At 39.4% G+C, this 144,179-nt stretch overlaps 2 protein-coding genes across 3 annotated transcripts; both read right to left on the bottom strand.

The window, feature by feature from the left end:
* Positions 1-17,817: 17,817 nt before the first annotated feature.
* LOC149185207 (uncharacterized) lies at positions 17,818-21,147 on the bottom strand. Its single transcript, XM_089415586.1, has 4 exons — positions 19,093-21,147; positions 18,609-18,988; positions 18,237-18,452; positions 17,818-18,117 (listed from the first exon to the last, which is right to left on the bottom strand). Exons 1-4 carry the CDS (start codon positions 20,466-20,468, stop codon positions 17,948-17,950), a joined length of 2,142 nt encoding a protein of 713 aa, XP_089271712.1. The 5' UTR covers positions 20,469-21,147; the 3' UTR covers positions 17,818-17,947.
* A 7,617-nt stretch (positions 21,148-28,764) lies between these two features.
* Positions 28,765-127,106, bottom strand: LOC149185206 (DnaJ/Hsp40 cysteine-rich domain superfamily protein). Of its 2 annotated transcripts, none has more exons than XM_089417801.1 (3): positions 126,763-127,106; positions 126,397-126,679; positions 28,765-29,040 (listed from the first exon to the last, which is right to left on the bottom strand). In XM_089417801.1, the coding sequence occupies exons 1-3, from the start codon at positions 126,943-126,945 to the stop codon at positions 28,982-28,984; spliced, it is 525 nt and encodes a 174-aa protein (XP_089273927.1). In that variant the 5' UTR covers positions 126,946-127,106; the 3' UTR covers positions 28,765-28,981. The 2 variants fall into 2 exon arrangements, with proteins under 2 accessions (XP_089273927.1, XP_089273928.1); XM_089417802.1 differs by having other exon boundaries at positions 126,397-126,670; positions 126,763-127,103.
* Between the last annotated feature and the right edge of the window lie 17,073 nt (positions 127,107-144,179).

Below are 144,179 nucleotides of genomic sequence, written 5' to 3'. Positions count from 1 at the left end.
CTTTTGCAGAAGCTTCAGGCCATCCACATTGGGAAGCAGCTATGAATGAAGAATATCATTCATTGATGACAAATGATACATGGGATCTTGTTCCTCTACCAAAGGGACGCAAACTTGTTAGATGTAAATGGGTTTACAGAACCAAGTATGGACCAGATGGGAAAGTTGATAAACATAAAGCTCGTCTCGTTGCTAAGGGCTTTTCACAGGTTGAAGGCATTGACTACACTGAAACCTTCTCCCCTGTTGCCAAAATGAACTCTATCCGCCTTGTTCTTTCCCTTGCTGCCTCTTTAAAATGGGAAGTCCATCAGATGGATGTTAAATCTGCCTTCTTGCATGGGGACTTGCAGGAAGAAATCTATATGGAACAACCCATTGGCTTCATACAAACAGACTCCAGCCTTGTTTGTCGACTTAAGAAATCCCTTTATGGCCTCAAGCAAGCTCCTCGGGCTTGGTATGCCAAAATGGATAGCTTTCTTTTAGAATCTGGCTTTTCTAGGTGTCATTCTGACAATACTGTCTATACCAAGAAAGTGGGCAACTCTCTTATCATCCTTGTTCTTTATGTTGATGATCTTATTCTTACTGGTAGTGATCCCAACCTTATAAACCATGTGAAGTCCAGCCTTAAAAAGAAATTTGAAATGACAGACTTAGGACACTTACACTATTTTCTCGGTCTTCAAGTCTTGCAATCCCAAGAGGGTATTTTCCTTTCCCAATCCAAGTATGCTTGTGATATTCTTCGTCATTTTCACATGGAAGACTGTAAGCCAGCCCCTTCTCCCTTTCAATCTGGAGTCAAACTTTCAGCCTCTTGTACTTCTCCTGAAGTTGATGCTACCTTATACCGTCAACTTGTCGGAAAACTCTTGTATTTAACCCATACTCGTCCTGATCTTTCCTTTGATGTTGGCCTTGTTGCTCGTTTTATGCAAAACCCTCGTGAAAGTCATTGGAAAGCAGCTAAAAGAATACTTCGTTATGTTCGAGGTACAGTACAGTTTGGGATTCATTACAGTGCCAAAGCAGCTCCTCTGTTAGTTGGTTTCACTGATTCTGATTGGGCTGGTGACCCTGATGATCAGAAGTCTACTGCCGGTTATGTCTTCACTCTTGGTTCAGGACCTATTACATGGGCTTGTAAGAAACAGGCTGCCATTTCTCTTTCGTCAGCAGAAGCAGAGTATCGTGGTGCCGTGGAAGCTAGTAAGGAAGCCTTGTGGCTTCGTCAGATCCTATCAGAGTTTGGCTTTGAGCAGCAGCATCCAACCACACTTTGGTGTGATAATCAAAGTGCCATTCAGCTATGCAAAGATCCAGTCCAGCATCAGCGCAGCAAACACATTGAACTACACATGCACTTCATCAGAAAGCTCATTCATGACCATGTTCTTGAAGTGCAATATTGTCCAACAGATGATCAGGTTGCAGACATCTTCACAAAGGCTCTCACAGAGGCGAAGTTCACTAAACTTCGATATATGCTTGGAGTTCAGGAAGTTGTCACTAAGGGGGGATAGGCTCTAGTGCCTCCTTCCTTCTCCTATTGTGTCATATTTGTAAATCCTTCAATCCTATCCCAAGTTGTTCTTAAGGGGGGATGTTAGGATATTCCGACACATAGGATATAGTTAAGTTCAACTTGGTCTAGTATAGAGTTAGGTTAGAGTTAGGTAAAGTGTGTTTCTTTACCGTTGTACATTTTGTAACTTACAATCCGACGGTCACGATATGTAGTGATCCGATGGTTCACTCTCACCTCGGTATTACCGACACTTGATCCATGGCTTGACACCCGATTGGTCCATGAGTTCTATTTAAAGCGCATGGAGGGTCATTGTTCGGGCAATCCATGCATGAGAGAAGCTTATGTAAATTTTCATTCTTTGATTAATAAATTGCCTGTAGTACCCACGTTGGGACAGGCCGTGGACTGTTTCCCTCCTTGCACTTTGAGGGTTTTAACCACGTCAAAAATACTGGTGTATTGATTTGAGATCTGGTTGTGAGCAATGTCCTTTTGGTGTTCTTTCTGAGGAACTTACCCTGTAAATTCCTACATGTTCTATGCTTAGAGCAATTTAATTCAATTTTCATAGTTAGCTCAATATATTTCCCAGATTAGCAATCACATCAGCATTAAATTAAACTACAGATAGAACATAAACATAAATTGCAGAAGACAAGCCAAAAAAAGAGGACACAAGATGTGGTGTTAGCCAGGGACAAACCCCAATGTGGGGAAACCCTTGATCAATTCTTCTTATATGTTCTTCAATAGTTCAGCACACAGAGAGAGAGAGAGAGAGAGAGTACATTTACAACAAAAGTCAACACTTTGACTTATCTAGATAAGAGCATAGATCGTCTCTAAGAAGATGATACATGAGATCAGTTGAAGATAAGATGCTTCAACTGATTCTCCATCATGCTGCATCTCGTCATCATGCTGCACCCATTCACTGAGTTGCACTTGTCACGGAAATGCAACCAGTCATGGTTGTACCCATCACAGTACACTATGCTGCACCACTCATAGTTGTACCCATACATGCTGTTGTACATACTACCTCCACTATGTTGCAATCATTACAATTGTACCTATACATGTTGTTGTACATATTGCCTCCACTATGCAACAGTTGTACCTATACATGTTGTTGTACATACTGCTTCCACTGCAACAGTTGTACCTATACATGCTGCTATACATACTGCTTCCACTGCAACAGTTGTACCTATACATGTTGTTGTACATACTGCTTCTGTCCCATAATATGTCCAGCATATCATACCCAAACATGGCCATGTTGTCACCTACGGCAACAGAATCTAGGTGACCTTTCAGGACAGCAACCAACTGTAGTATTGATCCTAAACTAGGATCCAACACCCCTGCAAAACATTATTGAACTGATGTTTGCTTCTGCATTTGTGACCGCCTTGGTTAGGGCACGTGTTGCAGCCCTAAACCCTTATGACAGTCCACAAACCAACCCTCAAAGGTTTGCAGCATTCCTAGTGAAGCCTCCTCTTTTTCCATGTTGCCTTCTGAGGGGCTAGTCCACCTTAACATCCCTCTACGCAACTCTTTCTGTGTGCTAAGGCCTGCGGCCTAGCACTATCATGAGACAGTCCCTACGTATGCCCAAACACACCTTCTTCTTCAGCGTTTTGTCCCTCTAGCTCTTCGGCCTTCTCTACCTAGCAACTGGGCACTTGAACAACAACTCAGACTTGTCTTGATAGCCCTCAAACAGTCCTAGGACAGTCCGCAAATCAACCCAGCAAAATGTCCTCTTCTTGATCCTCTTGTTGCGGCTAGGGCATCTTCATACCACCCTTAGGTAGGGCAGCGTAGGGCTTCCTCTAGCTGCGGATTAGGGCCTTCCCTTTGCTGGGGATTAGGGCTCCCTTTAGCTGCGGATTAGGGCTCTTCTAGTTGTGGATTAGGGCCTCTTAGATCTACGGCCAGACCTCCTACAAGTCTGCAGCTACGACTCTCCTAGATGACCCTTCTTTGGGCTGCGTAGAAGGCATCTCCTCTAGACCTCCTCTTCCACCAAAAACCCAAAACAAGTGGAGAGTGAGATCACAAGAGATGAGTGTTAAATGACTTGAAGTCCTCCTTTATTTATATTAAAACGTTGAGCACAAGTGGGGTTTATTTGGTTGCTGGCTGACCTTGACGAATTGTCCCTTAACACTAATAAATTCATATCTCCATGAATACTTATCGGAATCGGATGGTCTTTAGATCAATCCCACACCTCTCGATGAGAGGGATCCAAGAAAAATATCAAATGCCATAAATAAAATGACCCACGTGGAGTTTGGCCCTAGTTGCCAATTTTAACACAATCCCTCTGATACCATGCTGAAGAATCTAGGCCATTCAAAATTAAGGTGATTCTTCTTAACATGATAACAAATTTGTGAAGTTCTTTTACAATTTTTCTTAGCTTGATATTCTTATTATTATTAGTGTGTGAAATTACTTCATCAAACTGCTATCAAAACAAAGAGATGAGAACACAAGATATTTGGCTCTCTTCCAGGGCTAAAATCTCTCCCTCTTGGAGAGGAAAACCTACACAAAAATTCTTCTTATAGAGATTCCAATTGACGAATACCAAGACCAGGACCCTTGACCTGCTACGCCACTCCAAGACCAAGACACTAATCCTTTTCTTTGTCACTGTTGATATCATCATCATCACAACTGTGTTAGGACTGCTCCTTCAGCTAGGTCCTTGTTGCATCATCACTGCTCCATTAAGATCTTCATTACTGTTGGAACCTTCATCAAGATTATGATCTTCAAGAACAAGATCATGACTGTACATCAATATAAATTGAGATAATGTGTGCCACGATAAGATCCTTCCATCATCATCATGTTGAGACAGATGATCCTTGTCACTGCTCCTTTTTCATTATGTCGAGGCTATGGTACAGTTCCTTCTCATTATGCAGAGGTTGTGATCCTGCTCCTTCTCATTACACCGAGATAGTGATAGTCACTGAGATCCTTCTTCTACCATGAGACTAGGACTGTGTTTTCACTTTCACCGAGGCTAAGATCTCCTTGCATCGAGATCTACTGTAGTGATGTCAAGACTGTATCATTGTAACCCTTCTCCTCACAATGATGCCTAGACTGTGACTGCATATGGAATAAGTGCCTAGATAATGCATTGTTGTGAGAGCACCGAGATACATGTATATATACATATATGTTGAGGCTGTTAGGAGACCAAATACTCTTCACTGTAATGTCGAGATTGTACCTTTGTTTACCCATGCGAAGATTACAGTGATACCATTCCATCTGTAGTCCTGATCTACTGTCTTCCTGTAATGTGAGGTCTCCTTCCTGCTCCTTCTATCCACCTGAGACCTAGTCTGCTTGCACCTTATACCCATCTGAGGTGCAGTCAAACCCTTAAACACTTGCCCTAGTGCAATGTGAATCTTCTCCTTCTATACATACGAAATCTCAAAGAGAAATGTGAGTTTTGTCCTTTTTTTTTGCAGATACCCTAGACGGGTATTTATATTTGTTTGTGCCTCCTATATTGAGCCGACTTGAATACATGAACCGACATGTCTATTGCCCAAGCCGACATGACATTTAATTATGTATTTAATTCATTTTTGGAGCCAACATGATGAATTCCTTATTGATTTGCTTGTAGACTTCTTGAGCTTGCTAATGGAGAATTGTTCTTGGTCTTGGAGGGATGCTTTAGCTTGAATACATTTTACATAAGCTCGTGAAGAGCTTCTTCATATATGACTTGACTTTTTGAAATAATAATAAAGTCCTAAAGACATCAAGAAAATTATTTTTACCTATGACACTTCTTGCTCATGAAACCCATGTAGCAAGGCATACAAAAATAATTTATTCTCTTTTATTACATTATTTACAAAGATCATGTCATTATGAAGACTGAACCTAGTTACACTTTCTTCAACACAATGAAATCTGAATCAAAATATCCAATTAAGCTGAAATCACCCACCTGTGTATACTTGAGTCAAAAGTCTTGAGTTCCCCTCAAGTGTTTTAGAACTATTTTGCAGCAGACCAATGACTCTCACAAGGCTTTTACATAAACCTGGAGAGGATTCCAACAACAAATGAAATGTTTGGCCTAGTAGTGGTCAAGTAGTTGAGACTTCCTACGAGTTCTTTATACTTCGTTGCATCTTCAAAAAAATTTCCTTCAGTGGATGTGAGCTTTAAGTTCTATTCCATTGGAGTGGTCAACATATTGCACTTAGCCATGCCAAACATGTTCGATAAATCTCCAATGTACTTCTTCTGAGAGAGGAATATAAACTTTAGATGTTGGGTTACTTCAATACCAAGATAGTAGTGAACATAGCTCAAATATGTCATTTCAAAACCTTTCCTCAGTTCTTTCTTTATGGATGCAATGTAGCTCTCATTGTTCCATGTCATCAAAAGATCATCTACATATACCACAAGATATACAACTGTTTGCCAACCTTCTTGACAAACAAAGTTGCATCATCAAGATCGTTTGAAATTGAGCCTCGAAAGATGCTCACTCAACTTCTCGTACCAGGGTCATGGTGCTTGCTTGAGGCCATACAAGGATTTTACAAGCTTGCATACTTAATGTTCCTGGCCCTTCACAACAAATACTTCTGGTTGGGACATAAAACCAGTGTCTTTCATATCTCCATTCAAGAAAGCATTTTTTACATCTTTTTGATGGACTTTCCAACCATTCTGAGCTGCCAAGGCAAAGAGTGTCTGGATGGTAGCCCATTTTGTTGTGGGGGCAAAAGTATCCTCATAATCAACCCCTTCCTTCTGTGAAAAACCTTTTGCCACAAGCCTGGATTTGTGCTTGTCAAGTGAGCCATCTGCTTTATACTTGTTTCTGAAGACCCACTTGCAACCTATTGGTTTAGTTCCCAATGGAGGATCAACCAGCGTCCAAGTGTCATTATTTTTCAAAGCATCATATTATTTCTGCATCGCTTCTTTCCATTCATCATGGGAAGCATCTTCTTTGAAGGAAGTTGGTTCAAAACCTGTAGACAAATTCAATTCACAATCATAAGAAACATCCATATCAACCAGTGAATCAGGGTTATCTACATCACCTCCATTATGTCTGGTTGGGCTTCTTGTTCCTCTCTTTCCAACCTCATCAGGACGAACACTTTCAAGTGCCTTTGTCAACCATTTTGGAGGACCTTTCTGAGATGGCCCAGACTGCTCAATTGACTGAGATGGAGCAGAATCAAGATTTAGTCTCCCAATTCTATCAATCACATCACTTAAAGTGTCATCAGCAGCTACAGCTTCATGTGGGGAGAGAGTGCTTCAAAAGAAGATTCCACATATTGATCCAGTATAGGAATCCCCCCTTCAAGATGTGGAATCTCATTATCAAACTCTTGAAAAGACTTTTCATGTTTAAATTTACCCAAGCGATCAAGTTGTCGTTGAACAACATTGTCAGTCTTGGAAGATTCAAGAAAGATCACATCTCTAGATATTATAAACTTATTATTCACTTCACATCGAGACGGTATGTTTTGGAGGTATTTGAGTACCCCAAGAAGATATATTTGTGACTCCTTGCACCTATTTTGTTTCTTTGTTCCTTAGGTATCAAAGCATAGCAGGTGGAACCAAAAACTCTAAGATGCCTCACCGAAGGAATGTGGCCATACCACATTTCATAGGGAGCCTTGTTTTTTATAGCATTATATGGACACCTATTCTTTATATACACAACACATAGAACTACATCAGCCCAAAACATCAGTTTAAAATTCTTGAAAAACATCATGGAACGTACCATATTTAATATTTCCATGTTCATTCTTTCAGCTACTCCGTTTTGTTGGGGATTATAAGGCACGATCATTTGATGTTTGATCGAACCCTTGTTGGTGAAGACAATTTTCAAATTCATTTGATGTATATTCTTTTCCATTATCAGTACGAATAGATCCAATATGAGATTGTGCAGCATTTTCAATCCATGCATGAAAGTTCTTGAATATTTCAAAAGCTTCAAATTCGTTTGTCAATAAATAAACCCAACACATTCTGGTGTAGTCATCAATAAATGTCATCACATATTTATTACCATTTGCAGAAGGAACATTCATTGGGCCACACAAATCAGAATGAATGAGTTCAAGTTTTCTATGTGCTCTGGAATGAGAATCATGAAAAGATTGTTTGATGTGCTTTCCTAAGATACAAGCATCACATTGCTTAAGTTTCCTAAGAATTGTAGGCAAACCAGTGACACAATTTTTCTTCAACAAACAAAGGTTGTCATAGTTCAAGTGTCCAAATCTAGCATTCCATAAAAGACTTGATGGAAATTTACCTTCATCATAGTGAGAACTGTATGAAAAGTTTGGTGCACGAGCAAAAGTTCCTTGCAGCTTCAGCAGTCTTTCTTCTTTTATCCCATTCATGACAAGTGAGTGATCTGATGCTTTTCTAACCTCAACCTTGCCATCAAATATGTGAATGGAGTGTCCTTGTTGGCGGATGTGGACCAAAGACAACAAGTTTATCCTCAACTCCAAGAGGTATAGAACATCCTGTAGAAGAAAGTCTAGAAGACTAGGCAATTTGAGCCTTGTTACCGCTCAAACTAGTAGGGGATCCCTAAAGGGAAAATGTTAGACCAAGAGCAACAAATAGAGTCTTAGCCCATTGTCACATCAGCTAAGGCTCCCTACTCTTTATGAACTTTCACCAATGGGAGCAGACCTGGTATATTATGGAGTCACCAATGAAGGATAAATCAATAAGTGGATATGGAGTGACCCAAATAATCCCTTTCCAGAAGGGTTTGAAGGATAGGGCTTGCTTGCTTTCTAAGCAATGTACAATGTCTTCTAGGAGAAAGATGGGAGAATTTGAAGGTTAGGTTTAGGGAATATGGCTTGTGAAAGAGCTTCCCAATCCTTAAAATCCTTGTTGAAATTGGTTTCCTGGATGGTTCTTGAAGAATTGTCTTTTCAAATGAATGGAACCACACAGGACCAAGTGGAGCCAGCCTAGTTTAGAAGGTAAGAATTTAGCAACCAATGATGTTCTTAACCTAGATAAGGTGGGGGAAAGGATCAAAAAAAGAATATTCACTTAAAGGTGTTGAATTGATCCTATGAGGCACTAGCCTTGGGGATGTTAGGGCAAAGTTTGATCTTGAAGCTAGGGGTTGGATTTTCTTATAACTCCACCATTTGAATGGTTTCAAAATTGGAGGAGGCCTTGAAGAGACACCAACGCAGATGAGGCTAGGAGATCAAATTTTTTGGAGGGCTAATTCGTCGAAAGAATGATACCCTAGGTGACCCAACTTGGCTAGACCTTGGAAAAGGTGGAAAAGAGACGATTTTTAGGTGATCACCTCTTGGTAGATCAGTGCCTTACTCTTGGGAGAATGGAGTCTATGATAAATATGAATGAGGGCCTTTGGTTCTTAGTCAATGAGGCCTCAAGACTATTTCACTAGCCTTCTAGGTCAAAGAGAAGCAATCTTGCAGCTTTTATACTTCGATGTTCAAAAGGTAATGGCTTATCAAAATAAATTCATTGATATAATTATCCCTAGGAGATTTCATTCATATTACATGGCCCATACATTAAGAGATGTTATATAGAGACAAAATTCCATAATTTAAGCAGTAAATACATGCGGCAATTAGCGCTAAAAAAAAAGCGAAAATCCCAAGCCTCTGTATATGACAAAGTAAAACAAGAATAGCATTAAAAGCATGTACTTACATGTAATAGAACATATCCAACCATCCACAATTTGACAATAGAGAAGCTCCAAGATAAGATAAACCAAATCCACACATCAAAATTCATACATAAAGTTCCAATTCATCCTCCAAAAAAAAGTGTGAAATTCTCAAGAGAGAGAAGAGATCCAATCAAAAGTGATGATGAGAAAATCAACTCATGTCACTTGTATTTATACACTAATGAGGAGTTCAAATTAGTCCCCTTGACCTACATAAGCCCCAAAAATAAATAATGTGTTAATATTCTAACTTATGTTGACAAACCCACCAAACTAGCTCATAAATGAAAAAATATGCTCCTTAAGAGGTCAAATGATGAATAATACATGTCATAGAGCCCTCTAAGAGACTTGATGAGGTCCATGGGTGCCATAATGAAGAGTAGGACCCTCAAAAGTGATGGACAAGTGGTTGACCCCTTGTTCTCCAAACAATAAACTTGCGGTGCTCCCAATGGGTGTGAGGGCACTATAATAACCTCATGGGTCTCCAAATGAGCCGAAGATGCTTGTATATCATCTGCAAGGGCTTTGATGATGGTGTAGGGGATGCCACATCATCCTACAAGTCCTGGGTCAGCTACCAAGTGCATGGTACATCTGTGGGGCCGACTGGGCAAAGGTGATTACCAAGTGCATCTTCTTCATCTAATGGGAGTATCTTGAGCATCTCTGACCATCCTCAGAGATCCATGGAGTGTTGTCTACTACGATGGAAACCCATGGCTCTCAACACACACCCTGCATGTGCCAATGTAACCCTTTGGAGGATTAGGGCCCCGTATAGGGAGAACAAACCCAAGATGGAGACCATCTGCAATCCTACATAAGATCCAATGTGTTCCTTAGCCTTCCAAAACAATAAGTCATTAGAGAACTCAAGTAAATGAGCTTACCAATCATGGACCACAGGTGGGGACTACATAATGGGCTTCCCTTCCATAATGGGCTTCGAGATGTGCCAATGTCTCCTAACTCCAAATGGGGTTAACCAAGTATCCTATTAGGTGGTTTCTACTTCTAAAGGGAATAATATGTTCAAGGTACACCCTTCAAAAGGTGGTGGCATGTGACAGATAGGTGAATGAAGTAACGGATGAGAAGGGACAACCCTAGGCCCCATGTTGGGGTACAAGGGTATCTAATAAAAGGGAAGCCCGCACTTGGGTTTATAATGTATAGGAGGGAGCAAATCGTGGTACATGAGGTGCCCCGACCTTGATTTTCCCACCCTTCTTTATATGTGTTTTTCCTTTTTATGATTTTATTTAATTAACTGTTCAGGGCTCAAGGGGTAAGGGCACGGTGCATAAAATATAGCAATGAATACCCCCTTTTAAGGTAGGGTTGTTTATTTCCCACCATGGGTTGGGACAATCATGGGTTTCTATATGATGAAGGAGGCTCATAAAACCTGTAGGAGTCATGATGATGGGGTAGAGCTCATGTATTGCCTTTTGCCCACATGCTAAATGTGTTTGTCTCGGCCATCTTTTGCATTTTGTGATACATTTTTCTGTTGAAAGTGGTCAAATATGTTTTTGTCTTTCTTTTTAGCTGCCTCAACCTCCAAGCATCATTCTTGCCCTAACCCAAGGTGTGGGTAAGGGGAAGGGGCGAACTAACCCTATGTGGACCCAAGTGGGAAAAATGATGAATCGAGTAATAATGTGTGGAAATGGGGTAATATAAGCGAATAAGGGAGTAGGACCACGCAACCAAAATCGGGGTTTCCAGTGAAATACCATTCCTAAAGCTAAATGGTCAATAAAAGAGATCCCAGGGGACTAGAATCCAAGGTTAATATCCATAAGGGGTCTAGGGGACAAGAGCACATACCTAACCCATTCTTTACGTCGAATCTCCCCATTAATCCATGCCCTGAAGTGTCCATGATAAGAAAACTACAATACTCAATTACCAAATGACAAGGCATACCTTTAGGTTTGGGAGGCCCACCTTCAAACATACGATCATGGCAGATGGGTGAGGGACTACATGGTTGGCTCAAGTGGCGGAGAAATGGCACAATGAGCTAGGTAGTGGCTGCAAGGGGCTATTGGCTGTCGGTTCAGGACCATCTTGGAGAAAAAAAAAAATCTCCTAAAGATATCACCCACAAAATGTTGGGTAACAAGCTTGATGGTGTCAATCCCTGATGGCTTGATTTTTGACTTGTCTGCAAAGTATACTACTCCATCAACATTATCTGTGAATTCTTGAAAGAAATCTCTCCTAAAATTCATGTGGCAAGTTTCGCCTGAATCAAGTAACCAAACATCTTTCCATGAAGCAAGTGAAGCATTGAATAAATCTTCAATTACTCCAATGTTACAATGTGTCATAACATAATGAGCGGACTCGGGTGCTTTTCCTTTCCCTTTGTCAGTTTTTTTTACCTTTTCCTTCATTTATTTCCTGCTCAATTTTTCCCCAAGGCAGCTTACATGTAGAAGCATCATGTCCATCTCTATTGCATCATATGCAATGAAGATCAAACCTTTCTCCTTGGAAATGTCTACCCCCTGCCTCTAAAATTATTACTTCCTCCTCTTCAGCCACCTCTTCCTCTAGAAGAATATTGTCCCTGATTCTTCTCTTTATGTGCAAGGAACACAGCTTCTTCAGTGGACTGAGGAACTGTCTTCTTCACAAAAGCCTTCTCTCTCTCAGCAAACTTGTTTTAAAGGGAGTCAAAGTAATCTCCTTAAGGTTTCCACTTGCTTGCAATGACTCAAGATAATGTGAATATGTGGGATATAGTGCCTTGACATAAGCTATTATAGGAATAGCTATTTCAACACCAGTGGCTTTTATGTCATACATAATTGATCTTACTCCTAATTCTAAGGCAAGAGGGTCATCATTTTTCAACTCAAGATTGAACAACTTGATCATCAATTGAACAACTTCAAGTTCAGAGTGTGAGTCATACAATTCCTTCAACTTCTTTAAGGCTTCAAAAGCATTTGAAAATGGATAAATATGGTGACTCACCTCTTCATTTACGGACGCTGCAATCAAGGCATAGGCCTTTTTGTACTTGTTTTCCCTAATGGAAAGCTCCTTGTTTGAAGTGGCCTTTGAGTAGTATGGAGTATGAAATGACACCTCCTTATCATATCCAAGACTTGTTACGTGTTTTTTGTTGATAAGCTCTTCCCAAGGTCTGATGATTGGCTTGGGAAGTGCATGCTGAATTTCTACACCTGCATGCAAATATGCTCCTGAAAAGGGCATATGATGGAGATCATCCTCAACTTTACTGACTTGATTACTTGTTGGTTGTTGATGGGTGTTTGTTTCAACCTCAAATAGAGGATTGTTCTGAACAAAAACAAGTTCTTAATGATATTTACGTTGTTGTAACTCATCTCGTTGTAACTGTGACTCAAGCTACAAAAATTCAATGGTTTCGTGTGCATTTTGCAAACAAGTTTGAATGTTTATAAGAATGGCTTTGTCAATCATAATTGTATTCTCCACGGTGGAATGTATTAGAGTATTCAGTGATTCTAACACATCAACAATTCAATCCATTTCACAATAATGTCACTGCAAATCATTGATTGGCATACAACTTTGTCTTCAAAAAAATCTTCATATAAAGATGTAGGCTCTCAATATACCTCCATATACCATATGGCATATAAAACACCACATAACATATATCAATGCCACATATCATATCATATCTTATCACATACGATATAACCAACCCTTTTCATGGCTTTTAAAAAGGAACCAACCTTCACCATAACTAGCCTTTTTTTTCAACTATTCAACACACTCACCATGCATGTATGCATATATGAGCCATCACACTTATGAAGTACGACCTTTTAAAACAACATATGAAAGGAATGGTTCTATGGTTCTCGGCCCTCCTAAAACCTCAACGCACTCTCCAAGAGACAATGGAGCACGACTTATATAGTATATGGGCACATCACACTAAACACTCACCAACCCACATAATAAAATCCAAGCTCATAAAAAACCCAACGTGTATCAGCATTCAAAGAATAGGTTAATGCGCATACCAATGCACAGATTGTTTCAACTCCAACGCACTTACAATTCCAACGCTACATTGATGCATTCAGCATATCATATATGGCTCAACCCTCAACATATAATATATGTCACGAACATACACCATTATATACCCATGTATATATAAAGAACATTAAATATGCAAAGGGCTAATGCACATATCTCACATCACATTCAAATTAGTCAACACACCATACCAAATAGTTCAAACTCACCATACACGTTTTCAACACAACATATATATAACATTCAACCAAATATATTATATGTCGCAACCTTTCAAAAACTATTGAACGCACAGTTCAAACCTTTCAACGCAAGCTCAAATATTCAACACATATTCGATACCAAGGAGTCTTCAAACCCACACACCGACCAACAATGACCTTCGATGGAGTATAACTCACTGTGCCCAATGCCTCAACTCAGCAGGAGTTTAGCTCAGTGTTTCAAAAAAATTCCAACACTTGTAAAACAACAATGCATAAATAATTTCATATTATTACTTTCGGCGTTGAATACTTTCCACGAATAAACTTGAATAGAGACCTTCAGTTGTATTCTGGAGAGCCAATTCATTGAACCTTGAAACTACGGCACATTTTCTCACATTCGGATTCCCAATAAAACCCAAAACCATATGGACTATCTTACGTTACCCACACCATTAAATTAATTGTTCTCCTGCTTGCTCCTCTCGTACCATGAATTTTGTTTTCCGAACTCATGTGACTGTCCAGAAATGCCTTCAATTTCGAACAAAAAGAATCCCTACAACAGTGGCGTGGTGAGTAAATTCTGTAGGGTTTCAAGTAGGTGAATGGGCACAAAAATGGTTGAATATTGAAGATTGACTACGGTATGCAGTATGGCTGAAATGCATGAGTATCATTCGAAAAAAATTCATACAATCAACTCAATTCCTTTAACGGACTATGTGAATGGACTATGGGTCACAGAGAAATCATCCAGTGGATGCCAGAGCTCAAAGAAATATATCAGACAAGCCAAAAAAATCGTAAAAAGAGAGGTGAGACAGTTCTGAGAAAGGCAGCTAATTTTGGCACTGTAGAAAAACAACGGCCGAGAAGGCTGAGTGCATGCAAGTCTCGAGGACGACAGGTCTGATATGTGCAGAATTGAACGAGTTTGACAGCGCCCAGGTTTAGCTACAAACACGCATAGGAAGGCCACAAAAAACTAGTGGCTCAAATTGGAGCAAGGCCATGATGTTGGACATACAACTCAAAATTGCAACTTGAATTTCGCCCCTAGGCAATCTAAGAAGTCCTCAACCAACCATGGAAAAAGAATTACACGAGTCTTGAGAAGGAAGCATGTTGAACCAGAAGGAGAACACGTGGAATGTGTCTTGAATACTCAAGGAACCAATCCATGTTGTTGATCAAATATGGGCATCATAGGCAGAAATAATGTGTCACCAAGATTCTGCCCATTAGAAAGAAGAATATCATATTGTTAGGGGGAGCAGCTCTATGACAAAGAAGGAGGTAACATGATGAAAAGAGGAGTAGCATGATGACAAGAGGGAGTAGCACAATGTTAGGGGGAGCATCACAATGCTAGAGGGACCAATACAATGATAGGGGGAGCAGCACAATGACAGGGGAAGTAGCATATGAAGTTGTCATTGAAGTCAAAGGGGGAGAGAACACTGAAAGAGGGAGAGTATTGCCATCAATGACAAAGGGAGAGATTGTTGGTAAAGTTGTCATTGATGTCAATATGATTACAAACCCTAGGTGCATTGTTGAAGAAAACCCTAGAAGTAAAACCCTAAGTGTCAGGAAGCAAACCCTAGCATTGTTAAAGATGATAAATTTGGGTGCCAAATGCATTAATGAAGCCATACAATGAAACCCTAGAAAATCCATGTTAATATGGTGTCAATTCCTTGAATTGTTGATGCAAACCCTAGATGTTTATATGTTGCCCTAGTTGTGTTGAAGCTAGCCCCATGCCCTAGCTCTAGTAGATGCCCTAGCCCTAGATTTTTCATGCAAACCAATGCCCTAGCCTTGTTGAAGATGCCCTAATCTAGAAGCCCTAACATTAGTCCTTGCATAAAAGAAACCCTAAGGGTTTTCATAAAACATATATGAAGAATAAGCCCTAGCTTGTCCAAGCCATAAAACCCTATATGTTGTCATAAAAGACTTTAAAAATATATATATATATATATATCCTGACATTTGAGACAATATTTTGAAGGGTTGTTTACATCAATTTATAGAGGGCTTCAAGACCTTTCCATCGTGTGCTCACTTTCCCTCTAACTCCTCATTGTGAAGATTTGGATTTTTGAAGATAAAATATCCAAAAAAAACAAATAAATCTGCTAGCCGACTTAAGTAGGTTCAATATTCCTCTCCACAAGTCAGCCCCATGATCAACAGACATGTTTGTTCATATACACAAACAACTATAAATACCAAACTAAACTCATCATTTTGGCAAGCAATTCGATCAAGCAAGCACAAAAAAAAAAATGGAATTTGGATCTGAGATAAGGAGATGACTAAAGGAAGGAAGACAAAAATTGTGTTTGGTTTTCTTTTATTGGACGAATATGTGATATTTCTTGCGGATTGAATCTTGGTTAGACCCCAGTTATGTAGAAGTGTACTCGACCTCATTTGCAAACTAATTCTACTCCACAAACTCGGTATTTATAGTCTCTTTGCAGCGTGAAATTGGTGCAGGTCTATGGGAAGCAATACAGACCTCTATAACCACAATAAATGTGCCAAAAATGTGCGAGATTTATGGGAAGCAATAAATGTGCCAAAAATGTTTTTTTTTTCCTTTTAATGCCTTTGCCTTAGCCTTTGCCAATTTCCTTAGCCATAAACACATCCCGTGATGCCCACTAGGATATCTTTGCTCAACATTCAGCTTGGAATAAGTGTCCCTTAACTGTGGTCTTATTTTTCCTTTATTAACTTTTATTACATGAAATTTTCACTAAGGTTGTTACAACCTATGTCATCTATTATGAAACACCTTAGACCTACGGTTCTGAAACTTCAAACCTGTAACATCTCTTTGTAATTTCAAGTCTATATAAGGTCTATAGCATCTGAAATTTTGGCCATGTGGAACTCCTACTTCAGTAATGTGCACACCTTTATTTCGTCCATTTTCCAAAACTGTGGAGGCCTCAAAATTTGGCTTTGTTTGTGCCCCAGTTCATAAACAAATTTGCAGACTTTTGTAGCACCTTGGAACAAACATCTTTGTAATCTTTTCAAGCAAATTTGAGCAGTCTCATACATTGGAACCACAGACTTGGTAAACGGATCTGTGGGAGACTTTAGAATTTCGGTCTCTAGCAGCATACCTCATTTTGCAGACTTGTTAAAACCTTCCTAAAGACCACCAGTAAAGACACCTGGGAAGTCTTGTTGGCGCTGACTATAGAGGAAATCTTGAAGAAGACATTTCAAGCTTAACCTTATGTAGTGAAGACATCTTGTTGGAGGTGACCTAGAAGAGCCCTTATACAGTGAAGACATCTTGTTGGAGTCTCTTAGGTATTCATCGGAGAAAAGTATAGCAGACTAGAAGAGAAGTTGGAGTAGACATTTTAAGCAACCTTTGGAACAAAACTTGGAAACACTCTTCAACAGACCTTGAAGACTTGGTTGAGAAACCACTATGGAAGCAATCTTGAAGCAACCATTTTGAAGACATCATTGAGGACTTTTTGAAGACCCTTTGGAATTGATATTGAAGATCTATTGAAGACATCCTGGAGACCCTGACTTAAACATTTGTCTTGTTGGAGCCCTATAGAGACTTATTGAAGGACATTGTAAGAGTGGTGTGGAGACCTATTGAAGACCCTCTTGGAGCAGCTTATTGACGACACCTTGAAGCATTGTTTAAGACTTGTAGAAGATGATCTTGGAGACATTTTTAGATACATCCATTAGAGAAAATTTGAGGTCTAAAATGGGCTTCCCAAGGAATATTATAAAATAATAATGGAAATAATAAAATAAGATTATATTATATCATCAAATTTTGGAGGGTAAAAAGAAAAAACTACTTTATTAACTCGTATTTTCAACTTATCTCCCTATGGTTTTACTCAAATTTCGAGTGGAAGCACTCATTGGATGCAAAATAAAATTCTTCATCCAAGGAGTACACATGTTTTATACTTTTAATTGACCCTGCTACCAATGTTACCAGACTCGGAATCGGCAATAAATCGGCGAGGCAAAAGAGCGAAGAGTTTTAATCGGATCGGGAAAAAATCGGCAAATTCATTAAATAAAAATACACATATATTGAATTAAAAAAACCATTTTTCATTAATATTGGGTAAAGGTATGTCCAAACAATGCATATTATCAATAGATGTCCAAAATATCATGAATAAATAAGTATCTCATATATGTTATGAGTCCACACATGATCCAAAGCACTGAGTCTTGAGTCCTTAGAAGCATATGCTTCTAAAAGTTTACAAAAAAGTTAAAAACTGCATACTAATCAGAAAAAAATCAGCAACTAAGAGTCTAAGACTCTTAAGAGTGAGAACTAGAAGCGATTCCTTCCACTCCTTCGCTTGCTTGACTCTCAAAGTTCTCCAAGTCATGAAGGCTGAAAAGAGGAGGCTCATCTAATTGAACCCATTCTGCCGCATTTGTAGCTTGCAAATCTAACTCTTCAAGGTCGATTGGTGAATGATCCATACCTGTCATTATCATGAGACATTGAAATGTGAATTAAAATTTCACTTTGAAGTTTGAACTTTAAACTTTTAAAGTACGAACTAGATTATGAAACCTTCAAATTCAAGCTCTCGAATCTCACCTTGTATTTGTTTGTTGCGAAGTCGTAGATTGTAATGGACAAATACAAGGTCATTCAAGCGTTTTTGTGTCAATCGGTTGCGCTTCTTAGAATGTATTTTCTCAAACATGCTCCAGTTACGTTCACAACCTGAAGCACTGCATGCTTGGTTTAAGATTCGAATGGCAAATCTCTTCAAATCTGGCGTATCACTACCAAAGTTTTGCCACCAAAGACCTAGCAAGTGGTAAGGGTTTGTGAGTAGAAGACTAGAAGTACCAAATTAGTAAATAGTAAAAACTTAAAAAGAAAAGAAAATTTAATAAAACATTTAACATACAAAATAAAGTTTAAACAAATTTAATGAATTGATGAAGCCTTCAAGCTCGGTACCTGGCAACATCTTTGACCTTTGTCTTATAGCACTGGTATAGGCAAACAATTTAGATGGTGCCCTATAATCTTGTAGTTGGGAAAAGACACTACTTTGTTGTTCTGGATCAGGGAAGCACCTTTCCAAGCATGTCATAAGTCCTCTGCCAACCTCCCCATCCTCATTAAATTTGCTCTTATCATAAAAATATTGTGGGTTTAAGAAGTACCCAACAGCATGTAAGGGGGAATGCAATTGCCTATCCCAACGTGCATCTATAATGTCCCAAAGAGGCATATACTTTGTCTCATCATCCCCATATCTTCTTTTGATGGCCTCCTTTGCGAGATCCATCGCCTCATAAATGTAACCCATAGCGGGTTTGTCACCATCAACCATCCTGAAAGTTCAAGCATTCAAATTTAAAGAAATATGAAACATTGTAAATAAAAAGAAGCTTGAAATGAAATTTAAAAAATGAAAAAGTTAAAAGACTAAAAGTACCTGAGAACTCTAACAAGGGACTCCGTCACAGCAATAATCTCTTCAGCATCTTTCCAGAAGCCATCATTAAACACAAGTGCAGCAATTTCGATGCCTTCAGGGGTCTTGGAATGTTTAGATCCCATCCACTCAGGTCCCAAGAACATCCTCTTCAGATTTATCTTTTGCTCAACCACAGATTGCAAAGATATGAAATTTGTTGCAAATCTAGTCACTGCAGGTCGAACAATTTCTTTACCTTCAGTGTATATTCTCATAGTATTTAGGACAATAGTGTGGTTGTATAGGTATTTGGTTATGGATTTTGCCTTCTCCACAACCTCATGTATCCAATGAAGCTTACCAATGTCCTCAAGCATTAAATCTATGCAATGGGCAGCACAAGAGGTCCAAAAAATAGTGGGGTGCCTCATCTCAAAAAGTCTACCAGCAGCCATATAATTCGCTGCATTATCGGTGACAATTTGTACAACATTTTCTTCTCCCACTTCTTGAACGACTTCCTCCATCATTTCACAGATAAGTTGGGCAGTCTTAACCTTATCTGAAGCATCCACTGACTTGAGAAACATTGTGCCTGCGGGACAAGATACAAGGAAATTTATTAAAGTTCTATTCCTCTGATCTGTCCATCCATCACTCATGATGGTGCACCCTGTTTCTACCCATGATGAACGAAACTCAGCTAGCACAAGCATGACATCTTCAACACTCTCTAACAACATATCTGTCCTAAGGCTCTCTGATGTAGGGGCTTTGAACCCTGGACCTGCAGCAACAATTGCATCAATCATAGCTTGCCAATAAGGACTTCTGGCACAGTGGAAAGGTATGTCAGAATAGTACCAAAAGTTAGCAATGGCCTTCCTTGCCTGACTATGGATATTTTTTTTCCAACCAGTGCCATCCAAGGTAGGTTGGGAACCGGGTTTTGTGCGGGGAGCAAAAAAGGTGTTTATGTTTCCACCTCCAGTGTTGAAGGAAGGAGTTGAAGGACTGGCATGGCTTTGAGTTTGACTTGGCCTTGGAGGCATGTGTGGAAAACTTGGGAACGGCATTGAGGATTCAACAGATTGAGGTGACATGGGGCTAGTGGCAGAAAAAGTATCAACTCCAACATTTCCTATTTCAGCATTTTGCTTTGCTTTCTTGGCATTATGCTGCTCTAACATATCAAGGGCCAAGGCTGCTTGGTATTGGACATTCTCGTCAACGTTGCCGCAAATACCTATATCATGGCCAGGTATTTTTGCAAGGTGGAACTTGAATCTATAAATGCCTCCACTGCATTCCTTTTTGCAAAATTTACAAAGGAGCAAGGATTTTCCGGGAATCTTGTCACAATAAGCCCAAGCAAAGTCCCGCTCTCTCGGCATTGTTGTTGCTTTGAACTTGTGTTTAATTTGTGGCTTCTGTTAAGATTTGGAGTCTGGCTTCTATTTAATTTGTGGCTCCTGTGAAAGACAACAAAAAATCAAATTTAAAAATTATCCAAAAATTTAAAATATGCTAGAAATTTAAAAAATTAAATGAAGACAGATGTCAGTGAACATAATACATATAGAAATGTTGCCTTTCAAATTTCAATAAAACCAGAAAACATGCAGGCAGCAGAACCCTGGTTTTATTCAATGGAGCACAACAGAGCTCTGAGGTTGGTCATGACTCATAAGCTTTCAAAAGGGCCTAACACCCCAGATCTGAAACTATTATTCTAAGGATTATCACATCTGAAATTTAATAACAAAGGGCCTGAAATAAATATTTTTTCTTGTCTGGTCGTGGGCTTTAAAAGATTGATGATGATCTATCTTGGCAGTGAGGGTTTTTAAAGTCTGGTGCAAGTCTTAATTTTTAAAGGATACCCTTCAGCTCAGGTACCTAATCCTCCAGCTGCATCCACATGTGCTTCTTGGACCAACTTCCAAGTTCCAATCACTTTTATTTTCTTATTTTTAATGGCACTCCCTTCTACTAGGGGCATTAGGAGGCATTGGGAATCTAAAACTGATTGAAGAATAAAACCAATTGAATTAAGAACCCCTCTTTTTCCTTTCTGCTGGACCAATGCCATCAATTTGGTCTGCCCCCAAAAGAAAACACAGGGATTGATGCTGCTAGTTCCTGCCATCAGGTAACGTCCAAAGAAAATTACAGCATAATAGCATATCCAAGTGTTGTTACCTTTGGGCAGCCATCTCTCTATCATAAGGCACATACAGTTTTGGAAGAAATTAGACTAATCACCCATACCTCTAACTTTGACATATGGACAAAACACTCATATCTATAACTCTGACATCTATAGTTAGACCTATAACCCTTGCATATCCACCATTTACTAATTCCAACCACTCCATGTTACCAAATCACATAAAACGCTAAGCCGAGGCATCAAGCACCACACCTAATCAAAACAGAGGATTTAGTCAAAGTTGCCAATCCCTACAAAAAAAAAAAAAGCATATGCTTCTATTGGGAAAGCATTTATGCCTTGGAGCTGTAGATTACTTATGTCAAATTACACATTTGTAATTTACGTCACATATGCTTCTATTGGGAAAGCATTTATGCCTTGGAGCTGTAGATTACTTATGTCAAATTACACATTTGTAATTTACGTCGCAATATGCTCGGCAAGCGTTGTATATCTCTCCAGTTTGCAACATTGTAGATTACATATGTCGAATATGATTTGAGAAATGCATGGAGCTTGGTTAGTGTAAATAAAACCCGAGCTTAGACAGGTTTCAGTACATTATACGTGATTACTTGGCCTGAATCAAACCTGAGCTTAGACCCATTTCAATACTTCATACGTGGTTAGACAGGTTTCGTAGTGTTTCGAAAGGTGCACAGGTCCAGAGTTTTCTGTTTTTGTTTTTGACGAGTAAGACGCGGTTCATGACAGGAGGCGTAACCAATCACAATGGCAATAAAAGGCTTGATATAGGAAACCCGAAACAGTCCTTTGAAGCTCGCTGAACAAAAGATAAGTGCTAAGTTGCTAACTGCTAGTGCTACCTCTTTGTTACGTCAAGGTTGGCCGCTGAAGGCTCACGCAGGCTCTGCGGCTTCGAATGCTGCTCTGTGGCGCTGCGGTGTGGAGTCTGTCGACTGAAGACTGCGGACTCGGGAGTCGGGACTGTGAATCACCAGAATATCCTTGCCGCGCAACAGCAAACCAATGAAACAGCGAGAAGTATCACCGTTAAACCGTTCACGACGCACGTTATAAACGCGTCAGTCACAAACCGGAACCGAAAACCCTATGCAAAATTGGCGGGACTCGCCAAAAAAACGCAGAGTCGCGTAAATCGCAGGAATCGCGAGTCAAACTCGCGTTGACCACGAGTTAAACTCGGTCAACGCGAGTTGACTCGCAAAGTTTCAAGTCGGAACTTTTTGCCGCCGAGCCGATTCATACTCGCGATTAATCGCCAGAATCGGCGATTCCTGTTTCACTGCCTGCTACACGAAAAATGAAAAATACATTGAAAAAAACGTGATTGCAATCACGTTTTTCATATCTTTCTCATCTTTCATGTAGCAGGGTCCATCAAAAGTATGCAACATGGGTACTCCTTAGATGAAGAATTAAATTTTGCATCCAATGAGTGTTCTTGCTCAAACTTTGACTAAAACCATAGGGAGGTATGTTGAAAATATGAGTTGAAATTTTTTTTTAATCTTTTTACTTTTTTACTCCAAAAATGGTGAATCATCCCCCATGGTTGACATCATCATCTTGAATCCTATTGGTTTTTTATAAAGTTGATTTTGGTTGTACATTTTTGTTTTGAGACTCATTTTAGACCTCAAAATTTCTCTTATGATGATGCATTGTCGAATCCCTCATGGAGTAACGTTGGGGAAGAATATTTGGGTGATATGAAGAGTTGTGGAGACACATACTAGACAAATTGATGAAGCAAATCTTAGACCACTGTTGAAGGTGATCTTGAAGGTATCATCAGGATTTGTTGAAGAATATATTGAAAGTCCTAAAGCAGTGTTTGTACCCATCTTGAAGAATTGAAGCAGAGGGTTGGAGCCCTAGAGGATTGGTGTCCTCACACAAGGTTGGAGCCTTGTGGAAGACCAGGTTAGAGGCTGAGCCAGTTGAGAGGATTGGAGCCCTCAAAAAGACCAAGTTGGAGCTTGGTAAAGTACATGTTGAGCCTGGTTAATTTGAAGATTGGAGTCTTCATCTAGAGTTGGAGCCTTGAACTATCATTGTACTTGATTCGTTGTAGAAAGAGGATTGGAGTCCTCATCATTTCTTGTTAATAAAATTATTTATTTTTTTGTTCATTTTGTGTTCTATTTTAAGAGATCTTAACTAGTAAAATAGCAATTGTAAAAAGGAAATATGGATTCACCACCCCTTAGTATTTCCAACAAAGTCTGCACAAACACGTTTGCCACTTCGACATTGTGTGCCCTAAAAAACTATATAAACTCCCACCAACCCACTTGCTTAAAGAGGGCTAAATATTCCTCATAAGCCTCAACAATTTCACCTCTAATGGGTTTGACTCTTACAGCCGGAGCCATTGAAAATATGCCAAAATTACTCATAGGGAGATGGCAAAGAATTAGACTAGGGAACCAACAAAGGAGCAACAAAGGGACTGATTAGGGTCTAGCAAAACAAAAATTGGCGAAACGACATACCAAGAACCTCTGCAAATCAGCTAGTGTAGGGTTTCGAATAGACAACAACAAATAACAGTAATTAGAATCCAAAAAGATCTTGGATATGAGGCGGTTCGAAGTAACAGGAAGGAATAGTACTAGCGGTACAGAGCAATAATAAAACCAATTCAGATCATTATGAAATGAATCGAGCCTTGGGATAGTTCACCATAACCCTCATCCACATGACAGGCACACAATATGCCACATAATCGTAGAACCAATCAATGAATTAATTGCCATCCTCATCACATATAACAAGACACAACCACTCATAATTTGATTCATCAACATAGGGATAGGTGTGATGATTAAAATCCAATAATGTTGTCGATGAGCCACCCAATGCATAGGTTTCCATAGTATACGTTTAATTCATAGTTAAAAAGGGGTCGAAACCATATAACTATAGAATTTACCTCGAAATATTATATATTGTGTAACAATTCCAATGCATTCACCAAAGGGTCAATCCCTAATAATGTTTAGGAGTATAAAATAGCAACGATGATATAAAATAAAAGTGATAAAAACACTTGTGTTTTTATCCTTTTATGAAATCAAAAGGCAACACTAATCTATGGTGAAAACTACATTAGGAATTGCAATGAACCATAAATGTACCGAAAATAACCATGGAACCAATACAAGGGAACCTATTGCAAAGTTGTTTCAAGGCCCAAATCAAAAGTCATAGAGAAGTAAGAATTTTTATAGTATAACACTCGGCAACGAATTTTAAAAATCGATGTCCAAAATCAATAAGATGATAAGATTCTCAAAAAAATAAGTGTAAGCAATAGGGGGCATTTCATTCGAAAAGAAGAAATGAAATGGGGGTTGTTGGGCATCCAACACACCTTTAAACCCTTTTAAGTCCTTACGTCCTCTCCTCACCTTCCTAGTGAGATCTAGGTTTTGGATCTATGCCTTTCTCAATACAATTTTTTTCCTCCATATCTCCTCTTGAATAAAATAATCCAAATCCTTCTACCACTACGTAAGTTTCCAAGATGTGAAAATTCGTTTAGTACAGTCGCCAATAACTCCTCATTCTCGATCTCTTCTCTAATGGTTGAGAGTTGATCTTTAAGCTCAAAGGTCTTCATCCAGTAGTTAACCATCATTTCTGTATCACTCATGCAAGCACTAGTGAGCTTATTTCTCAAAAGCATCTTGTAAGAGACATTTGTCATATTGTGAGAACCTATACAATCACAAAGCCTAAGACCATATTGACATGAGTTGTAAAACCTTATCTCTTGATGAGGAGTTGTCATGATGCATTGATGAGTTGTCAATGACTTCCATATGTATAATGGTCAAGTTCATGTACTATAAATTGAAATCATGAGATCAATTCAATGTGTTCAGAATGCATAAAGCCTTTTTCTGTCGATTATCTAGTTGTGCTTGCTTCTACTCCAATTCTTAATATGGTATCAGAACACCATTACATGCTCAAACTCTTAGCGTGGTATTTTTAAAGATGAGTCACAGCAAAAGCAAAGAATGACAACAACAATAGTAGCAAAAATAAAATTGAAGCAAAAGAAGAAAATCAAAAACATTCCAGATGGTTATCAAACATTGGGAAGAATCATCATTCAATAGAAATCGACATGGATTGAGATATGAAACAAAGAAAACGAGTTGCATATTCCAAATTACTCCAAACCAGTTGAGTTTGTGAATGTGGGGATTTTTGAAGATGTTCAAAATCTTGGTAATAAGTTCCTACAGTGTCAAAGAATTGGCATATGGTGAGTTAACATTTTGATCTCCATCATTGTATTCATTGCAGGAAGACAAATCATCTCTATGAAAAGTGTCGATAGAAGAAGAAATTTAAGAAAAAAATTAATTATAAATGGATAAATTCTTGGAGTAGAAATCAACAGTTAAAGAAACCACATTAGTCTTACCATGTAGTAGTTAAAATAGAGGTAGAGACGTGAAAAAAGGAAAAATAATAAAAGCAAAAAGTTTTCAGCCAATTATTCTACATAATTTTTGGGCATGACCTAGATCCAGTTCTATATGTTCTTTGAAATTAAAGAAGGTACTCTCGACACCTTGAGGTTCTTTTCAAGAGGGGCTTTGGAGCCCCTACTTCTAATAGACAAGGTTGTACATCACCCACAAATGGATCCTCTTGCTCTATTCAAAACTTGTTTGTAAATGAAGGAAAAGGTGAAAGCCAATTTCAAACATAAAATGCTTTAAATGGTCAAAAGATGGAACTAGGTCCGAGCCACCCAATTGGCCAAGAAAAAGTTCTTAAACTAATATAATTTGTTCACTAGGCAAGTTCTTAAACAAACCATACAAATTTGAAATAATGGGTTATGAAAATTGCAATCCCTTAGAGAGAACTTCAATCAAATTATTTTTCTACAACAAAAAAGTTGTTGGCGCTCTTTGCAAATAAGGACGATCATGACAGAATTGTCCAAGGACTACATTTTTTCCAAAATTCAAGTAGTCTATATCTTTTTTTTCCAAGAAAAATCTCATGATAAACTCCCAAGCATTTCTCCTCATTCTTGGATGGTAACCAATGTGAACTCGTAGGTGTTGATTACAACACCTAACCCAATAGAAGCATGAAACAGAGGAAACCATACTAGGGAATCAAACCTGAGATCTTCGAGATGTTGATCAAAGCACTTGACCATTAAATTTAGCCCACTGAGCTATCAGATAGTCTATATCCAAATGAATGAACCATAAATTTCAATCCCACTATCATGCACAGTCCTAGTTTGGATTCACTTACCATTTCTATCACTTGGTCCTAGTTTGGATTCACTTACCCTTTCTATTGCTTCACATGTAGGACAATGAAATGCTTCCCCTAAATGGAATAAATAGGAAAAATATTGGTAGCATCCAACCCTTAGGATAACAACATATCATGTGCTTGAAGTAATATTGTAGTGGATTTGGGAAAGGGGTTATTAGAAGCAATCATAATAAAAATCATTGATTCGAATTTTGCACAAAAAGTATATTCAGTCCATATCCCCTTCAAGTGCAACTAGTACGACAAATTGGGCAGTTAATGAGGGATTATGAGAAGAAAAAAGGTGATCATAACCATGGAAAACTAAATTAGCTCCATATCCCCTTCAAGTTCAACTAGTACCATAAGTTGGGCACTTAACGAGATATTATGAGAAGAAAAAAAAGTGCTCATAACTATGGAATTGTGCAAAAAGATAGAAAGCAAAGAATCAAAAAAGAAAGAGAAAGTTTCTCACCAATAAAGAGAAAAGGGCTGAGCAGACCAAAATAAACTGAGGGAAAAACAATTGAAATCCAGTAAGGCAAAAAACCATTTAATATATTAGACCTAAAAACTGAAGCGAATCAAAATAAAGAAAACAGAGAGAATGTTAGAAATAAGCAAGAAGAGCATAACCAAGAGACAAAGAAAATGAAGTTGGAAATTTTTCAAGCTTAAAAAAAACATAAGAACACTCGAGAAATGCAAAAATTCACAGCAGAAAGTAGAAGAGATGGGCTATCAGGTTAAGGAGTAACAGATCCTAGAAGAAGAGAACTTTTGGAGAAGATGTTGAGAGAAGATCCATGAGTAGAAGAAATAAGGGAATAGCTACACCAGATTCTTGAAAGGAAGCAGCATGAAGGAGCAAAACCTAAAACCAAAAAAGAGGAATGAAGCTAAAGACAGAGACAAGGACCCAAAAAACACTATAAAACGTAGGACTCAGCAATCAGTAGCTAATTATCATAATGGGGCAAAGATGTAACTCAGGTGAATTATCATAATCAGGCATATGGGGCAAAAATGTAACTCAGGTGAATTATCATAAGGTTTTCTTAGGATATAAGAGACGTTGAGTGTAAGCATAAAAAAGAATGTAGAAAAAAAAAATCAAACCCCCTCATTAAAAAAGAAAAAGTCTGTAGCAGTGCTTTTGCAAGTGACAAACTTAGTTCAACAGCCAGCTAATGAAAAAGTTTGTACAGTAATTATAATGCACTAGCTCAAGAAGCCTCGGGGGCCTTTGGAGATCTGGCCATCCTCTAAGACCCCACAGTTTTGTTTCTACAATCAAAATTCTTAGCAGATCACAGGCTTACTATTTTGATTAAGATTGTCTTTAAATCAGCAATAAATGGTCACCAAAGTTTATTCCTCAAACACAATTACCAAGGAAAAAATTCATGCTAGGACACCTCCGTAGAAAACATGGGGAACCTTTATCGGAGACCTTTGTGGAGAGTTTAAAAATATTATTTATTGTTGAGAATGTGTTAAACATGGATATTCATACAAATGCCATGAATGATTCAGCCCAAACTAGTATATAATACAAACAAATTATCAGAAAATAAGGGTAAGCTGCTTCAAATGAAATGCATATGATTTTTCGACAAATATGAACAATCTTATAGCATGCATTGAAGCACGATTTCATGACTACTTGCGTGCATGATTAAATCAACATGTCCAAAAATTACAAAATATCCATCTCAAACCCAAATATGTCCATATATTTCGAAGAAAAATTGGTTCTCACAAAATTTATCAGTATATAAGGGCAAGCTGCCTTGAACAAAATGCGTATGATTTTTCGACAAATATGAACAATCTTATAGCATGCATTGAAGTGATTTCATGACTACTTGCATGTATGATTAAATCTAAATGTAGTCGTAAATTACAAAATATCCGTTTCAAGCCCAAATATGTCCATATATTTCGAACAATGACCGGTTCTCACAAAAGGGACTATGAAGAATTGGAACATTCCATCTCTAATCTTTTACTGCAAATTTAGGAGCATGTTGCAGTTTCAAAATAAATAGCTTATAGTACACATATAACACAATTAGCTATACAGAAAGTTCTCATATGAGCTGCAGAAGCTACATGAAGATGAATATAAACAACTATAACTGTACATTATATAATCTTCAATAATGAAATTATTGACCGTGAGCTCAAAAAAATCTGTATCAGATGAATTTTATTAAGAAATAATAACAATAACAATGGTGGTTCTTTGAAGAACATCAAAATGAATAAAAGCAACATTTTTGCAATGACCATTGCATCAAGTGTTAGCTTTGGCATAACTTACGAGTTTGCCTGATATAATGGATTTTAATCAAATGAATATATAATATGACTTTACCCAAAATATCACAGAGAACAGAATTAAATATGACCTCTTCCTCCACACTCTGAGCACATAACATTTCCAGTACCTCCACAGCCTGACACAGCCAACAAGAAAATTAGGAATCTAAAGAGGTTAGAAGGATGAAAAGAGTTCTTGTCTGTGTTAAAACATTTTATGATAAATGAATCCAATTTTCAGACCCTTGCATTTGAGCTTACCAAAACCGGCTTCTTTAGACTGCAAACTGAGATTTACCTAAAAACTTAACCTAACAATCAAACAGTAGTGTTCATTTGAATGATCAGATAGAAAGTGTACTGTTGACCCACATATTGCCTACCTGCGTATAAAATCTTGCAAAGTGTTGCAAAGCTTATATTCCTGTATTAAAATCAAACTAGAGGAGGTGGGGTCCCCTAGTAAAAGTATTGCAGATGATCGATTACTTCATATATGGCTGATGTTTCTATGAGCATCTTGGATGGTTTATGACTCTTATCATGCATATGGTTTCAGTTTTGAGTGATGTCAGAAATGCATTCCTGCATAGTGTGTCTTATAATGCAAGTGCATTTACACAAGTATCATTATGTCATCACAAAAAAAGTTGAATGGGATTGGCAATGCACCTTGACCGTAAGCTTGAAATAGAGTTTGAAGTTCATGTCGAACACGGATTACATTACTTAATGCTCTGTGACAAATGATGTGTTTTGCCATGATAACAAATATTGTGATATATGTATATAAATTGCGGTATTGCTCTATCAAATTACAATAGAGATAAATTGTGATCATATTTGGATGGTGGTAAAGAGGTTAATAAAAATACTATGGCACCTACATCCAATTACCTTTAAAATAAACATCATAACATAGCATCATACGATATCTTATGCAAAGATTATGTTATAAATATGGCATGGCATGGTTGTACGTAAAGGTTTTTTTTTGGCTTTGGCTTTGGCTTTGGCACGACATAAAGTATATTTGAATGATATGACATATGTTAAGTTCTACGACAGCATTTAAGAGTTGTGAAGCTTAATCGATAGCATTTATCAACGGTTAAAGTTAAGACTTGACATATCGTATGAAGGTTTGTAATATGATGATTTGGTGGTGGTAAGTGTTTGGAAGCTGTCATATACATAAATAACATGTATTAACTCTGAAAAGAAGTAAAGCATTACCACTATTGGAATTAGTTAGGGTTGCATACTCATTTGGACAATTCCAAATTTTGGAAATAGCTCTGATTCTGCGTTGCGGTTTCAATTAAGCTTGAATCTGGTCAGTTGTGCAATGGATTACACTTGTATTTAAGCTTAGGACCTGCACAAAGAGCAATTTGTTGATTTTTGAGTAGCTGTGATAGGTATTCCCCAGCTACTCTAACTCGGCCCTAAAAGGAAATCAAAAGGAAGAAACTTAAAATTTAAATTTTATTTTGCCTCCAAAAGTCAAATCAGCCCAGAATAAGGTAACACCGCTTGGGGCACCATAAATCACAATAAATAGGACATTAGCCCTCCTCATTTGTTCACTCACTCAACACAATCAATTCTCTCTCACATGAAGAAGTCTGAGGAGGAGGCCAAAAAATCTAAGGAAGAAGCCGAGATACCCAAGGAGCTGAATTTCTGAAGCAGACCAGCATTTGACCAGCGTCGACTTCGCCTACGTGGGCTGCAGCAGTTGACTGTTTGACCAAAGTTTTCTGGGCAGGTTGACCGAAATTCTGGGCAGCTGCAGGAGGCCGAATTTCAGCCCTGTTGACTGAGGTTGACTGAAATTCTGGGCTGCAGCAGGAAGGCTAAATTTTGGCCTGTTTGACCAGGTTTGACCTGTGTGATTTCTGTGGTCTGTTTGACCAATTTTGACTGGAAAAATTAGATTTTACTATTGCTGAATTGAACAATTTCTCCTAAGAAAAGGTTGCTGGGTTTTTCCCAAGGTTGGGTTTACCCAGGTTAAATTTGTGTCTCTGTGCTTGGCTGTCTTTTTATAATCTTATTGTCATTATTGCATTACTATTGAGATTCTGATTTTCTATGTATAATTGCTTAATGATGTATGAGACATAAGTTAACTTGTTTAAGAAATCATTGGAAAGTAATTATCAGATTAGAAGATCAGATTTCTCTTTTTGAAAAATCAACATGGTTTCAGAGTCTAAGTGAAAAAGCAGCCATTAAAGAGACCTGAAGAAGCTAGTCTAGAAACAAAGGAAGCTTGGGATCATGTTTTGACTCTCGATCCTTGAGAAGTTTCATGAAACATGGCTCCTACATACCTTACAAAGATGACATGATATGCTGAATTGGCAACCTTGGGAAGATGCCACGGATGGTTAAGTCTGCAAGCAGGAGAAAGTCAAATTGTATGGTCTGATTTCTGTGTTCGAAGAAGGATTCTTCCCTAGAGAAGAAGGCTGTGTTACTTATATGTTGGACGAAAAGGATACACAGTGATCTGTCTGTTGTTTAAGGTAGAACCAAGTTTCAATTTGTTCCTTGGAAAAGGCTTGAAGCCCTAGAAGGGAAGTCGAGAGGCCTCAAGTCATAAGCAGACAAGGCCGCAGATGATTGGGGCTAGACCACAGGCCTAAAAGGGGTTAAGAGACCTCAGACCCTTGAGAAGCAGGGCCGAGATGCCTCAGAAGGCCAGAGGGCCAAGACTGAGCATAGGGCTGAATAGAACTCTAGAAAGCTGAGTTGTAGAATCAAGAGTGTGGTCACTAATAAGGTCTAGTTCAAGGCAATATAAGACCTGCTAAAGGGGGCTGAACTGAAGTGGTTGCTTTAAATTGCAGAAGTAAAGTGTTGCCATATATTGTCATGAACTTTGTACTATTATGGAAATGTGGTTGAATAAGGGTCCTTGACAAGTATAGAAGATGCCTTGTATATGTTGTTGAAGTTAAAATTGTATTGGCAATTTGGCTGAGATATGTTGCTAGAACAGATTGGTATATGGCAGAGTTTTTCAAGCATTTGGGATATGATCAATTTAATTTGACTCAAGAATGTTACTCCAGAGCCAGAGGGAGCTGAGTAAAAAAACTCTCATATAAAGCAAGAAAAATCATAACACTTGTGCTAAAGTATGAGCCCTTCTTGGAAGAGCTGGTAAACTTAGGGTTTGTAAACCCTAGAAAAGACTTGAAGGTTATGATTTAGAAATCCCTATGGTTTGTGGATAAAAACCTAGAGATAGACCTAGAATGTTGAAATCGATGAATCCATTGAATGAAGAAACAAACCCGCGCTCATACAGTTAATGCATGGAAAGAAAAGAAAGTAACATGCATTAATAGTTGATGATGAGGACGAGGATGAGAATTTCTAGCTTGATGAGATTGCAAATGGATTGCAGTGATTTCTGCAAGAAGGCAAGAATCAAGTGGGGATTGAGAATTCCCTACAATCCTCAAATCAAAAGATAAGTACTTCATATCTTTCTTCCTTTATTATTATTACTTTATTTTGGTCAACCTCTTGTCTTTTGCTTGGTTATAATCGTTTCTTCCATTGCCTCCTAATGAGGTTTGTAAGTACATTGTGAAGGCTGCCAAGGCTCTGGCCGCAGATGGAAGCATCGGGAAGAACGAAGCAAAATCTGCGACAAGAGGATTCTCCCAGGGTCGAGCATAAACTCAGCAAGAGTGGTTCATGTTTGAGAGTAAAATGTCCCTAGTTTTTACATTATCTTGTGATGAGAATCAGAGGAGTCTCCAAAGCTTATGTTACCCAAGTCATAGGAGTTGGATTACATTATTGGTGGACTCAAAGGGTTTTGAGGAGTTATATGGGGTCGACTGAGATCACTTACCATATTTCATCATTAGGGTCAATTCCACACAGTTTGCTTTTGGTTCCATGATATTCCAACGATTTCCCTAAAACAGAGTTATAAACGGGCATATTTTAATTAATTACGTTTAAGGTGTTGTTTTGGGTCGATTACTTGGAGAAACACCTTAGTGTAATAGCTCGTTGGAATTGGTGTGAAAAGATCTACAAGGCATGATGATGAAAGGGCTTTGGGTGGCTAGTGTGACCAAAGAGGCGAATTAAGCATTTTCCGCCATTAAAAGTGACTTTAATTAGTTTATAAAAGTCACTTTATTAAATAAAGAAAGGAAAAGTGCTTTAATATTTAATTGGAAGGAAAAGGTAAGTGAGTTATAAAAAGGGAAATGATAGGGTCTCTCCTCATTCGTGCATTTGAGTTTTTGGAGAAAGGAACTCTTGGAGAGAATTTGAAGGAGAAGCTTAGGGTTTTAGAACCCTAGCCGCCATAGCTGACTTCAATGTTGAAACTAAACACCCTAGTTGGATTTGAGAGTGAAATCACTCAGATTTCACCATCATAAGTCAAAGGAGAAAAAGATTTCCAAGAGATTTGAGCTGGAAGAGGTATTATCTGTTGAATCTCTAATTGATTGTTCTTCATTTCACAGAAGACGAGTTTGAGGGAGCCAAAGGTTCAAGCCTAGGTCTGAAGCCAAGCCACTGTCGAAAGAGAGAATGATTTCCACTCATTTTGCTGCTCCAATCATATGAGGGAGAGGCTGGGTTTGAAGAGCAAGACAGAGGGACGAATTCTGGTCATCGTAGCTCAAGTTCCTTTGCTAAGAAGGTCAAATCTCAATACCTGAGCTGTTGGACAAGTTACCACTGTCCTAGGTCGAAACTATTCAGCTGGAAGGACGAGTTTCCATCCCTGTTTGGGAGCCATAACAATTTCTGGGTGTGAGACTGAATATCTTCCTTCAAGGAAATGAATTTGTGGAGGGTTTATTAACTGAGAAGGACGTGTAGTTTGCTGGAGATTACCATCAATTGAGCTGCATTTTTATTTTCCTCTTGTTGTTCGAGTTGCTGGTGCTTTTTGGGCCTGAACTCTAAGTCCTGTGAGCCAACATCTCCCTGTTTGGCGTGGTCTACTCTCACTGTGAACAGAGGCACATTTTGTATTAGTTCTGGCTTTGCTATTTCTGAGTTATATGGCTGGTCTCTTTACTTTCTATGACTGATATATTGGAGACTGCACTTAAATAAATTCTAAGGTTTCTCTATTACTTTATTTTTCTGAGATTTTCGTTTGGCAAAAGTGAAAGAGAGTTGCTCCAGTTCTTTTTCATTATGTTACCATCTTACATCAGCAATATATAAATTTCCGAGTGTTATATTTAACAGTTTGAACTTTTTAAAGGCTCACTTTGGATGCATACTATTCATTGTGTTTATTTACTGAGATTAAAACTGTGACAAAGAACCTACAGCGGTATTCGGTTAAACTGTTTGATGAAATACGTCACTGAAACCCCAATACAAACTCAAAATTTATTATGAGAAATTAAGTTTTGCCAAAGAGGAATTTTACAGACGGAGAATTTTGCAGATATCTAGAACCATGCCAAATGACCTAAGAGCTCCTAGTTCAGATGAAGCAGAAAATCAGGTAGTTTGATGGTTTCCATGATGGAGGAAATTGTGCTCAGACCTAAAGGGAAGTCAGTGGTGACTCCCAAGTAGATCTCTCAAGATCAAGCATGCTGTAAATGGCAGCATAGAGAAGTACAAAGCAAGATTCATGGCAAGAGGGTTCTCCCAGAAAGAGGGAGAGGACTATGAAGAGACATTTGCTCCAGTTGCCAGGTACACTTCTATTAGAACTATTATTTCTATTGCTTCTATTATGGATTGGAGGTTACATCAGATGGATGTAAAGATCACTTTTCTCAATGGAGTAATTGAGGAAGAAGAAGTGTACATAGAGCTACCTCAAGACTTGAGGTACATGAGAGGGAATCTCATGTCTGCAGACTGAAGAAAGCTTTGTACGAACCTCGGGCATGGTATTCTCGGATTGATGGATATCTGATGAGTCTTGGTTGATCTTGTTATTATATGACTTGTTTCTGACGGGAGCATAATGACTCACATGACAGAGGGAGCAACAATGGCAGGAGGATTTACTTCCATGATAGAGGAAGCAGTCAAGATTACCTCAGGAAGCCCTGCTTCAAAGGGAGTTGACCTCTGAGTTCAAGATGAAGGATCTAGATTTGATGCATTACTTCCTTGGTCAAGGGAAGTATACTATTGAGATCCTTTAGAGATTTGGGATGATGGACTACAAGTCCATGGACACTCCCATGGTGACCAATCTGAAGAACCTAAGAGGCTCTGATTCATATTTGGTGGAAGGACCAACCATCCAAGTGGATGTCATGGGATTGAGATTGTCAAACTAGATGCTCAGAGACGGGAAGTCTCTAAGAGCAGTATGCCTTCTATGAGTGGACAATGCCAGACAACAAATATGCTTCAATGACTAGGAAGCAACAATGGCAGAGGGAGCAGCTAGGATTGCCTCAGCAGGATTTGTTTCTGTGTCAAAGGGAGCACCCAGTCAGGGTGACCAAAATGTAGTTGTTGTGATAGATTCAGTGAAGGAAGCCGAACAATTTATTGTTGAGTCGAGGCATGTGGCACAATTGTTAGTTTTTGTAGAGCATCGGATGATGTTTTAGTCTCGACAGTTGTCAAAGACGCTAAGAAACACTATCACTCCAGAACCCAGAAAAGGTTTTAGGAAAATCCACCTAGAAATGCCTTAATTAAGTTAATAAATTAGTAATTAAATTTTTCCTAAGTCTAACTTAAGGAAAATGATTAATTAACAGCGATTAATTGAGGAAGGTCTGATTTCTCTAGAAACTCACACGGATCGACTAGGAAACAATCTCAACCATTGGTTAAGTTTTAATCTTGGTCGTTGGAGTTCCAACTGGAGGTTATAAGAAGAAGTTGATGGGTAGATGGAGGAACAAACTTGAGATCGATTTCCTTGGGCAGTGTGACTTTCCAGAGAGTAGTAGCATTCTACAGGAAGAGTTTGAGCCAGAGGGGCAGAGACAATGAGTCCGAAGGAAGTTTTCCAATTCCGAAGAGTCGGAAAGAGGAGGCTGAAAATTTTCTCTAGATGTTGTGCAGAGGCAACACAAAACCTCAAGTGGGCAATTCGATTTCGCTGAAGGGGAAGACGTTTTCAGTTCCAGAGGCCAGGAAGATTTTCCAAAGGGCCAAAGAAGCATTTTCACAGTGTACAGCAGACAAGGAAGCTAGATTGGTAGTTTTTTCAGGAAGCGCTGGGGTAATGCGGGGCTTGTGCAAACCACTTGGACGGCTAGCTTTTCAGAGGTGAAACAATGTCGAGATTGCTTGGAGAGAGGGTGTTGTAACGCTTCTCGAAGGCAGTTCTTAGCTACAAAACTGCGTCGAGAAACAAATTCAACAAATCTTTAGGTTCAAGATGGCCCTCGAACTGGAGGGGACTCCCTCAATATTACGAGGCCTTTTGTTGTTCACTGTCACTGGACAGCAGCTTATGATGTTTGAAAAACTGAGAGGGAGGTGAATCAGTATTTTTTTTCAACTGTTATGTTTACCAGTTAAGATTCTTCACAATTATAATCAGAAAAATAAATAATAAGGATTTTATTATAAACAAGTGAGGACACCAATCCTCTTTTACAAAAATTTGAGTACAATAATGTTTGAGAGCACCAACCCTTCAATCTTCCAGCTCCAACCTGTTGCTAAGCACCAACTTGGACTTTTATGAGGCTCCAACCCTATCCTTTTCAAGGCTCCAACCTGATTTTTAGAGGCTCCAACCCCTAGGGCACCAACCCTTCAGTCTTCTTAATAAAGATAGATAAGTCACAAATCTTGTTTTGCACTTCACATGTCCATTTGATCCAAAACAGCTAGTGATTCATTGTCCAAGGTTCTCAATCCTTTATGTCCTTCACTAGATGATCATGATGAATGATGTTACCAAAGTCATTCCATTATTGTATCACTGAACTGAACTGTATCTGAGATGCCTTGTGGCCAGATTTATCCCCTGGTGTTGTGGGCATTCCCCCTCCACAGATAGTCTGAATATTTCTTCACCCTTTTTTATCACTAAGCCTCCTCCAATAGTCTTAAGAGATCATATTCCTTCACACTTTTATATTAAGATCTGGGCTCCACCAAGACTGCACTACCCACGAATCCGCGCTCCACCGAAACTTAAATGTCCCACAAATCTGGGCTCCACCGAAACTTAAATGTCCCACAAATCTAGGCTCCACGAAACTGAAATGTTCCCAGATCCGAGCCACGAAATTATGCACAAGTCCGAGAGTAGCTACAGAATGTATGTACAAGACCGAGGGTATAGAAGGTGGCTTAGTCCGAGCTTCTGAATAGATGCACCAGGTCCAAGTAAGTGTGGTTGCCTGTCCGAGCTCTTACGGTCTTATTTGCTTCAGATATCTTGTGATCCTTCTTGACCTCTAAGTCTCCTTTCCTTTGTTATTTCAAGTTCACGAGTTGTGAATTGTATCTTACTCTCTGTGATGGATGACCAAGTTCAATGATATAAATGAAGGTTTTCAGTTTTATTTATATACATTATGTTATGAAAATGAAGGGACATGACCCTTGGAGGGAGGCTAACATGACGTGGATGGGTATCGGAGGTTTGGGTATAGGAAGCTTTAACATGACACAACATGCAAAACTTGCAATATAGGAAAGTTTTGGCGCAGCGGACGCAATATTATATTAAAACGTTATGATAAAGCCAATTGGGTCTGCAACCATATCGACAATTGGAGATTAGGCCTTATCGGAGAGTCTTATCGGAGGTGCCATTTCAAAATTTCAGATAAAGTGGTAGATGCGATTTGATAATTAAATCGTTATTAAATCAGGTTGAGTCCACATATCGGAAGTCAAAGAAAACCAGAGGTTATCTCATATCGGAGATCGGAGGTCCATATTGCATATCGGAGATTGTAGGTCCATATCGCATATCGGAGATCAGAGGTCCATATCGCATATCAGAGATTCATATCGCATATTGGAGATCGGAGGTCCATATCGCATATCGGAGATCGGAGATTTTGGGTGGTGACACACAATAAAAACGCTGATATGATATAATGTCAATATGATATTTCTCTGATTTAACTTTGGTTTAATATGATATATGTCACCAAGTGTGTTATCAATTATAATCCTCCAATAGTGCAGCATCCATCAAGCGTGCTTATATTTCATCAATGACAATTATTGACCAACAATCTCCCCCTTTGTCATTGATGGAATTCAACATTCTCTCTCCCTTTGACATCAATGGCAAATGGGGTGCCCAAGTACTCTCCCTATCAAGTTGCTCCCTCTGTCATGCTGCTCCCCTTGTTATGATGCTTCTACTCTTGTCAATGTGTTCTCTTAATGTGATGCAAGAGCAATGAACCCCCTCTTTTGGTGAAGATATTCAAATGCTTCTCGTGGAAGGCGTTTTGTAAAGATATCTACAATTTGCTCCTTTGTATTGATGTATTCCAACTTGATATTTTGTTCAGCAACTTGTTCACGGAGAAAGTGGTATTTGATTGGAGTATGTTTGGTCTTTGAGTGCATTACCAGATTCTTTAAAACACTGATGGCGCTAGTGTACTGACAATAGATGGTGATTGGTGATTAGTCTTTATGTTGACATCTTTCAATGCTTCCTTCATCCACAGTATTTGTGTACAACAATCTGCAGCAACTATATATTCGGCTCCAGCTGTGGAGAGAGCTATAGAAGATTGTTTTTTGCTGAGCCAAGATACTAGACAATCTCCCATGAAGAATGCATTTTCGCTGGTACTTTTTCGATCACCTACGCTTCCAGCCGAATCAGCGTCAGTGTAAGTTGTCACGGTAAGAGTTGTGCTTTTGGGATACCATAGACCAAAATCAGTACCTTTCAAGCATCTGAGAATTCTCTTCACAACCAACAAATGGGATTGCTTAGGAGCTTATTGAAATCTTCTCACCATTCCTATTGCTTCCATAATATCGGGTCTTGTAGCAGTTAATTATAGGAGAGCTCCAAATATTGACCTGTAAAGAGTTGGATCTACCGAGGGGGATTCATCATCTTTGCTCAATTTGCAATCTGTGGTCATCGGTGTGCTCATAGGTGCACATTCTTCCATCCCATATCTCTTAAGCATGTCTTTAAGGTATTTTGCTTGGGATATAAGCATACCTGCTTTAGTTTGAGTTACTTGTAGTCCAAGGAAGTAAGATAACTCACCAATCATCAACATTTCAAACTCTTTTGACATATTTTGAGCAAATTCATGGCTCATCCCATCATCATTGCTGGAAAAAATCAAATCCTCAACATATACAAGAGTGACTAGCAGTTTGACTTTATCCATCTTCACGTAGAGATTGCTTCCTGCACTCCCTTTTTGAAGCCTTGTTGTTGTATATAATGATCAAATCTTGCGTACCAAGCTCTAGGAGCTTGTTTCAATCCATATAGCGCCTTTTCAACTTGCATACAAATCTTTTCCTTCTGCTAGGTCAAATCCTTCAGGTTGCACCATGTAAACTTATTCTTTTAGATCACCATTTAGAAATGTTGATTTCACGTCCATTTGATAAACTTTGAACATTTTGAAGAAGAAAACGCCAAAAACATCCTTATAGCCTCCATACGAGCTACCGGTGCAAAGGTTTCTTCAAAGTCGATTCCTTCTATTTGTGAATAACCTTTACAAACAAGCCTTGCCTTATTTCTTATGATTTCTCCATCTTCATTCATTTTGTTTTTGAACACCCACTCGGTTCCAATTATATTTTTATCTTTTGGACGACGTACAAGTTCCCATGTTTCATTATATTTTCGATTTGGAACATTTCTTCTTCCATTGCTCCTACCCACTGAGGGTCCTTACTAGCTTGAACAAAGTTTTTTGGTTCTACCATGGATAGTAAGGCAACATTATCTTTTCTTGCTGTATTAGTCATCCTTCTTCAGGTTTTGTTGTGGCCACAACCACCACCCTATTAAAACCTGCTCTGGCAGCAAATTTGAATGGGTCCCCTAGAAGTTTGATCTTTCATTTCTTCGAATGATAACTCTCCGAATGATCTGTTTTTATCCCAGGGATTTCAACTCTGTGCCGAGTCAAATCTTCAATTCTTAATGGTTAAGACCCCCTAAATAAATCTCTGCGGCATGATTCATTTATAACCCAGTCTAGCCCTTCATTCATGTTCTGTCATCGAGACTTTTCTCAATCCTCATAAACATTCATGGTACTCTATGCCCGCACATATAATCACCCCCACTCTTTACTATGGGTGTTGCGGACTCAACCCTCAAAAACCTTCTATCACATCCTTATCTCCATATCAATGCTTTGATAATAGAAATACTCTGCGAGCATCCTTAACTTACCTTTTCCATGTTTTTTCGGTCTTTATACATCTCCCTATGCCTGCCTTTATCGCTATCGCAATATCACAATTTCTGCGGTCATGCTACGCATTCCCCTCTTGCATCCGATATGCGATGACTTTCCGGACCCCGAATACAATTAATCGCATCTCTATCCTATCGGGTCCGCCGTTACATCGCTTATCACAATGGCGCTTCATTGAAACCCAAGGTCCATTCACTCGCCATTGAAACATTGCGATGTGATATTTGTTAAAGCTTCTCCACCGTTGATCAGAGAATATGATCCAACGGTCAACCGATCGCATCGCATATCGCAATCGGCAGAACCCGAGGCTCATACATAAGGCGTTCCGCGATATGGCAGACCCGCCGGGATCATTAACCGCAACACATATATTTTCGGGTCCGCTTCCCCAATCGCAAATCGCAATTGGTAGAGTTCAGCGTTTATATATAAAGCGCGATGCGATATGGCGGACCCGCCGGACTATTAAGCACAGCATATATATTTTCGGGTCCGGCCTATCGCATATCGTAATCGGCAATCGACGAAAGTAAAGCGACATGTGATATGCGAAGGGGCGATGAGCGGACCCGACGATAACTATAGACCCGTGTGCATAGTATTTCAAGTCCGGCCTCTGGGGGTTTTCCCGTGTATTCCCATGTGTCCCGATATAGTGTTGCGGTCCAGGTTTTTAAAGGAAAATCTGATAAAATGAATGGTCCAGGTTCAGCGGCTTAATAATTACGATTGCTTTACATTGTGAGATTAAATAGAAACTTTGACTGAAGACGAGGTTTGTTTGTGGGCATGTCTGTCATATTCTCTCATAATCATAGCTAATATGAATTGTTTCTGTAGGTGAGCATCAAGAGAAGAAAGGTGAGTTCGAGTGGACCCGATAACGGATAAATGCGATTTATATCAAGACGACACCTCTATGCCACCGATGTCAATATTGCAAAGACATACTCTGCAAGAAAGGGATACGAACCGCCATAGTGCATAATGGAGGCACACTCTATGTTCAGTGGAAGCACTCATGACAGCGCTGATCCATCAAGATGTCATTACCTCCAGATACACCTTAAAGCATGCCAGATGTGGGATGATGAGCACAGTGTCTTCAGTTTCCTTCAGGAAATGATAGGGAATAACGTCCGCTCCATACAGGTGCAGAGAGATGACACGCAGTCACGCTCTCTTAATCGACATCCTTTCATTTTCCCCAGAAAATAAAAACGCCCCAGCAAATGTAGCCTCAAGGTGTCAGCAGTTTGATGGACCGTTCTACATCCGTATATTTAATTTGTATATTGAATAAGCCGGGAAGATGGAGGGTCAGGGGGATACAGAGAGTCAGTTTCTTCCTGCATAAGTATTACCTTCGGAGATGGAGGGGGGACTTTTTTAGGGGGCAAAACAGCGTTTGATTTATTGTGCTAATAAAGAAGACTGTTTGGGTCAAGAATGAGCCTTTTTCAGATTTATTTTCCTCTTCTTTCATGTGTTTGGAATCAGGGTGTTGTTGCTGGCATAAATATAAATATGTTTTGTTTTTATGCATATTGATAACAGACAGTTCGTGACTAGTCTTGGTTATTCAAATATAATTTGTTACCATGGTTAATTCATGAAAGGTTGCTCATTTGAAACCTGTTAAACATCAGTTGCAAGTTTTATTTGTGTGGAAAGGAATGTGAATACCTGTATGAGTAATTAGATTGCAATTAAGATTTAATACAGCCTTGTTCATCTGTGAACCATTTGGACTTGGAATCTATATATGATGTTTAACCTCTTTTGTTATGCTCTTGCAGGATAGATTAGAATAGTTATGACTAGCATAAGTAGTTAGAATTAGTGTAGATAAGATTTGATACATATAGGTTAGTTGTTTCTTTTGTTGATTTAATTGAAGTCTTCCTCCAAGAAGCAATCTTTCAACACCTATAACAGTTTACGGGATCCTTTAAAACCCGTTGGAACTAGCCACTCCAAACGAGAGCGGATCTAATTGGGGTCTGCAATCGGGTTGGTTCCCTTTGTTGGCACAACGAACATTCGCCATGTCAACAAATTGGCGCTAGAAGGAGGGCCTGAACCGCCGTCCACAGCTTTTTATGATTTCATCTATAAATGTCGCGCATGGATTCGAAAAGATTAATGCATGGATCGTAAAGGTCAAAAAGATCCTTCCTCCCATTTGGAAAAGCCTCATTTCGAAGAAACAGAGATCCCTCTAAGTCCCGTGTTTGGGTCACCCAAGGAAGAGAGACTATGGGAGTACCCTGTCACTCAGGAACAACCAGTCAGAGTACTTACTCGTGCTTACGCTCGTTCCCTATCACAGCTCCCCATCTTTCAGTCTTTACCTCCGACAGCTAAAATAAAGCCAAGGGTCTATCACATAAACGAAGAGACATCTACAGCCCCTTCTCTTGAAGATATTGTGCTAGAGTCTTTGCAAAGTATCGACACTCCTTGGGAAGAAATTCCTAAGGATCCCCCTTCTAAAGGTAATCCCTGGCCTGATTTGGAAAATCCTAACGAAGAACACCCGGGGGAAACCTTCAACCAGAACCTCCCTATCCATAATATGGCTAACATTCCTCCTCCAGGTGGGAATCCGCCTCTACCGCCTCCTCTGGAAGCAATCCCTCCTTGGCTTGCATAGGATGTCGTAGCGGTACCTAGGCAGCAACATGCCTTACCCAAGAACGCAGAAAGAGTATTTCCTAAATTCGACCCTGAGCGGGAGACACTGCTGATAACCATATTCACTCTTTCTTCCTAGTTGTGCACATGTTGGGGGTAGCCGACGAGGATGTGGTATGTCGCTTGTTCCCTTTTACTCTGATTGGTACGGCTTCCACATGGTACATTAGCTTGAGAATATGATCGATCACCTCATGGGGTGCCTTTCAGCAGGCCTTCTTAGACAAGTTTGGCGATGACAAAACACCCACAGCCTTAGTTTTAGAACTATCCCGTTTAAAAATGGAAGCCAAAGAAAAGGTCAAGGATTTTAACATCCGGTTCAACACTTTGTTCAACAAAATCCCGGCTAACGTTAGACCTACTGATGAGGTGCTCATGGAATTCCACATCACTGCTCTCCCTGTCCCCACTGCGATGTGGTTCAAGAGAAGTAACGCACAAACCTTACAAGGTGCTATCGATGAAGCAATAAAAGTCGAGAATGAAATGATCAGTCTCACAACATGTCATCATACGACCGAAGGAAAGAAAGCCTCTCAGTCATCCAAGAAGAATAATGGGAGTGATAACAAAGTCGCTGAGGTCAAATAAAGGGACACCACAGATGTGGAAGGTTTGCATCAGACCATTAAGAAATTGACAAACACAGTCATCGATATGAAAAGGAATTCTGGAGAGAGTACAAATGGGAATGGAGGAGATTATAACAACAGAAAATCCTTCAAACCTTTCTATCATAAGAAGACAGAAGGTGGTCATGGTCAACTTGCATTGCCTGCTCCACCCAATGAAGGGAATTTAAATATGGAAGAGTTGGCTCTTATCAGATCGCTCCTTAACAAAGAAGAACCTATAGTGGAGCTGGAGCTAGAACAAGAAAATGAGGAAGAATACCAAGTAGAAGAGCCCTTGGACGAAGAATCTCAAATCAATGTACTATGGGATTTCTATACAAATGAGAACGATGACAACGAAGGAGTTACTACAGCAGAAATCCACACTAATGAAATCCACACACGAAGTAAAGGGCCACTTGCGGGCGTGATGAAGCCTGTAGACCAGACAAAGAAAGATGTTCGCCCTTTGAAGGCATCCGCTCCTAAAGTTCCTGTTGAGAAAGGTAGACCTAGTGGTGATTCCAAGAGTACTCCAGTTGTGAACTATCCACAGAAAGATAATACATCTCTGACTGCAACGAAGGCGACTCAAAATGGTAAACTCCCACCTAAGAACGGAAAAACCGGTATGTTTACTCTGCCCTACCCTGTTTATAACATTGATTACAACATTGTGGATGATCTTAAGAAATCTCGAGCTAATATCACATACTTCGATTTGTTAAAGTTAACACAGCAAAGAGATCTGCTTTTGAAAGCTATGAATGAACGGAATTGCAAATCTCCCACCAATCCAAGTAGTCAAACCAAAACTTCGGTGTCCAGACCCGTTAGTACCTCCAGTACATCCCAAACGCCACCAGCCATGGAAGCCACTCTGTCAAAAATAAATCGAACGCCCCAAGATGTCAGTGCAGCCATGATAGGAAGGAAATCAAAATCCATGACTCCACCTTTCCTTATCACATTTGAAATCTTCAACATGAACGTATATAATTGCCTGGTAGATTCCGGTGCCTCGTCCACTGTTATGCCTTACGCTGTTGCTAAAAGACTTCATGCAATGCCCGAGAAAACTGGAACTCGAATTATGCAACTGGACAGAACGAATGTAAAAGTAATTGGAGAATTGAAAGATGCGTTGATTCGGATGGCAACTAAACCACAGTACACACAAGTCATTGACATAGTGGTAGTTGACATACCTGAGGCTTATGGAACGCTGCTTAGTAGGGACTGGTCAGCAAAACTGAATGGATATTTCTCAACTGATTGGTCCCATCTCTCGCTACCTCAGAAGGGAAAAGGTGATACGCTGAGAGTTGATCGAGAATGATACATGAAGTATGTGGTGACGGAACTAAACGACCCCAATGAACCTGTAATGTTTACCAACTATATCCTTGGGAATTATAGTTTCGATGTTTGTGCCACGGAAACCTGTTTTGGAGAATTCCGTGCAGAGACAATTGAAGAAATTGCAATAAACGCACAGTTGGAAGCTCCCCCTACAATCCAACTGATGAATTATCCTGTATTATAGTAGATGATAGGACTAATTTCGCAGAAAGCAATTCAATTGATGTAACATTAGATTCTATATTTTGGACACTCTATTTTGATGGCCCTAACTACCTTGAAGGTGTAGGTGTTGGGAGCATTCTCATTGACCCGCAAGGGAAACAACATCTGATGGCCAGCCGGTTGGAGTTCACGTGCACCAACAACACGGCAGAATACGAACACTTGCTGTAGGCCCTGAAGAAAGCCATTGATATGAAGGTAAAAAATCTTAAAGTTTTTGGTGACTCACAGATAATTGTGGACCAAGGAAGGAAAAGGATACACTACAATTAGCCACACCTGGTAAGATACCAACATGAGATAGGGAGCTTAATTGACAATTTTGATTCTTTTCATATCACATATATACCTCGAGGACAAAACCAAGATGCCGATCTGATGGCTAGTATGGCTTCAAAACTTTTGCCTGACCTTAGATTAAAAAGAATAAATATTATGTTGAATTAATTTTCAGACCGTCCGTACCTGATAACATCTCAAATTGACGAGCAAATCCTTGAGTTCCTGCATTGTGAGAAGACATTCAAAAATGCACTCATTGACGAAAAAGAGCATGACAGGCTTATGAATGAGAGTGAAGACGAGGAAAAAGATCAGTCCAATATAATTCCCAATTCAGTTGTCAAGATGGAGCACTTGTATGACCTGCATGATAAATTTAAGAAGCCGACTAACTGCAAAACGCATAGCTCATCCATGAAGTATGAATCGGTCAACCTTGGAACCAAAGAAGACCCAAAAATTGTTAATTTGGCCCTGGGATGCTCTCCACGAGAAAACGCTGCATTTGTTAAGCTGTTTAAAGAGTACAAGGACGTCTTTGCATGGACATATGGCGATTTAAAAACCTTCGATACCAGCATTATGCAACATGTGATTCCGTTGGAGAAGGATGTTAGGCCATACCAACAAAAGCTTCGCAAGATGCATCCAAGCCTGGAACCGTTGGTGAAGAAAGAATTAAACAAAATGCTGGACGCCAAAATCATTTTTCCTGTCAGGCACACCCGCTAGGTAGCCAATCTCGTGCCAGTAAGAAAGAAAAATGGAGACATCAGACTATGTATCGATTTCAGAAACCTGAACAAAGCATCGCAGAAAGATAACTATCCAGTCCCTTCTATGGAACACATTCTTCAGTGCGTTTCTGGGTCTGAAATGTTGTCCCTATTGGATGGTTTTTCGAGATATAATCAAGTGTTGGTATAAGATCAGCTTAAGACAACCTTCAACACTAAATGGGGCACTTACGCATACCGTAAAATGTCGTTTGGACTTATTAATGCAGGCGCCACATTTCAGAGAGCTATGGACATAGCTTTCTGAGGATTGATTAACAGATCAGTAGTAGTGTACATGGATGACATTACTGTGTATTCGTATCGCAAAAGGGATCATATTTATCACCTACAATAGATTTTCGAAAGATGCCGAAGATACGGAATATCGTTGAATCCCAAGAAGAGCATCTTCACAGTTACGGAAGGGAAACTACTGGGTCATATCCTCTCTAAAGAAGGGATTGTTATTGATCCTGAAAGAATAGAGACCATCATGAGAATACAACACCCTGCAAATAAAAGGGCAATGCAATCTTTCTTCGGGAAAATTAATTTCATTAGGAAATTTGTTTCAGGTTTCGCAGAAATAGTGTGTCCCATGCAGCTAATGATGAAGAAAGACGTTGTGTATAGGTGGAGCGATGAAGCTAAGAAATCGTTTCAGCGAATTAAGGAGGCCATCGCAGAAGCTCCTGCGTTGGTCAGCCCCGATTTTGACAAGGGATTCCTCTTGTACACTTTCGCTTCTGATGTTTCATATGTCGCCATCCTCACCCAAAAAAATGATGATGGCAACTAAGTCCCTATTTCTTATATGAGCTCTAATCTCCAGGGAGCAGAACTGAACTACCCAAACGTGGAGAAACAAGGTTTTGCGGTTTTTAAAGTCGTAAAACATTTCCGCCCTTATTTATTAAAGGCCAGGACTAAAGTAATTGTTCCCCACCCTGTTGTAAGAGCCCTCTTCGTGCAGAAAGAAATGGGTGAATGAAGAGGGAATTGGATAACCGCCCTTTAAGAATACGACCTTGAGATTAAGCCAGCGAAGATAGTTCGAGGGCAAGGATTGTGTGAGCTCGCGGCAGAAGCCTTGGCGGATAAAGAAGGGGCGTCCGAAGAACCAGAATCGCAGAGCATACAGAATGCACAAGTAGAATTTAGGGAGGAGCCCTTATGGATTAATGAGACGTTGATATGTGAGCACGAAACGTCGGAAGTCCCTTCGAACCCTGAGTCATGGTACTACGACATACGCTTTTATTTAACATCGGGATCATGTCCTGAGCACATGGATGCATCACGAAGGAGAGCGCTCAAATTGAAATCTAATCAGTATCACCTGGCCAATGACACATTATACAGAAAAAATTATGATGGAGTCTGGCTAAGGTGTTTGGAAAAGGATGATGTTGATCATGTCTTGAAAGAAATGCACGACGGCCCAGCAGGTGGTCACTATGGAGGAGAGACCACTGCTCACAAAATATTAAGAGCTGGATATTATTGGCCCACAATGTTCAGAGACTCGCATGCCTACGCTCGGAAATGCAAGGTATGTCAAACTGCCGCAAGACGAGAAAGAAAGCCAGTCGTTCCCCTCAGGCCTGTTATGATTTATTGCTCGTTCTAGCAATGGGGCCTAGATGTCATAGGTGAGATCACTCCAAACTCTTCACAGCAGCATAAGTATATACTCACGGCAACCGACTACTTCACCAGATGGACCGAAGCCATCCCGCTTCGGAAGGTTAACGAAGACGAGGTAATATCTTTTATTGAGAAATTTATTATCAATAGGTTTGGCATCCCTGACGCTCTCATATTTGATAATGCTTCTTACTTTTCATCACTTAAATTGACTGAATTTGCTATCGATAAATCAATTCGCATAAGGTATGCACCAAACTATTACTCCCAAGGAAATGGAGTTGCAGAGTCCTCAAATAAAAACCTCATCCGCATAATCTGTAAATCTGTCGTGACAACCAGAGGAACTATCACAACGCTCTAACAAACGCCCTCTGGGCCGATAGGGTCACCCCAAAAGTAGCATTAGGAAACTCCCCATACTTCCTCGTCTATGGACAGGAAGCCATCTTGCCTCCTAACGTTACCCTTCCCTCTTTACAGCTCTCCCAAGCTTCGAGAGGGACCCCTCAACCAACTGGTGAGGTTGGAGGAATTGAGAGACAAAGCCAGAAATATATTTAGAAATCATCAAATGATTGTGAAGAGATGGTTTGATCACCATCTAGCAAGAGATAAAGATTACCAAGTAGGAGAGCTAGTCTTGAAATGGAACAAGCTGAGTGAGCCAAAAGGTAAGCACACGAAATTCCAACACTTATGGCTGGGCCCGTTCCAAGTTGAAGAAAAAATCGGTCAGGGAACTTACAGATTGAAAACTTTACAGGGAGAAACTGAAAAACTCCCTGTTAATGGCCAACATCTTAAGAGATACTTCCAGTAGCCACCACATGGTGGTTACCTCCTGAGTAGGTTAGGATTCATTTTATTTTGTTGTTAGCTTAGTTACATTTTCATCCTGTCCTTTCCTGTTTTACACAAAGTTTATTTTCCTTTTGAATTTCAGTCCTTTTCAGCCAATTGATTTCGGTCCTTCAGTCTCGTTTTCACCTTTATAACTCTCTTCAGATTGCCCTCATTCCCCACCTTTAGCTTTTTGCCTCCCTCAATAACCTGTTGATGAGTTTGCCAATCCTAAATTCATCATTACCTTGCAAATCAAGCAAACTTTCAATGAGCCTATGAGAACTGGAAAATCAGTGGTGAAATTCAAATCAGAGCCACTCATTGGCATCTGTTGGGAACTAGGTAGGATCTGTTGATAACCTGGATACCGGAGCATGTAGGGGCATCTTTATAAAACGAAAAATGTGTAACCACAACTGGACTGGCATGGCGGAACGCTGCATTTTTAAAATCCCATCCAGACCTAGCCTATACTTGTCTATAAGGTTTACAGTCATTCTCCATTGGTTCCGTCCACCACACTAAAATTTCCAATATCTGTCATCTACAAGTAAACCTCCTCTCATGGGCTAAGCTCGTTGTCGTATATCCTATGGCAAATTTAATTGTGCTCTAGTCCTTGTGCCTGAAACTGGAAGGACTTATGTAAAAGAAAATGAAATGTTGAGTCCTTGTGCCAATCTAGAAGGACAGGTTGTTTGGGAAGCCAGTTAGAGTAGGGACTGTTGCTGGACTCAGAGTACCGGTTGACACAACAAGCCCAACCTTGCTTAAGCGGTTTAAAAATATGGCATGATCCATGACTGCGCCCCATTCAATCATACGAAAGTATAGCACTAAAATTCTTACATAAAGTGCAAATAAACATATCTACATCAAGTTTGATGAGTGATAAAGAGCTGAGGTACACACCTAAACAGGTATTGACAGACCGGTGATGGCCCCGAAAGGATTTTGAAAGTAGAAAACAGGTAAAGGAAGGTCAATAAATCCCATAATACGACCATTAGAGAATGCCTGTCAAAACCCTATTAGTAAGTAAAAGCTATTTGTCTTTATCCCGCCTAAAGCTATTAAATGCTGAAGTGGAACCCATGCCTATCCATCTATACAGTTTGCATTTCAAGCTTATCTTAACACCCTGATGTTCTACTGATCCAGAGTTTATTTGGTAACAGAGATGACTGGTTCGCCCAGCGGTTCGCCATTTGTTGTGGCCACAACCACCACCCTATTAAAACCTACTCTGGCAACAAATTTGAATAGGTCCCCTAAAAGTTTGATCTTTCATTTCTCCGAATGATAACTCTCTGAATGATCTGTTTTTATCCCAAGGATTTCAATTCTGTGCCGAGTCAAATCTTCAATTCTTAATGGTTAAGGCCCCCTAAATAAATCTGTACGGCATGATTCATTTATAACCTAGTCTAGCCCTTCATTCATGTTCTGTCATCCGAACTATTCTCAATCCTCATAAACATTCATGGTACTCTATGCCCGCACATATAATCACCCCCACCCTTTATTATGGGTGTTGCGGACTCAACCCTCAAAATCCTTCTATCGCGTCCTTATGTCCATATCAATGCTTTGATAATAGAAATACTTTGCGAGCATCCTTAACTAACCTTTTTCGTGCTTTTTCGATCTTTATACATCTCCCTATGCCTGCCTTTATCGCTATCGCAATATCACAATTTCCGCGGTCACGCTACGCATTCCCCTCTTGCATCTGATATGCGATGACCTTCCGGACCCCGAATGCAATTAATCGCATCTATATCCTATCTGGTCCACCAACATCACTTATCGCAATCGCGCTTCATTGAAACCCAAGGTCCATTCACTCGCCATTGAAACATTGCGATGCAATATTTGTTAAAGCTTCTCCACCGTTGATCAGAGAATATGACCCAACGGTCAACCAATCGCATCGCATATCACAATCGGCAGAACCCAAGGCTCATACATAAGGCGTTCCACGATATGGCGGACTCGTCGAGACCATTAACCGCAGCACATATATTTTCGGGTCCGCTTCCCCAATCGCAAATCGCAATCAACAGAGTTCAGCGTTTATATATAAAGCACGATGCGATATGGCGGACCCGCCGAACTATTAAGCACAGTGTATATATTTTTGGGTCCGGCCTATCGCATATCGTAATCGGCAGTCAGCGAAAGTAAAATGACATGCGATATGCGAAGGGGCGATGAGCGGGCCCGACAATAACTATAGACCGGGGTGCATAGTATTTGAAGTCCAACCTTATGGTTCGGCTGGGGGTTTTCCCGTGTATTCCCATGTGTCCCGATATAGTGTTGCGGTCCAGGTTTTTAAAGGAAAATCTGATAAAATGAATGGTCCAGGTTCAGCGGCTTAATAATTACGATTGCTCTGCATTGTGAGATTAAATAGAAACTTTGACTGAAGACGAGGTTTATTTGTGGGCATGTCTGTCATATTCTCTCATAATCATAGCTAATATGAACTGTTTCTATAGGTGAGCATCAAGAGAAGAAAGGCGAGTTCGAGTGGACCCGATAATGGATAAATGCGATTTATATCAAGACGACACCTCTGTGCCACCGATGTCAATATTGCAAAGACATACTCTGCAAGAAAGGGATACGAACCACCATAGTGCATAATGGAGGCACGCTCTATGTTCAGTGGAAGCACTCATGACAGCGTTGATCCATCAAGATGTCATTACCTCCAGATACACCTTAAAGCATGCCAGATTTGGGATGATGAACGCAGTGTCTTCAATTTCCTTCAGGAAATGATAGGGAATAACGTCCGCTCCATACAGGTGCAGAGAGATGACACGCAGTCATGCTCTCTTAATCGACATCCTTACATTTTCACCAAAAAATAAAAATGCCCCAGCAAATGTAGCCTCAAGGTGTCAGCAGTTTGACGGACCGTTCGACATCCATATATTTGTATATTGAATAAGTCGGGAAGATGGAGGGTCAGGGGGATACAAAGAGTCAGTTTCTTCCTGCATAAGTATTACCTCCGGAGATGGAAGGGGGACTTTTTTAGGGGTAGAACAGCGTTTGATTTATTGTGCTAATAAAGAAGACTGTTTGGGTCAAGAAGGAGCCTTTTTCAGATTTATTTTCCTCTTCTTTCATGTGTTTGGAATCAAGGTGTTGTTGCTGGCATAAATATAAATATGTTTTGTTTTTATGCATATTGATAACAGACAGTTCGTGACTAGTCTTGGTTATTCAAATATAATTTGTTACCATGGTTAATTCATGAAAGGTTGCTGATTCGAAACCTGTTAAACATCAGTTGCAAGTTTTATTTGTATGGAAAGGAATGTGAATTCCTGTATGAGTAATTAGATTGCAATTAAGATTTAATACAGCCTTGTTCATCTGTGAACCAGTAATTGATTCATTTGGACTTGGAATCTATATATGATGTTTAACCTCTTTTGTTATGCTCCTGCAGGATAGATTAGAATAGTTAGGACTAGCATAAGTAGTTAGAATTAGTGTAGATAAGATTTGATACATATAGGTTAGCTGTTTCTTTTGTTGATTTAATTGAAGTCTTCCTCCAAGAAGCAATCTTTCAACACCTATAATAGTTTACGAGATCCTTTAAAACCCGTTGGAACTAGCCACTCCAAACGAGAGCGGATCCAATTGGGGTCTGCGATCGGGTTGGTTCCCTTTGTTGGCACAATGAACATTCGCCATGTCAACAGGTTTGCATTACATCATCTGTATTCCCAATAATCTGTTCTTCCAGATGGTGTTTTTGAACAAATTTTACTTTTGATGGAGTCTAAGATGGTTCCTTTTGATTTTCTTGATCCTTTTCTTCCTTTGTTGTATCTTCTTCAAAATCTTCAAGAATAGAATTTTCCTCACAAATTTCAATCTCCTTTTTTGGGAGTGCCTCATCAATCCTCACATCAATGCTTTCTACTATCTTTCGTAGTCGATTATTGTAACATTTTTATGCTTTGCTCCTTGTAGAATATCCAAGAAATATTCCTTCATCAACCCGAGAATCAAATTTGCTTGGTGAGTCATCATTGATCTTCATAAACCATTTACTTCCAAAAATTCTAAAGTATTTTACCAAAGCAGGTCTTCCTTTCCATAATTCATATGGAGTCTTGTCATTATTTGGTCTTAATTGGGCTCTATTCAAGGTAAACACTGCCACTCCAACTGCGTCTCTCCAAAACGTGGCATGTAAATCAGTTGCTAGTAACATTGTTCTTGCCATTTCTTGCAAGGTTTTGTTCCTTCTTTCCACTACTCCATTTTGTTTAGGAGTTCTAGCTACGGAAAGTTCTCTTTTGATTCCATGTAGATCACAGCAATTGTTGAATTCCATTGAAGTAAATTCTCCTCCTCTATCTGTTCTAAGACACTTGAATTTTTTTCTTTTTCATTTTCCACAAGCTTTGAAATTATTAAAACATTCAAATGCTTCAGAATTAAACTTTATAAAGAGTAACCACATCATTCTAGTATAGTCATCAACAAATAGAGCAAAGCACCTTTCGCCTTGTAGAGATGGAATTCTAGTTGGTCCACATAAATATGCCTGTATGATCAACACAAGTTTTGATGTTGAGAGCTCCTTAGTCTTGACGCAGGTTCTAGTTTTCTTTCCATGTTGACATGGGCCACACACAACTTGATCTGGCTTGACATTTTTTGGAATGTCCCTTACCACATTTGTTTTAATGATATTAACCAAGTTATCAAAGTTTAGATGCCCAATCGTTTGTGCCATAACCAGTTTTCATCTTCTCGACTCATATAGCATTTATCTTCTTGAATTTTACTCAGAATATATACGTTGTCTAGTGTTCTTACTCCTTTTGCCACAAGTTCTCTTGAGGAGGAATTCCTTATCTCACAATCTTTAGTACTGAAGACAACATTATGTCCTTGGTCACAAATCTGGCTAACACTTAAAAGATTGTGTTTGAGCCCTTCCACCAGTAGTGCATTTTGAGCTTTTCCCTTTCCATTAACAAGAGCAACAATCCCTTTTCCAGCAATTTTAGCAGATCCACTTCCAAAAGATACATTTCCATCCTTCTTATTTAACAAGATAAACTTCTTTTGGTCACTTGTCATGTGTCTTGAACATCCACTATCCACAAACCATTGATTTTCATCACTATGTGCACATAAAGCTAGACCACATTTATCAGTAGTGGGTTCCTCCTTCAATTCTTCTCTTTTGAATGAACAATTTTGTGTATCATGGCCATAATCATTGCATTTTGAGCAAGCAAGATCATAGTTAGCCAAAGGATCAAATGAATTGTAAGTCTTGATTTGTCCTTGTGCTTTTAGGCTACGTGGCTTGCTTTGATGATTGATCTTATATCTTGAAATATTATCCTTATGAGCTTTGCAATGCTTAGCTTGATGACCAAAATTTTTACAATGAAAGCAATAACCGAGAAAGATTATTTAATACCTATTAGGATAACCTTGACTTGATGTAGTATTCTTCCTTGGAGGTAGCCTTCCTTCATTCCTTGGGTTGTTAAAGGTGGACCTTTGCTCTTGGTGGGATAGCTTCTCCTCTTTTGGATGACTGCAAAGGATGTCAACATAACTTTTTTGGATTTTTACATTCTCCTTTGTACTTGATGATTCTCCTTTGAAACCAATTCCAAACTTGTCATGTTGAGGTCTTTGAGTATTAAGGATGTTATCAAGAGTTTGAGAGCTTTGCCAACTCTTTTTAACTTGATCCAACTCTTTTCTTAGGGAAACAATTTCAGCTTCACGTTTTTTACAAATTTATTCTCTTTCTTTTAGTTTATTATTCAAGAATTCTTCCTTCCTTTTTGCTTCCTCTTTTTCCACTTTGAGAGAAATGACCTTCTTCCGTAATTTCTCATTTTCTTCAATGGCACTCATTAGTAAATCATCCACATTTCCTTCTTCTTCTTGTTCAGAATCATCTTCATTTGTAAATGCCATAAATAATACTTCACTGCTTCCAGCATAGTTATCTTCTTTATCAAACTCATCATCATCTCTTTTGTGTAGAAAGGTATTTTTAGTTGATTTCTTCTTAGTAATCACGAATTCTTCTTCATCAGAGTCATCTTGTTTGGAGAAAAAATTCTTCTTGTTAAACCCTTTCTTCTTGAACATCTTTTTATATTCGTCTTCATCATCACTATCATGTTTATGAGGATATTTTGCAACATAATGTCCTATTCTTCCACATTTAAAACAAATGAGAGGATACTTTCCTTTGAGCTTGGACCCTTTCCTTAGTTTTCTTACGAATTGAGCTAGTTCAGATTCGGTGTCATCACCACTACTATAATTATAATTTTTCCCTTTCTTTGATGACCTTGAAGCTTTGAATGCAGCTTCCTTGGAGTTAGGGATTCCTTTTCTCATTTCATATGCAATGAGAATCCCATGAAGTTTGTCAATTTTTAGGTCATTCATGTCCTTCATTTCTTCTATAGCACTGACTTTGGAATCAAAACATTCTAGAAGAGATCTCAAAACCTTTTGGACAATTGTGCTTTCTTCAAATATTTCACCTAAACCTTTGAGTGAGTTGACAACTTCATCTACTCGGAGGAAAAAGGTTGCAATATCTTCTTCGTCATCCATCTTAAGACTCTCAAATTGTCTTCTATGTGTTTGGAGTTTTGCCTTTTTGACCTTGGAGTCTCCATCATAGATAGCAATAAGCTTGTCCCACATTTCCTTGGCAGAATCACAGTTCATAACTTCTATAAATTCTGAATCAGTAATTCCACTTGCTATGGAATTTAGTGCTTTGGCATTTGCTATATAAACTTTCGTTTGTCCTGATATGTTGGCAGAGTCGCTGGAACTGTTTACCCATCAGTAACTGATTCCCATACTTCAAGTCCAAGAGACATTAAATAGAATGTCATCCTACACTTCCAAAAGCCAAACCCTGTTCCATCAAATTGGGGAATCTTTCCTGAATCCTGATTCTTCATTGCGACTTAAGAATCCTTCTTCCATTTGTTAGGTTGATTATGAAGAAGCTGACTCTGATACCAATTCTTGGAAATACTGAGAGGGGGGTGAATCAGTGTTTCTTTTCAATTGTTATGTTACCAGTTAAGATTCTTCACAATTATAATCAGAAAAATAAATACTAAGGATTTTATTATAAACAAGTCTGGACACCAATCCTCTTTTACAAAAATTTGAGTACAATAATGTTTGAGGGCACCAACCCTTCAATCTTCCAAGCTCCAACCTATTGCCAAGCACCAACTTGGACTTTTGTGAGGCTCCAACCCTATCCTTTTCAAGGCTCCAACTTGATTTTTAGAGGCTCCAATCCCTAGGGCACCAACCCCTCAGTCTTCTTAATAAAGATAGATAAGTCACAAATCTTGTTTTGCACTTCACATGTCCATTTGCTCCCAAACAGCTAGTGCTTCACTGTCCAAAGTTCTCAATCCTTTATGTCCTTCACTAGATGATCATGATGAATGATGCCACTAGAGTCATTCCATTATTTTATCACCGAACTGAATTGTATCTGAGATGCCTTGTGGCCATATTTGTCTCCTGGTACTGTAGGTATTTCCCCTCCACAGATAGTCTGAATATTTCTTCACCCTTTTTATCACTAAGCCTCCTCCGGTAGTCTTAAGAGATCACAATCCTTCACACTTTTATATTAAGATCTAGGCTCCACCAAGACTGCACTACCCACGAATCCGCGCTCCACCGAAACTTAAATGTCCCACAAATCTGGGCTCCACTGAAACTAAAATGTTTCCAGATCCGAGCCACAGAATTATGCACAAGTCCAAGAGTAGCTACAAAATGTATGTATAGGACCGAGGGTATAGAAGGTGGGTTAATCCGAGCTTCTGAATAGATGCACCAAGTCCGAGTAAGTGTGGATGTTTGTCCAAGCTCTTACGGTCTCATTTGCTTCAGATATCTAGTGATCCTTCTCGGCCTCCAAGTCTCCTTTCCTTTGTTCTTTCAAGTTCGCGAGTTGTGAACTGTATCTTACTCTCTGTGATGGATGACCGAGTTCGATGATAGAAATGAAGGTCTACGGTTTTATTGATATACATTATGTTATGAAAATGAAGGGGCATGACCCTTGGAGGGAGGCTGACATGACGTGGATGGGTATCGGAAGCTTTAACATGACACAGCATGCAAAACTTGTGATATAGGAAAGTTCCAATGTAGCGGACGCGATATTATATTAAAAAGTTATGATAAAGCCAATCGGGTCCGCAACCATATCGGCAATCGGAGATTAGGCCTTATCGGAGAGTCTTATCGGAGGTGCCATTTCAAAAGTTACAATAAAGTGGTAGATGCGATTTGATTATTAAATCGTTATTAAATCAAGTCGGGCCCGCATATCGGAAGTCGAAGGCTATCGCATATCAGAGGTACATATCGCATATTGGAGATCGGAGGTTCATATCGCAAATCGGAGATCGTAGGTCCATATCACATATCGGAGATCAGAGGTTTTGAGTGGTGACACACAATAAAAACGTCATTATGATATAACGTCGATATGATATTTCTCCAATTTAACTTTCGTTTAATATGATATATGTCATCAGGTGTGTTATCAATTATAATCCTCCAATAGTACAACATCCATCAAGTGTGCTTATATTTCATCAATGACAATTATTGTCCAACATATGAAGCACAATGGCCAAATCTAGGATTTGTTGTATAGGTGGTTGTTGATGAGTCACAAATCCCTGCTTACAAACAAAGCCCTCTCTTGTAGAGGCCTGATTAAAGTGCCAACGTTTAGCTATGACAGAAAAACATAGCTTGAAAGGTTTTGATGGAGGAATGGAGGAGAAATTAAACAATTAAATATCCTTCCTGGATGTCTAATTATCTAACTAAGAACAGAAATGTGTAGAAGGATCTCTACAACAAACAATAGTACATTTAAGAATTTGTATAGAAGCAGCAATTTATTGATTTAGAGGGATCAACAATGACACATTGTCACCATGATCTACTCAGTAAAGAACATAACATTGCAGTAGGTTGTCAGGGAGGTTGATACTCAACCTAGCCTTGCCCAGTGTCCTATACAACCTCAAACATATGCAGAAAAAGATATGTAATACTGGAAGCACAAACATGTGAACAAGTTTTGTCATAAAACTAAAGCCAAAAACCTTCAATATTAACTCTTTGTAACAAGAAACTTTACAAATAAATCTCAGGGTTTTGGCATCAAAAGCCAACCCTTTTTACATTACAAATCAAACAATATATAGGAAACATAATCCTGAATTGTTACAATTTTCCTGGAATAATATCTTAAACAAGAAACTAAAAATAAATAATATTTCTAATTTGTTGCAGGAAACCTACTGGAAAATCCTCTGCCTTCAATTCTGGAAATTTTTACCACTGGTTTTTACTGAATATTACATGGCATCCTCATGAATGGAGCCCCCCTCCATGGTTTTCAAAACAACTAGGGCGGGCTCTGCAATCAACTTTCTTTGGCACATGGTTTGATAAAAATAACATTTTATTCCCCTTAAATTTTGGTGGGCTACAAAAATTTGTGAGCAGAGTTTTTTAAACTTTGACTTTTATTTTTGTTTTTACTTTACTTTTTACTTTTTTTAATTATATATTTTTATTTAATTGAATTGTAATTCTAAATCTAATTAATATAACCCTAATTAATTTCTTAACATTAATTAATATCAATCATTCTATATATATATATATATATATATACACTATAGACTTTATTTAGATTTGTTAATTTAATTAATCTACCTTAATTAAAAATGTTTTATTAATTGTCCGCTTGGGGTAGCTCAATTGGCAATGACAATGGAAATGAAGTCTCACCAAACTGGAAGCCTTGGGTTCAAATCTTGTGCTATCCCCCTGATCGGGGTGAGAAGTTGGACGTGATGAAGACGTAGTCTTAATAAGCTTACAAAAAAAAGGTTTTATTAATTAATTAATAATTAACATTATCATTATATACATATATTCATTGATTTATTTTTATTTTTATTTTTAGTTTTATTTTCTTTTAAATTTTATTTGAAATGTGTATTGAAACTTAATGTGGCAAATGGATTAGAAGGACAAGAATATCTTACAATAGAGGGTAAAATCCCTCAATAATTTTTTGCCAGTATTTCTCTTGGATAGATTCGTTAGTTTGGCGATATTTATTGTACTCGAAATTTTCTCAATGTTGCTTGATAATAAAAACCCTCAGCTGCTGCAACCAGTTTTCCCACATTGGGTTTTTCCGGGGACTTTAGTCCAAAAATAACAATGTTATATTTTTGTGTGTGCGCCAATATTTTCTCAGTTTCTAGTGTATCTTCCGCAGTATTTTTATTTGTGAATATTGCAATGTGATTAATTCGTTGTTGTCGTAGAAAATAAAGTGCTAAATTAATTTACAGTTAAAAGAATTAATTCTAGTTGTTGCAATAGAATTTCTGTAGTGAAATTTTCACATCGTATCAGAGCAAAGTTTATCAGACGGGGAAGCTCAAAAGCGGAAAAAGAAAATGTGTTGTTTAGAGGGAGGAGCACGACGAATTTTTTGGGGGTTGCGCAGTGCCTAGCCAAGAAGTGCGAACTGTTGGTCAGTTTGATTTTTTAGTGCAAGGTTGCAAAAAAATTCGGCTTTCCAGAGTGAGTGAATCCAGTAGGCAGAGGGAGCACCAGTAGCTCAAATTTCCGTTGAACATATTCCTTGCTTGGGCGAAGGAGGGTTTTGCAGAAGTTGCTAGAGCAAAATCAGTGTTAGGTGGAAGAGAAAAGTGCACACACAGAGGGAATTTATCTCAAAGGGTTTCTAATTTAGAAATACAAATTTCCAGTTGTAGTTGGCAATAGTTGCAAGCAGATTTTCTCACTCCAGAAGGGAGTGTGAATAACAGAGAATTAGCAACCAAGCAAGAGACAGGGGGAGATTTCCATTCCAATGTCAGAGATGGCCACAGCTGGGCTTAGAGATCGAGATAGGTTGGAGGAAGCCTCCAACTATGTCATCTGTAAGGCCAGGATGTCCTTCCTGTTAGATGAAAATGGCTTGACAACCGTTGCAGAGAGCGTGGTGGCAGTACCGACCGATGCAGATCAGCTGAAAGAGTACAGGAAAGAGATGGCCAAGGCGAAGCGGATGATCCTAGATGGAGTTCGGGACCATATAGTTTCACATATATCTGGCAAGAACACTGCCAAGGAGATGTGGGATGCTCTCGCTCAACTATATCAGAATCCTTTTGAGTAGCGGAAGATGTTCCTGAAAGAAAAGCTGAGAAACATCAAGATGTATAAGGGTGAAGGCATTGATCCCTTTCTCACCAGAATTTAGGAAATTCGAGATCAACTTGCAGTTGTTGGGGAGGCGCCTCAGGACACAGAGCTTGTACGTTTGGCATTGAATAGTGTCTCAGAGGACTGGAGATCTTCGTCCAAGGCATCTTGGGACGACATACTCTACCTAGGTGGGGCAAAATGTGGTCAGACCTGCAGCAACAGGAGATGAAGCAAGCACCTGTGAAGACCTCCATCAACGGAAGCAACAGTAAGGGTTCGAAAGGTGAGGAGGAAGAGAATGTGGCCCTTGCATCAAAGGGTCCCAGTGAAGGACAGGGGGAGAAGAAGAAAAAGGACCTATTTGTCCTTCAAAAGCTACATGGAAACCCAAAGATTATTGTAAGCGACAAAGATCCTATTTTCATTGGAAATTTTTGGACGGAATTATTTTCTTGTCTGGGTACTCAATTAGCTCATAGCTCATCTTATCATCCTCAATCAGATGGGCAAACTGAGATAGTGAACAAATGTTTGGAAGGATATCTTCATTGCATTGTATCTAATAAATAGACACAATGGATCAAGTGAATATCTCTGGCTGAATGGTGGTATAACACTTCCTTCCATACTGCAGCATGACCCCATTTATGGCATTTTATGGATATCATCCACTGTCCATCACATCATCTTTAAGAGAAAATTCTAAGGTTCAAGCAGTGGAAGAACACATCGAGCATCAACAAGTTCTCCAACTCTTAAAGGATAACCTCACTTTGGCACTTAATAGAATGAAACAACAAGCAGATCAACATCGTAGCGAAAGAAGTTTTGATGTAGGCGACTAGGTATTTTTACGACTACAACCATACAAACAAATGTCCCTCAAGCAAGCTAAGAAGGATAATAAATTATCATCAAAGTATTATGGTCCTTACAAGGTGTTGCAAAAGATTGGTACTATGGCATACAAATTGGAGCTTCCTACATCTTCCCAAGTGCACCCAGTTTTCCATGTTTCATGCTTAAAGAAAGTTATAGGTGACAAGCTCCCAGTGCAAATAATATTGCCAGAACTTGATGAGGAAGGAAAAATTGTATTGGAACCTGAAGAAGTCACGGAAACAAGAACTCGACAGCTACGAAATCGATCAATTTCAGAGTATCTCATCAAATGGAAGAACTTACCCGCAGAAGATCCACATGGGAGGATGAGAAATTTATACAGAAGCATCCAGAAGTTAGAACTACTCAAGCGTTGAGGACAACACTTTTTTGAAGGAGAGGGGTATGTTAGGTCCCTATAATACTAGTGTATTCCCTCATTGTTATTAGTGTAGCCCCCTTATTGTTATTGTTGTGCCCATGTAGTCCCCATATTGTTATTGTTGTGCCCCATAGAAACCCACTATTGTTATTGTTGTGCCCTTACATTATTATTGTTATGTCGGCTCTGATTATATTGTGGCCGCTTAGACTCCTATATATAGAAAGTAGGTTTTGTCATTTGTATCATCCAAGAATTGTTCATTTGTGTTATGTAAAGGAGGTTGCCCCCTCGAAGAGGCTAATTTTAAAGTCGTTGATCTATCTCTTATTTTATTCTGTGAGCTAGTTGCATAACACTATCTAAGGTCAAATGCTTCAGGTGTGGCGAGTTCAGCCACTACAATACTCAGTGTCCTCAAAGGAAGAAGGGCAAGCAGGAGAAGCAGGACCAAGCGGCAGCATCCGCAAAGATAGATAAATTGTCCTCCAGGTTGGAGGAAGACTTCACAATGTTTGCAGCGATACCTCCAGGAGTGAGGTGGGGCAATATGGAGCTATAGTCCCAGAGTTGCGCAAAGGTGTGGGCAGGGTCCATTGAAGTGTCTTCCTCATGGATCATTACCTTGCTACGGGGGCCCACAATATTCAGTAATCAGATGAATCAAAGTCAGTGATGCAATCTGATTCCAAAGTGACAGTGCCAGACTAGTTGCATTCAAGTGCTGAGAAGCGCAGATCAATGTTGACAGCAGAGCAAGAGACTCAGTAGCAGAGTCAGCAACGGCGCAGATTCCCTAGTGGACAGTGCAGAGGCTAGTAGCAGTCAGATGCTCAGGAGACAGATGCAACACAGAAACGCAATTGATTCAGTATTTTGGATGCTTCTCAATTGCAGTTGTTGCAATAGAACCAGCAACAATTGAGAGGGAGTTACAGTGCAGATGCAGAGTTGGCAACAGTATAGTAGAGTCAACAACAGCACAGATGCAGCATCAAAGTTGCGCAGTGGTTGGCGAGCAATGGCAGGCAATCACAATGGCCAGACATCAGCAGCGTGTACAGAGGGTGATTCAGAGACAGGTTGTAGCAGTACGACACTAAAACACCTTCCTCGCTACACGGGAGTGTTATTTTTTGTAGTATTGGATGGTGTTCCAGTCTTGACAGTTGTCAGAGAGGCTAAGAAACACTTGGACTCCAAAACCCAGAAAAGGTTTCAGGAAAATCCACCCAGAAATGCCTTAATTAAGTTAATTAATTAGCTGTTAAATTTTTCCTAAGTCTAACTTGGGAAAATGATTAATTAACAGCAACTAGTTGAGGAAGGTGAGATTTTTCTAGAAACTTGCAAAGATCAACTAGGAAATAATCTCAACCATTGATTAAGTTTTAATCTTGGTCGTTGGAGTCCCAATAGGAGGTTATAAGAAGAAGTCGATGGGTAGATGGAGGAATAAACTTGAGATTGATTTCCTCGGGCACTTCAACTTTCCAGAGAGCAACAGCATTCTGCAGGATGAGATCGAGTTAGAGAGGGGATGCAAAGACAGTGAGTCCGGAGGAAGTTTTCCAGGTCTAGAGAGTCGGAAAGAGGAGGCCGAAAACTTTCTCCAGGAGGCTGTGGAGAGGCAGCACAGAGCCTCAAGTGGGCAATTGATTTGGCTGAAGAGGAAGACGTTTTCAGTTCTAGAGCCCAAAATATTTTTTAGAGGGTTGGAGAAGCATTTTCCCAGTCAGCAGCAAGCAAGACGACTGGATTGGCAGTTGTTTCAGGTAGTGCATTTGGCACACAGCGCTGGGGTGACGCGAGGCCTGCACAAACCACTTAGACAGCTAGTTTTTCAGAGGTTAGACAGTGTCAGGATTGCTCAAAGAAAGAGTAAAATCCCTCACTAAATTTTTGCCAGTATTTCTCTTGGATAGATTCGCCAATTTGGCAATATTTATTGCACTTAGAATTTTCTCACTACTCCTTAATAATAAAAACCCTCAGTTGTTGCAACCGGTTTTCCCACATTGGGTTTTTCCGAGGACTTTGGTCCAAAAATAATAGTTATATTTTTGTGTGTGTACCAGTATTTTCTCAGTTTCCAATTTACCTTCCATGGTATTTTATTTGTGGAGATTACAGTGTGACTAATTCGTTGTTGTTGTAGCAATAAACTGCTAAATTAATTTATAGTTAGAAGAATTAATTCTAGATGCTGCAATAGAATTTTTGTAGTGAAATTTTCACAACAACATGTGTTAAGGTAACAACATGGTAAAGTTGGATATGGATTGAGATATGTCTCAAATGATGGATTACAAATATAGGGATATATAGATTCAGATTAGGAAGAGAGTGCAGAAGATGGGAAGAGCAAATCGGGGTGTTGCTTCAGTTTGGGTTCTACTATGATATCCTAGATGAGTAAGGAGAATACATCTATTGCACTCATCATTGCAGAGGCAGAGTATATTGCAGTTAGTTTAGCGAGATGTTAAGTAGTGTGGCTTTGGAAGTTGCTCGCGGGATTGTTTGACCAAGTGATAGAGATGATCGTGATGACAAGTTGAAGCACATTGAGATCAAGTACCAAGACATGTTACAAAAGGGAGCAGTGAAGCTCCAATACATTTCTACAGACAATCAAGTTGTTGACATTCTCACAAAGCCTTTGTCCCAGATGAAGTTTGTTTACTATAGGGACAAGCTTGGAGTGGTTTAGAATGCTTCCCTCGGTTAGAGGGAGTGTTGATGTTGTAACATCACGGGAAGATATTCTGCCTAGGTCAAGGGTATTGACTAGGAGCCACGCAATGTGGCTAGGGAGATTAGCAAGAGAGCATCAGGGCCCAGAGTGTTCCCCCGTTTAGAAGGTTCTGACCATATTGCCAAGGGTTACTTGGCTAGTGGGTAGAATGAATGCCCCATAGCATCGGGCAAGTGTTTTACCATTCAAGTATCATGTGACAACATCAAGGAACAGTAAATTGGCCCAACATTTCACCATTGATCAAGGATACTCACTTGGTTCCAAGTAACGACTTAGTTAGATGGTGACCCAGGACTGGTTTTGTGTTTACTCCAGTCAAGGGTCACCTAACCATATTTCCAAAGTGTATTTGGCTAGTGGATAACTAGATCCTTTACAAAGAATATTTAACTAGTAGGTAACTAGATTCTTTGCATGATGTTGATGTTGGATGTTTTCCAAGTGGTTCTAGAATAGAACATGAATTGGATGGATACATTAACATAGCAGGCTCATTCAATCTTTTCTTGGGATGGAGAAATTTTTCAGCAAAAATGGACATTTGAGGAAGTCAAGGTGAATACCTCCGTAGCTAAGAGGGAGTGTTGATTTTTGGATAGTTGTAATTGATATTCCCCAACTACTCCAAGTCGGCCCTAAAAGAAAATCAGGAGGAAGAAACTTAAAATTTAAATTTTGACTTTATTTTGCCTCCAAAATTCAAGTCGGCCCTGTTGAAGAAAGTGTAACTAGGTTCGGTATTTATAATGACACATGATGTAAATTTGTATCTAGCAAATTATTTTGTAAAATTTGAGTCATGGGTTTCATGCTCAAAATTGTTTTAGTAGCTCCCATTGTGAGCTCTAGGCTAGGTGATAGGATTGTGTCATTATTGTAATTGTTACACTTGTAAATAATATGTCAAAATGAGAAGTTGTGTCTCCAAGATCAAGGGCAATAACCATGTAAAATTCCTCCTCCAAAAGCAAGGCAAAAGAGCCATTAATTTGGCACAAAGAAGGCTTACACATGCATTGATAGAAGACGGCTTCAAGGCAGATTTCAAGTCGGCTTAGGGACAGTCATCAAGTCGGCCTAATGAGGCATCACAAGAAGACTATAAAAGGACCCCTCTCACCTCATTCAAGGACATCAATTCAGTCACTCTTTCATACTCAAGAACTCGGTCAAAATCAGAGATAAAGGTGCGAGGAAAAGGTCAAGACAAGGAGCCACAGGTCAGCGAAAAAAAGGAGTTTGTTCTGCCATCCAAAATAGCAAGAAGTCTGTCCACATGTGTGGCAACAGATTGAGACTAGGGCATCATCTTGTGTGCTCGTTTTGGCAAGGAAAGGGTTTGTTTTTGGGACAGTTTGAAGGGAAGAAATAAGTGGAAATATCCTACTAGAAGAGCGAAGGTTTAGGGGGGCTAGAAGAGCCTTAAACCTCTCCCACGTGTGAACTTGAATTGCAGACCTGTTCTTCTCTGATTTAGGGCTGCTATGACAGTCATCCACAAGGTCTCCCAAAGGTTCGTTCTAAGGTCAAGGGTAAGGATCTTGATACACAAGACTAATCCTAAGGCATGTGAAGATATAGGAGGGCTAGGAGAGCCACTCCTTGACATCTAGTGAAGTCATTCACAGTGAAATTGCAGACTTACAGGGCTGACTGAAATCGCAATAGGAAGATCAAGTTGTTGGGTAAAAACTTGATTTGTAATCACCCTTGAAACAAGTACAATTTGAGGAAAGGTACAAGGGAAGCTGCTCCTAGCTCATCTAGAAGCTGATCCAGTTCACTGTACAGCAGTTAGAGGACAGTAGCAGTAAGAGGACAGCAGCAGTCAAAGGTACTTGCCTTGATCTTGGAGACACATCAGTCAAAGGGTCTTTGTCTAGGTCTTGGAAATTTTGTCAAGTGAAGATTCTATAAGAAGATTTTCCGTGGGTTTTTCCTCTCAAGGTCTTGGAGAGGTTTTGCCCTGGCTGCTGCCTATCTTGTGTTATTGTTCTTTTGTTTATTGTTCATGGTAGCTGGTTGATGAAGTTAATGAACACACACATAAGGAAGAAATTGTTTGTATAAATAAAAAGTTAAAAAGGACTTCACAAGTAGTTACCTAGATCGAGAAATCATTAACATATCAAAGCCCTAGATTTCTCAACATGGTATCAGAGGGTATGGTAGCACATCAAGGAAGGGCTGACAAAGAACATTAAAGAAGAGGCAAGGCAGTTGAAGTTGAAGGCAAAACAAGATCTAGATCTACATTCCAAAACCCTAGATCTATCAAAGGGAAGGCAAGATCTACTATTCTAAAGGGCAGATCTATAAGAGGAAGGCAACAAGCATCCTCACACTCCAGTTGAAGAGCAGATCCTCAAGGATAAGATATCAAGTTCCCTCACATTCAAGTTGAAGGACAGACATACAAGCTTCCTCAAGGCAGCCATCCAAAGACAAGCTTCAAGGATCATCATATCAAGTAAGTATCTTATTTTATGAGCAAAACTAATCTTGAAAAGATGTCCTCTTGCAAGGAAAGCAATAAGTTAGTTGGGGTTGCCAACTTCCTTGCTTGGAAGAAGAGAACTGACATCAACTTAAAAGAACAAGAAGTTATGGAACATGTGCAAAAGAAAATTTATGTTCCTACTGATAGTCAAGAATTGGCCAAGTACAACAAGAATGAAATAAGAGCTCAAAAGATTCTCATAGAATCTATCAAAGACTCTTTGATTCCCTATGTGGCCAAACTTGAAACAGCCAAGGAAATCTATGACAAATTGATAGAACTATTCTCCGTCAGCACTGCAAGAGAAGGGATCTCTTTAAGAAATGAGTTGTACAAGATGAAAATCAATAAAGAAGAAGGTATAGCTCCGTACTTTATGAGGGTTTCTGAAATAAGAGATCAGTTACAGGATCATGGAGAAATCATGTCTGATCAAGAAATGACTACTATAGTGCTGAATGCACTGCCTGAGGATTGGGGAAACTTTACAGCCAGCATATGGGCTAGAAAGGAGGCATCCTCACTCAATGATCTGTGGTCGATATGCAAAGTGGAAGAAGCTAGATTGAAGGCCAAGGAAGACATTGCAGTTGGACCCAAGGAGCAAGCATTTGCTGCCAGGTTCAAGAGAAAAGGGAAGTTCGGAAAATTTGAAAGGTCTGGTCACCAGCAACATCCCAAGAAAGACATGTCAAAGATTCAATGCTTTGAATGTCACGAATATGGACACTACCAGAGAGATTGTCCCAAGCGAAAGAAGAATGGCAAGAGGAAACATGAAGCAGCACATGTCACCCAGGAAATACAAGACAATGAAAAGAAGCCGAAAAAGGACCCACAAGATCTTTACTATGATTGAAAGATCACCTCCTGCTTTCTTACATATATCTTAGTTGCATGATAGATTGCATAAGCATTTTGTGACATGTTGAAATTCATGAACATTCTTATGTAGTAATGGTTAGTAGTTCCTTGAAGGATGTTTTGTCTGACTATGTACATTGTATTTTGTACCATTCATAGAGAAACACTTGATGTATAAGGATATGTTGAATCCTCTGAAAGAACTGTTAAAGTCATGATACAAGTGTGTTGTATAGGAATTTCTTTATGAAAGGATTCTAGGAAAGAATGAATTACAATTTGTAGGAAACCCTAAGATGAGAACACTTTGGTTCTCTGAATCTCTGAAGGGTTTTACAGGCAAATATTCTCTGTAAAGAATCCAAGTTCATGAAATTCAGAATGATGGTACTAAGAGAAGCTGCAAGAGTCAAGTCAACTCCGTTGCAGGTCAAAGATCCTTCAAGAAGTCCGCTGCAAGAATCATGGTATGATTCAAGACTGATGAGGTATGTATGTTATTGTATTTTAAGATATCATGTCATTTGTTTTTGGTATAGAAGATCTCTTTCTCTAGTTTGTGCAGGTGAACATATGACCTCATTTGAGACATGAGGTGGAGCTCTGCAGTAAAGAGGAAGAAAGAGATCCAAGAAGATACCATGATCTTAAGAATTCAATATCCAAGAAATATGACATCTCCCGATAGAAGGCATGAAGCACTGTAAAAGAAGAAGAAGACCCTTTGACACTTGAACAGCCTTGGAGATAGGAGCATGCAGGATATTGGTACAAGATGTCTCTAGAAAAGGCCATCACCAAAAGGTAATATGTGATTTGTTTTGGTTTCTGACTTCTTGGAGAAGGTCTGGACATGTGTGCAGGGCCATGGCAAGAAGAGTTGTGAAGAATGTCACAACCATGTTCCTTGTGATCTAAAGCAATCACCGTTGAAGGAAAAGTGAAGATAGTTGGCCCTATGAAGAAAGCTCTAGATATAAAGCCAAGAAGGATACTTTCCAGGAAAGAAGGAATGACATGATGAAGGAAAGTGATGGATGGTTGGACCCTACATATGAAGAAAGTGATGACATCAAGGTTATGGGTCATCAAGCAACTAGAAGACCCTATAAAGTGTTGATGAAAGAGTCCCTGTTTGAGTGGGAGCTCTAGAAAGTTTCTATGAGGAAAGGAACTTGAACCAAGTTTTTGAGTAAGCTTAAACTTGGAACTCATCCCTAGTTAAGAGGGAGAGTTAGACACGACATTCTTGTCTTCAGTTTGGAAGAAAGAATGGAGGATTGTGTAGTCATCTGGCATCCGACACTCTTTGAGAATGTGGCAGGGCATCCAAGACAAGAGTGGGCAAGAGGATCGATATTCTTGAGGGTGGGAAACCAAGATAAGAATAGTCCTAGGAGGGCATACTCGGAGAACACCCGGGTGGATATGACCCTAAGAGAGACAATGATGATGCATGTCTATCAATCATTGGTCTCGCCAACATTGTGTGCTCTGATCTAAGTGAGAGATAGAGCTGTTAGTCAAGGCCTTGCTAAATGAAAACAATGTTGGTTGAAATGATGCTATAACAGATGGATTGGTTGAGAATGGATATGCAATATCTGATCTTCTTATGAGAATTCTTCCGACGAACTTGATAAATATTGTCCGAAGTACCATGTATGTATAAATACCTCCCTAGTTAAATGGGAGTGTTGAAGAAAGTGTAACTAAGTTCGGTATTTATAATGACACATGATGTAAATTGTATCTAGCAAATTCTTTTATAAAATTTGAATCATGGGTTTCATGCTCAAAATTGTTTTAGTAGCTCCCATTGTGAGCTCTAGGCTAGGTGATAGGATTGTGTCATTATTGTAATTGTTACATTTGTAAATAATATGTCAAAATGAGAAGTTGTGTCTCCAAAATCAAGGGCAATAACCATGTAAAATTCCTCCTCTGAAAGCAAGGCAAAAGAGCCATTAATTTGGCACAAAGAAGGCACATGCATTGATAGAAGACGGCTTCAAGGCAGATTTCAAATCGGCTTAGGGACAGTCATCAAGTCGGCCTAATGAGGCATCACAAGAAGACTATAAAAGGACACCTCTCACCTCATTCAAGGACATCAATTCAGTCACTCTCTCATACTCAAGAACTCGGTCAAAATCAGAGATAAAGGTGCGAGGAAAAGGTCAAGACAAGGAGCCACAGGTCAGCGAGAAAAAGGAGTTTGTTCTGCCATCCGAAATAGCAAGAAGTCTGTCCACATGTGCGGCAACAGATTGAGACTAGGGCATCATCTTGTGTGCTCGTTTTGGCAAGGAAAGGGTTCGTTTTTGGGACAGTTTGAAGGGCAGAAATAAGTGGAAGTATCCTACTAGAAGAGCGAAGGTTTAGGAGGGCTAGAAGAGCCCTAAACCTCTCCCACGTGTGAACTTGAATTGCAGACCTGTTCTTCTCTGATTTAGGGCTGCTAGGACAGTCATCCACAAGGTCTCCAAAAGGTTCGTTCTAAGGTCAAGGGTAAGGATCTTGATACACAAGACTAATCCTTAAGGCAAGCGAAGATATAGGAGGGCTAGGAGAGCCACTCCTTGACATCTAGTGAAGTCATTCACAGTGAAATTGCAGACTTACAGGGCTGACTGAAATTGCAAGAGGAAGATCAAGTTGTTGGGTAAAAACTTGATTTGTAATCACCCTTGAAACAAGTACAATTTGAGGAAAGGTACAAGGAAGGTAGAAGCTGCTCCTAGCTCATCTAGAAGCTGATCCAGTTCACTGTACAGCAGTTAGAGGACAGTAGCAGTAAGAGGACAGCAGCAGTCAAAGGTACTTGCCTTGATCTTGGAGACACATCAGTCAAAGGGTCTTTGTCTAGGTCTTGGAAATTTTGTCAAGTGAAGATTCTATAAGAAGATTTTCCATGGGTTTTCCTCTCAAGGTCTTGGAGAGGTTTTGCCCTGGCTGCTGCCTATATCTTGTGTTATTGTTCTTTTGTTTATTGTTCATGGTAGCTGGTTGATGAAGTTAATGAACACACACATAAGGAAGAAATTGTTTGTATAAATAAAAAGTTAAAAAGGACTTCACAAGTAGTTACCTAGATTGAGAAATCATTAAGATATCAAATCCCTAGATTTCTCAACAGGCCCAACATAAGGAGACACCATTTGGGGCACCCTAAATCACTATAAATAGAGCATTAGCCCTCCTCATTTGCTTACTCACTCAAAACAATTAGTTCTCTCTTTCACACGAATAAATCTGAGAAGGAGGCCGAAAAATCTAAGGAAGACGATGAGTTACCAAAGGAGTCGAATCTCTGAAGCAGACCAGCATTTGACCAACATTGACTTCCCATGTGAGGGCCGCAGCGTTGACTATTTGACCAAACTTTTTTGGGTAAGATTTTGGGCAGCTGTATGAGGCCAAATTTTGGCCCTGTTGACTAAGGTTGACCGAAATTTTGGATAGAAGTAGGAAGGCCAAATTTCGGCCTATTTGACTAGGTTTGACCTATGTGATTTTTGTGGTCTATTTGACCAATTTTGATTGGAAAAATCAGATTGTATGTTTGTTGAACTGAACAATTTCTCCTAAGAAAAGGTTGATGAGTTCTTCCCAAGTTTGGGTTTTTCCAAGGTAAATTTGTGTCTCTTTAGTGCTTGGTTGTCTCTTTATGATCCTACTGTCATTATTGCTTTACTGTTGAGATTTTCTTATGTATAATTGCTTAATGATGCATGTGACATAAGTTAACTTGTTTAAGAAATCATTGGAAAGTAATTATCAAATTAGAAGATCATATTTTTCTTTCAAAAATCAACATAATTATGGTTGAAGTGATTACTTATGTGGTTTTAAAAGCGTCACTGTAGCTTGATTTTGTTGATAATGTTGGAAATACTGAGAGGGGGATCAATCTGTATTTCACTTACAATTAGTTAATTATTAAATTCTTAGAGCATGAACAATAGAACAGTAATCAACAACACATCACAAGAACAGTACACAACAAATTTTTAGGTGGAAACCCTTCCAGGAGAAAAAACACCGAACGTTTTTCTAATATTTTATGAGTACAAAAATGCTTCAGCTCCAACTGAAAAGGAAGCCCCAACTCCCTAGTACTCTAGAAAAGCATTCAATTTTATCAGGTAGCTCCAACTCCTGAAAGGATGCTCTTGCACCCTAGTTTTACCAGCTCCAATTGGAAGGATGCTCCAAAACCCTACGAGCTCCAACTTGCCTTAGCACCACCCTGCCACCTTGAAGTATTTTCAAGCTACAACCTGAAGGAGACTTCACTCTCTTGCCTTGCACCACCCAACCACCCTAAAAATATATATATATATAAAAACAAAGAAATAATTTGTGGGCTCTTGCACTAGGGACAATGACCTACTTACAAAGATATTCAATGAAACCCTAATGTGTTCCTTAGATATTCAATGAAAATCAAACTTCTTCAAACTGTTGCCAAATGATGTATCAAAGTAACTGAGCAACAATCTGAACAACTTATGTACCTTAAGCTGAATGCCTGAAGATATCTTCTTCCGCTATAGATCTTATATGCTAATGCCTCTACCCTTGTATTCATTGTTGTAGGAGAAGCTTCTTCTCAAGACTCTTAACATAATAAGGTTTATTGTACAAGAGAGACTGCATGTAGGACTTCTCAAAAACCAAGTTGTCAAGAGGCAGTTTTAAATTGATTCAATATACTTTGGATATGTGCACAGATAATACTCTTGTAAGAGCCCTCAGAACACAAGGATGTATGCCCTTAAGCTGATACCACACTGCCTTAGATTCCCAAACGTTGATGTTAATGGTCAACGTTGCCACTGTCTTGTCAAAATTTCTCATTGCCCACCCCGGTTTTCAGTTTCACCTTACTTCTCCCATATAGTTAAATTCTCTTTCCCATATCCATACATTCAACAACTGAAAAAATAAATTTTTGCTGAAAACACAAATTCTGGAAATTTTACAGAATGCTGGAAAATGCAGAAATAAAAATCAGCAGGTACAAACAGTCATTTAACACATTTGAACACAATGATTTTTTGTCAATGTGACCCTGGAAAAACCCCCTACAACTCTTGGGGAAAACCAGTTCAAGAGCTCTTTCTTATTTCTGAAAAATGTTTTACAGTGAGAAATATTCAGCAAAAAATCAGCAAGCAAATTTTACCACTTATCTCGTTTTTCGTGCCTCTCAGTGAACTGGAAAATACTAGCAAACAGCAAAACAGGACAGCAATAAATGTTGTACGGCCTCCTCGATTTTCATGCCCACTTTCAGCCTTAAATGTTGTTGTACGGCCTACAATAAATACACTGTATGGACCTCGATTTGCGTGCAGAAAAACAGCAATACACTGTACGGATTTCCTTGGAAAATGTGCCAGCAAACTGCTCCTCGATTTTTGTGCAAACAGCTGTACGGATTTCTATAAAATCGTGCCAAAATATGCCTTTCGTTGTGTGCTAACTCAGCTGTACAGATTTGCTAAACTACTGCCTTGGAATGTGTGCCACGCTGTTGTCTCCTTCTCCTCCCTGTCCAGAAATCTCCCTTGCTCTCTTGCTCTCCTTCTCTCAATCTGCTCATGAAAGAATGAATGACATTTTCCTCCTTTAATCCAACCCTAAGTGACTTTTGGGTGATCCCTAAATCCAATGGCTGAAATAGATTGAGATCTAGGGCTGAGATTAAATGATCATTTAAATCTCACTTTCTATTTTTTAATTCACCCCACTTTAATAAAGACCCACTTAGTCATTTATTTCCAAAGTCATTTTTCCTTTCTAATTTTACATTGACTTTAATAAAGTCACTTTAAAATTAGACTTTAGTAACTTTATCACTTAAAATCACTTTTAAATTAGATTTGACTTTATAAAAATTATAAAGTCACTTTAAAAGAAAAATTAAATTCTTTTTGGACACTTTTCCCTAGGCCAAAGATCAAAGCCTTAGGGAACCACCTGTCCTCCAGTACCAAATTTCAACATGTCGTGCTTTAGATCTATGGATCAGACTTTCATCTACTAATTAACCCACCCTTTTAAGGAACAAATGTCATATAGGTCTGCAATAACCCAATGATTCTCAAAATGCCAAAAGTATACCCTTACACCAGTGCAGGTCAAACAAAAATGTTGAGTCAATCTTTTCAAAAACTTCCACACATACTATAGTGATCAAACCGAAAAATGTGCTTTAGACTTGACTTGAAACTTTTGTACTAAAATAGCAAACAAATCTCAGATCATGGCTCAAAATAGGGCTTTGATCACACATTAGCTTCAAAAATATGCTTCAAAGAATAATGAAGGGCACCAAAACTTATCTCTGAATGGAAACAGATTCACAAATTGATGCGAGTGGAAGCAACAAAAATAACACAAAGCGGTCTGCAAGATATCTCCTCAAGAAGGCCGAATAGGTCAATTTATATCAGTCAAGTCCAAATCTAAAGCATACTTGATCTTTCAGTGATTAGGGGCAAAATTCCACCTCGGATTTTCAAAGAAGACGATGAAAATACTCCACTATAAATGCTCTCGGATTAGTACATAGAGTCACTGGTTAGGGTTGGAGCCTAGAATATATACACCAGATTAGCCTCAAAAGGAGTCAAGTGGACCTCTGCAAACACGTGTTGGATCCGCCACCAAATCCTTCAAATAGACGATAAGTAATCTCTATCATAGGCTTGAAGACGTGTATCAAGGATGTTCTATTTCTGTGCAATAATGTGTGAAAAAATCTAACCAAAAATCCTACTGCAATGATTAATATTATTTCTCCTACTTATTACCTCAGAAATAAGTCATTCATAGTATTCTTACGGCAAACATCGATATATATTCTACTGCAACCTTCACAAATAAAACATTGCAGAAAGTAAACACAAATACAACCACAATGACAGTTATTTTTGGACAATCGTCCCCGGAAAAACCCAATGTGGGAAAACCAATGCAGTAGATGAGGGTTTCTTTATTATTCTTCAGAAAAAATTTCATGTACAGTTTACAATCAGCAGAATAAAATAAGATTCTTTGTGAGAAAATTTACAGGCAGTTTCTGACAAGTTTTTGATCTTGGAGAAGTTCTCTTCTCCCTCTGTGTCTCACTGTGTCCCAGCGTCAAGCTTTCCCACGCTATCCCAACGTCAGACTAGCTTACGCAGTTCCAGCGTCAAGCTGCCCCTACGTTGTCTCTGCCTGCGTCACACCTTCTGCGTTGTCCTCCCTCTGCTCTGCGTCTTCTTCCCTTGCACTCCTAACTGATGTTGATCACCCTCTCTCTCTCTTCCACCTGCAACTCTCCCTCTGATTCGATTTTCTCTTGCCGAACTTCGACCAGTGAGAAAATTGATCTTACTCGGGCAACTGAGTATCTGCCTCTGGTGTATTTTCCAAATGACCCTCAAGTCCCTTCTTATATCTTCCTGTTGGACAACCAACGGCCTAGATTAACTCCTAATCAAAGGCTCAAATCGTTTTGACTTGATCTTCGTCTTTATCTAGAAGATTCACCCACAATTAGATTAATACCCATTAATATTTTAATTTTCCTAAGTTTAGACTTAGGAACCCCATTAAAAATATTAATTATTTTAATATAATCGTCTCTGGGTGGAATTTCCCAAAATGGTTTCTGGGTTCTTTGGAATTTGTTATGTACAAGTTTTAAAATTTGTAGATTATATTTTATATTAAACTTTTATATATTATAAGCTTATTATTTAATTCATATAAAGTAATATGTGTATTAAATTATTATTATTTATCATTTAAATAGTTTTGTAATATTAATTTATTTTTTATAAAATAATTAATGCTACTTTAACTATGAAGTATTGTATGTTTTTTCATGAAATTCATTGACACAATACAGCGTGAGTGGGCCTGATGGTTAAGAGCATGTATTTCCTCCTATGAGGTCACCGGTTCAAAACTAGAGGGGGGTAGAGTATGTATGCCTTCGTAGACTTAGCAGTCAAATTGCTGCGCGAAGGTGGGTCCCTTGTCCCGCAAACAAGGGGGTCTCATACACCAATTTGGTGTCTGGCTTGGTCGTGACCTTAAAATTGGATAACAATAATAATATTATAAACTCTATTGTTGTTGATGGGTAGTGATCACAATAAATTTGGACATTAATATCAAAAATTTTATTATAAAAAAATATTTATATTAATCGTACTTGTCGTTTCCTTGCCGTATCTGAATCCTGACTTTTCAAAAATCAAGCGGATCCGTATCCATATCCGAATCTTGGTAACTTAGCTTGTAGCATATCCTTTGGGGCTTCTTGACTAAAAATGCAGATCCAATCTTTAAAGAGGCGTAACTCCTCAACAATGAGGAATTGGGAGATGTACCACCTGCCATCGAAATCAGTACAACAAGGAGAATCAAATGACAATAATCCTGACCCCAAGGACCCTAATCATCCTTGTCATTTTTGTCATTGAAAGCGGGGCTTCTTCTAGTAGTTGCTTGGGTTGACATCAATGACAATCGTGTTTCAACAAATAAATGTATTAGCATGGCCCCGTATTCGCTAGTTGTTGAGCATGTTTCTCATTTTTCCCTCCTAGCTCAAAAAATATTGTCATTTGCTCTATGAAGTAAAGTTATATGGTAACAGTTTGTATGTTTGATAAATTGTCTCATGTTTAAAAATAATGGTTATGAAAACCCATTGTAGAATAATTTATAAAGAATGAATTGTTATTCCAAGTCTCACTAGTTTTGTATTTTTTGCTCATACATGTTAACACTTTTCATCCCCTCGTCTTTGTTCTAAGGTCGACTTACTCTATCTGGTGAATGGCTTAACATTTAGAGAATTTGTCATGTCATTGAACAATGGGTGGTTGTAGCATGTCTTAAAAGAAATATAGGAATTATGGTAAAACAACAAACCTATAGTGAACGGTTTACCTATGTTGAAGTACACATTTATCATATTTGTGTTGGGTTTGAACTAAAATAGGCTTCATTGTTCAAAGGGAATAAGAATATATCAAACCCTAGTTTTTCATGTCAAGTTATAAAATCTAGGTAAAAAAGAATAAGATTATACCAGTTGTAGCCATCTATTGAAGTAAAAATGTTGTACTTACTGAGCACATTCAAATGGTTGATATGATCAATATTGTATAAGTTTGGAGTTTGGGTTCATGTTATTTTATTACTTGGAAGAAAAACAAACATGCACAATGACTATGTCTCGTGCTTCATGCCACAATATTGCAATTGATTATAATAGTGTTATTCTAAAAGAAAACCCTACGAGATATATTTACATATTGACAATAAATCGTTTATAGCTCTTGTAACATGGTGTTATTATAAGAGGAAATACAATAAGGGTTTTCAAGGGTTATTGCAGTTACTACCAAAAGACATAGAAACTAATTGATTGTTGCTCAGAACACGATACCCTGAATTCATGTTTAGCTATAATGCTAGTTATGTTATGAGAGTTGTGGTGGTTGATACTCATAATAAATTCTTTGAAAGAAAGAGTTCATCTTGTCAAAGAATTTACGACATCATTTCTGTAAATTGTCTTCGACCTTGATGATTATGAGAAGTTTCCTTTGCCTTTACACACTCATTGGATTTGATCTTGATAATGCAAGGGGCTTGGCATTTATGAAGTTGTGAGTGGTTTCTTTTTTTCTATCTGGTTCACGGTCCCCAGAGATCAGTGACTGCTACGTCCATGAAATAATTGTACCAGGAAAATCTACCCGAAAAGATCACTTCCTTTTGGCTCAACCACGGAGCCTGACCCTGAGAGTGTCGAGAGAATTGAACCTGTGACCTCTCAATAGCAAAGGTGCTATAACGACGGGGACTCGACCAACTGAGCTAACCCTCAGGTCTTTGGGAGTGGTCTTATTTCAATAGAGATTTAATTCAGTAGTCGGTAATCTGGTTATATATTACATCACTTCAGTCTAACTCTGCTTAACTGTCATGAAGACTTATGATCTGTTTCAAAATTATGTTCTATATACATTAACAACCACAGCCTTATAATTATTTCTAAGTCAAGGGCAAGAATTATGATGTTGGTTCATAGCCTATAGTTCATTTGTTCACCCACTCCTACTACCACTTTACATAAGTCATTCCATTTGAAAGGAAATGATATTGCTCGAGTATTTTTTGTTATTATGAAGTAAAATGATTCCAGAATTTGAATACTATTTTGAATAGAAACTCTTGTTATGCAGATAATATATGATGTGAGAGAGTTATTATAATCCCTCATACTTTTCAGTTTCCATTTCTTTATGTATGTTTTCCTCTGTTTTGAGATTTGTACAAGGTGGAATTCTAGCATGAAAGTTGAATATCATATAAAGACTGATATAGTTTCTTTGAAAAGAATTTTAAGTGCAAATAAGTAGATGAATCTAGATATTGTGAAAATAGATGATCTGTCAGATTGATGTAAGGAATATATCTTTGATCTAAAATTGAGTAGTCTAAACTTTTCCTGTTCCATTCACTATTTCCCTTTTTCATTTCCCTCTTGCATCCTTAGCCTTCTATGCTAAATTCTGGGCCTTGTTAAGCATATTTGACAAAATTTTAGCAAAGGTATGTTTTTACTGCATATCGTTTTTACTTCGAGATATTAATTAATCTTATGGAATGGCATAGATGAGCTTCTTTAGTAGGGGAAGTCGATGAAACAATAGAGGGAGGGGCAGGATACCTAATGTCACATGTGGTTTGGAAAGAAGGAAGAAATAAAAGGATAAGGTCCTCTATATTTTTTATGCTAACTCTGATGAGTTCAATCAGCTTATACAGACTGATTGACTTGACTTGGGTGGGTAGCCAGCTTTGCTGCAAGCTTTTGCTTAGCCTAATGTGCCTATGCAACCCCATCCCAGAACAATGGATAAACCAGAAACTCCTCAAGCTTTGGATGAAGGATGGTAAAATATTCTTGCCTGACCCACTTCTAGTGTTGTTCATTGACCTACTAGCCCCAGAAATGCACCATTACCAATTGCTTTTGATCCCATAATTCTTTCAACTGCATATTTTTCCTGCTGTCCTCCAAGAAATGATAAAAAATCCCCCCTGTTCTTCCTGAGGATGAAGGGAAGAAAACTATTGAAGTTTAGAGTATTGATTCTTCACAATTCACTTGTGTGCATTTAAAAGTGCAATCAGTGATATGCACCTCGAGGTTTTCTAATTTCATGTTTTATAACAAAAATTATATTTTGGATATTTGAGACAATTTTTTAGGCTGACAGCGATTATACGATATTTAATTTTGGAAACTTAAAATATCATATATTTTTTTATAAAGGGGGGCACAAGTGTTATAATGATGATTATTATTATTGAGAATGATGCATTTATTGATTTATATTTTCTGCCATATATGTTAACCATACTATTTATTATGGGAGTTACAAGGGTATATTCTATATAAGATAAAGTTTGTGAAATGGAGAGTCTACTGGGACCTATTACCCACTCAAATGGGTAACCCCTAGGAGAAACAATTTCTCCCCTTTGTCATCCAACCATTTAGCAGCCCTATGATGATCCACAGATAGCTTTGCTTCAAAGCTATCTACTTATGCTTCGGTCAATGCTCTATCCCATCTAGCATACTTCTAGAAGAAAGGTTGGTAATCTATCAAAAGGTACAAAAACCATTCATGTAATCATGTGCTTTCATTTAATGTTAAGGGCATTCTAATATAGACCACAGGTTGAGTTGGATGATTAATCGCTTTTGATTGTATCGTTCATCCCACACTTCACCGTGGAGGTTATCACTTGCCCCTAGTCTAGTGTGACCTTCCCTAAAGCCTTTTGTTTCCATTGTGTTGAGAAATCTAGGGCAGCTAGATCAAGTGATTTCTCTTTCTTTGATAACTGCTTGTGATGTTTTTTACTTATTTTGATTAGATTATTCTTCAACTTCATTATTATTATGTTCTTATCATCAAACAACTACCAAACCATATAGAACAATAAGACAAGAGGATATAAGATATAGGCGATCAGCTAGGGCCAAAACCTCTCCAATTGAGAGGAAAACCCACCAAAATTCTTCTCTTCTTTTAGAACTTCAATTGACGAATTCCAAGACCTATGACCCTTAACTAAGACCCTCCAAGACCAAGTCAAACCTCCCTTATTTGATGTGTTTCCAACAACTTCTGCAATTTCGACCTCTAGCAACTTCTTTTGCAATTTCCACCCCCCAACAGGCTCTTTTGCAAATTTGACCTCCCAGTAGATTCTTTTGCAACTTCGAACTCCAGTAGTTTCTTTTGCAAAAACCCTAGCCCTTGCACGTGTGGAAAATAATGGTAGATTCTTTCTCCTTTTCCTCTTCGCTTGAGTTGATTCTCTCTCCAAGAGAACTCGGCTTGCAAAGTGTCCTTCTTGATGCCCTAACTCAACTTCTGCAACTTGATCTTACTACTACAATAGGTGCCCTAATTCTTTCGCATGTGTGGAGAGAAATAGCCCAAAAACAGTCCAAAAATACTTTGCTCTTCCTTCCTCTCCTTCACTAGGTATTAGACTTCTTCTTTTAGATAGATCGAACTTCTTTTTGCTTGAGTAAATGTGTCCTTCAAGTGAGGTCGAAGTCTCCTTTATATAGGTCTTCTACTAGGTCGAATTGCTTCTTTTAGGCTGACTTCTCCACTTGTGTAGGCCAACTTGATTTTTGCAACATGACAGGTTCTTGGAGGGTCTTTTGACTCTATTTTGACTCAAATAAATTCTCTGTACAATATGTAACATGCCCAAGAACGGTCTTTCATACATGACAATGACTCTCTTGACTTGTACACTCAATGACAAGCCCTAGAAGCTCTCAATGGGAGCTTGACCTATAAAATAAATTTCCTTCAGCCTAAAACCCATGACATTTATTTTTCTCGTTACATCAAATACATAAAATCATGATTACATATGTCATTATGAAGCCCAAACCTAGTTACATATTTCAACACTCCCTCTTAACTAGGGAGGTATTTATAATCCATACAAGGTATTTGGAAATTCTCAATCGGAAGAATTCTCATAAGAATAGTCGGATTGGTAAGCCATCTCTATGCATCACTCCAACCAACATTGTCACATAGCAAGGCCTTGACTAACAACTCTATCTCTCCACAAGATCAGAGCACAATGTTGGAAAGACCAATGACTGATAGACACCATCATCATTGTCTCTCCAGACACATACCCCACCCGGGTCTTCACAGGATATGTCCTTCCAGGACTATTCTTATCTTGGATTCCCAGTCCTCAAAGAATATCGGTCCTCTTCGACTACTCTTATCTTGGATGCCCTACCACATCCTCAAAGAGTATCGAATGCCAGATGCTTACCCAATCCTCCATTCTTTCTTCACGAAGTGAAGACAAGAATGATGTGTCTATCTCTCCCTCTCAACTAGGGAAGATATACCCATTCCTATAGAAGGAATGTACCCATTCCTATAAAAGGAATGTACCCAAGCTCCCTCTTATCCAGGGACTTGTCCACATTGCCTCTTAACTAGGGACTTGCTTCCAATAGCTTTCTGCTCTTTGGTGGAGATCATGGTACTATCAACTGCTTGTGGGGCTCCTTCTTTCAATGTCATGAAGTTCATCCTTTTCATTATGGAGCCTTCATCATTCGTAGGGCATCGGCCATCCATCACTTTCCTTCACAAACCATATCAGCCATGTCCTCCTTTTCTTCATCGAAAAGTGATCTGCTAGTCCACATTTGGCTTTTCTTCATACCGCTACCTCTTCCAAGTCATGTTTCCTTTAGGATCTTCCATCCAACCACATGAGTGCTAGCTGTAGGTGACATCTACAACTTTCTTTTGGTACCATGTATCAGCCCATCCAAAGGTTGTTCAAAGATCAAAAATGAACATTAAACCAAAATTACCTTTTGTGATGGCCTTTCATCATGACATCTACTTGCTTGTTGTTGAAAAATCTAGGGCAAAGTAGTTATGATAGGATTCTTCTAGGAATGATAACAATTTGTGAAGCATTTTTACTTTTTCTTGTTAGTTTGATCTTCTTCTTGTTATTAGTGTATGTTCTTTTACTTCATCAAACTGCTACCAAAATACAAAAGACAAGAACACAAGATGTTGGCTCTCTGCCAGGGCAAAACCTCTCTCTCTTAGAGAGGAAAACCCTTTCTCAAATTTCTCTTATTGAAGCTTCTATTGAACAATGCCAAACCCTAGACCCTTGACAAGAATATCCTCCAAGAACAAGTCAAGCCCTTTGTTCTCCTTCATCTGGCACTTCGTCCTCCTCCTTCCCGTACTTCGTTCTTCTTCCGACAACTAATGATAGTCCTTGTTATGCTAGCTCTAGAAGAGATACTTCTCCTTGGTCCTTAGTGGACTCTTTCACATATGAGGAGAACCTTATCTCTTGCCCAACCAAGCTCTTTCTTGAGATATAGTTGCAGACTTGATATGATAGCAGTGCAGCCCTATTTCTTGGCACGTGTGAGAGGATTCCTTATGTGATTGTCCACTTCCTTCTTCGCTAGAGTGAGAGGCCTTATAGGCCTGGTTATCTAGCCCAAAGAATGAGATATGGATGACTGCAATAGAGGGTTGTTATGACAGCAGAGAGACCCTCTATATCTTCGCACGTGTGACTATAGAAGGCCTTAGGACAGTCCTCTAAGGCTCGGTATATTTCCTTCTTCCTTCGCTGCACTAGAGGCTCCTTTTGATGCTTCTTTTTCCACTTATCTCGCCGATTTCAGAGGTGATTTTTTACTTGTCGTTGGAGGAGTGGACAGCCTCTATATATAGAGGTTTGTCCCTCCTTTAGGCCAACTTGAGGCCAAATAGTAGACTTGAGGCTGACTTGTCATTTAAACTTAAAATTGCTTCCTTTAATGATGTCGTTGCATGGAGGAGACTTGTGACTTTGCTTGGAGGAATATCTTTGACTCTAATACATATATACATGGTGTAACATGCCCTTAAGGGTCTTCAACATTTCTTTTGACTCTGACTTTCCTATAGCACTTAAACATGTGCTAGACCTATCCAATGAGCTAGAAACTCATTGATATAAACAAAACAAAAAATATTTCTTTTCTTTTATAAATACAAAGATCAAAATTACATTTATGAAGACCGAACCTAGGTACACTTTCTTCAACACTCCCTCTTAACTAGGAAGGTAGTCATCAATCATTACATGGTGTTTGCCTATTTTCAATCTTGAAGAATTCACATAAGAGAAACCGGATTGGCAATGCATCTGTACTAACATCATAGTAACCAACATTGTTTTCATAGCAAGGCCTTGACTAACAGATCTACCTCTTATTAGATCAGAGCACAATGTTGGCGAGACCAATGATTATAGACACCTTCATCATTGTCTCTCACGGTACATACCCACTCGAGTGTTCACTAAGTATGACCTTCTAGGACTATTCTTATCTTGGGTTCCCAGCCCTCAAAGAATATCGGTCATCTTGCCTACTCTTGTCTTGCATGCCCTACACATCCTCAAAGATCATCAGATGCCACATGACTACCCAATCCTCCATTCTTTCTTCCAAATAGATGACAAGAATGTTGTGTCTATCTCTCCCTCTCAACTAGGGAAGATATGCCCAAGTTCCCTCTGACTAGGAACTTGCCCAAGCTTCTTTGTAATTAGGAACTTGTTAGAACTCCCTCTTAGCTAGGCACTCGTTCATACATCAGCAACTTCTTCTTCATGGGTCCTTCAGTTGTTGGATTTCCTTCTTTCATTGATGTCATGAAGTTTTTGTTGAGCTTCTTCTTTGTACGGCATCAGCCATCGATCACTTTCCTTCTTAGTTTGTCATGTCATTTCTTCCTTCATGGAAAGTGGCTTTCTTGATACATGTCTGGATCTTTTGTCATTTGGCTACTCCTTTGTCATCTTGTTTCATTTCCGGAATATTCACCATGTGAATGCTTTGTTGTGCTTACTCTTTCAATACTTCGTTCTAGTAGCCCTTCATGACTTCATCCTGATGTTACTTCAAACTTTAAATAGTAATTTGTTGGATGGCTTTTCATCATGACATCTTGTTGACTTGAATTAGTAACCTGTATCTTCATATCTCCAAGGCCTTTCTAAGTGTCAAGGGTCCTTTAATCTTTTCTTCCTTTGTCAGAATTCTCGTGCCTTCTTTCGGGAGATATCTTCAAAGAGTTTGTCAGGTAATGATTCCTAGTGACCATGGTGTTCTTTCATCTTTGATCTCTTTCTTCATCTGTTTCTTCATAGATTGTTTAGTCAACCACCTCATACTCCTTATGAGGGTACTTCTTCATGTTGACCTTCACTTGATGTGTGGCTCATGCCTTCGAGCATGTTATTCGTGAAAGAGATCTTTCTATTCTTGATCATGTTTTTAGAATTATTCCCCATGATTCAATGATGACATGACTTAAACATAGATGCATACATACCTCATCTTAGTTCTTCTTTTGATCATCTCAGCTTCCTTTGACAGCTTCCTAGATTGAGATTACCTCAATCCCCTTAGCTTAGCTACATCTTTCCTTGCCTACATATCATCTTTTCTTGAATTCCCATAAGTGGAATTCCTATCGAGACATCTGCTTTTCTTGAAAGTCGTGAACCTTCTATTGAAGATTTTATCGGAGGATCCTAGTAGTCCTCATCCTGCAAATGCTCCTTTCTGCTGATGATAGTGGCCTTCCAAGATGATTCTTCTAGATCATGATCATTCCTTTATGCCTTGATGAGGTCATCTAATGGCTTCATCCTTCCTACATGAATATCTCTATCTGGGTTATTTCTACATAATGCTCCTATATTCCTGAAGATGCCATTTTCATAAACCATGCATTCTATCCTACTGCTACATGTTCCTATGATACTCAAAACTATGAAAGAAGACTTTATGTAAAGAAGTTGACTTAGTCATAGTAGAGGTCTAGAGGGTCCTCCTTTTTCTGCTTCTTGTCTTCTTCTTTCACTTCTTGAGTCATGTGAGCTTCTTCTCTTTTTCTCTTGTTGTTGTCCTTCTTAAGCTTGGGACAATCCCTTTTGTAGTGTCCATATTCTTGACAGCCAAAGCATTGGACTTTGGACATATCTCTGTTGCTTGTTCTTCGTGGACCAAATTTTCCCTTTCTCTTGGCCATAGTAGCGAATGCTTGCTCCTTTGATCCCACATCATCTTTGGCTTTGAGTCTAGTCTCTTCAATTTTGCATAGAGACCAAAGTTCACTTAGTGGGGTAGCTTCCTTCTTGGCATATATGCTTGATGTGAAGTTGCCCCAATCCTCAGGTAGAGCATTGAGTACCACAGTTGTCATTTCTTTATTAGACATGACTTCTCCTAGTTCTTGAAGTTGATCTCTCATCTCAGAGATCTTCATGAAGTAGGGAGCTATTCCTTCCTTCGGTATCTTCATCTTATACAATTCATTGCGTAGTGATATCACTTTTCCAGTTGTGCTAACCGAGAATAGCTCTATCAATTTATCATAGATTTCTTTTGATGTTTCAAATTTGGAAACATAAAGAATGAGAGAGTCCTTGATGGATTCTATTCCTTTGAGCTCTTGTTTCATCCTTATTGTACTTTGCTAAGGCTTGAGTTTGATTCTTAGCAAGGATAGTGATATCCCCTTTGATTGGGTCTAGAAGTTCATTCTCTTTGAGAAGTAAATCAGTCCTCTTCTTCAATGCAAGGAAATTAGTAGTCCCAACCAACTTGTTCCTTTCCTTGTAAAAAGACATTGAGATATGTTCAGAAGAGGACATCCAAATAATTACTTGATAGTGTTTGTGATGTAGTAGCCTTGCTTCCTTCTTGAAGATTTGATGACTTGCTTTCTTGGATCTTGATGATCTTCAAATTGCCTTCTTCAAAGAGACTTGCTTAATGATGAAGACTTATTGAAGAATGAGGCTTGACTTGGAATGCTCTTCTTTTGAAGATGTAACTTGATGTAGGTCCTTCTTTGAATGGGTCTTCTTGTAGGTGCCTTTACATGAAAGGCCTTTCTTCTTGCTTTGTAGCCTTCCTTGATGGATAGTTGATGGCAGACCTCCTTGACCTTGATGTATTTGAGACTTTGATGCTTCAACCTTGTGAGCATTCTTGAGATGTCTTTCTTTGATATGAGTGTTCTTGAGATGCCCTTCCTTGATGTGTCACCTTAAGCTCTGATACCATGTTGAAGAATCTAGGGCAAAGTAGTTATGATAGGATTCTTCTAGGAATGCTAACAATTTGTGAAGCAGTTTTACTTTTTCTTGTTAGCTTGATCTTCTTCTTGTTATTAGTGTATGTTCTTTTACTTCATCAAACTGCTACCAAAATACAAAAGACAAGAACACAAGATATTAGCTCATTGCCAGGGCAAAACCTCTCTCTCTTAGAGAGGAAAACCCTTTCTCAAATTTCTCTTATTGAAGCTTCTATTGAACAATGCCAAATGCTAGACCCTTGACAAGAATATCCTCCAAGCACAAGTCAAGCCCTTTGTTCTCCTTCTTTCGGCACTCCGTTCTTCTTCCAACAACTGATGATAGTCCTTGTTATGCTAGCTCTAGAAGAGATACTTCTCCTTGGTCCTTAGTGGACTCTTTCACATATGAGGAGAACCTTATCTCTTGCCCAACCAAGCTCTTTCTTGAGATATAGTTGCAAACTTGATATGACAGCGGTGCAGCCCCATTTCTTCGCACGTGTGAGAGGATTCCTTATGTGATTGTCCACTTCCTTCTTCGCTTTAGCGAGCTTCTTCTTCACTTTAGTGAGAGGCCTTATAGGCCTAGTTATCTAGCCCAAACAATGAGATATGGATGGCTGCAGTAGAGGGATGTTATGACAGCAGAGAGACCCTCTATATCTTCGCACGTGTGACTATAGTAGGCCTTACAGTCCTCTAAGGCTTGGTATATTTCCTTCTTCCTTCGCTGCACTAGAGGCTCCTTTCAATGCTTCTTTTTCCACCCTTAAATCGTCTTCTTATCTCGCTGATTTCAGAGGTGATTTTTTACTTGTCGTTGGAGGAGTGGACAGCCTCTATGTATAGAGGTTTGTCCCTCCTTTAGGCCGACTTGAGGCTGACTTGTCATTTAAACTTCGAATTGCTTCCTTTAATGATCAGGGCCTGTTTGATTGATTTCTTGCTTTTACAGTGTTTGCCACCTATTTGCTTCCTGGGCATCAAGTCTGATGTTTTGGATCAAGCCTGGATTTTTTGTTTTTCTTTATTGAGCTTTATATACGCGCTTTTCAGAGAATACAGTAGCGTATACACGCTAGTTTCTTCAAAGAAACTCGCGTATACGCTAGTTTCTTCAAAGAAACTCGCGTATACGCGAGTTTCCTTTGTTTCAGTCGCGTATACACGCTTCTTTGTCTTTGCACAGTCGCGTATGTGTTATTTTGAATAAATTTTTCAAAATCTTGGACCCAATTAAGATTGTTTCCTGGTGGTTTTTGTTGTTTTTTGGTCATTCACTGTCAGTAAAGCTCTGCTTTCATGCAAGTTTTCAGTTTCTAATCTTCTTCTTGTTGAAAAACCTAGTCAACCTAGGGTTTTCTTTTTGAGTAAAGTTTCAGTTTGGGCTTTGGGTTCAAGGCTTCTTGTAGAAGTTCTTGGTTGTTCTGACTTTGCGGAACAAGAAATTGGTTGCAGTTTTGTTTATAACCCAACTTTCAGATTGCTTTGCTTTGCTTTCCTTTTTTGGTTGACCTATTTTGTTTTTCATGGTTTTTGAGTGCCTCTTTGGCAATCTTGAAAGTCTTTCTTGACATTCTTTTGGTTTGCTAAAGTCCTTTATACTGCTATTCAGATCAATCTATGCAAGTCTGTAGTCCTTTGTTGTTTCAAGTTTTATTATATTAATGATGTGCATAACTTGCGAATTTTGGGACTCTTTATGCTTGTTTTTGGTCTTGGAATTTTAGTAGTCTTTGTGTTCTCAAAAACTTCTTTGGGTTCTTTAAAAAAGAAAAAGACAAAAATATCGTTCTTGCCTTTCTTTTTCTTTTCAGTGTTTTGTTTTTGGTTTCTTCATTATTTTTGAGCAATTGTGAACTATTTTCGATTGGTTTTGTTTAGTTTCGAGGGAAGTTTGTCATTGAATTTGTGTCATCCTTGTAGTCAAGTTGGCCTATTGATCTTGTGAAGGAACACATTTGCTTATTGTATGAGCATCCATAGAATCTTGCACCATCATTATAGTTTGCATTAAGTTAGTTTGCATTGTAGGCATTTTAGTCTTTTTGTTAGATTTTGAGTGTGTGGAGCGTGTTTTCTGAAAAAGAAAAAAATTTGCTTTTACAAGTTTATTCGTAGAACCTTATAGAAATCTCTTTTCATTGAAGAAAAATAGTTGCATTTGCATATAGCTAAGTTTCTATTGATTTCTTTTGTGTCAAAACACCACAAGTTGCACTCTCATTTTACCCGTGACCTAAAGAACAACCTTTTAAAATCAAGTGCTTAATTAAAAGAACTAGAACATTTTTTGATTTGTCATTAATTACATCAACAAGTCTAGCTCTTTAGGGCCTTGGAATAGGTGAGTGGAGAGTTAACTCTCCAAGGCCACTCAAACTGTTAAACATAGATGTTGAATAATGAGTGAAATCCAGTGTCGTTAGAAAGACCAGGAAAGCTCCTTTCTACTGGGAGTCAAGCACGAGGGAGAGTGAAGACAAGGAAAGAGAGATACCCCCTCTCCTACTTGTTGGATCCCACCCCGAGACTATTCCGCCCGGCTTTTGATACGAACTGGTGTCCATAGTTGCTATTCCTAGGGACCACATAGGTCGCTGCGAAGGGGAATCCTGCGGCACCTAAGGCAGACGTTGCATCACATTCATTAGTACTTTTGGAGGGTACCCTTGCGAAGCTCGGGTACTTGCACAGCAAAGGCTTTTGTTTGGGGGTTAGCGTAACTGTTTCTGTTACCTTCACTGGTAGGCTTGGGCTGTAATTATCCCAAACTATCTTCGGAAGGTCCCTTACTTCACTTTCTTGTATTTTGGTGTCCGATCCTCATCACCCAGAGCGGAAATACTTGGAAGTTGCTTGATTGATTATACCTTCAAGGACTTTATAGTGGAATGCTCTTTGCTCTTTGTATTTAGTTGGCTTTAGGTGGATTTGTCTTGTCACTTTTGGACCTTAGATTCTGAGTGACTGACCAACCACTCCATTGGTCTTGAAAGGATTTTGATCTTTCTTTTGAAAGTTGTGGAGTTGCCTCCTTAAGGGCAAAGGTTTGATTGTGCATCTCTCTTCCTTGAAAAGTCATTTGTACGATCCCGTAAGGGAAGGATCTGCATATAAGTTGGGTATGGCCAATATTCCTGTGGAGGCCAACCAAGGGACCCTTCCAAAAGGGGATCCTTGTGCTTTTCCTTTCTTTGGAAATGTTGGTACCCCCTTGATGGCCACTTTGAATATTCTTGGATTGAATGTTGGACTACCAGTTTGGCTATGGTCCACTCCGAATATTCCAAATGTTCTTGAAGCTTCTCAAATGAATGCTTTATTTCAAGGGCATCAAATGGGTGTTAATTGTTCATCTTCAAAAGAGAAATCTAGGATTCCTCTTTCTCCTCCCTCTTGTAATAAGAGATCTAAAAAGAAGAGAAAGAGGAAGAAGAAGAAGAAGAATAGTTCTATCCATGAATCATCACCAACCCCTGCAATTCATGTTGGAGATGAGCTTTCACCGTTGCAAGTCACGCTGGGGGCATAAGTCTAGTCACTGCAAGTCATACTAGCAATGGGTCACCTACCTCTGTGAGTCATATTTCTATTGACTCACCTGCTTCTGTGAGTAGGGCTGGGGGCACAAGTCCTATCTCTCTTGGGAAAGAGTCACTAACCTCTACGAGTCATGTTGGGGACTCTCCACCAACCACTGCTAGTCATGTTGGCAGAATGGATGTTGATTAGAAACCTAGGCGTAGAAGATTTAAACCTAAGTTCCCTTGTAAGATATGTAAGGGAGACCATCTTACTCATTTGTGCCTTGGTATTCCAATGGTACAAAGGATATGGTCCGAGTCTGAAGGTTCTTCTACTCCTGAATCTGTTATGGTTTCTCAACAGTCTCATCAACCATTGGTTGATGAAGTGGTCGAGCTAGTGCAATCTCTGGCTGATTCCACTCCTCTTTTGGGGGGTGAAGTGCCTAACAACAGAGTCTTCTTGATTTCTAGTACAGAGTCTTCTGGTCTAGGGGGCATTCCGGTCTCTTCGAATGTACCCCCTCCAAGTTCTAGGAGTGTCTCCTTTGATTGGGATAATCTTGTCAAGCCTCGTCTTCCTTTTGTTGCACCTTTCCAAATAAGGGTTAGAGTTAATTCCACAAATGTCTATCGATGTATGGTGGATGAAGGATCCTCTGCAAGTATTATATCCTCCTTGACTTGGAAAGCTTTGGGTTCTCCAAAGTTGTTGGCAGCTGATAATCAGTTGTTAGCCTATGATAGAAGACCTGGTGAATCTATGGGTGTTCTTCCTCAATTGCCTATTACTTTAGGTGGGAAGACTATATTAATCGATATGATGGTGGTTGATCGCCCTTTAGACTTTAATATGCTACTTGGGTGTGATTTTGTCTATGCTATGAATGTTGTGGTGTCTTCACTCTTTCGAGTGATGTGTTTTCCTCATAACGGAAATATTGTCACTATTGATCAGCTTGCATCTGATAATCACCCCCCTAATTCGAATTTACTACAGAATACCCCTTGGTATGTTCCAAGTGTTCAGGTAGACTCTACCCGGTCACGAGTGAACTATGTGACATTGTATCCTCAATGTTCAATTGCTTCTGAGAAGGATCCTTTGAACTATTATTTTCCTTCTCGGGACTTGGTCCCAGCAGTTGACCGAGTGATTTCCCTTATAAGGACATGGGACCCCTTAATTCCCTCTTTTGATCCTTATAGTTCTCATGATTTCTTGGAAGTTGAGTTGCCTTCACAGGAGGAACTTTTTGAAGCCATGAGTTTTAACTACCAAAGGAGTCCTTGGCCTGAGCCCCGCAAGGGGCTTGTCCTAAAGAACTATTATGCGTAAGCCGCAAGGCTGCGTGGTTCCCTGTACCATATTGTACATATAAGGTACGCATTTTCAAGTTTTGTATTCTATAACACAAGCTTTTATTTGAAGTTTATATATGGGATGTATTAACTTCTTGTCTAGTGTTCCTAATTATGTCTACAGAACTTGGAAGACTTCTCCTTTGGGAATTTTTATGGTTGATCCGCTCTGACAAGTATTGGTTCTCGAAATTAGCATATAGGTTAGGTTTTTTACCTGCATTGTGCATTTATCAGTTTCCTTTTCCATTTTTCCATTTTGGCCTTAGGATCGACCCCACCAAGATATGACGCAAAACCTTCTCATTACTTAGAAGTGTCATAACTTGTGTGGTAGAGCCTACCTTATCATGGGTGCCCTAGATAGTACCTTGTTGTCACTTGGCACCCATGCTGAACTTTTGTTCTTAGGCTCGGGAGTCCTCTTTAGTCCCGCCATGACTTTTGCAATGAAGCTTCATTCTCCTTCTTCTTCGCTATCTTTCTAGCTTTATACCCTAGAGGCTCCCACATGTTGAGTTGTATTGTTGCATTGCATGTTGACTATTTGTACCTTTTGGCCTTAAGCCGGCTTCACTTGGACTCGTGTATAAGCCACTTTTTGACCAAGTCTTTTTGCAAAATCAACCTTGAAATCACTTAGCCTCTGCATCTTGACACCTTTTATCCATGGAAAGAACATTCCTTTGAGTGTCATTGACCAGTTTCGTCACCTTGCATTGAGCATAGGCATGTTCCACTCCCAGGAACTAGAACATATGTACTTCGACACTCGTTCTTTCCATTGTATTATAGCCATTCTTTTATTCTTTTTCAGGCTTTCTAAATATGAAAAAGACAAAAAATTAAATATTCCAAAAAGAGCGGGAACGAGACATTACTTCCATGATTGATGGCAGCTAGAGTCAGTTGTGTCGCCCTTGAACAAAGCACTCAAAATTAAGTCTTTCCTCCATTGGGATGGGCTTTAGTTTGACTTAGGAGAGCCTTAACCTTGTTATTGAGTCAGTACTCCTCTGATTGGTTATCTCTTCCAATCATATGGAGAGTTTGTTTGTGCCTCTTGCATGACAAACTTATACAAAGTTATCATATGTTGCCATATTGTCACATTTGAGTCGTGCTTTTGTTCAAGGGAAGTAAACCTGAGTTGGCCTTTCTACGGTGTCTCTTGACTTATTTTCAGTCGGCCATCCCTGGTTGTCAGAGTCATGTTCACTATCACATCAGCTATTTGGTCCTTTGCTCGTGCTGGTTTGAGAAGGTCTCCATTGACTTCTTGCTGGCAGGTCTTGCTCTTATCGACTACGACAAATTGCTCTAAGAGTAGACCTAGAGTTGCACCCTAGCCCTATTTCCATCATTGATAGGTGACCTTGTGCTCAACATCGATCAATATCATGGGTCTTTGACTGAGTGGTTTCCCTTGTGTTCGACGTCATCTTTCATTATCACACATTGGGATTTGTGCAGTACCTTGGTTTCCATTTGACCTCATTGGTGGATTCCTCGCCTCTGTGTCAGCTTTCATTATTGGTTGGTACAAAGGGTTTTTGTTGTGCACTAGCTACATCTTGTGTACACCGAAAACGTGCTTCGATTTGGTTACTACATCTTTCTTCGTTTGATTCCTTCCACATTATTGGCCTACGGGTTACACTCGCGCTGGATTGATGAAGGATGCCTTAATGCCTTCCTTCCAGCAGATCTTTTCCCATCGACTTCAACTCATTGCTTTGGGAACAAGGTCTAGAGTCCATTTGGCAGTACCTTAGGGTTTGCAGTCATCAGTGGCAAATTCCTTCGCTATCAACAGTGGGAATACATCATTGTCTCCTGATTGATAGATTCTTCCAAGTGTTCGACTTCAGATCATTTATTTGCACTTGTTAGATTGTACTAGGTACCTTGGCTCTCATCATCATTATCAGTGAGTAGTCTCATGTTTGTTAACAGTATACATCAATGACCGGTAATCAAACGATTTCTCACATGGTCGACTTCAGATCATTTATTCCCATTGTGTAGAAATGTACCATGGCAGTCAGTGAAGACCTCGGGTTTGCATCAACATTTGTTGGTTCACTTGCCAATTCCTCCTGTTTCTGCTAGTGACACCATCTACCTTATATGTTGCATTTCATCACAGTGACATCCTATATGTTGGCACCGAGTTGCATGCAGTACCATTTGTTCCACTATTTGACTTGGTACTTTTTGGATCAGCTTTATGACTTCAGTGATCAACTTTCTACTTCAGCATCATTGATCAGTTCTTTATATGTGATATTGTGACATGTACTTCTATGGATATGATCAGATGATCCACTATGTATTTTCAGTTCTTTTATACTTGTATACATATTGGGTCCGCTTTTGTATTTGATATGCGGACATGCTTTATTATCTCTGAGCATGGGTATGCCCGCCTCAGACAACAGATTTCTTTCTGATCTCTTCCACTGGCTTGGCAAGTTGAAATCTGGTGAACTCCTCTCAGGTCCTCGCATGATTCTTTCTATACACTTAATACATTTCGGCCATCATGTACCCCTTCTGACCTCATATATTAGGGGGCATCTATTATAGCACCATTTACCACCCTTGGTAGATTTGATGCTCTATGATATGGCCTAGGGCAACCCTTCCCTACCAGACTTGGTCCATTTTCTAAAAAACAATGTTTTAAATCCCATACACGATTATGCCCTATCTAAAGCACGTGTACACGCGGGTCAGCCTATACCCAACCCGCGTATATGTGTTAAAACATTAAAAAATATATAATCTCCCTTAATTTGGGCGGGGTTTACGGGTTTGACCGGATACCCACCTAGTATAGCCCGTGGCCCAACTGTTTCCCAACTGAAAAGGTTAAAAACAAAAAAACAAAACAAAACAAAAAAATAATTTGGAGAAGTATAAATACATCTCCATGGGAAGGCCTAAAAGAGAAAGGATTAGATATTGATATTATAGTCGACTACATCTCTAATCAAGTCTGAAGATATCCCTATGCCCTTTGCACTCCCAGTCATAGGAAACCCCTTGTTTCCTTCTTGAGATGTTCATCATCCTTGCATGACATCCTTGTGTATACTTATGGAGGAGGATTACTGAGCCCTGGGCAGGATGGATCTAGAGGACGATTTCGCTTGGAGCCGGCGGACGACTCAGCTTGTAGTTCTTCCGTATTTTCTTTAGCTTACATTAATAAAGAAGCGTTGTCTTTTCCCTGATGATTATGGTCTTTGTGCATTAATTTATGTCACGATTTGCTTATAAAATCTCACATTAATGCTTATTTTCTTACATGCTTATATGATCTAACCTTGATATCATGAACATGCTTTCAGTTATTTTTGGTGTATATGCTTTGCCTTGAATGAATTGCAGGTCTTAAAGTGCAAGGAAGAAGCAAAGGGTTTGAACCCTACAGGAATGACCTCAAACGTAGGACCTACAGGTAAGACCTTATGTACCAAGTTTAATTGTTTAAGTATTAGGACTACTTGTTTGTGTGTCTCTTTATGTTGTATGCCCTCCGCTTTGTTGGGGTTCCCAACCCAAGACCCTAGGGTGATTCTACCCGAAACGTGCGAGAGGATTCCTTATGTGATTGTCCACTTCCTTCTTCGCTTTCGTGAGCTCCTTCTTCGCTTGAGTGAGAGGCCTTATAGGCCTAGTTATCTAGCCCAAACAATGAGATATGGATGACTGTTGTAGAGGGTTGTTATGACAGCAGAGAGACCCTCTATATCTTCGCACGTGTGATTGTAGTAGGCCTTAGGACAATCCTCTAAGGCTCGATATATTTCCTTCTTCCTTCGCTGCACTAGAGGCTCCTTTTGATGCTTATTTTTCCACCCTTAACTCGTCTTCTTATCTCGCTGATTTCAGAGGTGATTTTTTACTTGTCGTTGGAGGAGTGGACAACCTCTATATATAGAGGTTTGTCCCTCATTTAGGTCGACTTAAGGCCGACTTGTCATTTAAACTTCAAATTGCATCCTTTAATGACGTCGTTGCATGGAGGAGATGGAGGAATATCTTTGACTCTAATACATATATATACATGGTGTAGCATGCCCTTAAGGGTCTTCAACATTTCTTTTGACTCTTTGACTTTCCCATAGCACTTAGACATGTGCTAGACCTATCCAATGAACAAGAAACTCATTGATATAAATAACAAAAATAATATTTCTTTTCTTTTCTTTTATAAATACAAAGATCAAATTACATTTATGAAGACCAAACCTAGTTACACTTTCTTCAACACTTGCAACATCAACATCTTGCATATTTATAAACACGTATCTCCAAGATTTCCAATGTCAAGGGTCTTCTTCTTTTTCAAATTTTATCAAGGTCTTCATACCTTCCTCATGGAGGTGCCATACCAGATCCTTGTAGTCATCGGATGTTGATTCCTTATCTTATGTGACTATAGTTGCAGCTTTTTGAAGAATCATTCTTCTTTTCCTCACATATTGTACCCCAGGAACATAGTTCCTTCATCTTGTCAACCACCTCATTTTCCATATTAGGTCATATTATGTTGACTTCATCTTATCAATATGTGTTTTAGTGTCAGTGAGTTATGCCTCTCACCAGTGATCAAATATGCTCTTACAAGGTTTTGTTAGGGAGCTCAAGTCAAATTTTATCATTTTATTAGGTTTTCAAAATAAAATTTGGTCACTGGCTAGTGTGTCTAGGTCTATTGCTGCTCCTTCAAAATTGTCATGTTCCGGTCACTGCCATCACTTAGTTGGATGTGCCATCACTGAAAGGTCGTTATCATCATCTCAGTTACATCATCATGGTCCTCATTCAGCTCAGTGTCACCATTAGGTCATTAGGGTTAGAGTCATCAAAATCTGTCATTTCATTCATAAATCTGGCAAATGAAGTAGTGATAGGGAATTTACTCAAAAAGTTTTGTTTCAAATGTAATTTATTTCAAAATGATGTAATAAGTTCTAATGCTCTAAAAGTTGCATTGAATTGTTTTAAATCTACAAAGTTTCCAAAAGCGAAGTGAAAATACATGGTGGGCCACCCTACCATTATGAAGAATTTGATTTCCACAAGCTATAAAAAACCAAAACACAAGTTCATTTGCTCATTCCACATTCAAAAGAAAGAGCTATGTTTTTCCAAGGAAAACCAAATCATAATTTCAGGTTCCAGACTATCATTGGCAAGTAAGTGGGTCATATTATGCCTTGTTTCACTTCAGTTCATGCTTGGAAGGATCACTTCCCTCTTCTAGGGTTTTGGTTGCATTTGCTTCATTTCATACTCTTTGGTGAACTTATTGAGAAAAACCCTCAAAACTAAGCTCACTTACCCTCCCCCACCTTCCATATACCTCCATAGACATTTTCCCTCGCTCCTATCGCTCAAAATCATCATTTTCCCACAAACCCTAGCCTAGACTATACTTTCCTAGGCTAGGACTGTGTTTTCCCTCTTTGAAGCCCTTCCCCTCACTCAAATCCTGAAATTTCACTTTCCCCAACTCCCTAACATCCCTCACTATCTCCCCAAATTTTCCCAAGAATTTACAAGCTCCCTATCCCTTTCATCTCCCTCAATTTCCTCAAACTACCCAAATCCCCTGTTTTTCCCTACAACTAAAACCCTAATTCCTCTCCCATTGAGCTAGGGTTTGCCATGGAGTCTGAATCATCTAAACAAAAGAGGCACAAAGGAGGTCAGATCAGTAGATATGAGCCAACTTCAACACGAGATAATATCTTCACCATTTCTCAAGAAATCATTCCAAGAGATAAATCATTTGCCACACATAGGGGCACTTTTGCTTCAAAGTATGTTTTTGACCAAATGGAGATGAATTTTACAAAAGTGAAAGACGTTTTTGTTAATGATAGGCCAAGGAACAAAAACCTCCTTCAGTTTATAAACAGGTGTTATGATTTGGGAGAAATGCCCAAAATATAATTGCTACAGGAGAGTTGATGCACTTCTGGGAGTAGTCTTTAGAAAACGCATTTTTCTCTGTCATGGAGTGTCCAACTGACTTGCTTGATGAGTCAAATGATAACTAGACATCCACAGCTTTCCAATGAGCTATCAAGCGCTAAATTTGGAGCAGGGGAAGGCCCTCAAAACTGTTGACAACTAATCATAGGGACTGGGGGAACAACTGTAATTAGTGTAAATACATAATAAAGGAAATGAAGAGTCATCAGGAGATGAACTGAACGGTCACTCCCTATTGTATATAATAATGAACAACCTGAATGAATAATACAATTACATTTGAGGAGTTACCTCCTGGTCTGACATGGTATCAGAGCCAACGCCATTTTTGGCTTCCCTCTCTGCTTTGTAACTCCCTTCTGCCTATGTTCTATCTATTTTGCAAAACTGACCATAGGTGTGCCTCTCTCAAGAATTTGATAAATGTTCTACAAGTTTTCCCCTCTCTCGCAACTACTGCTCCTCTCTGGCAACCGCTGCAGACGTTTGGTTGGTTATCGAGTATTTTTTCTCTGTTCATACATTTTATTTATAAATCACAGTCAATTAGTGTTAAGCACTAAACACTGAGTTTAAGCGTTAATATTGAGTTTAAGCGCTAAAACTTTCCTTAAGCGCGCCTTTATTATAAATATGAATTAAGCACATGGGTGGTATTGATAAGTGTACGCAGTATCTCGCGCGCCCGAAAGTTTGTAAGCGGAATTCCAAAATTTCACACGATTAACTGTTTAACCTTAGCGGGCGACACATAGCACGAGAAAACCACTTTTCTCGCTCGCACTCGACTTGTTATGCATCGTGCAAGATTTCACGCGAGATTACACGATACCCGTTGGATCAAGCGGGATTGATCAACGATGGAGATTGGCCAAGCTAGTTGGCGAGCGGGTGACGCGATAGCCGTTCGATTAGACGGGTCAGATCTGACGGTGATCGCATCGGAAGATGCATGTGAGTTAATTTAAATTTCGGACGTGATAAGGTTTTATACAATGGGATTAAAACCTCGTTGAGTTCCAGCCATCAAGACAGTTCGTTGGCTGATTGATCGGACACATATTGCTTCCAAAAGTGCGTGCAGGTTAATGTTAAAAATGGACACGATAAGGTTATGAACTGGAGTTTCAATTCCTTCTGGTTCCCTTGGACGCGATATCCATTAGATCTGGAGAAGTGAGATCACCAGCGCGGATTGAAGCGCTTGATAAAAGGAGAAGTCAACAAGGGACCGACAATGATTGGTCAGATAAGTGAGACCCTCAAGGGGAAAATTCATGTACAGAACCGGGTTTAAGCGCAACTGATTTGTTACAAAGTTAACCAGCAGTCGAATTACACAGTACACATTGTTTGAAATGCATTCATTGATATCTATTGTGGGAGTGGTTCTCACCGGGAAGGAGAACTATCCTGAATGGTCGCGGAAAGTCAAACACACTGTCATTTATAATGAGTTGTGGAAAGGAGTGTGTGTCGTAGGTGGAGACAAAGAGCCAGAATAGCCTACCTCAGACAAGGAATTCTCCATTTGGGAAAATAAGAATAGCAAGGCTTATGCATTGATTGCAGCATCAGTAAATGAAGAGGTGAGTCGCCATATTTCGCCATTTTCAAATGCTTTCAAAGCCTTACAAAAACTGAAGGAACTCTATGACTCACACTCTGCACTTGAAGTTGTTCAACTCATGATTAAATTGTTCACCCTTGAATTACAAAATGATGATCCTCTTGCTCTTGCATCAGAAGTAAAATCTATTATGCATGATATCAAAGTCACTAATGTTGAACTAGACATTCCTCTTATAGCTTTTCTCAAGGCACTTTATCCCACTTACTCAAATTATCTTGAGTCATTGCAAGCAAATGGAAACCTCAAAGATATTACCTTTGACTCCCTTGTGAAAAAAATTGTTGAAAGAGAGAAAGCTTTTGGGAAGAAGACAGCTCCTCAGTCTTCTGAAGAGGCTGTGTGCCTTGCACATAGAGAGAAGAATCTTGCTCAAGATTCTTCAAGAGGAAGAGGTGGTCGAAGAGGAAGAGGAAGATATTTCAGAGGCAGGGGGGCAGACACTCTCAAGGAGAAAAGTCAGATTTGCATTGCATACGCTGCAAAAGAGATGGATCACATGATGCATCCACATGCAAGTTGCCTTGGGACAGAATTGAGCATGAAAGAAACCAACCCAAAGGTAAAACTAATGATAAAGAGAAAGGTAAAGCACCTGAATCCGCTCACTATGTTGTGGCACACTATAATATTGGAGTAAATGAAGACTTATTTAATGCTTCACTTGCTTCTTGGAAAAATGATTCGCTGCTTGATTCAGAAGCAACTTGCCACATGACTTTTACAAGATATTTTTTAAGAATTTACTGACAATGTTGATGGAGCAGTATACTTTGCAGACAAATCAAAACTCAAGCCATTAGGGCTTGGTACAATCAGACTTAAATTGCTTAGTCATCCAAACTTTCTTCTGCATCATGTTTTATATCTCCCACAGTTGAGGAGAAACTTGTTGTCCTTGGTCCACATCTGCTAGCAAGGACACTCAATTCATATGTTTGATGGCAAGCTTGAGGTGAGAAAAGCATCAGATCACTCACTTGTCATGACGGGGATAGAAGAAGAAAGGCTTCTCAAGCTGCAAGGTACCTTTGCTCGTGCACAAAATTTCTCATACAATTCTCATTATGAAGAAGGTACATTTCTATCAAGTTTATTATGGCATGCTAGATTTGGACACTTGAACTATGATAGTCTCCGCTTGTTGAAGAAAAATGGTGTTACTAGTTTGCCTACAATTCCTAGGAAACTTGAGCAATGTGATGCTTGCATTCTAGGAAAGCATAGCAAACAGTGTTTTCATGATTCACATTCAAGAGCGCGTAGAAAACTTAAACTCATTCATTCGGACTTATGTGGTCCAATGCATGCTCCTTCTGCAAATGGAAATAAATATATGATGACATTTATTGATGACTACACCAGAATGTGTTGGGTTTATTTATTGAAGAACAAATCTGATGCTTTTCAAACATTTAAGAACTTTCATACATGGATTGAAAATAATGCACAATCTCATATTGGCTCTATTCGCACTGATAATGGAAAAGAATACACTTCAAATGAATTTGAAAACTATCTTCGCCAACATAGGATCAAACATCAAACAACTATGCCTTATAATCCCCAACAGAACGGGGTAACTGAAAGAATGAATAGGACAATCTTAAATATGGTGCGCTCCATGATGTTTTTCAAAAATATAAAAATGATGTTTTGGCCTGATGTAGTTCTATGTGTTGTATATGTAAAGAATATATGTCCATCTAATGTTATTAGAAACAAGACTCCTTATGAAATGTGGTATGGGCACATTCCTTCGATAAAGCATCTCAAGGTCTTTGGTTCCACATGTTATGCCTTGATACCAAAGGTACATAGAAACAAACTTGGTGCAAGAAGTCGCAAGTGTATCTTCCTAGGGTATTCAAACACCTCCAAAGCATACCATCTCTATGATGAAGTCAACAAAAAGTTTGTTGTATCTAGAGATGTAATCTTTCTTGAATCATCCAAAACTGACAATGTCGTTGAGCGGCAACTTGATCGCTTGGATAGATTCACAGATACAAAATCATTTCAAGAATTTGATAATCAGATTCCACATATTGAAGGGAGGATTCCTATACTAGATCAACCTGTGGAATCTTCTTCTGAAGCACTCTCTCCCCCGCATGAAACTCTAACAACGGATGATACTTTGAGTGATGTGATTGACAGAATTGGGAGACTCAATCTTGATTCAGTCCCAACTCAATCAACGGAGCAGCCTGGACCATCTCAAAAAGGTCCCCCAAAGTGGCTGACAAAGACACTTGAAAGTGTTCATCCTGATGAGGTTGGAAAGACAGGAACTAGAAATTCAACCCAGCAAAATGGAGGTGATGTAGATGACTCTGATTCACCTGTTGATATAGATGTTTCTTATGATTGTGAATTGAATTTGTCTACAGATTTTGAACCAACTTCCTTCAAAGAAGTTGTTTCGCATGATGAATGGAAAGAAGCAATGCAAAAGGAGTATGATGCCTTGATAAAGAATGGCACTTTGACGCTGGTTGATCCTCCATTGGGAACCAAACCAATTCGCTGCAAGTGGGTCTACAAGAACAAGTATAAAGCTGATGGCTCACTTGACAAGCACAAAGCTAGGCTTGTGGAAAAAGGTTTTGCACAGAAAGAAGGGGTCGATTATGAGGATACTTTTGCCCCCACAGCAAAATGGCCTACCTTTCGGACACTCTTTGCCCTAGCAGCTCAGAACGATTGGAAAGTCCATCAAATGGATGTAAAAACTGCTTTCTTGAATGGAGATCTAAAAGAGAATGTTTTTATGTCCCAGCCTGAAGGATTTGCTGTAAAAGGACATGAACATAAAGTATGCAAACTTGTGAAATCCTTGTATGGCCTCAAACAAGCACCGCGAGCCTGGTATGAAAAGCTAACTAAGCATCTTCTGAAACTCAATTTCAAACATTATGATCTTGATGATGCAACTTTGTTTGTCAAGAAGGTTGGCAAAACAGTTGTATATCTTGTGGTATATGTAGATGATCTTTCGATGACAGGGAACAATGAGAGATACATTGCATCCATAAAGAAGGAATTGAGGAAAGGTTTTGACATGACTGATTTGGGTTATGTTCATTACTATCTTGGTATTGAAGTAACTCAACATCCGAAGTCCATATTCCTTTCTCAAAAGAAGTACATTGGAGATCTGTTGAACAGGTTTGGCATGACTGAATGCAATCCTCTGACTACTCCAATGGAACAAAACTTAAAGCTCACATCCATTGAAGGAAAAGAATTTGAGGATGCAACAAAGTATAGACAGCTTGTAGGAAGTCTCAACTACCTAACTACTACCAGACCAGACATTTCGTTTGTTGTTGGAATCCTCTCCAGGTTTATGCAAAAGCCTTGTGAGGGACATTGGTCGCTGCAAAAAGAGTTCAAAAGTACTTGAAGAAAACTCAAGACTTTGGAATCAAGCATACACAGGTGGGCGACTTCAGCTTAATTGGATACTCTAATTCAGACTTCGATGGAGACAAAGAAACTGGGGTATCTACTTCAGGTTATGCTATGAGTCTTGGATCAGGAGCTGTCTCCTGGAGATCACGCAAACAATCAGTTCCAACAGATTCCACAACAGAGGCAGAATATGTGGCAGCAGCTGAGGCAACAAAAGAAATTGTGTCGCTCAGGAAAATACTAGAAGATTAGCAGGTAAAACAAGTACAATCGACTCCACTCATGGTTGACAACACCTCGACAATAAAGTTGGCCAAGAACCCAAAGTTCCATGATCGAACGAATCACATCAATACAAAATATCATCTGATTCGACATCATGTTGAGGCCAAAACAATCCATCTTCGCCATTGTTCCACTAATGAGCAAATTGCAGACATCTTCACCAAAGCGCTTGGAAGAGAAAAGCTTGAAAAATTCAGAACAATCGACTCCACTCATGGTTGACAACACCTCGGCAATAAAGTTGGCCAAGAACCCAAAGTTCCATGATCGAACGAAGCACATCAATACAAAATATCATCTGATTCGACATCATGTTGAGGCCAAAACAATCCATCTTTGCCATTGTTCCACTAATGAGCAAATTGCAGACATCTTCACCAAAGCGCTTGGAAGAGAAAAGCTTGAAAAATTCAGAACGATGCTTGGACTCACCAACATCCCTTCAGATTAAGGGGGGGAATGTTGACACCTAATCATAGGGATTGGGTGAACAACTGTAATTAGTGTAAATACATAATAAAGGAAATGAAGAGTCATCGGGAGATGAACTGAACAGTCACTCCCTATTGTATATAATAATGAACAACCTGAATGAATAATACGATTACATTTGAGGAGTTACCTCTTGGTCTGACAAAATCACTCTCCAAACTTTTCGTTGTGTTTTGCTATGAGCACGTTGTGCTTTTCCAATTTTAAGTGACCAACTTCAAACTTCGATTCTGAACAAATGGGAAACTATTTTTGACAACTGGAGGAGGTTTTTCTTCCTAACATACCAAAAAACAAAAACCTCTCTCAGTTTTCCGAAAAGCCTTATGGTTAGAGACATATGGCTCCATCTTTGAGCCCTATTTTTGTTAAAAAAAACCAGAATTTTTTGCACATTTTGACACAGTCATGGAGACAAAAACGCTTAGGGAGCTCCAAATCACATTTTGCTTGCATATATGGATTTTGCATGACTTATACATCACATTTGGCCTGAGGGAGCAATACTTTTAGCAATTTTTGACAGGTGAAAATTCCCAAAAACTACCTAAAAACCACCTTTCTGCCACCTTGTAGAAGACCACACTGCATTTTTTAGAGTACCTGTTAGGAGAATGCAGTTTTGAGGGGCTAGAAGTGACCTTTTTCAGCTCCTGAAGAGTCCATCATGTAGCAGACATCCTCAGCTTTCCAATGAGCCATCAAGATCAGAATTTGGACTTCAAGAAGGCCTTCAAAAACCAGTTTTCCCAAATTTGTTGTGTTTTCTCCAAGGTCGCTGCATTTTCTCAGAAATTCGCTACGTTTTTGCTTGTGACAGTTTTCTCCAGTTTGGTCAGTTGGATTCGACTTTATATGGTGTAATTGATTAATCTTGATGTAAATATAATGTAATAGTGAGTAAATAGTCTTGTTAAAGTTGTTTGATGTAAAGTTAGGCTTCATTAATGAGAGTGGTTTGAGTCAAAGTTAATTGGAGGAGTTGTTTTAACCTCCCTAGACATTAGGGTTTGGTTGGAACACCTCATGTAGCAGTTCCTAGACTCATGGATTCGACCCCTGAGAGCAGGGAGATGTTGTTTTGGTCTATATGTATCATTTTCTCAGTCATAGAACAAGTTGGACATCAGAGGAGAGAACTATTGTAGCTTGTACTTGAACATTTTCAGGAAATCAAAGGATGCAGTTTGCAGCTATTATCTAGGAATTCATGTGCAGTAAGTTTGTGATGTTGTATTTTCTTTGTTATAGCTTTATATGAAAGATATTCATCTTCTCTTTCCATTCATCATTTCTTCAGTGGTTTTCCTTAAAGTTTATAAGCAGAATTCTTTGCATAAAGCTCTGTTTTGATGGGAATATCATTGTGTGTTAATTTCCTTCTTGCTTAATGAATTCATGGTGCACATGCTCATTAAGACCTTTTGCTTCTTCCAAACACTACACTACACCGACAAACCCTAAAGCCATCACAGAATTATTGCTACCTTGCTCCTCTATATCTTTGTTGTTGTAACCCTTTGATCCTTTGACCTAGCTACCTGGTTTTCATCCCTTGTCTAGCATCAAACCCTAAATTTTCAAAACTTACCTGAGCCTAGCATATCTAGCCTAAAATCCTTTCCCATTCCAGTCATCATTGGCTGTGAATTCATAGAGCGATCCCTCTCTTGTTTAGCAAGGCTAGTTGCTGAACCGCAAGTGGTTTGAGGTTACCTCCTGGGATTTCCCTTCTCAACCTTGGGATATTGTGGAGGATAACAATGTGAACTAGTTCAAGTTGTATACCTTTATGTATCAAGAAGAGATTCTTCTTTTTCCATCATGCTCATATTCAATCATGTTTTTTGCAACTATATGATGACATGACTTAATCTATCAAATGCATACATACCTCTTTTCTTCTTTTGGTCATCTAGACTTTCTTCAGCAGCTACCTTTCCTTGATTGAAAGTACTTCAATTATCTTGACCTGCTGCACTTGCCTGCCACCATACCATCATCCTTCTAAACAATGTATCCCACACAAGGTGGAATGATCAGCGAGACACTTGCTTCTTCCAAGTAGAGGTGAACCTTCTAATGAAGATTCCAATGGAGGATCTAGATTATCCTCATCCAGCAGAAGCTCCTTTCTCATGATGATGATGTATGATGAATTCCTTCTATCATGCTAGATGACTTTCTTTCAACCATATGCACTATATATGCTTTCAATGAGGTTACCAAGAGCTACTTCTTTTATATGATGACTGCTACATCCATGTAGACTTCTACTTCAGCTATTCTTTCAAGCTTCTCTAAAGATGTCATGAGCTCTTGCTTCAACAATATGCTTCTAATATGATGCCATCTTCTACTAAGATGCATCTAGTCATAATGCTTCTCATCTTGACTGCCATGGTGGAGGTCTCTTCACCTCCTACTTCTCCTTGCTATGCATTGGAGAAACCCTAATAGTGAAGATCTATCCCTTTGGACTTCTTCTCATCAGGTTCTTCCACTTCTTCAGTGATATGAGCTTCATTTCTTTCTTTCCTCTTGTTGTCCTTCTTGAATTTCGGACAATCTCTCTTGTAATGCCCATATTCCTGACAGCCATAGCATTGGATCTTTGACATATCCTTCTTCTTCTTTTTCTGAGGACCAAATTTTCCAAACTTTCCTTTTCTTTTAGCCATGGCAACAAATGCTTGAACTTGTTCATTTGATCCCACGTCACTTTTTGCCTTCAACCTGGTTTCTTCAATTTACACAATGACTAGAGTTCACCGAATGGGGTGGCTTCCCTCTTTCCATAGATGCTTGATACGAAGTTGCCCTATTCCTCCAGTAGTGCATTGAACACAACTCTGATCTCCCCCAACTCTTGCAGTTGGTCTCGTATTTCTGACACCCTCATAAAATATGAGGCTCTTCCTTCTTCCTTTGATATCTTCCTCTTGTATAGCTCAGTTCTTAAAGATATGACTTCTCCAGCAGTGCTTACGGAAAGCAATTCTACTAACTTCTCGTAGATTTATATTGATGTCTCCAACTATGCGAAATAAGGTATGAGAAGATCCTTGAAGGATTCTATAAGGATCCTTTATCCCTTTTTTCCCCTTTCATATACTTGGCTAGAGCTTGAGCTTCTTCCTTTGGAGGATTAGTGATTGAACCCTTAACATGTCCAACGACTTCATTTTCTATGAGGATTAAATTTGTCCTCTTCTTCCATGCAAGGAAGTTTGATGACCCAACCAATTTGTTGCTCTCCTTGCAAAATGAAGTCATTTTAACAAATTCAGACATATATATAAAGATACTTACTTGTGAAGATACTCCTTGATGAAAAAAAACACGAGCGCTGAACCGCAGCGTGACCTAGCTCCCGCGCCGCCCCCGTGCTGGTGCTGCGATCGCCCTTGCTGCTGCGGCCCTCCTGGCAGCCATGCCTAGCGATGGGGAGGCGGATCCCCCCCCTCTCCCTCCTGAAGTCATTGAATTCCAGAAAATGATTGACGCTTGCAGCAGACGCCCTCCATCTGCTCAACAACAGAAATTCGTCAAGAAAAAAGACTGCATCCCCACGGTGGCCCTCCCTGAGGAAGAAACCTGTCGCTCGGCACTGAATCTAGCCGATAGAGGGCTCATTGGGCAGTTCACCGGCCTCTGGCCATCGCCCAAATCTGTAGAAGACTGGATCAAGAGAAACTGGACCCCTCTGATCAAGGAAGGGATCAAATCTTATTTTGTAGGTAAAGGCTTCTTTGTATTCGTCTTTGAATCAGCAGAAGACCGGAGCCTCATCTTCAGGAACGGGCCATACTTCATGGGGCCACAGGGATTATATTTAAATAAATGGTCTCTAGATTTCGACCCGACCCAGGATGTTCCTTCTGCGGTTCCAGTGTGGGTGCGGCTCCCCCATCTCCCCCTGCATTGCTGGAGTCAGAAATCTCTCCAAATCATCGGCAACTCCCTTGGTAAATACATTGATCAGGCCGTAAGGAAAGATCAATACTCCTGCGCCCGAATATGCGTGGAAGTAGATCTGGAAGAAGGATTACCCGAAGCAATAAAACTCACAGTGGCAGGATGGTCCCATATTCAAGAGCTGGATTACGAGCAGATCCCCTTTAAATGCAGACACTGCCATGGCTATGGACACTTCGCAAAACACTGCAAGAAAAAAACGGAAGAGCAGAGCCACACCCCCAAGGGAGATCAATGGACCTCAGTCCAGAAAACGGGCCATGCAAAAGCATCAGGGAAAGGAGCCACAAAGGGGAATAATCAAGGAAAACCCAGCAAAGAAAATGAAACCCACCAGAAACTGGACGAGATCCCAATCTCCGAAGAAGCCTCTCCATCAGAACCCCCAGTTACGGATCTGACCATTCCAGCACAGGTCGAAGAACCACAGGCAAATAAAGAGCGAGGCGGAGATGTATCGCTTGGTTCTCCTCAGGGCAGCCCCTCCAGGCCTTCGTATGCAGATATAACAAAGAAGAAAAAAGTGCCAGAATCTTCAGACTCCTCAGAGGAAGAGACCTATGAGAGACCCTCGAAGAAAGCAGGTAGGAAGACCCACAAAGCAGTCAGGGAGGAGGAGGCAGAGCGTCTCAAAATGCAAGGCAGCCAGTCCACAATAGAGATGACTATAGGAAGAAATACTAGAGGAAGATCCACCAAGGGAGGAATCCCAAATCCCTCGCCAGGTAAATAATGTGTATAGTCTCTTGGAACTGCAGAGGCCTGGGGACCCAACCAAAAATTGAAGCTGTCAAAGATCTGATGAAAATAGAACCCTCAGACATCCTCTTGCTCCAAGAGACCAAAATCGAAGGGCAAGCCCTTAAGGATATCAGCAAATCTAAATGGAAGAAGAACGAAGGCATAGCAGTCAGCTCAAGGGGAACCTCGGGAGGCGTTGCAACTCTCTGGTCGGAAGATCAGTTCCACCTGTTAAACTCCCATGAGACCCAACACTGGATCTTCACGGAGCTCAAGCATCTTGAAAGTAAGTTAACTATAGCCTTATTCAATCTATATGTTCCTGTTATTTATGCAGAAAAAAGAGACTGCTGGAATACTCTCTCGGCCTTCTTAGATCACCACTCCCTAAATAACATCGTCCTGGGAGGAGATCTTAACTTAGTCATGAAGCCAAAGGAAAAAAGGGGGGAAACAGCAACAGAGATCAGCTGCTGCCTTTGGTAGAGGAAATAATGCAGCAGAGGGATCTTCTAGACTTTGCCCCGGTGAGAGGCAAATATACTTGGACCAATAACAGAACTGGGCCTGACCACATCGCTGCCCGGCTGGACAGATTTCTAATTCAAAGCTCCCTGCTGATGGAAAACCTCCTCATATCAACAAAAATTCTCCCCAAGCTCTCCTCGGATCACAAGCCAATTCAACTCCTTTTGGCCCCCGAAGAAGATCTTGGTCCTATTCCCTTTAAATTCAGTCCACTTTGGATCGAAAAAGCAGGGTTCATGGATACTATCCAATCAGCTTGGGATATCCCCATCAACGGATCCCCAAGCTTTGTGTGGGAGCAAAAATTAAAAGCCACCAAAAAAGCCTTAAAAGAGTGGCTAAGGAAACTCCACAACCCCTCCACCCAGCAGAGAAAAGTCGATGTTCAGCAGCTGGAAACCTTGCAAATTGGTATGGAAGGGCTTCACATCACCCCAGAAATTTTAAACAAAGAAGCAGCCTATCAAAGAAACATCCACCAATCTTTCAGAAGGGAAGAAGAGCACTGGAGACTTAAATCTCGCAGCCTTTGGTTAAAGGCAGGAGACCGAAACACCTCCTTTTTCCACCGACAGTACAAAGCCCGCCTATCTCGGAATCATATCACTGAGATCAAAAATGATGAAGGGCAGATCTGCAATAAATTTGACCAAATAAAAATTGCAGCTGAAAATCATTTTAAAGATCTATACGGCACAAGGCATGAAGGCAGCAAAGAAGACACTGAAGATCTCCTCTCTCATATTCCTCACCTCATCACCCATGAGGACAATCAGGCTTTACTGAAACCCTTATCTGAAGAAGAAATCATCAAGGTTATTTGGGCAATGGAATCAGATAAGGCCCCTGGGCCAGACGGATTCACAATACACTTCTACAAAGTCTGCTGGGACATCATCAAAATAGACTTGCTGAAAATGATACAAGGTTTCTTTGGAAAAGCCAAGATTGGGGGAGGCATCAACTCCACCTTCCTTGCTCTAATTCCAAAAGAGGCCAATCCGGAAACTTTCGGCAGGTTTAGGCCCATCTCTCTATGCAACGCCTCCTATAAAATATTGTCTAAAATTATGGCAAATAGAATCAAACCCCTTCTTGACAAACTAATATCCAATGCCCAAGGGGGGTTCGTCAAAGGCAGACACATCTTGGACAACATCATCCAAGTGCAGGAAGCTATCCACTCCAGCAAACAGAGGAAAGAGAAGGGGATGCTGATCAAGCTTGACATGGCTAACGCATTTGACAGAGTCAACCATTCTTTTCTTCTCCAAGTCCTCCGATCCTTCGGCTTTCCTCCTCAGTTTATCAATCTCATCAAAGCTTGCATCTCAAACCCCTGGATTGCCCCCATGGTCAACGGTCGCCCAACATCCTTCTTCCAAGCTCATCGCGGATTAAGGCAAGGTTGTCCACTCTCACCTTTCTTGTACATTCTCATGGCTGATTCTCTTAGCAGGAAGCTGGCTGCGGAAATGAACTCTGGTGATCTCCCAGGAATCCGAACTGCAAATGCTCTAAAGCCAATAAATCATGCTCTCTTTGCAGATGACTCCATTCTTCTAGGCGGAGCCTCTACTAGAATAGCAGTTAACTTCGATGTTGTGCTAAAAAGTTATTGTAGAGCTTCAGGAGCTGTGATAAATGACAGAAAGAGTTCGATCTTTGGATGGAATGTGAGCCAACACAATCTCAATATCATAGCCCAGACCCTAGGATTTGAGTGCTTCGCACAATGGGACAGCATCAAATATCTCGGCTTACCCCTCACATCTGGAGTCAACAACAGATCTCTGTGGCATGGCATCATTAGCAAAATTAAAGACAAGATCACTTCCTGGGGAGGTTATTGGCTAACCAAGGGAGGGAAAATTATCCTTCTTAAATCCGTCTTATCTGCTCTCCCCATTTACCAAGCCTCTTTCCTTCTGGCCCCGAAACACATTATGGAGCAGATCTCTTGTCTCCTGAGAGACTTTCTCTGGAAAGGAGGCAGAGGCAATCACAATAAAATGCATTTGGCAAACTGGGATCTAGTCAAGCGGCCAATATTGGACGGAGGGCTACAGATCAGAGACCCTGCTCTTTCTAATCTGTCACTTGGATGCAAGCTCCTGTGGAAAATATATTCAGATCCTTCACACCCGGTCAGTGAAACGCTCACCTCCAAATACGCGCAGGGGATCTCTCTCAGGCACCTGTCAGCAAACAATACAACCGCAGGCACACACACCTGGAACCTCTGCAGGAAAAGCATCAGCAGTTTTAGGAAACATCTGTACCGCATTCCGGGCAATGGGGAGAAGACCCTTCTCTGGAAAGACCGCATCATGAACAGTCCCCCTCTCAACTCCCACGAAGAAATCCGGGACATCAGAGATTGGCTCCACGATGCAGGAATAAGAAAGCTGAATGAAATCTCAGCTTGGGACAGTAGAGGAAACTGGATCGACTGGGCGATCCCACCTGTGCCGGCGCAGTTCCAATACCAAATCGAAATTCTCAAATCGCTGCTCTCAAACGCAGCGCCGGTCCACCGCAACAGCGCAGACAGATGGGGGTGGGGTGATACTGGGTTTTACACGTCAGCTTTGGGTTATTCTGCCCTGCAGATCAAAAAAGATAGACTGAGAACGCCATCGCTTTGGAAACAGGTATGGAGCGCCAAGGGGCTACCCAAAGTTAATTTCTTTTTTTGGATCCTCATGCAGAATAAACAGCTCACAGGGGACAACTTGTCAAAACGAAATTTTGTTGGGCCTCATAGATGCGCAATGTGCAGAAACTCTGGAGAAACAGCCTCCCACCTGTTCATTGACTGCGTTTTTGCCAAAGAAGTTTGGAAACTAACTCTCCTTGGACTGCCCGCCTCCCCTCCCCATCACAGCTCCGTGGCTGATCTTTTTTCTGAATGGTTTCAATATTACCCTCAAACCATCCCAAATAAATCCTTGTGGTTTCACATTTGGCTCTCCATTCCCAAATTTGTATGCTGGGAAATCTGGCTTGCCCGGAATGACTTAATCTTCAACAATTCCTCTCGCTCTCCTGCTAAATCCGCCTCAATTGCTAAAGCTCTTCTTATCGAATCTGTCCTCCTGCATTCCCAAATCTCTGACTCCTCCCTTCTCCCCTCTGAAAAGGCTTGGCTGAACCTCCACAGCCCTCATCCCATTAGCAAAGTTCGTTCCCTTCCCCCTCCCCTCCCCTCTCCATCTTGGAAAATCAGAGAACCTGAAGCTGCCTTTCAAACCTGGTGGAAGACCCAAAACACAACTTCAATCTTCTTTGACGGTGCCTCCAAAGGAAATCCGGGGGCTGCGGGAGCTGGAGGAGTCATATACTTCTCAGACAACCTCAGAAAGGTCCATTTCTGCTGGGGGCTCGGTATTTGCACAAACAATCAGGCAGAGCTCCTTGCTCTCACAAAAGCCTGCCAAATAGTTCGGGATAAAGGCATCAAAGAATGCCAAGCATTCGGAGACTCCGAAATCCTCATTAAGAAGATCAACTCAGATGACCAGTTCAACAATGCTATTCTCAACAAGTCTCTGAAAAGATTAAAGCTAATCCTGCAAGATTTCACCTCCTTCAAAATATACCATATCCTCAGAAGTCTGAATAGGGAGGCGGACGAAATGGCAAACAAAGGTTGTCTCTTAGCACCGGGAACTCTCAACAACAATGGCAACAGCGCTAATTCATATTGCATTCCCTAACTCAAGGGCAGAACAGAACAAGAAGCAGGAAGCATGGATCACAACATACTGAACATTCTCGAGAGGATTATGACTGACAATTTCGGCACATCAACTGTAACAGGGTATAGCATGATGTGCACAGGTAAATCTGGGGACCTTTCTCCATCTTAAAATCAATCACACTGGGTAGTAGCTGCTAGATAAAGACGGTGGCCTGCAAATGCTTCGTCAAGGAGATCTGAACAGAGGAGTCTCTCATTGTTACTGCCAAGTCTTTCTACCTCCGATTCTGAAGGCGGCATATGCACCTTACCATGGCACTCATATGGACTTTGCTGGTAACCACTATGTCGATGACTCTGCATACAGAATGGGCTCGGATGGAGGACTTCGTATAAGGATACTGCTGGTCAGTTCTTTACCGACGCTTCTGCACTCAGATTGGGTTCGGATGGAGGGCTCCAGCTTCGACAACAACTGATAGTAACAGCCTGACACTGAAAACAATCGCCTACAGTGGATAGTAACTCATAACGCGTTAGAACCTCCAGTGGTTTTCAGCTAAAGTCACTGCAAACCTTGTCATCATGTCGGAAAATGAGCAGAGTTCTGAGAGGTAGTCCAGGCACTCCAGATTTCTCAGGCTTGTGGAATCTCCTTAATGGTGGAAAAGATGTAAGGAAAAGCTATGTAAAATTGGTTGATTAGGCTTAGGCCCAACCAGACTTCATTAATAAATTATATCCGTTACAGTTAAAAAAAAAAAATACTCCTTGATGACAATATCTTCAACTTGATGCCTTCTTGATAATAGAAGATGTCTTCTTGATGAAGATGTTTTCCTTCAAAAGTGATCCTTGGCTCAAAGAGAGTGAGATCACCTTGATTTCTTGATGATGACGACAATGCCTCTTCTTGCTTCTTCGGATGATAGTGTAGAATCTGATGGCCTTCCCAAGGTACTTAAATAAAGGGTCTTTCTTTGGATGTCATGTCCTTCAGGTCTTCTTTCCTTTGTGATGAAGATTGTAAACTTTCCAAGAATGCTTCAATTGAATAACACTTCTTTGAATGAGCTAGGGTTTTGAGGTCTTCTTTGAAGCTCTTCATTACTTTCTTTAAAATGATGAGAGGGCTAGTCCTTCTAGATGATTGATGCTCTTGATGTTTCCTAGATGATCTTCTTGTGGTTCGACCCTTGAGTATCCTTCTTTAAGTTGCCTTTCCCTGATTTAGTCACCTTAGCTCTAATACCATGTTGAGAGATCTAAGGCAACTAGATTAGGTGATTTCTCTTTCTTTGATAACTGCTTGTGATGTCCTTTTACTTATCTTGATTAGGTTATTCTTCAACTTGATTATTATTGTGTTCTTATCATCAACCAACTACCAAATCATAAAGAACAATGAGAGAAGAGGACACAAGATATAGGCGATCAGCCAGGCCAAAACCTCTGCAATTGAGAGAAACACCCACTAGAATTCTTCTCTTCTTATAGAACTTCAATTGACGAATTCCAAGACCTATGACCCTTGACTAAGACCCTCCAAGACCAAGTCAAACCTTTCTTCTTTGATGTGCTTCCAGTAACTTTTGCAATTTCGACCTCCAACGACTTCTTTAGTAATTTTGACCCCCCAACAGATTCTTGTGCAACTTCGACCTCCCAAGAAATTCTTCTGTAACTTCGACCTCCCAACAGATTCTTCTACAACTTCGACCTCCAGTAGTTTCTTCTGCAAAAACCCTAGCCCTTGCACGTGTGGAAAATAATGGTAGATTCTTTCTCCTTTTCCTCTTTGCTTGAGTTGATTCTCTCTCCTAGAGAACTCGACTTGCAAAGTGTCCTTCTTGATGCCCTAAATCGACTTCTGCCACTCAACCTTTTCTACTGCAATAGGTGCTCTAATTCTTTCGCACGTGTGGAGAGAAATAGCCCAAAAACAGTCTGAAAACACTTCGCTCTTCCTTCCTCTCCTTCACTAGGTATTAGGCTTCTTTTTTTAGATAGATCGAACTTCTTTTTGCTTGAGTGAATGTGTCCTTCAAGTGAGGTCGAAGTCTCCTTTATATATGTCTTCTACTAGGTCGAATTGTTTTGTTCTTATCATCAACCAGCTACCACATCATAAAGAACAATGAGAGAAGAGGACACAAGATATAGGCCATCAGTCAGGCCAAAACCTCTGCAATTGAGAGGACAACCCACCAAAATTCTTCTCTTCTTATAGAACTTCAATTTACAAATTCCAGGACCTATGACCCTTGACTAAGACCCTCCAACACCAAGTCAAACCTTTCTTCTTTGATGTGTTTCCAGCAACTTCTGCAATTTCGACCTCCAACGACTTCTTTTGTAATTTTGACCCCCCCGCAGATTCTTGTGCAACTTCGACCTCCCAAGAGATTCTTCTGTAACTTCGACCTCCCAATAGATTCTTCTACAACTTTGACCTCCACCAGTTTCTTCTGCAGAAACCCTAGCCCTTGCACGTGTGGAAAATAATGGCAGATTCTTTCTCCTTTTCCTCTTTGCTTGAGTTGATTCTCCCTCCTAGAGAACTCGTCTTGCAAAGTGTCCTTCTTGATGCCCTAAATCGACTTCTGCAACTCAACCTTTTCTGCTGCAATATGTGCGCTAATTCTTTCGCACATGTGGAGAGAAATAGCCGAAAAACAGTCCAAAAATACTTCGCTCTTCCTTCCTCTCCTTCGCTAGGTATTAAGCTTCTTTTTTTAGATAGATCAAACTTCTTTTTGCTTGAGTGAATGTGTCCTTCAAGTGAGGTCGAAGTCTCCTTTATATAGGTCTTCTACTAGGTCGAATTGTTGTGTTCTTATCATCAACCAGCTACCAAATCATAAAGAATAATGAGAGAAGAGGAAACAAGATATAGGCGATCAACCAGGCCAAAACCTCTGCAATTGAGAGGACAACCCACCAGAATTCTTCTCTTCTTATAGAACTTCAATTGACGAACTCCAAGACCTGTGACCCTTGACTAAGACCCTCCAAGACCAAGTCAAACCTTCCTTCTTTGATGTGTTTCTAGCAACTTCTGCAATTTCGACCTCCAACCACTTCTTTTGTAATTTTGACCCCCCAGCAGATTCTTGTGCAACTTCGACCTCCCAAGAGATTCTTCTGTAACTTCGACCTCCCAACAGATTCTTCTACAACTTCAACCTCCAATAGTTTCTTCTGCAAAAACCCTAGCCCTGCACGTGTGGAAAATAATGGTAAATTCTTTCTCCTTTTCCTCTTCGCTTGAGTTGATTCTCTCTCCTAGAGAACTTGGCTTGCAAAGTGTCCTTCTTGATGCCCTAAATCGACTTCTACAACTCAACCTTTTCTGCTGCAATAGGTGCTCTAATTCTTTCAAACGTGTGGAGAGAAATAGCCCAAAAACAGTCCAAAAATACTTCGCTCTTCCTTCCTCTCTTTCGCTAGGTATTAGGCTTCTTTTTTTAGATAGATCGAACTTCTTTTTGCTTGAGTGAATGTGTCCTTCAAGTGAGGTCGAAGTCTCCTTTATATAGGTCTTCTACTAGGTCGAATTGTTGTGTTCTTATCATCAACCAGCTACCAAATCATAAAGAACAATGAGAGAAGAGGACACAAGATATAGGCCATCAGCCAGGCCAAAACCTCTGCAATTGAGAGGACAACCCACCAGAAATCTTCTCTTCTTATAGAACTTCAATTGACGAATTCCAAGACCTATGACCCTTGACTAAGACCCTCCAAGACCAAGTCAAACCTTTCTTCTTTGATGTGTTTCTAGCAACTTCTACAATTTTGACCGCCAATGACTTCTTTTGTAATTTTGACACCCCAGCAGATTCTTGTGCAACGATGAATTCCAAGACCTATGACCGTTGACTAAGACCCTCCAAGACCAAGTCAAACCTTTCTTCTTTGATGTGTTTCTAGCAACTTCTGCAATTTCGACCTCCAACGACTTCTTTTGTAATTTTGACCCCCCAGCAGATTCTTGTGCAACTTCAACCTCCCAAGAGATTCTTCTGTAATTTCAACCTCCCAACAGATTCTTCTACAACTTCGACCTCCAGTGGTTTTTTCTACAGAAACCCTAGCCCTTGCACGTGTGGAAAATAATGGCAGATTCTTTCTCCTTTTCCTTTTTGCTTGAGTTGATTCTCTCTCCTAGAGAACTCGGCTTGCAAAGTGTCCTTCTTGATGCCCTAAATCAACTTCTGCAACTCAACCTTTTCTGTTGCAATAGGTGCTCTAATTCTTTCGCAAGTGTGGAGAGAAATAGCCCAAAAACAGTCCAAAAATATTTCGCTCTTCCTTCCTATCCTTCGCTAGGTATTAGGCTTCTTTTTTTAGATAGATCGAACTTCTTTTTGCTTGAGTGAATGTGTCCTTCAAGTGAGGTCGAAGTCTCCTTTATATAGGTCTTCTACTAGGTCGAATTGTTGTGTTCTTATCATCAACCAGCTACCAAATCATAAAGAACAATGAGAGAAGAGGATACAAGATATAGGCGATGAGCCAGGCCAAAACCTCTGCAATTGAGAGGACAACCCACCAGAATTCTTCTCTTCTTATAGAACTTCAATTGACGAATTCCAAGACCTATGACCCTTGACTAAGACCCTCCAACACCAAGTCAAACCTTTCTTCTTTGATGTGTTTCCAGCAACTTCTGCAATTTGGACCTCCAACCACTTCTTTTGTAATTTTGACCCCCCAGCAGATTCTTGTGCAACTTCGACCTCCCAAGAGATTCTTCTGTAACTTTGACCTCCCAACAGATTCTTCTACAACTTCGACCTCCAGTAGTTTCTTCTGCAGATACCCTAGCCCTTGCACATGTGAAAAATAATGGTAGATTCTTTCTCCTTTTCCTCTTCGCTTGAGTTGATTCTCTCTCCTAGAGAACTCGGCTTGCAAAGTGTCCTTCTTAATGCCCTAAATCGACTTCTGCAACTCAACCTTTTCTGCTGCAATAGGTGCTCTAATTCTTTTGCACGTGTGGAGAGAATTAGCCCAAAAACAGTCCAAAAATACTTCGCTCTTGCTTCCTCTCCTTCGCTACATATTAGGCTTCTTTTTTTAGATAGATCGAACTTCTTTTTGCTTGAGTGAATGTGTCCTTCAAGTGAGGTCGAAGTCTCCTTTATATAGGTCTACTACTAGGTCGAATTGTTGTGTTCTTATCATCAACCAGCTACCAAATCATAAAGAACAATGAGAGAAGAGGACACAAGATATAGGCCATTAGCCAGGCCAAAACCTCTACAATTTAGAGGACAACCCACCAGAATTTTTCTCTTCTTATAGAACTTCAATTGACGAATTCCAAGACCTGTGACCCTTGACTAAGACCCTCCAAGACCAAGTCAAACCTTTCTTCTTTGATGTGTTTCTAGCGACTTCTGCAATTTCGACCTCCAACGACTTCTTTTATAATTTTGACCCCCCAGCAAATTCTTGTGCAACTTTGACCTCCCAAGAGATTCTTCTGTAACTTCGACCTCCCAACAGATTCTTCTACAGCTTCGACCTCCAGTAGTTTCTTCTGCAGAAACCCTAGCCCTTGCACATGTGGAAAATAATGGTAGATTCTTTCTCCTTTTCCTCTTCACTTGAGTTGATTCTCTCTCCTAGAGAACTCGGCTTGCAAAGTGTCCTTCTTGATGCCCTAAATCGACTTCTGCAACTCAACCTTTTCTGCTACAATAGGTGCTCTAATTCTTTCGCACGTGTGGAGAGAAATAGCCCAAAAACAGTCCAAAACTACTTCGCTCTTCCATCCTCTCCTTCGCTAGGTATTAGGCTTCTTTTTTTAGATATATCGAACTTCTTTTTGCTTGAGTGAATGTGTCCTTCAAGTGAGGTCAAAGTCTCCTTTATATAGGTCTTCTACTAGGTCGAATTGCTTCTTTTAGGCCAACTTGTCCATTTGTGTAGGCTGACTTGATTTTTGCAACATGACAAGGTCTTGGAGAGACTTTTGATTCTATTTTGACTCAAATAAATTCCTTTTACAATATGTAACATGCCCAAGAAGGGTCATTCATGCATGACAATGACTCTCTTGATTGTAGACTCAATGACAAACCTTAGAAGCTCTCAATGGGAGCTTGACTTATAAAATAAATTTCCTTGAGCATGAAACCCATGATTCAAGAATAACAATAATATTTTTATTTTTCTCATTACATCAAATACATAAAATCATGATTACATATGTCATTATGAAGGCCAAACCAAGTTACATATTTCAACACATTGTTCAGGAGGGGCATAAATAGAAGGCATTGAATGATGTAGCGTGACCAAGGTAATCCATGCTTATCACTTTCCATCTATCCTTGTATCCACTTCCATTCTTTAGGTTAATTTTCATTTGTCACTAGTATTGGCTCCCTTTATCCACATCTTTGAGTCGGGGCCTAAACCTTTGCCCTAACATGTTAATGCAGTTGAAAGAAAGATAAAAGCATATATAGCCACAAATGAAAGAAAATGAAAAATGCAAAATATGGCTAGGACTAATAACAAGCACATGGGAAAAAGCCTAGCCTGAGCTCTACCTCCCTCATTAGCCATCACCTAGTTCCCCACCATACCATGCTCTCTCTGAATCAAAGGAACTTATAATGTCCCAACCTCGATGAGAATCTTTATAAGGGTGTTGAAAAAGCATAAAGCAAGTTGAGTTAGCTATCTTTAGAGATCAACTTGTGATCTATCCTCCTTGTAATCAGATTTAATATTATTTTTAGGGTTTTTAGTCTAATTTTGGACAAAATTGACTTGGTTGCCCTCACATAAGTAGAGAGAAGTCAATTTGCTCTTGGATCGTTGTTACACACACTTGGAGACTAATGTGCACTAGCTATAGCTTCTTTCCTCTTGGTTGTTATGGAGCATTTAATGAGCAAGTTTGTCTTGGGGAGGATATTTTGATTGGATGGTTCTTTCTCTTAGATGAGGAATGGTGCTTCTATGATGACTTTGTGTTAATTTATTGTAAGCATCTTCTTTCATATTGCACTTGTTAAAGAATTGGGGTTTGATTAAATTTTCACCAAATTGTTGTTGAATGTTTTGTGGCACTTACATCTCCTTGACAAGATTTTTCATCAAGTTTCTCTTGAGGAACCTAAGTTTAGCTTCTTCCCATTTATCTCCAAAGAAGATTGGAGGACGCTAGAGTTTCAGAGATTGAGAAACCTAAGTGCAAATTTCTCTCTCACCCCACATCCACCTTGATCCACCTCAAAACTAATCTTGTCCTATGAACAAATGGTATGGCAATGGATACAAACTCCTTCATATCCAACTTCATCATGCCTTTTTCCATACCCACCCATCCTATCCTCATCTCAAAGCTTCCTATCATCATCTACTTCAACATAAGAAATGCATCTTCATCTCCCAACAGAGAGGTGAGTTGAGGGATTCCCTTATTTTCTCCCCAAAAAACTTATGGCTTACGTTCTTCCTTCATCACTCTCCTCTCCCTCCTAACCCTTGATCCAGGTTTACCCTTACTTCCTCCCTATATGATGTTCCTAGATAACCCATCATCTAGGTTACCTCCCTCCCACGTTGCCATTTATTTTCCTACCAAGATATTCGAGAGGTTTTTTGGATGACAAATACAAGTAAAGCAGCTAATGAAGAAGGATTCCAAGAAAAGCATTTCAAGCAGGGTATTTGTGCCATGGATAGCCACCTAGCCAACTTGTTCAACCATGTTGTTTGTGCGAGCTTTCCACAACCTTGGTCACATCACATTATCCACCCAATTCACAAATTGAGTTCTAGTATGGATCCCAACTACTACAAGACGATCATGGTAGGCCACACATTCTCTAAACTTTACGCTGCGGCTCTTCACATGATGTTTACAAGGGAGCTTGGGAAGAGGCAACTTAGAGCCCAATGACAAGTTGGTTTCCATCCTAAGTACCAGACTATTGACCACATCCTTACAATCTGGATCATTATTGACGAGGCACAACATCACCCTTCAAAAGTCTGTCATTGTTTATGGACTTTCGAAAAGCTTTTGACTCCATCCTCCACAAGGCTTTATTTCAGAGACTCAGACATATTGATATATCGAATACTTTGTTGACATCTATCATGTGCTTTTATGAGTCAGTTATGGGTCGTCTTTGCATAACTCATGGATTATCAGATTTTATCAGGAGTACCATCAAGGTTAAACAAGGTCGTCCCTTGTCCCCCACATTGTTTAGGATCTACATTAATGAGCTAGAGTCATTTTTGCATGAATAATCCAGGAGGGAGATGGATGCCTACTCTACCATGTCTTGATATTTATCCTTTTTTTCGTTGATGATGTGGTAGCCTCATCCCCTGATGGGTTGCACATACAACTGGATGCCCTCACCCTCCTTTGTGACCTTCAACAGCTAACAGTCAACTTGGGTAAACCAAGGTCATGATTTTCAACAAATCAAAGAAGACACTCTATAATCACCATTTCTTTTTTAGAGGCAAGGAGAATGAGATCTCTTTTACATACACCTACTTGGGGGTACTCTTCACAGGCCCTCGTTTTAGTCTACACCATGCACTACAACCTTGAGTTAGCAAAGGATATGGTTCCCTTGTTCTTCCTGAGAGACGATGTTTCCAGAACCACTTCCAAGACATATCATCCAAGATGTCACTCTTGAATACTCTTGTTCGACCAAATGTCCTATATTGTTCTTAGGTGTGGGGCCCTGGGTTATTAGAGTCATATTGGTCTTCAACAGAGAGTGTACAGATCACCCTTCTTCATCACATCATCAAGTGCAAGCAAACAGTCCCCCAACCCATCATTCTTGTAGAGTTTGGAGCTTATCCCTTTCGGCTCAAGATGGTGTTTGGCCTCCTCTCTCTCCTGTACAGCACTTAGAGATTACCAGATATTGCTAAGTGATGAGACTAGTACTCACACTTGGCCTACTACTCATAGGAGTCCATTGCATCCATCGGTTTACTAGCTCATTCTCAATGTGGGTTCACTAGTGTCTCGAATCCTCTAGCATTCGTTGGCATTTTGATGGATTGCCTCCACCTTTTCAGATATTCCCTAGATGCACCTAGTCCTCCTGGAGCAATATGTGGAGGATCCATGGCATCATGTCATGTGCAAATCAATAGGGTTGTTGATTGTCCAGGGAGGATAAAAGTTTTCTCCTATGGATTACCCACTAAAAGTGGGTAACACCTCTCAAGTACCTGAGCACATGTTTCGCTGCCACCCAATAAACCCTCCTTGGCTCCACCATGAACTGGCAAAGTGTGTTCACAGTAAAACAAATATCCAATCTAGTATTGACCAAATATATAAAGGAACCTATCAATTGCTTGTACAAGATGAGATCCACCAACTAACTCTCAGAAGCATTAAGCTTCCTCAAGCTAGTAATCATGGGTAATCATGGGCGTCGACATAGGCTTACAGTCCTCCATCCTGAATATCTTCAAGATATTAACTACATACTTACTCTACCCAAGGAATATCTCTCTGAGTTGCTACCACACCTCCAATCCCAAAAAGTAGTGCATCATCCCAATGTCCTTCATCTCGAACTCTGAAACAAGGTCCTCCTTGCGCATATCTATGAGTCTCTTAGATCTCGTCAAAAAGAGATCACCCACATAGAGCACTAAGATGAGTAGTTCACCATCAATAAGTACATAGTACAAATTGGAATCCACCTCACTCTTGGTGAAATCCAAGCTAAGCAAGTACCCATCAATCCTTGAGCACCATGCTTGAGGCGCCTGCTAAAGTCTGTATATTGCTTTCTTCAACATGCACACATGATATTCCCTTCCATGCACCTCAAATCCCTAAGGCTAATCAATATACACCTCTTCCTCAATTACACCATTGAGCAAGGCAGTGTTCACATCCATCTATGCAGATACAACCATAGGTGTCCTCCCCTTGCCCTTCTTGTTCAAACATTAACTTGCATAGTGTCCATATTTGTGACATGCAAAGCACTTGACTTTGCTCATGTCCTTTTTCTTATCAGTCTGTAACGATGCTCCTCCACTTGAGTTTTGTTTGACCTTTGCTTTCCCAACAAGATCAAGGTTCTCTTCAACCCCACCCTTACATTTCCCACTAGACATTGACTCCTCTCAAATCTCCTTTTGAGTGAAGTCATCCAATAGCCTATTCCAATCAAGAAGCTTGTCATGTGTTAGGATCCCTATCACAAATGTAGCCCATTCTTTTGGAAACCCGCTCAAGGGTATCTTAACAAGCTCATCCTCTGACACAGCTTCCCCAACAACTGCAAGCTCATCTCGAACTTGTTGAATCCTATTGAGGTATGATGCCACCATGTCTAATCTATTCATCTTGGTGTTTCTCAACTTCTCTCTCAACATCATCTTCTAATTCTAATTATCACTCTAGTACAACTTTGTCAAAATTGTCCACATCTCGTGGGCAGTGTTCTTTCTTAATATGTGAGGGATCACATGATCCTTCACAACATCCAAAATAGTGTGTCCAGCTTTCACATCTTACAAATTGTTAGCAGCTTATGTTATTGCATCCGAAGGAGGTCGTATATCAGTATTAGCAAATTCCCATAGACAATTTTCCATGAGAATTAGTTAAACTCTCTCCTTCCATGCACTGAAATTGGATGTCCCTTCCAGCCATCCTTCAAATCTAAACCCAGTAAAGGTTATTTTTCTCAGATCAAACCTTTAACCACAAAATCCTTCTACTGAAAATAAAAATATGTTGTCATAAACCCTTGTGCTACTAATATTCCCTTCTTCAGAGCTTCTAATCCTCCAATACCATGTTGAACTTTTAACACCATATTTGATCTATTTTTCTCACAATTATACCCAAAAAAAAAATTAAACCCAAATTAAAAATTGAAACTGTGAAAATAAATATGCTAGTGTTCTAAAGTTTTCAGCAATAAATTTGCATTAGAAAAATAAATAGGAAATCACCACAAGACAACAGAAATTCAACACAATAAATCTTCCTTCACTTTATATTGGAATCTGAAAATATTAAGACCTACCCATAGCGAAATTACACAAAATTAGAAATTGGAACAGGCCCTAGGATTTTCGCCCAAAGGAAGAATTCAAGCCCCCTAAAAATGGATACTCTGGAAGATAATTTGGCCCTGGAAATTTCTTAGCCTCCACCTGCAAAATATTTGGCCTCCACCTATACAACTGCACCCTAGGAAAATTTTGGCTCCCTTCCTCATTCGGCACTGGCTGGAAATCTTGGCCTCTTCTCACAGTCTCGATATATTCCAAAAACTCAGTCTCTCTCCTCCAAATCTCACCCCCCTTCAAATATCTCGACCCTCTATCAAATTCTCCTTCCAAAAATTGTTGCACACTTTTCCTCTTTCTCTCTAGTCACTCGAGCCTCTTAATCATGAGAAAAATGCTTCCTCAACAATGCAACTATGTGTCCATCCTCTCCCTTAGGTTCGCTTTATAATTTCAATTGAGCCACATCCCTAATCTCCAAAGTGATAGAGGGCTAGATTAAATCCTAACCCACTTTGATTAAGGGTGGAGATTAGATCTAAGTCACTTAAATAATTAAATTATTTATCCTTAGAAATTTTCTCAATTAGCCAAAGTTAATAATTTATTGATTAATGTGGTTTTCCTTAGTTAAAACTTAGGAAAGAAATTATATTATTTTCTCCTCCTGAACAAACACCCAAAGAGGACTTCTCTCCTGCATGCTAGACACAACCTATGCAAAATACCTTTCAATGCCATAAAATCAACGTCCCACAACTTCGACTTGCCTTTTGACACACCCAACTGTGTGTTGACACTCACACTTGTCGGTGACTCCCACTTGCAATAGCCCCAATGGCTATTCTGACTCTTTCGACGACACCTTTCAACTAGCTAGGTGATTGACAACCCTGTCGTCCAATCATGGCCCCACCCTGCTTCCAAAAATTTATTTTATTTTTTCATTTTTTCTTTCTTTGCTACAACCAAAACTTTTCTACTAGCCACCATGCCCCATTACTTTTCACCTAACAACTTTGTCCTATCAACCTCTGCAACAAGGGTCGCTCGACCCGACTTCTTACTGTACATTTTTTGGTGTTGTTGCCTCGTACAATCATTGGATGAACCTATCCCCTACAACCCCTGTACGAAACTATCCTGTGTGTGATACTTCAAATATTAGTTTTCAAAGGTTAAGCTATAATACCATGTTAATTTTCTAACCCTAGCAACCTAATAATTTATTACCTAGCGGATTCCTTGTAAAAACACTTATTACATAGATCTATTGAATAAAAGCACGGCTAGGATTTTAACAATGGAAACAATATTAAAAACCAATATCACAATCACGTGCACATATATTTTTTACCTTCAAATCGGTTCTTCATTCATTAAATTCAAAACTTACAAAGGATCCCTTCTTGGGAAACTAAGGAACATAAATACAACAAGAACTAGAAACTAATCCATCTAATCAAACCCTCTATAGATGTTGTTAGTTGATCTGGATCTCCCTTGTTGCCCCGCACAAATCCTCAAACCCTACACACTTGAATGAAAGTCCTCCTCTACCCAACCACTGAGATCTCACACACACTGTGTCTTGTGTGTTTTCTCCCTTAGCCTAGCCTTCCTTTTATAAGTTTGAGTTATTGAGCAATCATTTATGCCTTAGCACTTTTGAGGCGTCCTCTTTTTATATGAGACGTGCCTTGCACTTGCAAGCCCCTTCACCCTAAGGTGGACCCATGTGCCATTCGTCAGCTTGCTTACTTTTGTGACTTGTTCATTGATCATCCACATCCAACAAGTACACCCATGTGCACCCGATAATTTACCCATGTCCATCCACCTTGTATAAAGGCAAGATCGAACGATTCACCACTCTGTTTATTAACTAGGTAAGCATTATCCTGTTGTAAAATAAAAAAGGCAGAAAGATTTTCTTTATGTTGATAATCACTTGTGATATTCTTATGTTCTTATTAACTTTCTTGAGTTCTTCTTTTATCTTAGTTCATCAAGCAATTACCAATAACAATAACACGAAGATCAAAGACACTAGATGTAGGCAAACAGCCAGGGCAAAACCCCTATCTAGGGGAAAACCCAGTCAACAACTCTTCCTTAATAATTTCATGAGATGATCCAAGACTCCTTGACCTAGACATAAACTTCCTCCAACCACCAAGTCAGCCCTTCCCTTCTTCTACAGATGATAACCTTTCAGCAACAACTTCGACCTAGATACAGCAACAAGACTTTGACCCAGCAGAACTTCGACCTAGCAGTAGCCCAGCAAAACTTCAACCAAACAGTAACCCAACAAAACCTTGACCCAACAAAAACTTCGATCCAGCAGAATCTTGAATCCAATAGAAACTTTGACCCAGTAGTAATTTCGACCTTCCAGCAAATAGCCCAGTAAATCCACACGTGTGAGAGAGAGAGACAACCCAGAAACTTCGATTTTTCCTTCTCCAGCAAATCTCCTCCTCTTGGAATTTCACACTTTTTCTGCTTCCTTCTCTTGGAAGTCGAACTTGTGTGAGAGATGTCTACCAAATGAATCGAACTGCTTGTATATATACCTTTTTCTGGAGGTCGAATTACCTTCATGTAGGCCGACTTGATCAGGTAAGGGTCAACTTGGTGTGGAGGTGACAAATGACTTATTTTACTCAATAATAATTATTTTTACATGATTCAAAAGCCCAAAAAGGATCTCATTAAATGGACAACGACTCTAATGACTCAGTACTAGAAGTCCTCAATGGGGACTTTGACCTAAAACATGATGAGCCAAGCATGAAACTCATAAGGCTGGTGTGGACCTCCTTAACCATGGTAAGGATGTGAGTACTCAAAGCATGGATTTCTGTTTTGGCCCTGAACTTTGCCTGCTAAAATTCAGCATTCCCTTGCCACAAAACTTGGGAAAAACATTAAAAATTGAAAAGCACTTAAGTTTTGAACATATTTAACATCTAAATACATACTTAATGGCAGACTGCTTTTGTTTTTGTTTCGGGGTTTGTCTCCTCAACTCAGTACCAGAGTCAGCAATTAACTTTACCTCCTGAAGCAATCCAATCCTTTGGAAAAGACATTTTGCGAAATAATATTATTTTTTCATATAGAGATGGATTGTAATATAAATAAAAAGAAACCATTGTCACTAATCCAAAACAAAAAAACAAAGAAAGAAAATTGGAACTAGATGAGCAGCCTCTTCTATCAGTGAAATGACCATCACACTAGGAGAATTGAGATGCCATACAGCCTCGATGGAGTGGAGAAATCCATCAACACTTCATGTTTGTATGAAGCTATCTCTGTTTGTGACGCTGCATTGATTATGGACACTAGCACAAACCCAATTACCTAGGTTAGCAGCCTCTCCAATCAGTGAAAAGATCATTGCACTAGGAGAAGTTGGGTGCTCTGTATCCTGGTTGGGTGGGGAAACCCATCAGCACTTGTTTGTGCACGATCATCATATCATGTATGTTTATTATGGTGCGTTGAACATGGACAGTAATACAAACCCATGTAAACCCCTTGAGGTTGTTAAGTTCAAAGATGGACAAATTATCCAGCATATTCTCCCGAGGGGTTAGTTCAACCATACCCTCCTAAGGGGTTAGTTCAACCAGTTGTTTGGCTAATTCCCTACAGGTAAGGTAAGTGTCCAGTTCAAATCCCAGGTGAGGCGCCCTGATCTACATCAATGGATTAGTAAGAACCCCATTTACAAACATGGGGAAGGGTTGCTTGAGATCTCCTCTAAGCTTTTAGTTAGGAAAAAAACGGTCCGACATATATAATATTAAATTACTGGAATTCATAGTGAGGCACATATTAGAACATGTTTAGATGAGTCTGTGGTGGTCTTTAGCATTTAATAATAAGGAGAAGGGTAGAGAGAAGAGAAGAACAGGCATACATACCAAGACACCTGACTTTGACAATAATTCCTTGGCTCTCTAGGATAGAATCGACATACAGGCCTGAACCAGCACAAGTATCACACAGAAGTACTCCTTTGGCTACGCATTCCCCGCATCGAGGATTGTTTCCAATCTTGCGTTCACTCAAAGACAGCAACCCAACTGGCTTCTCAATTATCTCCTCCGGAACTTCCTTGTCATAGCAAAAGACAGACTCTAGACTGCGCTTGTATTGCTCCATGTCGTCCCCTTTTATATTTGCATTATTATTAGCCTGCAAAGCCTGCATTCAAAAATCAGCGAACCGTGGAATTCGGATCATGTCATGATCAAAATCACAGAGTTAAGAGAGAAAGAAACAAAGACCTGGGGCGTGGATATGTGCCTTGGTCTTGAGCTATTGCTGAAAGCCCATGAGATGACAGGCGTGTTACTTCTGCTATTTTTTGTAACAAGTAAGAAGGGGACGGCGTGGGTGGATGCATGATTGGAGGAACAATATGCCCTCGTAATAATCCCAGTTTGGACAGATCCTGTAAAGCTGCCCATCTTAGGAAATCCTTCACAACCCCGCTGATTTACAGGGGAGTAAAATGTACTGTTATTGGGAACATCCTCTCTAACATTGAACAAATCGCCCTAAGATTTGAACTGACGTGGTCTCTCCAGTTGAACATCGCATCTATCATATCATAATAATAATTACACATTACTTTCTGTATTTTAGGTAGCTGGGAAGGTTTTAATATATAATATATTTCAGGTGGTTGGTAAGGTTTAATATAACTTTTAAACCAGATTCAAGCTTCATTGTGATATCATGAGTTATTGAGAGCCACCTTTATACGGGTTACGTTAACTATATGATTCTTTCATTTTTGCTGATAACAAAAAAGCCGCCTTATAAGTATCTTAATTATATTAACTATATACATCTTTCTCTTTATATTGATTATCCTAATTATGTAATTATTTCTCCATTCTTGCTAATAGCAAAAGGAGTAATATTTACATTGGGAAATAAATCCACACATTCCTTGTTAGTTTCTCGGTTGTTCCCATCCTAACTTCGTATTTCATATATTATGGTAAGTTAATATTAATTTATTAATATATATACATTTTAATTTTTTGAAAATAAAAATAAAATTTATGATTTTTTATTTTTTTTTATCGTATTTGAAAACTTTGCATAGAATAAGGATAAAGTCTGGGAAGTTATTTAAATAGAATAAGGATAAAGTCTGGGAAGTTATTTAACAAGCTCATAGGAATCTCTCCGGTGAACAAAATGAGGCCTAAAAATTGGTAATTTATAATAAAAGTGAAAGTGACCCAAAAAGAAAACCTTTAAAAATGTTAATTTATAATAAAAGTGAAAATTATTCTAAAATAATGTAAAAAATAAAATAGAGATAGAAATAAACTAGTAATTAAATGATCATCTATATTATCAACCATTCACCAATATATACATTATTTGAAAAAAAATTATATTAATTATGTGTTTAAATTATTAGAATATATACATATAGCTTAAAAATAAAAATTAAATATCAAAAATTAAAAATACCTCAATATTAAGATTATCAAAAATGGATATTCTCTAAAATTATAAAATTGAAAGTAACTTAATTCTTTTCTATTAACTAAAACGAAGACTTTAACTTATTGCAATATAATATAATAGTTTCAATGAATTAAAAAATTATCATACTATACATATACTCACTACAAAACTCTATACAGATCGGATTCCCCTTAACAAGGTTAATGAATTTCTTCGAGTTATGCCCATCATGGTAATGCTACTAGAAAATCATAATCTTATTGAGGAGATTAAAGAGGATGAAGTAAAGGAAGCAATCTGGTCGTTAGATCTAGAAAAAAGCCCCTGGTCCTAATGGCTTCTCTATAAGCTTCTACCACCTGTTTTGGCCAATGATTAAGAAGGACCTCCTTTGTATGTTGAATCACTCAAGAATTAAAAAGAAGTTGGTAGGTGGCACGAATTCCTCCTTCCTAGCCCTCATCCCAAAGGAGTTGAATCCCATTAACTTCTCCATATTTTGACCTATATCTCTTTGCAATTCTTCCTATAAAATTTTGACAAAAATTATAGCCAATCGTTTAACAGCATTGCTTCCCTCCTTTATCTCAAAAAATCAAGGTGGGTTTTTGCAACATTAGAACATTCTCGACAATATCATTATGGTTCAAGAAGAAATCCACACAAGTAAGGAAGCGAGAGAAGTTGCCATGGTTATCAAACTGGACATGGCCAACTCATTTGATTGGGTAAATCATTCCTTCCTTTTCCTTGTATTTGAAAATTTGGGTTTTTGTCATGATTTTATTCATTGGGTCAAGGCTTGCATTTGAGCTCCTTAGATCTCCCCTCCAATAAATGGTAGACCAACACCTTTCTTCTCAGCCTCACGAGGTCTCCGACAAGGATGCCCTCTATCCCCTTTACTTTACATTATCATGGCAGAAAATCTCAACGGAAACTTGGAAACAGTAAGGCAAGAAGGGAGTCTCCCTAGTTTGAGTACAGCAAGGAATGTTAAAGAGGTAAAACACTCTCAATTTGAGGATGACACTCTTTTATTGGGTGGAACTTCTAAGATTATAGCTTCATGATTTAAAAGAAATTCTAGACTCTTACATGCTTCTATCTGGAGGATTGGTTAACAAAATGAAGAGCCAGCTGATAGGTTGGAACCATTCTAAAGCCACTTTGCAAGCAATTTCATGAACCTTAGGTTTTCCAGTAAATAAGGATTGGAAATCATTTACATATCTTGGTATCCATGTATATTTAAGGAAGTCGAATGGGGAGGATTGGGAATCGGTCCTTCAAAAAATTTAAAAAAGAATTCAATCATGGGGGGCTCGTTAGCTTAATGTAGCAGGGAAAATAGTCCTCATCAAGTCAGTATTGTCATCCTTACATGTGTACATCAGGTCTGAGCTTCTGGCACCAAAGAATGTAATACATGGCATTACCTGCATGATAAGAATATTCCTTTGGTAGGGAGGTAAAAACAATGAGAATCAGTTTCATTTGGTGAACTAGAATATTGTCAGATGTTCAAAAAGATTGGGAGGATTAGCCATAAAAGACCCTGAATATATGAATCTGGCATTAGGGGCAAAGTTGGTTTGGAGTCTACTATCAGACTCAAATGAATGGTGGAAGAAAGCATTCATTAGAAAATATTTTCACAAGAATAGATTTCTCATACCAGAGAATGAGTCCCGAGAAGGACACGACACTAAAATCTGGAAGTTGTGCAAAACTATTGTCCCTTTTATGTTGGATCAATTAGGTTGGCAGCCAAGAAATGGGAAACAAATTCATCTCTAGAAAGATCGAACCCTTCTCGCCTCTCTAGCCTCTATGAATCAAGGTGTTAGGGACCTGGAAATATAGATGGAAGAACAGGAGCTCATTCATTTAACAGATATCTCAATATGGGATGATAACTAGATGTGGAGCGGGTGGTGTTGTCCTACTTTCCCTCCCCATCTCCATCAATATTTGCAAGATTTGATTAAATCACTAAAGGGATTCACTCCAGTAACCTCGCATCGATTGGGTAGGCATGTTTAGATGGGAGGCAAGAAGTCACATTACATTGTTAAGGAAGGATATAACCATCTCCTCAAAAATCTCCCTTCCCCTCCTCACTCTCGATTATGGGGCAAGATTTGGAACAAGGATGGACATCCAAAGATTAATACTTTGTGTTGCGATATGGTTCATGGGAAAATATTAACGGTTAAAAACCTTAAAAAATAGAAGATACAAGGTCCTTCCCATTATGTTCTATACAGTAAGGCTAGGGAAGAAATCAATCATGTTTTTTTGTCAATGCTCCTTCAATCTAGAAGTCTAGAAAATCGCATTGCAACCGCTTGCTCAAGTTCAAAACATCCCCTCATGTTGGCTATAAATGTTTGTAAATTGGAGATCTCGGTTCCCTCATACTCGCAGTAATGATACAACTATAATTCGATGTTAGACAGTCATTCCCGAATACCTATGTTGGTTTGTATGCCTATCCTGAAATCAGGTTGTTTTCAATAATTTTAGGTCATCTCTTGTTTCAACAACTATGAAAGTATTGCAGTTGCTCTTCGAAGTTATATCTTCCAAGGGGTACAATGCATTTGAACTGGATAATATCACGATCAAAGAAAAAGAGTGGCTCAAGATAGATAAACCATCAGATCATGATGGTAGCTTCATGTCCATCAGCCCAATTGATGACAGGCGAGACGTTTGAAGAATGGCATCAGTCCTTATACAATCATCAACTTTTCTTTGATGGGGCTTCGAAAGGAAATACGAGGGAGGCGGGAGCGGGAAGGGCGTTGTATAACCTTGATGGAGAAATAAAGATGAAATTCGCATGGGAATTGGGAATTGCCTCGAATAATCAAGCCAAAGCCTTAGCCCTCTAACAAGGGCTAAATATTGCTTCCACCAAGGGATTTCACCAAATAAGTTTGATTCAAGATTCAATGATCATCATTCAAAGATGTATAAAAATAAAAAATAAAAAAGAAGCAGATCTTCTGTTAGGTCCCTAGAATATTAGTGTAGCCCCTTTATTGTTATGGTTAGTGTAGCCCCCTATTGTTATTGTTAGTGTAGCCTCATATTGTTATTGTTGTGTCCTTACATTAGTATTGTTATGTAGACTCAGATTATATTATGACCCCTTAGACTCCTATATATACTAAGGAGGTCTTATCATTTGTATCATCCAAGAATTGTTCATTTATGTGAAGTAAAGGAGGTTTTCCCCTCAAAGAGGCTAATTTTCAAGTCATTGATCTATTTCTTTTTTGTTTGTTTTTTTTTTTTTTTTAGTGATATGGTTGCATAACATTTGGTATCAAAGCTTTGATTTCTAGGGTTTCGTTGCTTCAAACAAGCCATCTTGGAATTTTCTCTAAAAAAATAATTATACGAAGCTTCATAAGCTAAAATTTCTACGACGTGGAGCCAAAATTTTGGTGAACTTCGTGTAGAAATTTCATATATTGGTTCGCTATAATTTATAAGATATGGTTCGAAGAAGTTAGGGTTTTTGCATGCTCCAAAATTCAGTCTCGAACAAGTGACCTAGGGAAAATCGTCATAACTTTCTTTTCCAACATCGAATTTGAATTTTGTAAAAAGTGACTGAAAGAGAATGGACTTTGATTTCATGTGTATGAATTTTAGGGCCGAATGTTGAAACAGTGACACGTGGCATCCCGTATAGTTCGCTCTACTAAACCAATCCATAATCAGGTCATCGTGGGAGATTTGGAATAACTTTATATTGAAGAATCCAATCTTGGTCTGACTTGTGTCGTTGGAAAGAAGACTCGGAGTGCTACCACATAACCAAATTTCAGACCTTGGGAGGCCGAAATTTCAAAGATACAATAGTTTCAATATCAATCTCCTAAAAGCAAGAAGAAAAAGGTGTGTATTTTTAAATTTGCATAAGTTTTGTTTGAAAAAACAGTCTGAAGTAATTCAAAGGGCATAGTAAAGCACAAATATCATTATTTGGTTTGAATATGCCTCAAAAAAAAAAATGGATACTCCCAGCAAGCAACAAGAAAGATCTATTATGACACATGAAGAAGAGGAAGAAATGCAACATGATATATCAAAATTACAAGACCAAGTGCAACAAATTTCGCTCTCGCAAAGAGTAACAAAAAATGAATTGGAAGCGATGAATGTTAAAATGGATGGTTTAGAAGTAAAAATAAAAAGGCACATGGAAGGTTTGAAGTATGGTTTAAAAGCAGACGTGAAAGTAATGATGAATGTCAAGATGGAAGGGTTGACAAAGTTGCTACAAGAAAGGCTTCCCAATAGTGACAAGGTAATCCATGAAAATCATGATGAGGACAAAAGGAATATGAATTATGATTTTAGAGACTCTAATGTTAGGTTTAAGACCCACCATATTCTAAAGATTGATATGAGGAAGTTTGATGGCAAGGATCCAATAACATGGATACTACATATGGAACAATGTTTTGATCTCCATGATGTGCAACACACACAAGAGGTATGCATTGCATATTTATATTTAGAACCCAATCAGTTTGTATGGTATTGATGGCTTTTTTCTCATAAACCACTTGTCACTTGGTCAATTTTTATGTATGAAATGATAGCACATTATGAGGATACAAAAAGAAACACCTTCTTTATCCAATTGATCAATCTAAAAAACAAGGTTCAATGGTAGAGCACATTGAGGACTTCCAAAAATTGAATATCATGGTAACTGATATTCCATAGGAGCATAGGATTGATGTCTTCATAGGTACGTTAAAAGACAACATCCAACATGAGGTTCGCCTTTGAGGACCTGATTCATTGGAGAAGGCATTGAGGGTGGAAAGAAAAGTTGAAAGAAAAATTATGGCAACAAGAAAGTCTACCACTCACAACTATAAAGATGGAGGTGTTGTTGCTCTTGGCCTTCCACAACATACAAGATTGACACCACAACAATTGGAATAAAAAAGAACAAAACGGATTTGTTACAGTTGTGATAAAAAATACACCAAAGTTCATAAGTATGCTGAGAAGAAATCATTTTACATAGATTGTGAAGAGGAGGAAGAAAAGGACCAAGAAACACCAAAAGAAGAGGATATACACGAGGAGACAACCCCAAAGAAAGAAAAAATGAATCCGACTATATCTTTTAATGCATTAGCAGGAATTACCACTCCTCAAACTTTCAAGATAGAAGGATATATCAAGAAGAAAAAGGTAATAGTGTTCATTGATTTAGGTAGCGCCCATAATTTTATTCATTGTAATATAGCAAAGGAATTGAATTACTTTCTATATCCAGTGTTAGCATCCTGTTGCAGCAGGTATTCATCTTTCATGATCGACATTTTTACATGCCAAATATGTCATACTTTGCATGCTGCAACGCTCCATATTTGCTACAGAGGCCAGAGAATAGCCCATGAGAGTGTGCTAGTCTAAATGCCACTCTTGTATTCCAAATTTTGATGAGTTAATCATTTTTGAAGAATTTTTTGTTAAGGGAAGGCCAAACTGCTTAATCTTAGCCTCCCTAGGTTTCAATTTCTTGTTTTAGAATATAGAGAATCATTATCTGTCCAAACAGCTTAATCTTGGCAGATTTGTAGATAGGTAGAGAAACAAAGGAGCCCAACTGCTTAATTTGGGCCCTTGGAAGAAATAAGTGTAGATGTAGATAGGAGGAGAGCAAGAAGAAAAGAATGAAAAAGCTGGGTATGCCAGTTCAAGTGCACCCAAACCAAAAGAAGATAAAATGTTAGGCAAGTAGGCCGGGTAGGTAGTTTTGGTGGTTGCAGAATCAAGTTGTGTCATCCATTTCATGTTTTCAAGTGTTATACCTTTTCAGATCATAGGTGCAAAGCAATTTTCCCTTGGAGGACTTCAAGCGAGGCATGACTAACTCCCCCTTCTTCTTATTTCCCAAATCATTTATTAACCTCCCCAAAGAGGTCAAGATCTGCTTGATACCTCTTAGTTTCATCATTTTCCATATCATTTGCCTTGGTAAAGATATACTTCACTCAAGGAATGTCCATACTTCCCCTATGAGTCATTTCCCCCCCTAAAAATCCTAAGATTCACATACTTAGCGCTTTCTTATCACTTGTCATGTTAACTACTAATTTTACTATGTAGCTCCCTATCTATCTCCCCTTCCCCTACTAACGCTATGTTAATAATTCCCCTATATACTTATCCCTTTCTTTGGTTGAAAAATAACCATAAAAACCGCTTCGGAATTACTAAGTTTACTTGAAACTTAGTAAGAACCCTCATTTCGCTAAAAAAAAAAAACATCTTCCTAAAGTGTTTGGACTCCTTCCAAAACACAAAAACCCCTTTCAAATACTATCGGACTCCTTCCGATGCATCAAGAACCCTTCCAAAGCTTTAAAAGGCCTTTTCCGATCACATTAACCCTCCTCCGATGAGTCTTCCTCTCCTCCGACGCGATATCGTTGTCGGAGGTCGCAGCATTCATTCATCGGCCTGCCCCTTTATACTTTCCCGATATCGCTTCGCCGATGCGATTTCGCGATCGGCAGTCGCAAGGCTTTTTACCTATATACATACGCCCCCCTCTCATCCGCCGATGCGAAATTAATATCGCATCCAAAAGTGTATCGCATCGCAATCCATTCATTTCCGCAACACTTCCCATTATCGCACAGCCACATGCCTTGTCGCCTTTCCGAAATCGGCGATCGCTCCCATCGCATCACATATATAAAATCCATTGCCCTCTGTCCTTGCCAATTGCCGATCTCCGAGTTAAAACCCTGTCACCCTGCCACGTCACTACCGTACTGGGACCCCCTGCTGACGTCACACTAACGTCATCACTAAAGGAAGGCGCGAAGGGCGCAAATCGCAGCAAAGAGAGCCCGGAATTAAAAACTGAGGCAGTTTTCAATGCACGCATCGCTAAGAAAAAATGACCAAAATGGAAAGCATCATATCGCTCGGCTACCAGCAGGCCCAAAAACTCGCAGTTTGACAAAAACTCCTCATTTATGATTACTATTCAAATCATCCAACGTCGGTAGCATTCCAGAAGCCACGGAAATCATTTGCAGCAGCTATTCTTGCCTTGAAAGGGCAGAAAAGGGGCGATTTGACAGTTTCAAACATGCCGAGGGAGAGAAAATGGCCTGATTCAAGTGTCAAAGAGTATCAGAGGAAAGATGAAGCCTTGATTAAATTAAAGAGTATCAGTGAAGCGGCAAAGAGTATCAGATCGAAGCGGGCGAACATTAAAAGCCCCCAAGCAAAGTCAAAGAAAGCGGTATAGCCATTTAAAGGCTCTCAGATCACAGTTAATACACATCAAAAACCACTCAAGAGGAGGGGATCAAAGCCCAAAGCACAGTTATGGTTGAATGAACCGCACAAAGCCATAAGGACAGATTTCAAATCAATTTTTTGAGGCAGCTGCCCCAGTGCAACACTTAGATATCTTCTTGCATTTATTCCACGACAAGATTAGAGTAAAGAACTCATTTCCCTCAGATCCATTTAAGATCTGTTGTAATGGATATTTTTAGATATTTTCCCTATATAAACCACCCTAATTCATTGTTTAAAGGGTTGGTTGGTTGAGTTGCTCCACGAGAGACTCGCTCTGTATATCTGATATGTTTTCTTTAATCAAAGACTGCTGAAAAGCTTGGAGGATGGACTGTCTGATGTGTTTATTACTGTTCTGAAGAATGAATATGGAATTATTGTGCTGCAACATGACTCAATAAGTGTTTTCTCCACCTGTTTTCCATTTGATATATGCTCATATCATACATATATCGCCATCTAAATAGCAGATAAAAAGATTAGTTTAGAATTTGCTTGACTGCACTCTATGCTCAATTTTTGTTGTTTCTTTACGTTTTCCTCTGAATTGGTAATGAATATGAATTCCATTTGGCTCATATTTCTCCTAATTCATCCATGTTTGACAGTTATCTAGGAATTCTTTATTGCTCCTGGATAGAGCTCATTCGCCTTCCCTCTGTTAAGCTGAAAGAGAGATTCTTGACTGCCTCTCATTCCTTAGCCTTTCAATCCGTCTCCATTTACCTTGAAAGTTGTTTCATGTGTAGTTATCTTGCTCCATATTTCTCTTGTGACCAAGAAAACGCGTCAGCGGTCCTAATCCTTGACTCCACGCCTAATGGTTTGAAACTCTCACACTATACTTACCTCTCTACTTGGAAGCTTCATCCATCCCACCAAAATCAAACAAAACCCCTTGAACTCAATAACTAGCCTAAAATCACCATCAACAAAGCTAAATCATAAAGAGAGAGCCCTCTCTGACTGCTGGTAGGCTAGGACCTGCAGTCCAAAGATTGGTTTGTGGTTACCTCGACCGTATCCCTTAAGGAGCTTTAGGGACAACTTGAGTGATAACATAAATGGTGACTCCACTGGGGAGAATTCTCAGATAGTTTCACAATCAAGTTGGAAAGCTCCGCTGGGAAAGAACCAGACCTTCAAAAATTTCTTTCTAACCCACTTTTCTTATAAAAATCTCCAAAAAACAAGTTAGAAGCTGGCTCCTAAGAAGAAAATACACAATACCAGGTCAAACCCAGACCCAAATCCACCAGCTGTTTTTGAAAATCCGAATTTAATCCCAAGAAACCTCAGGAAATTAGAGCGAAAAGAAGATTTTGCTGATTCTAGTCCTGAGATAGTTCGGCCAAGCGGTGTTCCCACCCCTGTCAAAGTTTTATTTCGTTCAACTCCTAGTTCCCCTTGTTCTTTATCCACCTCTCAAAGCACTCTTTCCACACCTTCGTTCACTGCGCACACTACCACTACTACTCCTGTTATCCCAGTTGTTCCAGCTGTTCCACTTATACCTGTTAATATGGCTAATAGATATGCACCCCTACAGCTGCCTGCTAACCTCGGGGCTATGCCTCAGGATTACCAGACTAAAATATCTTATTTTGATGGCACGAATGCTTGCACAGCCCTTCAGCATACAAAGAAAATGCAGGATTACTTTGAAAGCTATGAGATTGATGATGATGGGGTGAGAATGAAGATTTTTGTCCAAAGTTTGACAGGCGATGTCAAGACTTGGTTTAGAGCACTCCCGGCTAATTCCATAGCAGACCCAGAAGCATTGTACCAGTAATTTATCAACAGATGGGAGAAAAAGAAAGACCCCTTGCACATACTAGCCGAATGCGATACAATTAAAAGAGGCCCTCAAGAGACTGTTTTGGACTATTGTGCAAGATTCAATAATGTCTATAATGCAATACCACAGAACTTAAGACCTCCACCTGACCTTGCCTTGTATAAATTCCCTGATGGTTTCGACCCAGATATGGCCTACCAGTTAAAAGAAAGAGCCCCTAACAGCCTTGCCGAAATGCAAAATGTGGCTGTCACTGTGGAGGCAAATTTAATTGCCAAAAGAAACAGAGCCAGAACAAAGAGAAGAACAACCTTTAAGGAAGAACCCTCAGCCATAGACCAAAAGCTGGATGCCCTTATCAGTGGCATGCATAGGCTAGTAGACAGAGTGGACAACGTTGAGAAAAAATCATCATGGGACAGGCAGCAAACCAACGCTGTTAAGAACCCGAACTTCAGAAGGAATCAAAACCCAAATGCTGGAAGGGCGAGCCCAGACCATGAAATAAGGCCCCCTTTCTAAGAAAATTACGCTGAGACATCAACAGCTAATGAGCCCATGGAAGACACTCACATAAACCTAATGGGTTTGAAGAACGAGCAACACGTCTTCTTAACTAAAGAAGACCAAAATAATGATAACATGCATCAATGCCAAACTCAAACCCAAGAATCTTTCGACTTTGAACAAGCCTATGACCCAGCCGTTTATGAGCTAAACAAGCAATATAAGCTAAGAACCAGAACGATTGATGTGCCCAAACCCATCAAACCAAAGGAAAAACAACATCCCGATAAAATCAAAGGCAAGGCCGTCATAACAGAACACGTTGAACAATCTGTCCCAAACCCACAGCACGTAACCATAGGTGATATAACTATCGAACAACCTTCTAAAAAACAGCATGTCGTGCCTTTTTCCTCAAAGGAAGACGTGCACAACGTTCCAAAAAGCCTGCCCATAACTGGGAACAGGCAAGCAATTATTCTCCATGACGCTAGCAAGCGAGAGCAACTTGCTGATAATTCAAATGAAAAAGAAAAATCTTCCATCACCAACACCAAGACTCCACTCGAAAAGCCATTTAATTTAGAGGCAGAGATTGGAAAACTTAAGATATCCATCCCCCTCTCAGAGCTTGCCAAGCATGATGTTACAGCAAATACAAAGATCGTTACAAATGCCAGAGGTTAAGGATGATGTAAATGTTTTAGATGATACCCCAGAGCTGCTCTTTGGCCCAGAATTCAATGGAAAAATAGTCAATGGAGCAGTTTTGCCATTTTATATCAGTTTGCATATCCATGATAAAATTTTACATAACGCAATGTTTGACTCAGGTGCATCGCACAATCTTATGCCCAAAGCGGTAATGGAAAAATTAAACCTTGACATAACCAGGCCATACAAAGGTTTATTCTCCTTTGACTCAAGTCAAGTCAAGTGTTTAGGCCTAATCAAAGACTTGTGTGTCTCCTTAGTCCAATATCCTAACAAGACAATCCTCATGGATGTGGTGGTTGTTGACATTCCACCGAAGTACGACATGCTCCTATCAAGATCTTGGGGAGCAAAACTCCAAGGATCCCTCCAGCTAGACCTCTCTTACGCCACTATATCAGTCTTTGGGCAACCAAAAAGACTATATAGAGAAACACTCATGAAATATATGGTGAGTAGTGAGGATGAGCCACAAAACTTCCCCATCTACTCAATCCATACTGATATGGATTCATTTATTTTGTTTAATAATGATAGCCGCCCTTTAACTGATGTCAAGCCTTTGGCTTTAGAACAACAAGCACACATCAATGAAGAATCGGTTGCACATACCCATGAGACTGTCACAACAGCCAATGCAACCAACACACAAGAAGAACCTCACCGAACACGAGACTCAGGTCCACCCAATCCTAAAATGACTGAAACTCTCAATACTAACCACAAGTAAGAAATCACATGGTATTTAGAGTTTGATGGTTTAGTAAACAAGTTAGGAGCAGGGGCTGGAATATGGATTCACAATACACACAACAATCATGCAAAAGGCCATGCCTACAGATTGAATTTCAAATGCACCAACAACATGGCAGAGTATGAGGCTCTCCTTTTAGGCCTTAAACTACTCGAAGCTCTAGGAGCTGCAAAAGTGTCCATTTTAGGCGACTCTGATTTAGTCATACAACAAATGAAAGGCAACTTTGTTACCAATGACAATAGAATGAGAGCCTATAAGACTGCTGCCACTAATATACTCAATACATTCACTGAATCCAAGCTTGCCAAGATCTCAAGAGATCATAATATTCATGCACACAGCCTAGCCACTTTTGCTAGTACATGCAAGCTTCCCTTTGAGCCAAATCACCATTTCACTGCTGACATAAAACATAGGCATGCTGTCCCAAACAATGTTAAAGATTGGCAAGTGTTTGAAAGCGATGAACAAATTAACAATTTCCTCACTCTTGAGGACGAGTTTTCAAATACTAACATTGACATGGATGCTATGACGGATGAACAACAACAAAAAAATGAAAATCAGCAGGTTGTAACAGCAGTAACAGCCAAACAAATCCTGAACCCAACTGTTTTTGACAATGCAAACATAGAAGAGCTGAAACAGATGCATTTGGAGGAAATAGCCGAAACAGAGGCCGAGATCGTTGATCTAACAGATAATTTTTTCCCTGCTGGCCTCACTCCGTTAGAAGATATGTTTGATGCAAATTATGTGCCCAAAAAACCAAAAATGCAACCCTTAAACGCCGCTATAGAAGAACACAACATTGGGACAACAGAGAAGCCCAAAATGATTAAATTGTCCAAAAATCTGCCACCTGATAAAGCCCAAATATGTTGATTTGTTCAAAGAATTCCAAGATGTATTTGCTTGGAGTTATGAGGATTTGAAGTCCTATGACACCTTAGTGATCCAACACACCATTCCCTTAAAACCAAATCAAAAGCCCTTCAGACAGAAACTAAGGAGAATCAATCCTGCGCTTCTCCCTTTGATTGAAAAGGAAGTGAAAAGAATGTTTGAAGCAGGTATAATAGCACCCATTAGATTTTCTAAATGGGTATCCAATCTTGTTCCCACAAGAAAGAAAATAGGTGAGATTAGACTTTGTGTAGATCTGAGAAATTTAAACCAAGTCTCCCTAAAAGACCACTACCCATTGCCAAAAATGGACCACATACTACAAAGAGTAGTGGGGTCATCAAGAATCTCTTTGCTAGATGGCTTTTCAGGTTTCAATCAAATACTAGTTCACCCGGATGACCAAGACAAGACAGCCTTTACCACACCGTGGGGAACCTTTAAATATGTGAAGATGCCTTTTGGACTTAAAAACGCTGGTGCTACCTTTCAAAGGGCAATGTACATTACATTTGCCAAGGAAATACATGATTTCCTAGTTGTCTACCTCGATGAATTAACCCCTTTTTCCAAGTTTGATCAAGAGCACCTAAAACATTTGAGGCAAATATTCATGACATGTAGGAAATATGGCATTTCCTTGAACCCCAAGAAGTCTCTATTTGGCCTTGAAGAAGGTAAATTACTAGGCCATATCATCTCAAAGGACAAGATTAGAATAGATCTTGAAAGGATCCAAGCCATTTTGCAAATCCCATATCCAAGAAATATAAAAGAATTGCAAGCTTTCCTTGGGAAGATTAATTTCCTAAGGAGATTTATCCCAAATCTAGCTGAACTGATAAGACTGTTAAGCAACATGTTAAAAAAGGATGCCAAGGTAAAATGGTCCCTTCAAACCAAGCAAGCCTTTGAGAGTATCAAAGCCGCCTTAACCCAAGCCCTTGTCCTCACAAGTCCTCAATTTGATAGGGACTTTATCATATTTTCATTTGCATTCGATCACACCATAGTTGTTGTCCTTTTGCAAAAGGATGATCAAGGAGCTGAAAAGCCAATTGCATTTTTTAGCCGAGCCTTAAGAGATGCTCCCTTGAAGTACCAAATCATGGAGAAGCAGGCCTACGCTCTTGTTAAAGCAATCAAAGATTTATGAGTTTACATTTTATATTCACATGTGATTGCCTATGTCCCAAATGCTATTGTAAAAGACATATTAACCCAAGAGGGATTAGAAGGCAAAAGAGGCAAGTGGATTGCTAGCATCCTTGAGTATGACATTGAAATAAAACCAACCAAGCTGATAAAGGGACAAGGTTTAGCCAAACTAATATCCGTTCCAGGCCCTAGACATTAACCAACTGGACAACGAACATGAGCTGGCGACTCCACAGATCAGTGAAACCTTTTTGCAATCCCCATGGTATGCTGATATATGCTTTGTATTGTTAAACCTGTTTGCTCCCCCAGGATTGTCCAGAACCAAGAAAAGATTTTTAAAGATGAAGGCTTCAAAGTTTTGTGTCATAGATGCTGCATTATTTTGGAAAAATCATGAAGGCATATTGCTCAATTGTTTAACCATGAATGAAACTAACAATGTCATGAAAGAATTCCATGCAGGGGAATGTGGAGGACATCTATATTGGAAGTCCACTGCTGATAAAATTCTAAGGGTTGGTTTCTATTGGCCCTCCTTGTTTACAGATGTAAAGAAGTTTACTACCTCGTGCCGTAAATGCCAAATCTTTGAGGGCAAAAGAAAGTTGTTGCCTTTGCCTCTTAAGCCCATTTCAACCGAAAAGCCTTTTCAACAATGGGGTCTTGACTTCATTGGTGAAATCCATCCCTCTTCCTCAGGCCAACACAAATGGATTCTAACAGCCACATACTATTTCACCAAGTGGATTGAGGCCATCCCATGTAGACAGGCCAATGACTCCACCATTATCCAATTCCTTGAGTGCAACATCCTATCTAGATTTGGTTGCCCTGAGAAGATCATCACTGACAACGCTGCTGCTTTCAAATCCAAAAAGATGATCAATTTTTGCCATAAATTTCACATTACCTTGGGCCATTCCACAGCCTATTACCCTCAGGGTAATGGCTTGGTCGAGTCATCTAACAAGAGCCTGATTAGTATTATCAAGAAGATCTTAGAAGAAAACAAGAAGAACTGGCATAGGAGGCTCACAAATGCCCTATGGGCAGACAGACTTTCAACAAAGAAATCATCGGGATGAGCCCTTATGAACTGGTGTATGGTATGGAGGCCAGATTCCCATCTTCCTTGGGTATTCCTATCATCAAGCTGTTACAAGAGGTCCAGGCAGAACCAAATAATATTCAAAGAAGAATAAATCAGACCATGCATCTCCAAAAAACCAGAGAACAAGTGTATGACAGAGCTCAAATTGTGCAAGAAAGGCTAAAAAAGGCATTTGACAAAAGGACTAAAGCTGAGGATTTCTTTATTGGCGATAAAGTGTTAAGGTGGGACTCACGAAGAGAAGACAAGGGAAAGCATGCAAAATTTGATTTTCTATGGAAAGGCCCATTTGTTATCAGTGTTGTGCAAGGCAATAACACGTATTTTCTCAAAACTATAGATGACAGCACAGTGGAAGACGGCCCTGTAAATGGCCGAATGTTGAAACATTATCGAGACCCCTTTTAAGGGATACAATGCCCCTGTGTATATATTTGTATATTAGTATTTGTATATATGTCAGCGCTTTCCTTTTTTTTGTTTGTATAAGCAATCTGATTGCTTGGAACGAAGCAGCGCTGTTATATCAAATCAAATTCAGTTAGAAGTGCTACAATCAAGCTTTCCACTTCAGTCAATAGTATCAAAACAGAGGAGCGTTTTATAGGTTTCATATCAGCACCCTTGGTCAAAGAAAAAACAAAGGAAATACATCAGTTTTGATCCATGTTTTGGGACTACTTCAAAGGGCAGCACGCAAGCAACATTGTACATAACTTTAAGCACGCAGAAGAAAGCAGGCGACGCTATATAGTTCACAGTAATTCAGTTGAGGAGAATGTTGTTCAAATCTCAAGATCCCAGTCCTTTAGCAGCCAACGAAGAAGTATTTCTAGTCCACAGCAACAATAGAAGATCAAGGCAGTCTGACCTGCTGTTCTTGGCTTTTCACAAGGAAAAGCCATCCCCAAGTGGAGCCATTGTTAGCCTCCTTCTGTGGCAGGTATTCATCTTTTATGATCGACATTTTTACATGCCAAATATGTCATACTTTGCATGTTGCAATGCTCCATATTTGCTACAGAGGCCAGAGAATTGCCCATGAGAGTGTGATAGTCTAAATGCCACTGTTGTATTCCAAATTTTGATGAGTTAATCATTTTTGAAGAATTTTTTGTTAAGGGAAGGCCAAACAGCTTAATCTTGGCCTCCCTAGGTTTCAATTTCTTGTTTTAGAATATAGAGAATCATTATCTGTCCAAACAGCTTAATCTTGCCAGATTTGTAGATAGGTAGAGAAACAAAGGAGCCCAACTGCTTAATCTAGGCCCTTGGAAGAAATAAGTGTAGATGTAGATAGGAGGAGAGCAAGAAGAAAAGAATGAAAAAGCTGGGTATGCTAGTTCAAGTGCACCCAAACCAAAAGAAGAGAAAATGTTAGGCAAGTAGGCCGGGTAGGTAGTTTTGGTGGTTGCAGAATCAAGCTGTGTGATCCATTTCATGTTTTCAAGTGTTATACCTTTTCATATCACAAGTGCAAAGCAATTTTCCCTTGGAGGACTTCAAGCGAGGCATGACTAACTCCCCCTTCTTCTTATTTCCCAAATCATTTATTAACCTCCCCAAAGAGGTCAAGATCTGCTTGATACCTCTTAGTTTCATCATTTTCCATATCATTTGCCTTGGTAAAGATATACTTCACTCAAGGAATGTCCATACTTCCCCTATGAGTCATTTTCCCCCCTCAAAAGCCTAAGATTCACATACTTAGCGCTTTCTTATCACTTGCCATGTTAACTACTAATTTTACTATGTAGTTCCCTATCTATCTCCCCTTCCCCTACTAACGCTATGTTAATAATTCCCCTATATTCTTATCCCTTCCTCTGGTTGAAAAATAACCATAAAAACCGCTTGGGAATTACTAAGTTTACTTGAAACTTAGTAAGAA

This window comes from Pinus tabuliformis, chromosome 3_2 (assembly GCF_031772625.1).
Source record: "Pinus tabuliformis cultivar Carrire ecotype Pingquan chromosome 3_2, CPIR1, whole genome shotgun sequence".
NCBI classification, from domain to species: domain Eukaryota; kingdom Viridiplantae; phylum Streptophyta; class Pinopsida; order Pinales; family Pinaceae; genus Pinus; species Pinus tabuliformis.
Note: the sequence above shows the minus strand (reverse complement) of the source record. Positions and strands in the feature narration are given on the sequence as shown.

Coding starts and splice junctions, on each gene's coding strand:
- LOC149185207 (XM_089415586.1), bottom strand. CDS start 20,468: ATGCCGAGAGAGCGGGACTTTGCTTGGGCTTATTGTGACAAGATTCCC. Junction 18,453..18,608: donor AAGGTCAAAGATGTTGCCAG/GTACCGAGCTTG, acceptor ACCACTTGCTAG/GTCTTTGGTGGCAAAACTTT. Junction 18,118..18,236: donor TCGCAACAAACAAATACAAG/GTGAGATTCGAG, acceptor TGATAATGACAG/GTATGGATCATTCACCAATC.
- LOC149185206 (XM_089417801.1), bottom strand. CDS start 126,945: ATGGGCAGCTTTACAGGATCTGTCCAAACTGGGATTATTACGAGGGCA. Junction 126,680..126,762: donor GGCACATATCCACGCCCCAG/GTCTTTGTTTCT, acceptor TTTTGAATGCAG/GCTTTGCAGGCTAATAATAA. Junction 29,041..126,396: donor TGTCAAAGTCAGGTGTCTTG/GTATGTATGCCT, acceptor TGGCTGTGTCAG/GCTGTGGAGGTACTGGAAAT.